At 37.8% G+C, this 137,701-nt stretch overlaps 4 protein-coding genes across 4 annotated transcripts; 2 read left to right on the forward strand and 2 right to left on the reverse strand.

Annotated features, from left to right (window-relative positions):
• Window positions 1-37,458: 37,458 nt before the first annotated feature.
• Window positions 37,459-77,745, forward strand: LOC140237056 (zinc finger protein GLIS3-like). Its single transcript, XM_072316997.1, has 7 exons — window positions 37,459-37,476; window positions 42,166-42,276; window positions 44,709-44,877; window positions 45,203-45,347; window positions 46,245-46,378; window positions 74,831-75,196; window positions 77,459-77,745. The coding sequence occupies exons 1-7, from the start codon at window positions 37,459-37,461 to the stop codon at window positions 77,614-77,616; spliced, it is 1,101 nt and encodes a 366-aa protein (XP_072173098.1). The 3' UTR covers window positions 77,617-77,745.
• Window positions 77,746-93,545: 15,800 nt separating this feature from the next.
• Window positions 93,546-103,739, reverse strand: LOC140236984 (tax1-binding protein 3-like). The gene is made up of 5 exons (XM_072316933.1): window positions 103,661-103,739; window positions 101,326-101,427; window positions 99,616-99,693; window positions 98,196-98,282; window positions 93,546-94,075 (listed from the first exon to the last, which is right to left on the reverse strand). Exons 1-5 carry the CDS (start codon window positions 103,697-103,699, stop codon window positions 93,968-93,970), a joined length of 414 nt encoding a protein of 137 aa, XP_072173034.1. The 5' UTR covers window positions 103,700-103,739; the 3' UTR covers window positions 93,546-93,967.
• Window positions 103,740-104,311: 572 nt separating this feature from the next.
• Window positions 104,312-118,530, forward strand: LOC140236713 (nucleoporin NDC1-like). Its single transcript, XM_072316636.1, has 14 exons — window positions 104,312-104,352; window positions 105,859-105,979; window positions 106,976-107,077; window positions 107,546-107,775; window positions 108,243-108,308; window positions 108,604-108,712; window positions 109,308-109,486; window positions 110,388-110,562; window positions 111,577-111,747; window positions 112,312-112,572; window positions 112,960-113,130; window positions 113,686-113,786; window positions 115,164-115,336; window positions 116,209-118,530. The coding sequence occupies exons 1-14, from the start codon at window positions 104,320-104,322 to the stop codon at window positions 116,270-116,272; spliced, it is 1,956 nt and encodes a 651-aa protein (XP_072172737.1). The 5' UTR covers window positions 104,312-104,319; the 3' UTR covers window positions 116,273-118,530.
• A 4,056-nt stretch (window positions 118,531-122,586) lies between these two features.
• On the reverse strand, window positions 122,587-130,392 carry LOC140237057 (uncharacterized). Its single transcript, XM_072316998.1, has 3 exons — window positions 128,955-130,392; window positions 128,448-128,482; window positions 122,587-124,220 (listed from the first exon to the last, which is right to left on the reverse strand). The coding sequence occupies exons 1-3, from the start codon at window positions 130,383-130,385 to the stop codon at window positions 122,756-122,758; spliced, it is 2,931 nt and encodes a 976-aa protein (XP_072173099.1). The 5' UTR covers window positions 130,386-130,392; the 3' UTR covers window positions 122,587-122,755.
• Window positions 130,393-137,701: the final 7,309 nt, after the last annotated feature.

The following is a 137,701-nucleotide window of genomic DNA, read 5'->3' on the forward strand; positions in this document are numbered from 1 at the left end:
GGTCACCGTTCTCACTGCACAACTTAGTGTCTTTTTGCAAAAAAATTACACAAACTTGTGTGATGTGGATTGTGACCAAAATCTTGAGAAAAGACACATTATTTCTGTTCTCCATGTAAATGTTTTGAAATTTGGGTTGTGATTAATATCGCGATTAGGATCGTGACTAAAAAAACGCTTTTACATTGGGTGCAATGAAAAAGGCACTATCGTTACTGGAATGGCATCTATCCTCAGCCAAGGTGAGAATTGTTAGTCAGATGACCAGAGAAGGAGAGGTTGACCCCACAATGACTTCTTCTTCCAAGCTCTTTTGATAAACTTTTGGCTTCTCCTGCCCCGCCCACCCGCCTCAATGGACTCCACAGCTCCTCTTGGGTTTCTTCAATTTTGGGGGTCCCAGCAGGCGTTCCATTTCAGAGGAAAGAAAAAGGTCATTCCTAAACCTGAAGCGAGGATAGTGTTTCTACAGTGATCTTGGAGCTTGACTGGTCATTGCCAAACTCTAGATGGAGGATTCAGGATCAAAGAAGTCTTTTTAAGAGCCAGAGAAAAACAGAGAGCGAGTAGGGAAGAGAGATGAAGTCGGAATATTTATTCTGAAGTATTTATAGCAGCATGCCCTTCGCAAGAGTGTCATTTGACTGCAGTGGGCATGAGGTGTGGAGGAGGAAAGACGCGCGGGCTAATGCACAAACACGCACAAGCACGCAAGTTTTCAGAAGAACTTAAAAAACATACATTACAGAACAAAGGAAAGGTCATGCATCTTTTTTTTTTCCCTCCATGAAATCAGCACAAAATCAAGCGAAGCAAGGCGAGACTTCCGTCTTTATATCCATTTCCAAAATGCCAAATTGCATCTAAGAAGAGCAAGAGACGAATGTAGAAAAAAAGGCACATTTTTTTTTAATTAAAGTAAAATGAAGATTCTTGCAAATAACAACAACAAAACTCCTGTCCTCTAATGACAAAGCCATATGAGCATGAGAAGATTATGTTCTGCTTTGTGAGAACAAGTTAATTGCTCTATGAAGCTGTATTCTGTCCTTTTGCATTTTTTCGTTTGGAACAGTATTTATCAAACTCAGAAAAGGTCAGCATACATGGCAAGATGAGTTATTTTGATGAAGTTGCCACATAGTTGCGACAAGTTATCTCAAATTATTCCTGAGCAAATAAGATGCCTCATCCTTATTCATTTTGTTTGTTTGTTTGTATGTTTGTCTGTTATCATCCTTGTATGGCATGATGTCGCCCAGAACTGCAGCCAAAATGCAGAATACGTGCTGCAGCCCGAGATTGAGTTCAGTTATGGAATGCCAAATACGGAGAGCCTCCAAGAGTTGTTTTTAATCGCATAATTGGACTTGGCAGCAGTGAACTTTTTGTGACCAAAAGCTGATAAATAGCCTCCACCATGCCTGAAATGCTGTTTATGGATGGCACCCACTAACTTCTCTTGGTTTCTTGTTTGAATTTCCAATCAGTTTTATTGGCAAGTAGTTACCATACAGTAGTGCTTTTCCTGGGTTTTGTTTTGTTTGAGGTAGGGAGAGGGACTTTTGTAAAAGTCTCTGATGAGGAAACTTCAAATAGGCCTAAGTGGACATTTCCTCTGTTTTTTTTTTCAAACCAAAGTATGAGGTTGATATGAAAATAGTATGAGAACCATGTGTCAAGTTGTTTTTGTTTTTGCATACTCTTTGATATTTACATTCAAATTCCAATAGATAAAAATCAGAGTAGCAAAAAATTCTAATATTTTGCAGAGAGCATGTCTCAAGTATATTCTACAATTATAGCAAACATAATACTCAGGTTATTGCTCCACTTTAAGATGAGCTCAGTATGGTAATAGCACATTGACCATATTATTGTGTTTGTATACCGGTACAAATGAAGGAACCTTTTTTGTATTTGAAAAATGCAACAACAACAGCGACCAATAACCAAGAAAGTCCAATCAATGTAGATGTACTATAATATATTCTGTTAGTTCGCGGCTTAGCTAGGAATGTGTAATTATGATCAGGATGTAGTTTATCAATGAATGGAATACACATACATATGTATATTCAGTTTTATCATAGTGGGGTCGAAGTGTGAGGACAAAGTTCATTAAATTTGATATGGTGATAAAAAAATTCCCCGTAGCACTAACTAATTAAGAATGGGAGGAATGTTAGAAGTGGTTGGCAGTTGCTGTTCAAAACCAAAGTTCAAAGATGGAAGAATAATCAGTGGAATCGTATGTCATTCTGATTTCCTGTTGAAGGCCTACTTCTGTAATAATTTGTTAATGATCATAGAATTTACGGAGTGAAAGAAATATTGACAGTGAACATCAGCTTTAGCAAACAAGGATTATGAGTGCTGCAGCGGAATTGTTCCAGCGCTATCTGTTAAGTTCACCTGAAATCGTGCAATTGACAGGTTTAGTTTACAACTATACTTTACAACCATAGGTCAAGTTTGAATGAATTACTGAATGCTGATGAAAATTAGGCACTGCAAGTTAATGTAACTGCCTTAGTGGCATATAAAGTGTTAGGCTGAGTGCAAGTATTTTGACCTGTGTATGAGTAAAACAAAACAAACAAACAAACAAACAAAAATATTTCAAATGGACCCTTAAGCTGACTGTTAAGTGACACACTGAAGAGGTGGCTGACATTGAGGGGAATTATCTGAAGACAACCTTAACCCGCTGAGGACCAGCTAATTTTGCTATATCACATATTTCCCATTGACACCTGGTCAAGTATACTTGGGACTAGTCTCCAGTGGGTTAAGCTAAGATGATATTCTGCAGATAGACTCTATAAAGCTAATGTGACATTTCAAAGGACCTGAAGCTGTAGTAATATTCAGAAGGGGAACTTGAAAAAAAAAAATGAGGTTGTAACTCTGAAGAGAGACCATCAGTTGATGGATTATCTGAATCTCAGGTGATGCTCTCCATAGGGACCATAAGATATGTGGTGAAAGTGGTATTCCTGTAGAAGATGGAGGATGTGCATGTCATCTCCATCCTTCATCCTCTTGTCTGACCCCCCCCCCCCCTTTTCCTGCCACCACCATTCCCTGCTGCCCCTCCCCGCTGCCCCTCCCCCTTGTAAAAATGCTGGTCCAGATGGCTAGGTGTTTTGACTGGGCACTGCCTACTTGCAAGGAAAATCAGAACTGAAGTCCTTAGTATCAAAGAAGCCATAGTGGAGAGCTATCTTCATAGGGCACTGTGCAGCATGTAGTCCCTCACACTGAAATATGATGAGGGTTATGCGACCTTATGCGTGGGTTCAAAATGCTGAACTCTGCAGTGTCACCCAGGCAATGTCAACTTACACTCTTAATAATGCTGACCTTGTTGAAATGCATTGTTGTATCACATTTCTCCGCTCAGAACTATGCAGCGTGATGTGTTTAAACAGTCTTTTTCTTGTCTCCCCTTCTAGCTAAAAGAAGGAAACTCAAAACAAAACAGGAAAAAAATGTTTAAGAGATAATCATCAACATTGTACAACAACAAGATCAATAACCTGACAAGCTATTACTGTCTCAAATTGTGTTATTCTTTTCAACTTTAAAAAACAGTTCCTGAATGTGATTATTGAAAAACAGATTTCAAGATTTTGAGTACTGAATTCTTTCAAGTTTATTTAGATTCAATTATACCTGTGGATGATATAGTGTTATCTATTCTTTTAGTCTATTTCCACATTCTGAATATGTTTTGAAAGTGAAAGCATGACTAGAGAACTTCTTTAGACAAAATAAGTTGCACATTTTTTTTCGTGAAATAGTGTGCAGATGTGTCTATAATGTTACTCATTCACAAATGAATTTCTCCTAACAATTCTCTTATATTTTTTCATTAAAAAAACTGGTCAAAGATCAATGTTAAACCCATAAAAAAGACTCATTTGTTTACAATTATTATTTCATCAGGTCAGACACACCATTGTTTTACATGGTTATGTAAAGTGTTTTTTTATTTTTTTGTTTTTACAGAAATATCAATATCTCATGTATGGGATTAACATATTTTGGTAAGGCCTTAATCCAGATCACTGGAAAATATAATTTGGACTATTCTAATTATTCAATGAGTTTCTTTAAATTGCTGTCATTGTAAGTGTACGTTAGATGCCATTGAATCTGATACCAAAAGACTTAATGTGTGAGCTAGATATTACTTTATGAATTGAGGGTGTATCACAAGAATAATGGTAATATTTTCTGGTATTCCAAAAAATAAAGTTATCCAAGATATAAATGAGATTATATGATTGAAACTTCTGCCAGTATTTCATACGACCCTTTACCATTCAGCAACTGTAATCACTAGCCACTTCATGTGTACCATGTATCTCTGGGTGTGGGGGGGGGGGGGGGGATGAGGGGAACACATCGTTAATACAGTGCATATTGGACAGCAATATAGGATGCAGAATTAAAATCTATCTCATCTAATACCATTAACAGCTTGGAGGTAAAATGCATGATATATATGCAGTGATTTATGATGATGTATCTCTCTCTATCTCTCTCCTTCTTCTGTTTCTGTCTCTCCTATCTTTTTACTTTTTCATCTGCCTTTTTCTTTCTGTCTATCTTTTTCCTTCCATCTCTCTTACCTCCTTTTTCTCTATCTTTTCCATCTCTCTTACTCCCCCCCCCCCTCCCTCCACTCTGTATCTATTCCTCTCAACATCTAATATAATGTAATGATTTATAGTTATCATCAATCAGCATGAGAATACAGAGTACCTGGTACATCTTGGCCTATTTCAGTTTATTGAGCATTCCTGCATGTACACACCTCCTTCTTGGGGCTCTGCTCACCATCGTGGTACTTAATGAAATGAAAAAAAAAGTCACTTAAAAAAAGGATAAGTCAGTTTCACTTCTTATATTAATAACTTCCTTCTTTCTGTTGGTCATGGTTACCTTACTGCAGTCAAACTACCTGTATGATACAAAGTTCTCTCCAGTATTCCCACTTTGAAGCTCTTACATACTTTTGAAATAATAGATGTGGCACAACTTCACCTTTCTTTAACCACCATGTAAAAGCAGTCATGACCAAAATTGTGTTAAGCTGTATTTAGACATCAAAATTACTTATGTATTAGGAATGCATTTTATGAGTAAAAGGTGTATCATGACTTAGGCTTTTCAGGGTCCTGAAAACAAGATTCTCTCCTCCCCATCCATCTCCCAATCCAACCCGCATTACCCCCCCCCCCCCAATCCTCTCCCCTTTCCCTTCACCTATTCCAACTCTGTCAGAGATGGTTTCACTATATGTAAAAGAACAAATGATAGAAGTTACACTTTCTTTTTAACTGGATTTGATCATGCCATACAAACAATGGATAGTTTTAGTGGCATTATGATTTGGATGAATGACCTCCAAACCCCTGGGACTGAGACTAGTTGAGACAATAAATTAAACATTTTTCAACTGTCAGTATGGTCTTGATGGCTTCATATGGAAAAATTGCTCTTTTGTTACCATGGGAATGAATGATAATGTATCAAAAATGCCGTTGATCTTCATGTCTTCTTTAGGTCCATTTTTTTCTCTGGTACGGCGATGATTTATTGCCATATAGTCTATGGAATCAAAATGCATTTCTTCAAGTTAATGCCAGTATTACATCTGTGATGTCATGTTTGTTTATAGAGCAGGGGGCATGCACACTCCATTGTTATTCTTTCTCCCTGATAAGTTACGGTCTTCCGTCCGTGCTCAGACCGACAATGTCTCCCGCAAATTTATGGCACAACATCCATGCTAAAAATGTTCTGACTTGTACATGAATGTGATGGGACCTTGGGAGTATGATTTGCAGTGCTGTCAAAATCTCCGGAAGAGCACTGATGTAATAAAATATTTTGGGGAAAATCGTAGAAATATGTTCTGTTAGGTTAATAGCGCACATTCCAAATCATTGTAACATTATCATAAGGTAATGTAATGAGAAAAAGTCAAACAGACCTTTGCAAAGTGACCATGGACTCATAAAACTCTCAGTCTGGATGTAACTTCATCCATCAAGTGTTATGAAAGGTAGCTCTAAGTGGGAACACGGAAAATTGCCAGAGATGTAATCATAAAAGACTCTAGATTTAGAGGTAGTTTCTTATGCTAACAACTTCTCTTTATGCATCATATCTAACACCTCATCATCCTCATCTGCTGGCATTGGGATCCAGTGGCTGATCCGGAGGGGGGGCGCACCGGGCGTGCACCCCTTCTTTATTTTTGGTTAAAACAAAAGAAATAAAAAGAAAAAATGGGGGGGGGGGAGGGGTGCATGCACCCCCCTTTAATTTTGCAAAGGCGCCTCCCATTTATGAAATTCCTGGATCCGCCCAAGGGATCTGTGCATGGGCTTTAATGAAACAATGTCATAGATCGAGGCATCACTGCAAGTGGGGGACGTAGGAGATGAGAGGAGGGGAAACAAACAATGGAGGATCGATAAATCTGTCCCGGAGTACGAGTGGGTCTGTGATTATTTTCCTGAACGCCCGTCTGAAAGCAAGGAGCTGTAAACTGAAGGAGGTGTCTGTGAAGGTATTCCCAGACATAAGAATCGAGTGCTGCTTGGTTGTCACTGCTACATGCCTTGAGATGTCAAGGTGGTGATGCAATCCGCAGTGCTCAGATGGTCTTGGGCAGATTTAACGATGGAGAAGCTTAAAAAAGGATGTTTACTCTGCACAAGTAGTCATGTGGAATTGGGGCATTATAAGTACCCTGTATTATTATTATTATTATTGTTATTATTGTTATTATCATTGTCATTATTATTATTATTATTATTATTATTATTAGTAGTAGTAGTAGTAGTAGTAGTAGTAGTAGTAGTAGTAGTAGTAGTAGTAGTAGTAGCAGTAGTGGTAGTACATGTAGTAGTATTAATATTATTATTATTATTATTATTATAATTTAGTGGTAGTAGTAGCAGTAGTAGTAGTAGTACATGTAGTAGCATAAGTATTATTATTATCATCATCATTATTGCTATCATTATTATCAAATACAGAAGGTTGGGGAGCTTTTGGAAAGTCGCTTTCTGTGTGAAATAGCTAGCCTCGTTTCTGCAGTTATATGACATCTTGATAACAAATTCATGATTTTTCTTTCAACTCCAACCCCTGTGACCTGTCCAGTATGTCAACTTGCCCCCCCCCCCCCTTAATGGGTTGACTCCTTCATTATTTTATAAGGTATTAATGAATTGATCATGGAATACTTTTCTCATGACCAAGTGCTGCATTGTTATTGTGCGAGACTGTGTGAAGGTACAGCAGCACTCAAGGTGGGCAGTCAGTATTGTCAGGTAGAGGTTGTGGAGGATGCAATATGTTACCCCCTTTTTAGACTAGATCCAATGTGTAGTTCTTTTATGAATATATATGAAAGGTTACCAGAGAGATTCTTTTGTCATCAATATCATTACGACTTTTAGTGATTTTTGTTATTATCATTGTCATCTTTATAATGGCCATTACCATTATCATCATCTTCATCATCATCATCATCATCATCATCACCATCATCGTCATCATATATATCATCATCATCATCATCAGTATAGTTACCATGAGATGTGATGTACTGTGTTGTTATGATCTACTGAGGTTATGCATTTTCATAATTGCAAGTCAGTATAAATCTACAAAGAGAAAAGTCCAGAGATAATATCAAAGTTGACAGCCTTTTTCTTATATTTATATTTGGTGTGCTGTACAGTTTGATCTTACACTAGAAGTCTCGTCAAAGCTCATGTTCATTGTCTTCATGGTGAAAAGTGTTTTGTTTTATGGCCTGTGAAAAAACAGCAACAACAGCTTGGCCCTGTTGAATTTCCTGTTAAACCAGTCAGCAAAAAGCAACCGCAACAGCATCCGAGAAAGAGTGATGCACACTTTTGCCCCCAATTAGTATGAGTTTGTAGGTCTGCTTGGAGAAGTTTACACATGCATCATGAACTCGGCAGCCACACAAACCATAAATCTGCTCGCCTCTCGGTTCGAATCTCTGACCTAGATGAAAGGGAATACTCTACTCGTCTGTCAAGAGGAAATAATGTGGTCCAGTCATGCCAATTTACCCTCCCATATTTCATGGGCCGCATTACTCAATGCCCCTGGTAGGCCCAGCTCCTACCACCATCCCCTTCCCTCTCCCCCTGCCAGCATCCCTCCGTCTGGTTCCTCCCTTCCTCCGTACCATACCTCCTTGCTCCAAGAAACATTACAGCTAGAGGAAAGAGACAGCCGCCACTCAAGACTTCTTTAGTTAGGTTCACACGCTGTTCCTAAACTTTAAGTTTAGGTCGAAAACTTAACTCTCGATGATTAGCTCCACTTGTGAATTCACGACGGGGTTCACACGCCCACTTTAACTTTAAGTTACAACTTCCTAGCCAATCGCACTTGATGATTATACTGGAAGTGCAGAGTTTTTGCTAGATGACCTTATGTCCATACAAAATAGTGCAGCTGGAGGTTGACCCGGATGCGAACGAAAAGCAAGGTTCATGCTAACTCACAAACTTGTTGATTATTGTGTTCACACGGAGCGAAACTACGAGAGGGGACCCCTCGTGGCTCGTGGAGAGAGCGTAAACCCTGAGATGTCTCATGGTTCTAATCATCGACTAAACTTTAAGGTCGTAACTTTCGAGTGCGTCCACACAGTGCTAAACTACAGGCTAATCATTGAGAGTTAAGTTTTGACCTAAACTTAAAGTTTAGGAACAGCGTGTGAATCTAACTTATTCAGATTTCTGCATTTCTTTAGCTGGCAGGTTTACATTGCTGAAATGTTGTACCCACAATCACACTACATTTCAACATGCAATACACCAGAAATGCAGGGATCGTTGTGAGTCCAGTGATATTTGCGGAATGTTGAAATAGTGCCTTCCATCCCATAAAAGCAGTTTATGAGATGCTTGCAGAAATCTCAGTCCATCGCTTCAGTTGAACTAAATGTTTTACCTACAATAGTCTTATTTTTAAGTTCTGATTTGAAATACATTGTATGTGCCTGTAAAATGTAATTCTTTTGCAGAATTCTTCAGTTATCCTTATCTTGAATACGGGGTTACTTATTAATCTACATTCTACAAATATACAATTGTATGCCATGAATACCCATTCAATTTGTAATGGTTGCATAAGTATGCATATGAATGCATCATACATGTAAATTTTAGATATATGCTGGCAGCAAGTGATGTGTTGAAACTCCTGAGGCACCTTGTTCTGGATGTGAATTGTAAGAGCTGGCCAAGGTACTGTCATAAAAGCGCCTTTTTGTCCTAAACAAGGTACTTTGATGATTTTCAACAAATTGCACGTTTTCATGCTACTCGAGCAATGTTTCTGTGGTTATTACCGCTTCTTTGTGGAAAATTAGCTTGACTTACAGCTGCAAAAATGTTGGATTTCTTGACAGTGTTATACCAAAGTTCATACAAATTTATACCTGAAAGTGGAATAATTTGTGAAAGATAAAAAAAATGAGACAGCATGGACATCAGGAAAACTTTTACTGAAGCAAGAGATCCTTGCTTGGACTAAATTCTTGCAACCTGCTCCTGTCAAGTCTAGCAATGCACAGGAGTCCCTTGAATGTATTCATTTCAGTCTCCAGTGGCTGTGTCCCAGAGACAAAACCATTCGGATGACTGAAGTGCAATATTTCTCAGTCGCTTTGCAGGAAATATGGTCCCTTGTGAGAAATATGATAAAAACACAATGGTCACGACAATGATCTTGAGCTAAAAACTATGAAAGAATGAATCCATCATTGTTTGAATAACCGTATTAGTTTGAATTCTATTTTGCAATCGTTATTTTCGTGCCTGTGAGTGTACAGTTTGCTATTCTTTTTTTTTTATGGAGGGGGTGGTTTGGGAGAGATTACTTTTCGGGCTGTTTTATAGAAAGTAATGATGTTCAGTAACTATATTCAATATGTTGCTGCATTTTAGGTGTTGCTAATTGATATGCTTATGCCCTGAGATTGCTAGGGTCATGATTTTTTTTGGGCTGTCCTGTCCATGTGGCCACCTGTGTGAGATCGCGGTATCACAGTTTTGCATTTCCGGACTTTAATGGTACTTGGTCAATATGCAAAGGTATGATACATGAAACATAGAAATAATAGAATTTGTTCAAGATTGCTTGATGTCACATGTCAAAAGTCATTGAACTTTCACTTAAATGTAATTTCTAGCTAGAAATTCAGCTATGATTGTCCAGCAGAAATGTAATTTGGTGATGAGGACCAAGATATGTAAGCAATTAGTGAGACAATATAATTTTGATCTCAGTGCCAAAGACAGGTTCAATATCTAGGTCAAAGGTGGCTAAGACTGTCATTTTTCAGCCTAACTTTAACTAGGAAAGATCAAGTAAAATGTGAAATGGTATTAGATGGGTGAAAATGCATTGAGAAACATTTTCTTCCTGCATATAGGGGATTGAAGGTCCATCCTCATTGTCACACGTCTAGATCTAAATGGTAATGAAGGACCATACTTGTGATGGAACATACTGACTGCATGAGAAGGCAAAGCCAATTGAGTTGCCCTTGTTTCACGTTAGCTGAATCATATTCTAGCCGAATCATTTTCACCCTTTCGAAAGGAAGCGAAAGCTTCGTGACAAATCTCAGTTGTTCAGGATTTCTTTTTTTTTTTTTTTTGCCCATTGATGAAAGTGTTCCAAGAGCTCCTGATAAATTCACAATTGTTGATCCACGTCCTCCTCAAATTTGCCTGGGAGAAGCGTTTGATGAATATGGTACCGCGATGAGGTGGTGCCGACGGACGGATGACGGGTGAGGTGGTCGGCTAGAATGATACATCATTAAGAGTGTTGTCTGCTCTCGCGGCTGACCTCCGTGACTTCCATGTCGCTCCAGAAATGTGCTAATTGGCCAAGAGCTCACTTAAGATGTCTGAGAAGGTTGTCTCTCTAGCCGCATTCACACATAGGACTTATTGGTTCTTGCAATGCAATGCATAAATCAATTTTATTTACCACCGTTCACACACGTGGCAAGAAAATATAACTGGGCTGCAAATAAAGTATTTTTAATCTCTGGATTGTACATGCCTAAAAGAATGGCTGGAGCATGACCTAGGGTATCGCAGTGTGGCGAGTCACGTCATGAAATTAAGAATATTTTGGGTTTTTCAAACATTCTTCACACATGCAACCAGAGCATATTACTGTAAAAGTGGGAATTTTTGCGGCGTTGAAATTTATGTGCATTTTGCGCAACCAGAAGCTATTGTGAAAATAAAAGCACAGGAATATTTTTGCATGCCATATTTTTCAACAGTTATGTCTTGATTACGCAGAATTAGAAATACATGAAACTCATCTTACTCAGCTGAGCGTGAAAAATTGCTCACGCGAAAAATATCCGATTTTACAGTATGAGAATTAAGAAAAAAATCAACTTTGCCGATTTTCACATCACGGTAGTTTACAGACTTTTTTGTGTCCGCACAGCAAGAATTGAAGGTTTTCACATAACACTGCAAAAAGAAGAAAATTGACTCTCAACAACCATTCATTAAACATGTGTGTGAACGTGATGGCTGTCTATCTGAAAAATGAGAGGGGGGAAAACAACAACCTCTTCGAGACATCCTCATGTCTGAAATGATGATTAGACAATTTATGGGACCAGATTCTTGCTCTGATGAAATTCCATGTTCCACCTGTGTGGGAAGGAATGCAAGAGGGTAGTCTTATGTTTGCGCCATTCACGATAAAGGGGTAGTCAGGCCTGCGGCTCAATCTTTCTAGTTTCTCTGTCTGCAGTCTAATAGGTCATGTGATATCGAGGTCATGTGATGAGCGGCTCTTTCTCTGACCTCTTCCCTTGGCTTTGAGGAACATTCACCGCAGAGAATGTCTCGGCAACAATGTGGCAGGGGCGCTGCTCGGCAGTGCAGTGACGACGTATCTGCCTCTTGTGGAGTGGAGTTGTTGAAGATCAGTTCCCCAAAGGGCTGTAAATTTTACCCCTCTTCTAGGGACCTTTCGCGTTTTCTGTTCTGTCGCTTTTCTTTGCGGCCTCTCGCGGGCCGCCGGTTGACGCACAAAGGGGTGAAAGCTTACACCGTCTTTTCTTTCTTTGCGCCCCTTGGTTATGCCGGCATTTTGGTTCTCTGTAGCTTTTCAGTGTGACAAGTGGCATTTTGTTTATAGATCTTTGAACTTGAAAGAATCCCGCATCATTGAACATTTGTCAGTCTCATTCAAGTCATTCTCCGCGATTCAAGTTTTCGCCCCATGGCTCTGGAAGTCTTGTTTCTGTTCTCTCTCTTCAAACAACATGTTCATTGATGTGCTGGAGTGTCATGAAATCGTGTCCCAGGTGTTTTAAAGAATTTCTTGATATCATTTATTTTGACAGAATTTACAAGAGGCTTTTATCAGGAGAGTAAGAGAGAGATATATCCCTCTACAGATTTTTTCCCCTTTTTTAACAATAATCTTAAAGTTGAGACATGTTTAGCTCCTGCTGTTTAGACCAAAAGCACTCAAATATGTTGAGGAATCATGTTTGTATTCTGCTCCTAGCAACTGCAAATGTCTGCAAATGTCTGCATTTTGAACACTATTTTGTGGATGTCAGGTTTAAGATTTACTTCTTTATGAGTATACTGTAAAGCCAGAAATGTTCACGTGCGTTAAATTTTTGTGAATTTTGCGAGGAGCCAAGATTCATGAAATTAAAATACACTGGAAAGTTCTTGTCACTACATAATGTATTGAATGCCAGTAGTGGTTACTTTTCTAAGATTTCATGGCGTGAAAAATGCCGTTGTCAGCTCTAATTTGCGAAAATTTTTTGCCTCAAATATTTTTGGTTTGATAGTATGTCAGATGGTATACCTAGCTTTTAATTTGAAATACGATTGTAATGAAGCATCACTAGTATCATGTTTCAAATTAAGCATTCTTGCCATGTGAATGCAAACTGGAATCATGGAGGGTGATTTAAATAGTAATTCCAATTGTGTTTCAAATGACTATCAGGAGGTGTTTTCCAATTACGTTTCGCCAGAATAAAGCAAGGAAACAACCAACCATGTGAACATAATTGAACTCCATCATGTTTTTTGTTGTTGTTGTTTTTTTTTTTTGGGTGGAGATTACAGCAACCTTCCAATCACTCCTGCAGAAAGAAGGCTCAAGAATGATTGATGGGAACTTGGAAAGAAGCCAAACCTCCCCTCCTCGCTCTGAAATTCAAACCGCAGAATCCGTGAAGCTTTCATCAGTCATGTGAATGAACGACAATTCGAATCGTTATTGCAATGGCGTGTGTAATTTAGCATTCAAATTAAGCCACTCTCAGTATGTGTAAAAGTATGGAAAATGTCATGAGTACATGATTGCATCAGTCTGTATCAAGAATTGTCAGTTCATGCCTTTGAACTTTGTCAGCGCATTTGACGGGAGTGTTCAAATCGATTCCGGAAACGACATTTGGGCAGTAGCTATGCAGACCTTGTTAGCCATGATGATGGCAGGGATCAGTGCCACATGCTGGCAAACAACAGACGTAGTTGAGTGTTCCTTTAAATCCTGGTAGCATCTGCTTTTTAGAATATTAAAAAAATTCTGAAATGGTGGGATTCACACTGATGTGGATGAGCGGGATACCTATCTTGAGATTTGGATTGTGATTCAAATCTTGAGATTCTGCCTGTGTGGACCCACTATTAAAAGTAGCGCAATCAGCATTCCAAAGTAGTGGGATTCCAAAGATTGATCCAAATCTTGAGATTTTGCGTGTGTGGACCCACTATTAGAAATAGCGCAATCAGCATCGTGATCCAAGTCCCCAAAATTTGAGAAATTTGAGAAATTGAGATAATTTGAGAAATAGCGCAATAATTCGCAATCTGGCGAGTGTGTGAACACTGGAGAAAAAAAATCTTGAGATTGTCCTATCAATGAAGCTATGCAGTGACAAGGCCTCCCAATCAACTCACAACAGAGGTGATAAACACAACAACTCAAGAAGCAACTCGAGATCTGAAAACGCATTTTGATAGTGGGTATTTATACATGTTTCAAACATGGGAAAGTTGATAAATGCAGCCTATGATCATCTTATTATGACTACACATGTCTATGGCAATAACAGATCTATATACAATATAGTGCTGTTTTTCACATAGAAACAACACAGACTAGGTTTCATGGTTGGTACAAGTACCTTGTATGTCTTATCTACCATTCACAGGTGGTTAGCATGTCCTGGTAGCTGAACATCATTGTGGATGGGTAAAAGAATTTCGTTTGGCAACTTTAAGAATCCTGTTCACACACGCGGATATTGGAGATTTTTTGAAAATTTGATTCTTTGAACATGATGCAAAAACCAGTAATTCTTGTCTGTGGACACAAAAAATTGGGAACTCTCATGATATGCATCACAATGAAAAAAAAAATAGTCTGTCCAGCATTATCTATTATGTATTTTTTTGGTTACAGTGCACTCCAGTTATAAGAAATCCACGGGACCAGCTGTTTTCTTTCATTATATCAAAATGTCATTGTAGCTGAGCAGTAATTAAAGGGATCGTATAGTTTTGGTTGAGACTTAACTTCAGGTTTTTATCATTTTTGGTGAGATAGTGAGAAACCTCTTGTGAAATATGAAAGAGCATGTAATTCTTTGAGGATTTCAACATTTATTTGATGAATATTGCTTTTAAAATCGCTGAGATATCCATCGATGAGTGATCTTAATTAAGTGTGGGACCCACATTTTATTAAGGTCATTTTGTTTTACTTTGTTTTTGTATGTTTCAGCTATTCCAAACCCGATTTTCATCAAATGAACTTTGAATTCCTCTTAAAATGGTATGCTCTGTACTATTTCATAAGTGTTTTCTTGGTATCTCGCAAAAAATAAAGCCCAAGTTTCATCTCCACCAATACCGTACTATCCCTTTAAAGTATGTAAAGATATATTGGTCGTAATTTTGGGACCTGAACTTTTACTTTGTAATAAAAACTTGTTTACAGTATTTGTTATATAGGGAGTGTACTGTATGTGTCAATGGGTCTCATGATTGTATCACATTTATTATATTTTCACAAGATCTGCCTGTGTGACATTTATCATTGTAACTGTGTGATAATGTCGACAGTCTGTCTATAGTGACCACCTGTCTTTAAAGGCCAGCTTTTCTGTGGTGTTTCCTTTGAATGAACAATATTTGGTCAGCCTACAAAGGCAGGTTATTACTTCATATTGACAAGGTTCTTTAAAGTATGTTTTATTCAGTGAAAAGGAGAACAATTTCTGATGTAAAGATTTTTTTTTCTTATTTAAAGTAATTTGATAAAATGGATCAAATTACAAATGAATCAAATTGCAAATTGCACATTTTGGCCTACATCTGTAGCAGAAAATGGTCATGCATCAAAAATAGTTTCTTGATGCTTTAATGACAGTCTGATATCATATCAAGTGCAGGGCACATTAAACAATGCCCTCTACTGTCTTATGAGTAGAACAAATAAAAGTGTCTGTTAGCTTGAAGATGAGTGGTTTCTGACTTTCATCGCCCAAGAAAAAAGACACAAAAAAGCAAAATAAAAAAGGAAATTAGATACAGAAAAGGAGGAATGTGTGCTCTCAAGTGTCAGTACCTTGTAACCAGACCGTGGTGCAATCTGATCGTACCGCTTCTGAACGTGCTTACATGTCTAGAAGTTTGCACGAAGGGCTACATGGAATCTTGTGTTTCATGCTTCTTCATGACCATGACTGATTTTGCAATGTGCTAAAATGGTCAAAATGTACCAGAGATAAATTCTGCATGCTTTATTGTTAAGAGAAAATATCTGAAAAAGATGAGGTGTGTACTAGTGCATGTTGTATGCAGAAAAAAGTGAACCATTTGAGTTTTGACATTAGACAAGTCAGTCACCGTAAGCATTGTGTTTGCCAAGACCTCTCATCAATTCTTATGTAATGTATCTCTAGTCTGAGGTGTTTTCCATGCTGTTTAGCTTCCTTGATATTTGTCCGAAGCTCTTAGAAAAGTTGTGTCTCACTTTTCATATTGTTATGCAACATATCGGTATATAAACATTGCAGCAAGCTGTCAATGCTGAGCACATAAAGAAAAATTTTATCTGTTTGAATGTTTAAAAATGGCCATTGCTTCAGGCGACATCTTGATATGCATACAGAAAGTGTTTACCTGGAGTAAGTTGTAACTTTGATTCATAGTCATGAGCTGTTGTATACATGGAATATTTACCTTTCTTGAATCTGTTTTTTTTTTTTTTTTTTTTTTGGGGGGGGGGGTTTAGTCCCACATTTTGCACTCAGTAGAGCTAGAAAATCTTTTATAATGAAAATCACAAATATTATACAATCAAAACTCTGTCTGCAAAATTATAAACAAATGAAGTTCACTTAAATTGACCCTGTGCCAGACAAGACAAAACAAAACAAAACAAAACAAAACAAAAATCACACAAGCAGAGATCCAATTTTTATAGTGATATTAATAATACACTACAAAGAATCTTTATTATGTATTTGCACAGAAGGTGACATGATCAAAAGAGATTTTGTTGACTGAACACCCAAAATGTTTTGGGCTTCCCCTATCCATGGACCTACAAGTCCATGCCCTATCTAAGCTTCTCTTCTCCATCTCAGTCTCTACCAGGTGAATATGTAACTTCCATTGTTTAATCTGACAGTCATTGATGCGATTGAGTTAATCCATGTTTCTCATATTGTTCGTTCACAAATGGATTCGACTTTAACATTGCCTCCCTTCTTTTCTCCTCAAAATACTCCTCCTTCGCCCTGATACCTGCAGTTCGAAGGGTGCAATAAGGCATTCTCTCGCCTAGAGAACCTGAAGATCCACCTGCGATCTCACACGGGCGAGAAGCCGTACCTCTGTCAACATCCGGGATGCACCAAGGCATTCAGCAATTCGTCTGACCGGGCCAAGCACCAGAGGACACACTTAGACACGGTAAGAGAGATAGATGGGTGAGAGAAATAGATCAATGGAAATGAGGTAGCTATACAGACAGATGAGTAGAGAGATAGATATAGGTTAGATGGAGACACATAGATAGATTGGAAGAGAGATAGAGAAATATATTTTACACAAAGAGAAACCTTTGTATAGACATATATATTGATGTGAACATAAACGTATGTATATATATATATATATATATATATATATATATATATATATATATATATATTTATTCATTTATGTGCGTGTAAGAGAAGGAGAAAGTGCTGATGACAGTCATAAAAAACACAGGAGAAATAAAGTAGGGGCATTTATATATCAACAAAAAGTGAGTTTTTGGATGTACCAGTCTCACTGCTAAAAAAAAAAAAAAAAATGTGGTGTTATGGCAGGAAATGCACTTGTGTGAATATTCAGGATATTCAGGTTTTTGGGCAAGTAGTTGGCATAGATACTACTTGCTGCTGTCTTTGAGTGTAGGCTGGCAGGCAAGAGATTTCCCCTGCAGAGGATAGATTGATAGATATCATGTGACCAAAACTGCAAGAAAACTGGCCAGTCCTGGAGTGAGCATTAATTGACATTCGCTTATAACAGGAATGGAATTGTGGAGTTTCAAAAAGATTCACTGTTTGTTTTTTATTATGGTCTATCGCTCATATACCGTTTGTTGCCTAGCAACTTCCAACAAACTACTGGAATGTGTAAAAGTGGCAGTGTAAATGTCCATAGAGAGATGGCAAGGCAAGCAGAGAAGAGAGAAAGAGTAAAATAGAGAGAAAAAAAAGTTGAGTCTTCAAAGCTGGGAAATTCCCTTGTAGCGAGAAACAAGCCGTCTCAACCAGGTGTTATACGTCAGACTATTATTCTTCCAATGCCATAAATTCTTGCTTAATGATTTGCTTGAATTGGTTATTTCACCAACCTTGGGTTCCTTTATTCCTCTAGTACATCATTGTTTTGCCTTACAATGGGGAGCATGCATGATTCTTTTTTTTTTACCCCTGAAATATAATCATAATGAAAGTATTGGAGAATTTGGAGATTTCGATGATGAAACAAAGTGGAATGCAAACAAATGAATCGAAGAATTGAATGGTATGATGCACATCACGGCTCATTGGGTATGAAATCTCATCTAGACGTAAATTTGTCTACGCAGGAAATATGCATCAGAAGCCAGGTGCGTTGCCTGTTAGCAGACAAACAAACAGAAATGCATAGAATACATCAAGCGCAAAAACAAATACCAGCAATCATGCTAATGAATAGACTATTTATGTAATATATAACAATATATGGATATTTCTTTTCGGACAACCTAGTAACAAACCATTTCATTTACCTGTTTCCTCCAGTTTTCCTTAGGCAGGAATGCACTTAGTTGTTTAGGTAAAGTAAGCCTCAAGCAAGCTTTGTGGTTGTTAACCCGTTGAAGACTAGTCCCGAGTATACTCGGGCAGGTGTCTATGGGAAATGCATTTTGGAGCAAAATTAGCTCGTCCTCAATGGGTTACAGGCAATTTCTGTGAACAAAGCATGCATAGAATTTGAACACACCACAGAAACAGTCTATAGCCAAGAAAGTATTGTTAGTGATATGATTCTCCCTATCACATATAGCCATTATCAAGCGATATCACCTCGCAATACCGATATGTGATCGATCGCTTTTGGGATGTATTAAAGTCTGAAATCCTTTTAAATCACTAGTTATCTTCAAAGGTGAAGCAATGGTCTCGGGAAAGCACAAATTGAAATATTCAGCTTTTTTGTATCTAAGGAACATCTTTCGCTCTTAAGAATAGGTTCTGCATAAAGTTTGAATACGACACAAAACTCCATTGTTTGAATATGTCAGGAAACCAGGCATATTCCACAGACATCAGAAGGGTGTGTGATGACACCTCCGCCCCCCATGACACCAATACACCTGTACGCTGCGTGTGAATTTCAACACATTACTGCCACCAACCATTAAGCTAAGGCATTGCACCTGTTAGCTTTATAATATGATAAATCCCTTCTTTCAGTAAGATAGAATATCCCTGTAAACCATCTATAGATGAATAAAATGCATATATCTATGAATATATGCTTACAATACTCGTGAATAGGCAGCATGTTGTGTATTCATTACAGAAGGCACCTAGCTCAAAGGCTGATTCAGTAGATGGGATTTTTCTCTCACTGTCATGGCCAGGTCTCTTGTGTGAGCTAAAGCTGAGAATCTATCATAAGGGATCATATGACTAGAGTTCAGATTCATCCCAGCCCGCCCTTTTCTCTTGTATATGTGTGAATAGTTTGAATGGTTTGACACAATGAATCCCATAAAGATTTATGACTGCTGCCAGTTATTCACTTTTTTTTTTCAAGCAAAGGAATATAGAGGATGAAGGAGGTGCAACAATTCACAAGTTTGTATAATTGATATCTCTCCCCCCCCCCCCTCTCTCTCTCCAGTTCTCCATATTTCTTTTTTTTTTTGGGGGGGGGGCACTAGGGAAAAGAGAACTACTACAAAGAGATTGGTGTATAAGTCAAAGATTGGTCAGATTGTCCCAAACTTGTTTCTCTAATCCTTGGAGTGTTGGTCCAAAGTTTATGATCTCGTTCTGCCTTATTAAGAGGTCATGATTTGTAAAATGCAATTCTGAGCCACGGACAATCTGGCATAACTCTAGAGAGTAAATTCAGATGAACAAAAAGGAGAGGTTCAATCAGATTATCCCATGTTTTAGAAATCAGTGATACAGGTAAATCACAACTACATTCTCAAACTGGAATAGGGATGATGATATAATTACTGAACAAGTATCCCATGGCACTTTACTCAGACCTTCTATAGATTTCATATTTCAACATGAAACCAGTAATGATAACATTGATCATTTGCAATCAAATTGTTGTAGCCTTGCTATAATGTGACAACAATTACTTTTTGTAATAATGATAGTTTGGTATTCTCTTAGCAAGTTTTCCACTGGACACAAAACGCTATGAGATGTCATCCCTGGTCGCTATAGGAGATAAAATGTTATATACAAATTACCAGGCAGTGACAGTATGAGTCCAGTGCATACATACAGATTTCAGAATGAGTAGTTGTTTGAAGTGATTGAATGTTAGTGATGATTTCAGAAGAGGAGGGAGCCAATTCCACAGCCTGGATGTAGTAATAGAAGAGAAAGCTGCATCGCCAGCTATAGTTGTTGGTGCGTGGTTGAGTGAAAGTAACTGACGATGAAAGACGAGTGCGCCTAGAGTGAGAGTGTCGTACCAGACACTACCAATGTACTCTGGTGCTCTATTGTTGACTACTTTGTAGACCAGTCGGAAACTTTTTATGAGGGAAAATGGTATAGCTGTTTAATCATCCTTCACAAACATGATATTCCAGACTTTTACCATGTACCAACCTATTAGAGAGTCATAGTTTGATGAAGCTTCTTTTGATCTATTCATCTCATTTTACTCCATCAAGTCAACTTTACTTCATGATGTGAAAATGCATTCTAGAGTGCAATGCTGTTCACATCCTCAAGTGGCCTCAAGTAGACATGCATGAATGTTAGAACATTTTAACCTTTCACCTATGTTTACAGAACTATGAAGCTGGCTGCAACTTGGTGTGTAAACCAGTTGAGCCTATGATATTTCTATTTATGTAATGCCTAAATTGATCCCTGTTCATTTGATTGGTTGCTTTGTATCAATCATTTGTCCCATTTTACTGTTAATGTCATCATTCAAGGAATTGCGACTTCATTTACTGTGCAATTTTGGACTCATGCGATTTGCTCCATTTGCATGCATGCGGAGAGCCTGACACACTACGTACATAAAATGCTTGCGTTTGCAGTATGAATGCGACCAGTGACATACACCAGAATTAAGTCCCTTTCTCTCTTGTTTCTAAATTCATAAAACATGAAATGACAAAATCTATTTTTAGGTGTTTTATAAAACAAATGTTTTTCATCTGTGTAATGGACAAAATATTTCTTTCGGTAAAAGATGAAATTATTGATCCATTCAACTCAGCTGCGCCTCAATGAATGGATCACTTCATCTTTCACCTCATGAAATATTCTGTCCATTGCACTCATAAACTTTCATTATTTATGTATTATCTCACAACTCTCTCCCTGGTTAATATAACAACAACGACAACAAAAAATATCATAGATTAAATTAATTAAATTATCATGAAGAGTTTGATTGCAAAATGACCTAACTCCAGTTTTGTTTAAATTGAGGTATTTGCTGCTAAAAGCTGCTAAAAAACACCCAAAAAAAAGATATATGGGACATTTTTAATCATAATTTCAGTGACATTTCAGTATACATGCAAGAAAATTTTAGAATAAGCACACTCACGTATTTGATTTTGAATATTGCCATGCTGGCAGTGCCTTTCCACTTATTTGAATGTTGTTTTTTTTTTTCAAATATATTTTTCCTTTAAAGAACAGATCACTGCAGATACTCTGGTACAAACATGATCAGAAGGCAAATTTTTATGACCCGGCACCTATTTTTTTTTTTTACCTTTTTTTTTACCTTTTTTTTTTTTGCTGAAGAGTGCTGTGACACTTAAATCCCAAAAGAGATTTATGTTCGCCTGTTCACTGTGAGCTTTCCAGAAAGGGGATTATGAGTATGTCAGATCAAAGGTGATGATTTTGTCCTTGTGAAACTGACCTTGAAAATATATGGCTGGGTGATGAATAGGACTAGCAGATGCATTTTTCGGGGTAACAGTTGCAACACCCCCTTAGCGCTGACATCACTTCGTAAAATATAATTGACTGACAGTCAATAAGAGACTCAAACTCTGTGTAAAATAAACGGATAATGTTTGGTGTCGCATGTCGCATTTTCCGCGACAAAACTTGTGTTGTCCCGCTACATGAAACACTCCCGGGGCCAGCAGAGCTTTTACGCGTGATCTAGATTCTCATTTAGCGCAAACAGACCGAGCAGTGAATGTGCCTTAAAAAAAAGGATCAAAGAGAGCGAAAACGACAGATAACGATCGAGACTCCAGGCTTGTTGTTTCCTTTGTTTAGTGTTTATATCTTTTTTTATTCAAAGGAAGAAGAAAAATATATCAATATGATGATGTTTCGTTCAGACTTACTTGTGGATGACAAAATTTAATGAAAAGCAGAGTCTATTGAGAAAGAGGGAGGGAAAATATTGTGCTGAATTTCTGTCTTGTGTGAAATGTTGACATTTTGCACGCACCATAGACTTGGTAAAAGACCTAATAAGGTGTAATAAAGTGTAATTGTAGCTTGGGCAAATACAGACAGCACCGTAGATCCGTCGTGACTCGGCAAAGATACATTTCCATCACAGAACCTGAGGGATGATGGCAATACGGCACGTTCGATATTCTTTATCAAACAGGTGACAATGGCCGCTTTGGACCACTGCCCTCACGATTGCCCGCCATCGGTACGTTAAACTTCTTCAATGATGAGAGTTTTTCGGATTGCACTTTTGTCAGTGACTTCTCAACTCATCCCTACCCCAATAAAAAGAGAAAAAAAGAATGACCTGTCCTGATTTAGGTGTTTCAGAATGAGGTCAATAGCTATCATCCTTTTGTGAGTAGTTGACGTTTTCCAAAGGCCGTCCTTCACATTTCCTGAAATGGACAAAGAAATACAGCCGTGATTTTACTTCTCTCATATTCTGCCATTAATTCCTGGACCAGATAATATTTTGTCCATTTATGTGTGTTTTGACATTTTTTTTTTTCATAGGAGATAAGGATGTAAAAAACTGAACCATGCTCTTTATTAAGACTAAAAATTAAGTATTGTAAAACCAGAATTATTCGCGGCATGAAAATGGAGCCAACTGCCTGTATGGCAGCTGTAGATTTTCACATATCGTCACTGGCATTCAGTGCATATAATGCCAAAGAGAACTTTTGTATGCATCTTGATTTTAATCTTTTATTATTGAAATTCATGGGTCTCTGCAAGTTGTAACATCAATTTTCGGGTTAAACCATTTGTATGGAATATATACAAGTGTGTAGAAGAAAATATATTTTTTGTCTTGTGCAGTATTAACATTGATATTAACACATCTCAATGTATAATCTTTTGCGGTTCTGTAAAAGTGGAGCAGAATGAATATACTGCAGAAATGAGTTTGACCATATGACAGCAATATTAGAGCTCTCGGAACATGAATGCCTTTTAAAAATCCAAGCAAGCACTGGAGAGGTTAGGAATCAATCAAATGTTCAGTCAGAATGTTTTCCATTCTGAAATAGCTCAAAGGCAAAATGAGGTTCCCAAATTCTTGTCTTCGTGTGACTGTCTGACGTTTCTTTAATATCACAGTCTAGTACAATGGCCTGGCCCGTGTGGTGACGAGTTCCGACCGAAAAACCATTCACAGTTGACTCTGGAAGTGTGCTTAGTTAGTGTGGCGGCTGGAAGATGAAAAAATAGGCAAGAAGAAGAGAAGAACTGGTGTGTAACTGATCTCATTCTCTTAGACCGCACTGTGAAATCTCTGTAAAAAATGATTGATCATCGCACATTTGTCATCTCGGTCTAAGTTTGATACACCTTAGGAAAAGGGGGATGGAACATCGCAGACGGGGATGAGTACATAACTGTCTCTTTCGACAACAACAAAGAAACACACCCCCAAACACGTCTCAAAGCCTTCCCACTCTTTATAAACACAAGATCTGTGACAGGGACCAAAAGGATTTAAAGGGACTGTACAGTACTGGTTGAGGTGAGGATTCAGCTTAATGCAATGTTTTGCGAGATATTTAGAAACCACTCTATGAAATATGAAAGAGCATACAATTTCAAGGGGAATCAAAAGTTTATTTGATGAAAATCAGTTTTGAAATGACTGAGATATCTAAAAACAAGGTAAATAAAGAGATCCTAATAAAAGTCGTGGCCTGTCACATTTTATTAGGAACGCTTATTTGGATATCTCAGCCATTTCAAGGCCAATTTTCGTCAAATAAATGTTGAATCCTTCTTGAGATTCCATGCTCTTTCATATTTCATAAGAGATTTCTCATTATCTCACCAAATGTTTTTATAAACCTGATATTAGGTCTCAACCAAAACTATACAATCTCTTTAAGGGGAGGCGTGCTGTGCCTTGAAATGATGGATGTCAGGGCATGCCGTAGTGATTGATTCTAAGTCATCAAACTCTTACCACGTCTGGGCTATGTATGAATGACATACAAAGAAATAGTGGACTGGAAGGTCTATACGAGAAACTGAACAAACATAAATGACAACTGAGTATATAACTGTCTCCTTCGAAATAAATGGTGAAACACCCCAACCCAGAGTACCAAAAGCTTGTTAACTTTTTTGACATCACCATATATCCTACTGGTTCTCTTTGGATTTGTTTTTTTTTTATCTTTCAATTTTTATTAAACAACATCAAACAAAATTACAGAGATCAAAAACATGATTATACAAATAAAAATAAACAAGAAAAGAAAAAAATAAGATAAGGCAGCATACAAAAACCAATAATGTCGATTATAAATCACTAAACAATATACATTGTATCAAGTAAAACAGTATTAAAACAAGGTTTTTAGGAACATAATTTTACAAATAACCCTTTGCTTCATCAGGTCCGTAGTCTATCAAGATACAGAAACAAACAATAAAAAAGGACCAACAAAATATGTGGCACATCCGGGACTCCGGATTCAACTACATAAATAAATTAATAATCCAGTCTCCATTTTCGAAAATGTAAAGCAAGCTTACCCTCTTTCTTTGCCAAAAAATACTCTAAATCTTTGGATTTAGAAGTTCACAGTTCAGTATCATCAACAGCAAGAGAGAAACAACAGCAACAACTACATGAACAATGTATATGGAATACTATTGATGAGTTCATTGCAGCATGTAGCACGTTTGATGTTTTTTTTTTTTTTTGGTTGTTGTATTCATGGTCTGTGGAAACCTCCATCAAACTCTCATTGCTAGCTTTGTGCTTGAATGTGATTGACCATAATCCTGAATTGATAATGATATATGATTTTTCTTTAATGAATTGACTGTACAATCAATAAATTTTCAAACATATTTCAATCCTGCTGAAATTCTTTTTTTTTTTTTTTTTTGACTGGTGGTAGCAACTGATACAACACATCAAGTGGACACTACTGCCACACCCTGGCCTGATTCAGCAGGTGGTCAGAACTTGACCTTTAGGACACTTCCTTTGGAATGTTATTTCTGCTTGCCTCTTGCTTCTAGGCGATATTTATAGAACTCGACTGGTCAGAAACAAGGTAGTGATAATTCAAAAGAGACTGGGGCACATTCCTGTATAATTTGATGGTATTTTTGCTCACAGTTGCTATCCTTTGCTACTTCATTTATTATTATTATTATTATTATTATCATTATTAAAGGCGCAGGGTTAAAATTCACGTTTATTCATTGATTGGTGTGACAAAAACAATATGAAGACAAATATTCATCAGTCTGTTTAGGTCACTGGTAACCATTGTGAAGCCCCTTAACCCCCCCCCCCCCCCAACTTCTTCATACAGAACATCTGTCGGCAAATTTTCTACCGCATTCTGGAACGATTTCACCCCAATAGAAGTCAATCTGTCCAAATTCACCACAGCTGGAGTTATCAATCCCAAATGGTGTGTGTATCACACAATTTTCTCCCAAATTGATACTATCACATGATAATATTTTTTTTTATGTCTCTCTCATGCAATTTGGATTTTGATGGTTTCTGTGAAATGATGACAGATGTCCATATTGAGTAATATTGCAGAAATTGGCTGAATAAATCTCCAATAAGACTTTATCAGTTTAAAAAAAAGAGAAAAAGAAAAAAGAGTTTTTTAAGCCTGAAGCAAGTTTACCAGGGAGGGAAAATCCAAATATTGTATTCATTCATAGGCCTATAGATGTGTGTGTGTGTGTGTGTGTGTGTGTGTGCAGATACTGTAAAACAGAAATGTTTTGCATGGCTTTCGCAAGAGTGAAGATTTGCAAAAGTAAAATGCATGCAAAAGTTCTTGTCTACACTTCATGGATCAAATGCCAGTGCAAATCACAAAAATTTCATGCCATGAAAAAGGCCGTCAGCTCCAATTCGTAATAATTTAGAGTATGTTTTATGGGGAAAAACAAACATGGGAAATAAAGGTAACATCGGTTCCAACCTCCACTATCTCTGACTTTGCAAATTAAATGCAGTCATGGTAACACAGCAAAGGAAAATATACATTGGTAGTCAAACATCAAAAAAGTGATAAAAAGTCCAGATGAGTACACATGTGACCTACTTTCCTGGTAACTTTGTCTTCTGTTTTTCAATAGCTTGTCTTTTTTTTTTTGGAACATTAGTCATGCAACTGTACAGTTGGTCGCCGAGCCGTCAATGTCACCACAACAGACTCTTTTTTATCTTTTGTTGTCGACTGAGTGGTACGTGCCCATCTCCGTTGTTACTGACACCATTCTATTATCCCTGTGTAATCTCCACAACTAATTGTGACTGCACTTTTTCCTTTTATGTACATGATATTCCGTCACAGGAGAAAGAATATTATGCATAAAAGAATCTTAATACATATTATGATAGCTTGGAGGGCGTATAGATGGCGCTGGATCAGAGACAGAAAGGAGGGGAAAAAAAGACCCAAACGAAAGTGGCGAAATCAAATTTGTATACTATTGTCACGTGGCCATAGATGTAACGGATCTCATCCGTGAATCTTGGCAAATATTTGCACGGCGCGTCGCATGCACGTCAGTGGAATCCGAATAAAAGGGGACTCGTCGGGTAATTGAGGAGGCGTGGTCTGCACACACTGCCCTCATCGTCTGCTGCTGACCTGGATCGATTGTTTAAAAAAAATAAAAAATAAAAAAGATCAAACTCAGAGATAACGATGATAATAGGATGATGAACTTGAATTGTAAAGGTTTGCTGAGAAGCAGTTTCCGATTCCCATTTTGCAATTGTATCGCCGACTCTTGATTATAAAATGCCTTACCGGTACTCTGTTGAAATAGCCCGTCTATTTGCTGAATTCGTGAATTGTCCTTTACTACCATCCAATACATCTATAGGAAAGAGAAAAGTCTTTGTTAAAAAACTGCAAAAATTAGAATTAGGCCTACCCCTTACTCCTAACCAAGACAGTCTTCTGGCAAACTTACAGAGTTTGATAAGCAAGTGCCATGACACTTTTACAGAAAGGCTCTACAGAGACTTTCAGTGATGCATGTGATGTGATGTTTGCAGTGATCGACACACTTGCTTACACAGGCACACGTATCATTATTCTGGGCATCCCATTCGCATTAACCCGTTGAAGGCTAGTCTCAAGTATACTCGAGACAGGTTTCTAGGGGAAATGTGTGTTTATAGCAAAATCAGCTCATCGTCAAAGGGTTAAACGAGCTGTGTTCTGAAAATGATGCCATTATGAAACCTGTTTTTGAAGCTAGTCACTACTTTGGTCACAGCTTTTTATTTACTGTATGCAACATATGTGTCACCTTCTTAGTTCACTCCCAGCATGCAAAGACTGTATACATAGGCATTTGACCAAATGGGTGATATGTGTGTACCAAACAGTAAATGTTATTCTTTAAGCTATGAAAGTGAATGATTGTGTTACAATAGACCAAAATGTAAAAGATATTTATCTCTTTACCTTCCATCCAGAGATTTTTGGTGACCACTTTGTTTGTGATTCCATTCTTTTTTGTAAGATCATGTCAGCTAAGTGACTTTGTACACTATTCTTCATCAGGGTTCATGATACTAATACAGGATGATCAAATCCTTTACAACAACTTTATAGGACAAGTTCACCCAATGTGGATTGATTAGAACACATCATTGAAAGTTCGAGGAAATCAGACAATCTGTCCAATAGTAAGGAATTTTTCAAGTTTCAGTGACGCCATACATTTTTTTTACATCACTGCAGGATTACAATATAGAGAAAATATAACTAATTCAACATATTTTCATATTTCAAGCAAAATTAAAGGAAAGCATGTAACTTAACCTATTTCAGAAAGCAGGGGGAACAACATTACCCTTCACATGTGTCAGTAACTAGTTGAGGGGAAGTGTACTTTAGAAGAATGAAATTTTATGGAGTTCTTATTATATTTTTACTGTATTGTTGTCCAGCAGTAATGTAACAAACTGCTGTATTCTTCTCATCCAGCGATGGCGGTGCTGAAACTTTAAAAATTCATAACTGTGGGACAGATTGTTTGATTTTCCTCAAACGTCAGTGATGTGTTCTACTGATATTACTTCACTCGTACAATTCAGACATTATGTGGGTGAACTCTTCCTTTAAGCTCATGCTCCTTTCGCATGAATTGTGTTCCTTGTGTAATGTTTGTCGTTTAGCGTTGATGAAATAGCAATCGTTACCATAGTATCAATTCTAACAATACACAGAGACCAATTACACTGCTCTGATTATGATCTTGAGTGTTCATTGAAGTGTGCAAGGTATACACCTTCAGGGGGAGTTTATCCCAAACATGTTCAGTGGATTCAATGTGCGCAGAAATATTAGTAGAACACACCCCCAACCTCACTGGAAATTTGGCAATCGGATCAAACATGAATTTTTAAAGTGCCTGTTGGATCCATTTGGCATCAATGGTGCCTAAGTTGTGATGTCACTGTAGTTAAGGATATAAAGACAATTTTAGGAGAATACCACAAATTTCATTTTTGGTGATAAGTACACATTTCCTCATCTTGTTACTGGCACATCATATGTTAAGGGTAGGGGGATTCATGTGCTCTTTTGTTATGCTAGAAAAATGAAAATTTGTAGAAATCTTTTCGCATTTTTTTTTTTCATGGTTGGACCATCATGCCATCATGAACTGTCGTAGAGAACTTCTTATCCAGCAAAAATGTCATAATGGTTGAGCCAAAACTGTGCAACTTCTCTACTTTTTAGTGACTGATAAAATGTTTACTGATATGTTCTACTGTAGTAATTCACTATGTAAATCTGCACGCTGGTATACATTTAGGGTAAATTTTCCTGCAGGTGTGCATTTCTGTCTTAAGAGTCAGTTTGCTTTTAGATGTTGAAATATTGTATTGATCAATTAATGTAAAACATATATGCGAGGCATGAATTTTTCGCGAATTGGCACCGACGGCCTTTTTTTGCAGCATGAAATTTTTGTGAACTGCCACTAGCATTCAATGCATATAGTGTAGACAAGAACTTTCGCATGCATTTTAATTTCACGAAATCAAAATGCATGCGAACATTCCTTATTTTACAGTAGTCAAATGTGCAGTTTGTATCTAAGCTTTTAATCTCTTGCCCCCCTCGAGCTATTCGCCACTCACTTCAGTGACCTCTCAATTAAACATGGAGTTGCACATTCTATTTCTTACAAAGTAAAGAGTCTGTTTCCAGACCCTGGGAGTAGGACTGGCTGTGTGTAGGCTGCTCACTTGGATAATACCAAGCTTGGATGGTTGCCCTTGGCAACAAGACTCTTTCATTGTGGGTTCTGTTCATTGCACTTTTAAATTTTCCTCCTTTTTATAGCTGATAAGCTGGCTCCTATGGTGTGCCTTTGTGATTTAAAAAAAGGGGGGGGGGGCAACTTTGCTCTTTTGGAAAGAGAATTAGCCCCATGAAATCCGGGATTAGATCAGAATTTTCTATTAAAGAGATTTGTGCTCTGAGTGAAAAGTGACAAAATTAAATCAGCAGTAAGCAGAAGGCTTTAGTATACTGTGTAAGTATTTTATCTAGTACTTTAGTTTAATTGTTACCATTTTTTAAGAAGAGCTAGTGTTGCTCCTGTAAAATTCCTTCAAAATGTTTTGTACAGGACCAGAGTAGGATTTTCTGCAAAAATGTTTTGTCAGCTGTGACAAGTTTTGCTACTGCGTATTACATGAAGTTATGGTCATTTGAACTCTCATCGTATTGCTACAGGGTTGAATTTCCAAAATAAAGTCCTATGCCCAAGTCAATTATGAACACTTCTTTATATGAAGTAAAAAGAAATTGAGTTGTGATTCTGTATTCTTCTTGACAGGAAGTTGGGAAAATTATTCTTGCGAGACTCATTAATCATCCCAAATCGGCCAATAATTTATTTCATGTCCAAATAGAAATGCTCTAGATAAATAATCTGCCCTTCTATTCCTAGCCTGAACAAAAGGGTACGCAAATCTTGTTTTGATTGGTTCTTCAGGAATAAAGTGATCGATTGGCAAGTGGCTTCTATATTTGTTGATACTGTGAGGTAGTCTTGGTTTACCCCCTAAATTTGACTGTCAGCCCTTTCCCTTTACAATAAACATTCTAAAAATTGCACAAGTTCTTACTGACGTGACTCAGCCTATAATCAGTCAGAGAGCAAAAACATCCGTCGCAGGCGCTAGTCCAATACATCATAAATTCTAAACGTGGGTTCATGCCAATTGTTTTTTTTTTTTTTTTTATTTATATGTTTTATTTCGAAATCACATAAAATCACAATATTTACAAATAATCATCAATCAGCAAACACGAGAAAAAGAAAAAGAAAAAAAAAGAAAAAGAAAAAGTGACAAGAGCAATTCAGAGATAAAATAAAAAGAGAACCACCATGATTCATCAATAAGTAGTAAGGTAAAGCTTCCTCAAAGACCCCCGTCTCATAACACACCCAGGGAGAATGGCTCCCCCAGTGGGGTCCCCAGGTCTGAAAGAGGACCATACCCTCTTATTCAACGACAAAAGTCACACCATATCCTACACAATCAAAATTTACTCATCTAATCAACCCTCAAAACTACACATTCTCAACTCATCTCGAGACATCTTTAGCATTGTAATTCAAACCACTACATAAAGCCTAAATCAGACCTGGAAATCCCTGACAGGAAAAGATTACATTACAGACTGTTTAAAAAAAAAAAAAAAATAAAAAATAAAAAAAAGTTAGAGCCTAAAAAATTCCAAAACCATTGAGCAATTAGTTCATGTCCAAGGCGCGCCAACAAAGTTGGAAAAAACAAAGGCCAGACAGAGGGCCGGCAAATTCACTAACTACAATGTAGTACTACACATGGTTGTACTTTGTATCAGCGACAGATCATGGAGATTCCAATGAGCAAAATACAATGACAAGTATTCAGCATACCAATACACAATATGAAATAAACTTAATCCAAGGGGTATGAAACAATTTTAAAGTAACATTTAAACATATCATAAATCAAATCTCCATTTTTTGAAATGTAAAGTAAGCTTATTTCTTTTCTTAGCTAAATAATACTCTGTTTCTTTTTGCTTCTTAATGAAACTCTTAAAAAAATCAACAGTTGGTATTTCATTCCTAAATTTACAAATATAAAGGTAATATTTTACAACTAATACAAGGTATGTTAAAAACTGATCTGATAATAAACCAAATAATTTTTCAAAATTGGAGAGCTTAAAATTATTAATGTGGATTTCTATTATGTTTACTACATATCTCCAAATTGGTATAACCTTCTCACAATCGCAAAACAAATGAACCATAGTCTCTTCCATTTTCCCACAAAATGTACAGTTTGGTGAGTCTTTCCTTTTAATTTTATACAAAAAAGCATTCAAAGCTATGGATTTGTGAAAAACTTTAAAATAAAAAGAGCGTAACCTAGTATCAATAGTGCAAGTAAAATTAATCTTGTGTACATTATCCCAAATGATATCATCAGGGACTGTTATTTGACTTTTCCAATATTCATATCTTTTCTCAGGGACATGTAGCACATTTAATATTTTGTAAGCATGTCTGGGTACTTTTTTCTGGGCATTCAAATCAATAACCAAAGAATCACAAATATCTAAATTATTCAATGCAGTATCGTCCAACCATCCATTAGGAATATTCCTTAATAAGAAATTGAATTTTCTTCTGTCTGTATGGGGAATATCAAAATCTAAAATCAATTCTTCAAATAATTTATGACCAGGGAGGGGTGGGTTCAACAAGTCGGAAATTCCCAAAACATTTTTTTCGTACCAAGTTTCATAATAGAAATACTTTTTTGATTTTGAACGAATCAATCTATTAAACCACAGCACTTGACAAGACCCAATCTCAGAAAATTTAGAATCATAGGATTCTAAAGTGGCATATTCTCTATAAATATACCAAGTACGTAATGACTCAGCCACTTGTGAGTTTTGCAAAGATCGCAAAATTGTTTCTGGGGCATATGCTTTCCAAAGAATCTTGGGGTCTCTATGAAATTTCTCTAGGGCCAATAATTCAATAGATTTCCAGACAGACTCATAATTTTCATCTAACAAACATTTAACCCATGTCATTTTTTGAGCAAGTGCAAAAGCCCATGGATCAATCATTTTAAGACCACATTGAATATAGTCATTATACAAACATTTTCTTTGAACTCTATCCCTACCACCATTCCAAATAAACTTAAAAAAGAGACTATTCAAATCATTAAAAAATTTTTGAGGGATTTTTATACTAAGCACAGAAAAGAGATAAATTAACTGTGGCAAAACAAGGGACTTTATTACGCATACTTTACCAATTAAAGAGAGATTCCTCATCCGCCAGCAGTTTATAGTCTGTGCCATTCTTTTTAACTTCTCTTTATAATTAAGATCAAATATCAAACCCAAATCCAAAGAAAAATTAACCCCCAAGGATTTAAAGTCAGAAGTTTTCCATGTGATTCCTTGATTTCTCAAAGGAAAATCTTTACATCCCCTCTTTGACCCAATCCAAAGTGCCTCTGTTTTGGTTAAATTAATCTTACATCCAGAATATCTACCAAACCTATCCAAAATATCAAACAATACACCAAAAGAATCTCTAGTTCCATCTATAAAACAAACAGAATCGTCAGCAAATAAAGAAATCTTCACTTCATGATTATTTATCTTTATCCCATTCAACTGCTCATTCTGTCTTATTAATAAGGCCATGACCTCAATAACAAACAAAAATAAATATGGAGATATGGGGCAGCCCTGAAAAATACCTCTTTGCATGGATATACGATTGGTTAAAAAACCATTGTTTAGAACGTAAGACTTCCGTTCAGAATATAATGTCTTTATCCACTCAATAAATGTATCTCCAAAATTAAACTGTTTTAATGTCAGAAAAAGGAAGTTATGATTAACACTATCAAATGCCTTTTCAATATCAAGTAATACTATAGCTCCAGGAACTTCATTAACCTGAGTATACTCAATAATATCAAAAATTAATCGAACATTATGACTTATATTTCTGCCTTTTAAAAAACCAGACTGATCTGAGTGAATGAGAGAGTGCATAAATATTTTAATACGTTCTGCGAGACATTTTGCTAATATTTTATAATCAACCGTCAATAGTGTAATAGGACGATAATTTTTTATCAACAATTGGTCCTTATCTTTTTTAGGAAGAAGAGTAATAACACCATTTCTCTGTGATACAGACATCATTCCATTTTGTAAAGAAAAATTATAAGAGTTCATCAACATGTCACTTATGTCAGGCCAAAATACTATGTAAAATTCAATAGGAAGTCCATCAAATCCAGGAGTTTTATTAATTTTCATCGATTTGATAACATCAAATATTTCTTGTTTAGATAAAGGTTTTTCCAAAATTTGTTTTTCATCATCAGTCAATTTTGGAATATTCAAATCATTGAACAAATCCTGACGTACATTTTCATCGGCCATATCTTGATGCTCAGGGTTGGAATACAGTTTATTATAAAAAGCATGTATTTCTTGCAAAATCTTGTCAGGGTCAGAAATCAAGTTTTCTTTTTCATCCTTCATTCTACTAATCGTTTTCTTTTGCCAAGATCTGTTTTCTAAATTACAAAAATACTTTGAATTTTTTTCTCCTTCTTCTAACCACCTTACCCGAGATCTTATAATCAAACCTTTAGTTTCAAAATCATAAATTTTATTTAAATTATCTTCTAATTTTTCTAAATCTAATAACAAATGTTTATTTTTTGAGACATCCTCACCTAACTGCGAGTTAATTTTATGAATTTCATTTATAAGACGTTCCTTTTCTTTATTCCTTTCTTTTTTTTTCCTAGCAAAATACTCAATACTAGTTCCAGTTATAACACACTTCAGGGCATCCCATTGAGTATTAGGGTTACAATCAGACTCTTCATGAATTTGTTTGAATTCAATTATTTTTTCTTTAATCAATTTAATATAATCTGCATCATGGTGTAAATAATGACAATTAAGCTTCCAGTAACCTCTACCCCTCGAAGGAAGATTATCATTAAAATGAATTGAGACTACTGAATGGTCCGACTGAATTCCTGGAGAAATTTTAGATTTAATACAGTTTCCAATGAAATTGCTTGACACCAAAACATAGTCCAATCTAGATAACACCTGAGGTGTCTTTTGGTGCCTAGTATACTGTCTTAGTGTTGGGTGAAAATGTCTCCAAACATCAATCAAATTATATTCTTCAATAATATCAGAAAATATATTACTAACCCTAACATTGGAATGTTGCTGACGAGTACCCTGATAATCTAAATGGCTTACTACCGCATTAAAATCTCCACCTATAATTAAAACAGAATTATCAAATTTATCAATTTCTGCAAAAACTTCTAATAAAAAATCTGGGTCATCTTTGTTTGGGGCATAAATATTTACTAATGTCACAGGTATATCATTCAGAACAGCGTTTAAAATTAAGAATCTACCATTAATGTCATAAAATGCTGCATTTTCTTTAAAAACAACTGAGTTTCTTACTAGTATTGCTACACCCCGACTATTCGAAGAAAAACTTGCAAACCAACATTGTTCACCCCATTGGGATTTCCAAAACTTCTCATCATTTTTGGCAGAATGAGTTTCTTGTAGTAATATTATATCAGATTCAGTATTTCGCAAATAATGAAAAATCTTTCTTCTTTTTACAAAGTCTTGTAGACCCCTACAGTTGAAAGTACTTAATTTCACTACCATTGTTCTATAAACAAAAACACACAAAAGTACCACCCCGGATCACAGAAAAAACATAAAGTGCATTGGTCGAATGTCACAAATATACATAAAACTAACCAGATTGTAATAATCTGAAGTATACAATGAAAAGTTGAATAAAAACACATCTTGTCACAGAAAAAAAAAAACACACACAATGAAAAATATGTAAAAAAGAGAGAAAAAAACAAACAAATACGGTATTATCAAGGCAAAAAACTGAAGAGAGCAAGAGCACAAGTAGTCAAGACTTCAAATCAAGCAAAACAGTCTTGACAAGTGCAAAATCATGTAACCAAATGAACAAGTTTGGCACGGAACAGAAAAAAACCAAATCAGCTGGAAAAATCAAAAGGTAAATACAGTATTGTCACATACATAGATCCAAAGTAATTACACTCCAGATTAAACCAAAAGAGCCTTACCATAAAAAACAAAACAAAATTATAACCTTTTATAATTACTGAAATTACAATTCTACATGTGGTATATATTAAACTTGAACTACATGGAAGAAAAAAGGAGAAATCAAAGAAATGATACTAATACTAATACCCCAATCTCGACGAAGAATCGCCCTAGACATGACTTTAAAAATACATACTGTATAAGTAAATTTAAAAAAATAACTTTGGATTTATGAGAATGCAATCTACACATACATAAAAGGAAAAATTATTCCTCATAGTAAGTACATACATGTAACTATTACACACTACTCCTGGAATTATCTGAAAAGTGAAAATGCAATTGCAATGACCACACGATATAGCAAATCAGTTCCCATCAATACAATTTTAACATGTACAGTGGTCTCCCATTATAATGAGCATTGGCACGAGGTCTCATCACAACAAGGTAATCACCGTAGACCCAAATTGCAATCCTCCATTGCACCGCATTATTTTGGAATGCTAACACAAGGTTTCACCACAACAAGAACACCTTCCTGGCCCAAAAGACCTCGCCACGAGAGTCCACTGTATCTTAAATAACTAAGCAGCGAATTAGACCCAAAAGTAGAAAAAAAAAATATTTTGGAAAATATACTCGTGCCATGGCAACACAATAAAATACATACTAATGTACACTGTACAAGTATACAAATATGAAAAATAAAACGTACAACACTTATACAATACATACATATGTGGTTTTAAAACTTAACATCCATCTACTTTTCTACAAATACATGTCACATTGATCAAAAGATGAGAAAAACAATTAAAAACAAGTCAGAAAACTTTGGAACCAAAATTTGTAAACCAAAAAAAGTTCTGCCATCAATAAGGAGTCACTAACCTACACAAAGTGTTTGAAGTGTATATACATGTCTCAAATTCATAAAAGTCAGAGCTTATTCTTTATTTTGATCATGAGAGATCATGTCCTCACTAAACAAAGACAAGCTTTCCTTCCTTACTCCTGTAAGCTAGTTTTGCTGGGTACAAGAAGAAGGGCTTCCTTCCCGCGTCTTTCAACTGCTTTAGTTGATCCATTTTTTCCTTTCGCATCTGTAGAATGCGTCGTGAAAAGTCCTCTGACACGTAGATCTTGCTTCCTCTGAAGGAGCCCTCGGCTTTAAGCTTGGATATGCACGCTTTTCTCACCCTCTCCTTGGTCGCATACGACGAGAAAGCGACGTGGATAATTCTTGGCTTCGTATTCCCTGTACCACTCAGCTCGCGTACTGTAGGGGTGCGGTGACACCGTTCGATAGCATACTCATCCACACCAACAAAATCGGTAAGGAACGACTTCACGGTTTCATAGCAGTTCTCCCTGGGAACTTCTGGGATACCATGCAATACCAGATTACTCCGTCTTGCACGATTTTCTAGGTCATCGATCTTCAACAGCATGTCATCCTTCTCCTTCTTCAACTTTTTCACTTCCTCTGTAACTGTATCCAGCTGGATACAGCAAGCACTGATTTTCTCCTCGTTGGCATTCGTTTTTAGCGCTATTTCTTCGAGCCTGTTTATTATCAACGAGTCTATACGCTCCTCCAGTTTGTAGAATTTGTCTAGGAAGGAAGCGAACCAGTCCGGCGGGGGCGAGCTAGCTGCGTCGCCCGGCCCAGCGGGCTGCGACACCATCGGAGTGTCGTCAACTACGTCAATGGCGCTCGCTTTCTTCGGCGGAGCAAATTTTCCCTTTTCAGGGGTATCAAGATGTCGCTTCACTGACATGATTGCAATCAAACTGTCCTACAAATGAATACTGACAATACTACTCACTGTATATAATCACCAAGACTTCTCTCCAGCAAATATTTGGTAAAATATAGCGAACTAAGTGAGAACCATGCTTTCAGAACAAAGGGTGAGAGCGCCCTCCTTCATGCCAATTGTTGTACTCATATGCAACATCTTTTCAGGAAATGTAAATCATCCCATGCACATTCTGCGTCATGAGTTCGTGTTCTTTGCCAATGTGTTCAAAGTAAATATTGCACCAATAAAAGTGAGAAGAGCAAAAAAAAAAAAAAAAAAAAAAGATTGCTGGAAAAGGCAATAGAATAATGTAAAGATTTAGTTTTAGTTTGGGTCATGGAGCTGACGATGTAAGATTGTCAATATCAATTATATCCTTTGTAGCCAATAATAAACTTTGTTGATATTTCATGGTTCCTGTGATCCTGATATAAAGATTACAACTTTCCAGTGGACATGTAAAGCAGAAAAGTTTTGAGGTTTTTCTTCAGGGAAATATTTTGAATCATACAAGATCTCTCAGTTTTTCTCAGCATGTTTTGCCAGCCTTTTATTGACCCATTGAAGATGACTCCCAGGAATACTCGGGCAGGTGTCTATGGAAAATGTGTGGTATAGCAAAATCAGTCCGTCCTCAACTGGTCAAGATCATGCAGCAATGGCATATCTTTTCATGTCATTTCCACAGGTTTCCGAGTTTCAATGGTATGTTTGATTGGAAAGAAAATCTGAAAGAAATTTTGTTCGTGGGGTGTTGGTACTATAAGCAGAGCACTGGTCTAAGTACTTCTTAAATTCAAATTGATGAAATTCTTTGGTCAAGTTGTTGTTGTTGCAACTGATTGACAAATTGCCCTACATCGACGTAAATGTCTACATATAAAATGATTTGAGGGTAAAAAATGTAATGAATAAATTCGTAATAATTATTAATCACAGATATTTCTGTGTACTCTGGGATGGGTAGATTTGGAAAAATTCTACTTCAAAAGGAAAAAAATATTGCAAAAATACTTTAAAATAACATCTGCATCAAAAAATGACATGCAAAACTATAGTTCTGTTGCAATGCTACTTTCTGATACTACTCTCACAAATACAAGGCATATTTCATGTCTAGTTTCATGTGCAGTCTTGGTTGTTGGCCAAACTTCTGGATCATTTTTTTTTCTCACTGCTTTTTCTGAACACAATGCAGACTTTAACTGCACAAGTATTGAAGACATTGTGTAGCTCTAACACATTGAAGGCTTAAAAGATGGCACAGCACAGAGGGCACAATGCATTGTCCTCCATGTTTTCATAGACGCTTTTAAAAGGCAGACTGGCTGAGTGACGCCACGCTAGAAACCTCCCCTCATCATTTCACAATAAATAAACATTGAACTTGAGACGGGAATTAAAGAGATTACAGTTTGGACATGGAGGGTGTGATTGCACTAAAATCTTATGTGCTTCCTAAGAAAGCAAACAAGAGTGAGAGAAAGACAGACAGACAGATAGACAGACAGATAGAAATACATACAGGCAGACAGACATATTAAAAGAGCAAGAAGGATGAGTTATGGTAAATGGTAAACTGACAACCCTAATCCCCTCACCCCATATTCATGTCGGTAGTGGTATGAGGAACTTAATGTTCCTCTGATCATAAGTTCTGTATTCAGAAGATGTTGTAAAAGCCTTTGTGCTTTCTTTTTTTGTTGGGGGGGGGGGGGTAGGGGCTTAAAGCCATGACCCTTTACATTGCGTTTATCTACTCACAGAACGGTGATCGTGGTTTCAAACATGTTTCAAAACGCCCTTTGAAAGGCATTTCAAAACGGCATTTCTAAACACATTTGAAAACACAATTGCATTTATCTAACCCCTGAAATGCCTCAAATGCGTTTAGGATCATGATTCTGCCTCAGAATTTTTTTAGATAAACGCAGCCTTATTCTAAAAATGTCTAGCAATGTAATAAAAGTATAATATAATTTAACATTGCTAATAGTCGTGGCAATAATCAGTCATTATTGCATGACATTTCTTATGGATTCTTGGTGGGTGCTGTCTTCAAGGACTTGTATTGGATCAAGAGGAGTTTTTACACTCCCCTTTGAAATACTATCAATGAATAGTTGAAAATTATGATAAAAATTCACAGTAACGGACTGCAGATATGTCGTTTCTGGGATGTGATTGATTAAAAAAAATGAGGGTATAGACGATGACTTCTTTAAGATGGATGCAACCTTTTATTCATGGAATGGGTGCAGGCAAGAATGCAAGATATCACGTCAGTAGATAATGGGTTTTATCTAAATTCCAGACCACACCCCTACTGCCAAGTTTGAGAAGTGGCAGAGGTATAGTGTAAAGCCGGGCATAAGACCCTGCTAAATATCACACCAACCTGATCTTGACACCAACTTTCCAATTTTGGTCCAGATGGAGGTTAAGTGGGAGGGTAGCAGCCCCCCAATTTGTAGTAGCACTCCATCCAGAGGGGAACATGATGAGAATCACAGATTTGCCTCCTGTCAAATTAATGTCTTCCAGCTCTTAACTAGACGAGTGGAGTCCAAAGGTTTTGAGCATGTTTTAAAGGGATGGTACAATTTTGGTTTAGATGGGGCTGCAGGTTTACAGCTGTTTTGTGAGATAATCAGGGCATTCAGACGCAAAAAATTTATACTAGAACGGTATAGCTATATGATGAATTCATACGTCTGAACGCTGACTAACGAAACAACGTATAACGAAACGACGGTCAGAGCATCGCTTTGAACTAGAACTTGATAACGAATCAGCATTCAATCGTGTGCATTGTGCGTCTGAACGTATGGCGACCATAGAACTGCATAACTGGGCGGGGCTTAATGGGAGCAAGCACGAAAGGTGACCTTGTACCTGTCACTCATGACCATAACAACATGCGCAGTGAGAAACTGCACATCTATACGACGTTTTTCCGGAATGGTCGAAATTAGCGTCTGAACGGTCTATCGGCTATACGATGATTCTTTATACGTCGTTTCTTATCGAGTTTTGGTATAAACTGGCTTGCGTCTGAATAGGGGGAATGAGAAACCTTCGATGGAATATGAAAGAGCATACAATTCTGTGAGGAATTCGATGTTTATTAGATGAAAATTGGTTTTGAAATGGCTGAGATATCCAGAAACAGAGAGGTCTTAATAAAAGGGGGCACCCACCTTTTATTAGGACCCTTCCTTTAGTTTGTTTTTGGATATCAACCATTTCGAAAACAAATTTTTATCAAACAAACTTTGAATACCTCATAGAATTGTATGCTTTTTCATATTCCATATATGATATCTAATCATCTCTCAAAAAAAGTTAAAATCTCATTTCCCCCATCTCAACCCAAACTATGGTCTGTGTATTGCTGTATGCCAAAAGACTTTAAGATGGGCTTCTAAATCTGTCATTCATATTATAAGACATCTGCATGTATGGTAGTGATGATACCAGCTCGTGAATAAGGGCAACAATTTTGTGTTTGGATGCTGGTACTAACATTTGTGTATTTAACTAAATCTTGCTCCCCCCTTCTCTTGCTCTCCCTGTCTCTCTGTCTTTCTCCTCTTTTTCTCTCTCCTTACTTTCTCCTCCATTGCCCAGTTCTTAGAAAGATGTGGAGGTGATTCAATAAAAGAAATTTGTCACTGTTGAAAATCTGATTCAATCCAGAAAGTTAAATTATGCGTACCGGTATAACAATTCCCTCTTGTGCCATTATAGAGCAAGGTGGATAAGAGGGGGTCTGTAGAGCATGGGGATATTAATACCATGCTTGTAGTACAACCTCTGGGTCCTGCAGTGAGAGACTGATTGCAATGTACAGCCTGCCTGTAAACAGCAGACAACACATTTTGTCACTGTGATTCTCGTCTGAATACATTTCCCTGAGATGAGTGAGACATGGAATTCCATGCTGAGCAAATCTCCTTTTCATTTTATTTCTGATGATCTATTTGCAAATGAAAGTGTACATCTTTTTTTGTCAGCTCTCGAGTAATCTGCACAGCCTTGGTCAACATTTAAGAGGAAAGATTACAGTCAATTGCATCTCAATATGTCACAAATCAAATTCTATGTCCTTTCTAAATAGATTATTTTGCATATTTCCGCATTAAATTTCGACAATTTTGACTGATGAAGTTTGAAGGAAAAGTAAATCACTAAACAGTACATAGAACCAAATGCACTGAAATATTCTTTTTCAAATGTAAATGCTCAAGCACCCATTAAGTATTTGTGACACATGAAATATTTTGATGATTTTATTTAAACGATTGAAAACACTAAAACTTTGGTCTTCAGTAGTAGTTTTCTGCTGACTTCTCTACATCATTTTCTAGCATATGTGCAGAATGACCTGCTTTAAAAGTTACCTTTGAAGGTGGAGAGATGGGTCAAAAAAGGGTCTTAGAACTTTTGTTCAATTTCCTGCCATCACTTGCTTTTTTTGTTGTTTTTTGGTGGTTTGGCATATTTCATATCTGTTCCAAAGATCACAAGATACCTTTATGACATTTTTCATTCGCTCATGGGGTAGATAACAGCTCAGTCTATTCCCCTGGCTCTGTGGCTGTCGACGTCCATTTCAGCCACAAGCCAACGATCAATTTCTTATCAAATTCTGCCACTGGGATGAAGTGTTATGGTAATCCATACACTGCAGATTGATGCCTTCAAATGATGATTTTTTTTTTTTTTTTTTTTTTTTTTTTTAATATATCGTTGGTCGCTTTAACTTACTGGCCTTCTCGTGTTGTTCTTTCTGCAGAAACCCTACGCCTGTCAAATACCAGGGTGCACCAAGCGGTACACGGACCCCAGCTCGCTGAGGAAACACGTTAAAGCACATGCAGCCAAAGAGCAGCAGGCAAGAAAAAAGGTGAGTGTCTTTAATACCCGCACCTCGAAAACTTACTGGTTTAAAGTGATAGAAGACTCCCATGTTTGAATTAGCTTTAATAAGATGAAGAATAAATTGAACAGACAGAAAATTAAAGATTACAAGGTTTATGGAATTAAGTTTCACAAAACACTGATGGTGATGATTGCATGATACTTTCCACCGAGATGAGGTGATTCTGCAATCATCCGACCAAATTCTGATTGACTCTGGTGCAAATCTTGAGTAGCTGCCTCTTGTTTTAATGAAAGAAACAAAACATTGTAGATATCCTTTAGTTTGCACCATATTATGATAGAATTACAATAACGGGACAGTGATGGCATTTAAAGAAATTGTAATTGCTGATTGTAAAGAAATCGTAGTTTGCTAGCTGATTTTCATAACCAAACAATGATTTTATACATTGTGAAAAAGCTTTATTTTCATTTATATTCACAGCAATTCTATAACTGTCAAGTTTTTATAAGAATATCCCTTTAAATAGCCACCATTCCTTCATCAAATGTGACATTATACTTTCTAGACAGACTATCAGAACAAATGATGTGATCAAAGGTGTTGACCTGCTTATATACAGCAGAACAGGAAGAAAACAGAGAGAATGCAAGAGAGGGTTTTTAAGTAATTTATTGGGTGATTTAATGCATGTACTGCATCCAGCCAAACAAGCCCAATAATCATATTTGGAATGGCTAACTCAGAGACTGACCCAAAAATAAGATACATCTATCTAAAAGAAGTGAAAGGTTAAATGTGGAACATTGAATTTTTGTTAAATTCAAATGGACCAAGGAATTGAACAAAGTGTTTTGCAAATTTGATAAGAGCAGGGATATATCCAAGATAAAGATTGAAATGAGTGATTTTATTTCAGCCAAGTTGGCAATTCACTTCAATTGTTTTCAGTTTGTCTGAAGCTGGGGAACAATTTCGAATCTTACTAATAAAAATACAATTGATGACACCTCACTACCGCTAATACCAGCAGTCGTCTGACATTCGCAGCATGGAGCTCGGAGAGCAGTAGAGGTAATGCTGCTTGTTTACCATGCTGAAGGAATTCACTGTTGAAGATAACCTTTGACCCCAGGGTCAGATTGCACAATGGCTCACATGTTGATAGACTGTGGTGGGCCTATGAAGGGCAGGGCTGCTCATCCTAAACCCCTCTTTTACTTGAAGAAGGAAGGTCTTGTGCACAGCCTCCAGGGATTCTGGGTTCTAATAGTGGATGGGTTAATCCCTCAAACTCCCAAGCCTCCACTGAGAATCTAGAACTTCATCTCCTCAAAAAGGAAGATCCCTATATCGATAATAGATACCATTTCCAAGAAGATAACTCCAGGACATTTTAGCTACCACAGTGCTTCTTCCGCCATTGTGCATCTCACAGCAGGTGGAGATTATGTATTGTTTTATGCTTCTGTCTTGTTACCATGAATAGCTTTTGTTTAATGCATTTAATGAATATCCTAGATTATTTCTGAACACCTTGCCCTGCTGGAAATTTGTCTAAAAAAAGCAACGTCACCTGACCTATAAATTTTCACTTCTGGAGAAAATTTGGTAAGGCTGAAAAGTGCTACCCAAAGTAAGCTGGCAAAGTCCCAATTTGAAACAATAAAACACACAAACTAGTCTGGCTTCCAGACCCTCTGCCCATACTATTTCGCTATCCATGATATTAACGCCCTCAACGTCGAAAACTAGTATAGTTTAAGTTGATTTTCTCGCCTGCGGCAAAGGCGGCGACTTCGTCGCGGGGCGGCGACTTCGTCGCCGCGGAGTCCAGTTGGCAAAGGGTCTGGAAACCAGACTACACACAAACAAACTTGGAATTTCAGAGTCATCATTTCAGCTGATGGAAACACCGTTCACCAAAATCCTCCAGAAATTTAAACATTTTTAGTCGGTAATGTATGCATGTGACACATTGCTGGTCCAGAATCTGCAAGCAGGTGTAGGATATAAATGAAAGTAACCATATCATTGTGTTTATGTTGGAAAAAAATGTTCAAATGCATAATTCTTTTTTTTTTTCACTGAGAAGTATTGGGTAGGCAGATATAAAAAAAAAAAAATCATACTTTAAAGATGGGAGCTTCATGTGTGAGTTGGAGCTGAATATGCAAGTGATGTACTGTAAGTTCAAAATGGGAGAAAAACCCCAGGTTTTTGGACTGCCACTCCTCCCGCGACTTTCTTGTCATCCTCTCAAGTGTTGCATTGAAGTTAATCTTGACCCTCTGGTAGTTCAGGCAATAGATTTCAACCTTGAGTGTCTATAAAACCTGATGATACCATAATACCATGTTATGAACAAAAAAAATGGATAACGACAACAAAATAAGCTGCCAATGCAAATTATCCCCCAAATTTTTGTGTTTCAAAACTTGCCTCCTCTGTAGATACGGACGAGGGAAGAATTTCTCCATGGCGATATTCTTGGGGAGTGTCTGACGATACAACCCCTGCATCCCCTAAGTCATGGCGATAGCCCACTAGAGCTTAGTGATAGCCGGCTGGGACGGTCGCCCCACTCATCTATGACTGGTACTTCATCTGACATGTATCCAGGTAAGTGGTTTCAGTATTGGAATGGCATATCCTCCTTGTTATCTTGATAGTCTTTGATGAAAGTCAGCATCAGTTTATTAGAATGGATGATAATTGCATTTTTATCCACAAAAAAAAAAAAATCTATTATGAATGATTTTTAGTAGTATGGATATCATTACCTCTGGAATATTTCTATGGTAATTGGTGACCAATGTATCTCACAAGAGTGGATCACACAACATCTTCAAAGTATGTGGGTTTTTATTTTTTTCAGTCACTTTTTGGTGTATGAGTGGTGATATGAGTAGATAGATGATATGATTTTTCTTCTATCTCTGTTCAGGAATGTACTCAAGTGGACATTCAAGCAGGAGTGACACAGCGACGGGTGTGAACAACTATAGCAACCACGCCTCACCGGTGCACAGTCTGCAGGGAAGTCCGCACAACATTGCCACCACACAGTCTCTAGAAATCCAGCAGGAGAGGTAAGGGTTTGGGGCTGTTTTGATCTTCCAGGGGTGGTAACTTTGGTCTCAAGGAAAGATACGGAGAGAATATACCATGTGCAGTTCTCGAGAGTATGGCTTGTGATTTGCCACTATTGATAGAAATATTATCTCCGTCAGTATTAGCAGAACTTCTTATTAAGATTTTGCGCAATTCCAAGACTACATAATTTACCTCAGATTAAATATGCTTGTAGCACAGTGAGTTTAAGTATTCTTTTCTGTCAAATAAACTTCTAAAAAAAACAGGATTGAGCGTTTCAGGTATCATAGTATGGTGGGATTCGGATGAGAGGATATCATGTGTTGTCTAGTATGATGGAGAATCATAAGTAAAGGAATGTTTGCCATGTAATGAGGTACAATGAACCCTATTTCTACTGAAGGCCCAATGGTGGTATGCAGAATAGTGAAGGCCACTACGGAGGCCTCTGCTTAAATTGGGAGACATCACGAAACAAACTTTTCTCCAGTTTGAATGGAGCTCTCTCTTAAGTGGTGATTGGTATTGGTCCTTGCAAATTACTCCACATGAAACCCAGTGTGTTTGCAAGCGACTGTGGTACAAGATGTGATGGAGGAGGGTGAAAGGAGACACGCTGACTCTAATGTCAGAGAGAAATTCACATTTTTACCAAAATATTCCATTTTACCAAATGTTTCAATTGTGTGAGATATAATTTCTTGGATTCTCTTGAACATGAATCACCTTACACATTTCTTCCTCTGTGATACAAATCCTCACTGTGATGTTGCTACCAGAAATAAAAATCATTTGTTCTGTTTTTACCTTGTTCACCTATAACGAATCATTACTACCTTAATAAAAAATTATGTGTTCTGCTTTAACCTTGTTCACCTTACAACCGATCATAGGAGGAACTTCCCTGCTCATCCCCCGATGCTGACAACAAGAAGAACATTCCCACCAGCCCTCCCGCCCCGGAGGATACCTTCCGGTTTCAGCAACATTCCTCTCAAGCCAAGGCCCCCTGCAATACAAACTCCAGGTGAGGTGGTGCATCCAGATCAGGTGAAAGGAAGGAAGGGGAGGGGAGATGTGGATGGGTAGAGGATGAGGGTAGAGGATGAGGAGAATGGGATAGAAAGAGGAGTTTGGAAGTTGGAAGGGAGAGGGGGAGGGGTAGACAAACGAGATGATGGGCACACAGATGGTGGTGGAAATTGGAGATTGGTGTTTGAGACCGGTAATGAGTTTGGAAGTTGGAAATTGTGATTTGAGATTTCCAAATTGGAGATGGTACGCATTGGAAACAGTGTTAGGTATTGGATTTTGGTGATATGTACATTGGGAACAGTGATAGAAATTGGAAATTGAAGACAGTGCAGTAATGGTGGTGATGGAAATTGGAAATTGGAAACAGTGCATTAAAGGTGATAAATGGAAATCAGAGAGTGGAGACAGTGTGCATTGAAGGTAGTGATGGAAATTGGAGATTGGAGATAGTGTGCTTCATAAATGGTAATAGCCTTTGTAAGCTGGGGATAATTTTGTTGGAGATGATAATGATAATGATGATTATGTTTGCAGAATGGAGATTGGAGGTATCATTGCAATGGCAAGAAGGTTTTTTTCATGTCCAATCATGAACTTTTTAGTGAGTTGGAAAATTGGAAGCGAAAGTGAAATTTGTTAGATTTCACTGTGTGACATTTATTAGCTAGAAATGATTGAGCTGATACCTGTATGATCAGTACTTAATCCTTGTTTTTGTGTCAGGAGGGGTAATGATATGCCAGTTTTGTGTGGGAAATCGTAATAGCTGTCTGAAGAGGACCCCTCCCCCCCCCAAAAAAAAAAAAAAAGAAGAAGAAGAAGAAGAATATATATATATGTATATATATATATATATATATATATATATATATACATACATATGTGAGATATGAGAAAGGAAGGAGAAATCGGTGCGTAGCTTTGACATCTATTATTCCTTTTACTGTTCCTCCTTCTCGGAAAACCGCAAGAGTTGAAAAATTGGTGTCCGCCGGGAAATATATATATATATATATATATAGACTGCGAGAAGGGGTCTCGACCATGTATATATCTTTCATAATCATTATTATCATACCAGAATGTTATTTTGCCAAAATTGTTATTCTGAGGTAGAATTCAGTGGTTGTGAATATCAAGCAATGTCCATGATCGCAGATACCCCAGGTAGTGTCTGTGTGTCTCACCATGGTCTCACGTATGAATTACCATGGCTGAATGTCAAATATGGCCATAAACTCTATTGGCTGTGAAACCTTCAGATACTTAATTGTGATTGTGACTTCTTGCATTCAATGAAGAGGCCTAAAACTCTTCTGTTCATATTCCTTCAGACAAGTCTAACAAGACATAGACCAGAATGCAGCGAAAATAGTTTTTCTTTCTATTTCTTCATTTATCTTTATGTCATTATGTGTGTGAATTGTGGCATGAAATGTCTTGAATTTTTCCCACCTTTCTCACGAGGGATTAATCTTAAAATGATGAGAAAGAAAAAGTCACGCATGTAGACCCCTAACAAAAGGAGATTTTGAAAGAATTGTCTTTGAAAAGAAGAAAAGAATTAAACTGAGACAAGGTAGACTCCTTCCAATAACTCACAGACTGCTTAGAATATCAAAAGGGATGTGAGTCTTTGACATTTAAGTTTTGCACTTCAATGGCTGACAACTTGTTCCCCATTCAGACAGCTTAAATCTCCCTTTTTTAGAGGGGGGGGGGGGGAAGCTGAGAATATGAGGCAATGCAGAAAACAATTGATATCACTAGCGACATGCACGTGGCAGAACAGAAAGCAGGGTCAAAGATGGGATGGGAACAAAAACTAGAAGAAGGGAGAAGCAAAGCAAAAGAATCTTTGAAAAGAGGCTGGTTGAAGGGGCAGAATGAATCATAAACCAGCGGGAGAATAGACCAAGGTAAGTAGAGGATTGAAAGGGAGTGTGGCATGGCACACAATACCTGTTGTTGGGTGTACGTGACAGATTTTCCAGCCAGACAGCAGAAATCTGTCGTGATATTTCACCTAACCAAGCCAAACTGAACCAAATCGTACCAATCAATAGCAATCCGTACCGATCCAGACCATACCAAACTACCAAATCAAACTGAGCCAAACCATACCAAGCCAAATTAAATCAAACCAAATCAAGCCAACATACCAATCTATACCAACCCATACCAATCCAAACCAAACCAAGCCAAACTGAACCAAATCATACCAATCTATGCCAATCTATACTAAACCAAACCAAACCAAACTACCAAATCCAACTATGCCAAACTGTACCAAACCAATCAAATAAAACCAAACCAAGCCGAACTAGACCAAATCAAACTACCAAACCATCATAGCATTCATCTGGTAAACAGCAATACCTCAGTCTCACACAGGAGAAGGCTGTTGTCTTGCAACAGATATATAGTAGATATTACCCTTTTTTGCTCACTCAAAGACTCTTGTCTTTTTGGTGCATGAACTTAATTTTGAGTGTTAAGCTGATGTTGTCATTACCTCAGCTCATTTATCATTTATGATTGTGATCAGTATTGGGCGCTAAATTCTGAAGCTCTGAAACTTCAAGTAACTTCTTATCAGAAGTAAACCCAGATGTGGAGTAGAATGGATTAACTCCTTCTGTTCCAGGGACTTTGGACACTTGTGCACAGTGTTGTGGAGTTCTCAGTTCCTTGGCACTTAGAGCATGCAAGAGCTAACCCTAATCTCCTCCCCTCAATATTCGGAAGCTGAGATTGTAGTGTCTTATTCATGAGTTTTGAGAGTTGCCAGGGTCGGCAGTCAATTGTGGTATTCCGCTGCTGAACTGAATGCCACTGCTATTAATTTTTCCAGGAAGGCAAAGTCAGGTTATTCCAGAAAATGAAAATGTTGTATCCCCCAGATTATTTGTTTTTAATGCTCCTAGAAGCATAGCAATCTGTGTTTGATCTGTAAATCACATCTATTCATTTTGTGCAGCAAAATTGATATGTAAAGCGTATGAGAGCAAACCTAATTGAATTAGTATTCTGTGAAACATAAAAAATGAATCTTATTTGAACTCATTGAAGCTGAGTATTAAGCTTTTTGTGTGATTACGTAGAAATGACTTTTGTTATGTGGGCATGGAGAGATGTTCTCTTAGCATTGTTTTCCACAGTGTGTGCTGATTGTAACTATTGACTACAGCGTCTACTGTTTGTCTTTTTTTTTTTTAACCTAATACACCATCATGTCACTGTCTGGGTTTCACTGATCAACACACATACACTTCGCATAATTTGTACTAGTCGTGATCTGACGTCAGTTTGATACGTGATTTTGAGCACGTTCCTTTCCAGCTGATTAGGCAGACGACTGCCTAATTGTTTTGATATGTTTTAATGTGTTTGATCTGTAAATCACATCTATTCATTTTGTGCAGCAAAATGGATATGTAAACAAGGGTGGCACTTGCCCCCCCCCCCCAAACAAAATGTTGGGGGGGGGGGGGGCAGGGGTGGCACTTGGCCCCCCCCCCCCAAACAAAAATCACTGATTTAAAGACCAAAATGAACAATAAAGGCATATTTCTTGTGTAAATGTTGTAATTTCATAACTGAAAATGCAAAATTTTTTGTCCCTAACGGGGCGCAATTTATAATACACTAACAACGTACATTATTGTATCTATACACTAATAATAACTTATGAGTAAATCTAGTATATAGATGGTAGCCTCGTGTCCTCGAGTGTGCCCGCTGAAACATACCTTTAAGTAAACCTTACATTTTTCATTTTCTTCTTTGCTTTCTAGCAGTATAAGAATATTTTTTATTGTTCGAACGATGCGATCATGTTTAAGCTTTTAATGAGTACATTTCAGATAAATTGCAAAGTGAAAGTGGCTCGCTCGTTCTGCCCGTACTTATAGTAAAATTAAAAGTCTTCATAAGTTATTATCACACTCCTTCGCCGTGATTTCTTTTACTGTGTTTATTTCCTCAGAAATCTAATCTAAAATTCTCTATAAAAGTGACTTTTATACTCTGTTTTTACAAAAAGTCCCTACCGTGGGAGGGGTATCCCCCTCCCACACCCTCCCCCGCTCGGTCGCTTTGCTCCCTCGACGAGGATCTCACACCATCACATGATATACCCCCGTATGTTAAGATCATGATAGTCCTTCCAACTGATTTTTTTTTTCAATATGTTAATTACCTAGAAATTTGCTTTTAAATGTTCTATAAACGCTACTTTTATACTCTGTTTTTACAAAAAGTCCCTACCGTGGGAGGGGGTGTCCCCCCTCCCACACCCTCCCCCCGCTCGGTCGCTTCGCTCCCTCGCCGAGGATCTCGCACCATCACATTATTAATGTACTCCCGTATGTTATGATCATAGTCCTTCCAACTGATTTTTTCAATATGATAATTCCCTAGAAATTTGCTTTAAATTCTCTATAAACGCGACTTTCATACTCTGTTTTTACAAAAAAAAAGTCCTTACCGTGGGAGGGGATATCCCCCCTCCCACACCCTCCCCCCGCTCGGTCGCTTCGCTCCCTCGCCGAGGATCTCACACCATCACATTATTATGTATACTCCCGTATATGTAATAATCATAGCCCTTTGCACTGATTATTTTTCACTATGTTTAATTCCTTAGAAATTTGCTTTTAAATGGTCTATAAACGCGACTTTTGTACCCTGTTTTACAAAAGCTCCCTACAGTGGGGGGGGGGGGGGGATCCCCCTTTCCACCCCCCCCCCACTCGCTTCGCTCCCGCGACGAGGATCTCACATCGTCACATAAATGTGCCCCCGTTGAGATTTTGCCCCCCCCCCCAAAACCAGAAGTGTTCCGGCGCGCTTGTATGTAAAGCGTATGAGAGCAAACCTAATTGAATTAGTATTCTGTTAAACAAGAAAATGAATCTTATTTGAACTCATTGAAGCTGAGTATTAAACTTTTTGTGTGATTACGTAGAAATGACTTTTGTTAGGTTGGCATGGAGAGATGTTCTCTTAGCATTGTTTTCCACAGTGTGTGCTGATTGTAACCGTTGACTACAGCGTCTACTGTTTGTCATTTTCTTTAACCTAATACACCATCATGTCACTGTCTGGGTTTCACTGATCAACACACACACTTAGCATAATTCTAACTAGTCTTGATCTGATGTCAATCTGATACGTGATTTTGAGCACGTCCCTTTCCAGCTGATTAGGCAGACGACTGCCGAGATGAATTGAGTTGAGTTTCTTTTCTCCAGACGCCCATTCCCTTTCTGTGTCTTTTGCTTTATGATACCCGTATGTCACCTTTGTGCCGTATCGGTGTCATCGCCCACCCTTTGAAGGTTCTTTTGATGGCATTCATAGTCAAATGTGAAGATGAAGATGCTTTCGACTCGATTATCGGTAACCCAGGTATCACCCTAAGCATTCAGCTTCTTCAGGCCCCTGCTTGTTACACCTCCTCATACCTGAGTTGGCGACACGGATTTTGAACTCCGTATCCGCTTATTGGAGGGAAGCCGACTGAATAGGAGCTGAGCTTAATTGATGGGGTTGTGGCTCTTCAAGAGTTTTCTCTTTTCGGCCGTGATCCAGGCGATCCCCTTGTTCGTAACTCGCGGATCCCATTCATGCAGACGAGCTTTAAAGCCGTGATTGTTGCCTCTTGCTACAGAGACATTGAACACGGACGGTGGTATTATATGCGCACCACATATTCATTTTGGAGGTAGTTTGAGAAAAAGGGATAAGTAGAAGAATGGGATGAAGCAGAGAATGATGAGCCTGTTGTATCTGTTGTCAGTCGCAGACAATACATCTTGTAACGCTTGAAAATGACTTCTCACTCATAACACTGGAATCATCACACAGGTGTCATATCCTCGGGGTATAACATTTCTTTTGTGTCCGTGTACAGTTAGAACAGTATTTCCCTCCAAGATATTTACACTGCATATGGGATCATCTCAAAGTCATACGTAGGACTTCTTTTGTGTCAATTTTTTTTCCTGTAGTTTTTTTTCCTTTTTTTTAATATCAGGGAGCAAAGATTAAAGATATAATCCAAATCATAAAACCCTGACAGAATAGACCATAGTGAAGTTGCGAGAATATCTTATCATATGGGATGCAGTAGCCCTTGCTGATTATAACATCTTTTAGGTTTAGGTGTGAGTTTTCTTCAGTTTTGTCTCTCTCTGCAAATGAAATTTGTAGAGGGAGAAAAAAATTTTCTACCATCTTTGTGAAAATCATAGATCAGCAGTTGCGATTTTACAAATTTCATTTGTTGAGGGAGACAAAATTGAAGAAAACTCACGCCTGAAACCTTCACCCCTCTGCTTAATACCTGTTGCTTTCATCTTTTAGGTTCTTTCTAATGCCTTGTGACTTGTTTCTTTTTTTGTTCTGAGCTGCTCTTGAAAAAAAAATATGACAATGAGAATTGACAAGCCTTTGTTCTTATGATCAAATGATGGGGGGGGGGGGGAGGTTTTTTGTTAAAGGTTGACTAAATATCCTGAGTCTTGTGTAAGATACCCTCGAGGGTTATCATATTACCCAAACATCCTCTCATTCAGTCATTCTTCCATGCATTCATTCACTCATACAATCATTCATTCATTCATTCATTCATTCATGCAGTCATTCATACAATCATTCATTCATTCATTCATGCAATCATTCTTTCATTCATTCATTCATTCATTCATTCATTCATTCACTCACTCATCCATCCATCCATCCATCCATCCATTCATTCATTCATTCATTCATTCATGCAATCATTCATACAATCATTCATTCATTCATTCATTCATTCATTCATTTATTCACTCACTCACCCATCCATCCATCCATCCATCCATCCATTCATTCATTCATTCATTCATTCATTCATTCATTCACTCACTCACTCCTTCATTCCCTCATCCTTTTATTAAAAGTGGCAGATCCAGCCAGGATCGACTGTGAATGATTTCAATATGAGAAAAATCATGCACATAAGATGAAAACTAAACACTGAAAGTGCCAGGTCGATCCCGCAAAAAAGAACAAAACAGGAGAGATTGTAAGGATCATGTTTTCCTAGATAGGAGGAAGAGGGTAATAAAACTTTCTGATCAATTCAATAACACCACCAATATGTCACAAAGTGTGCAAACCAGTGTGATAATCATTTTATTCCTGTGCCTGAACTTCCCACTGGAAGGTATGAAACCGCCTCTGGTACAGGAGAATAGATAAAGTTGGAATTGAATAAAGTTTTAGATGAGCAATTTTCTAACCCCCCCCCCTTTTTTTTTTTGGGGGGGGGGTGCAAAAATAACTTAAGGTTTTGACCTTAGAAAAATTTCTGCCATCCATCATCTGCACTAGTCTCTCCTGACAAGTGATAATAACTGTTTTGAGAGCCATTGTTTGATTGCAAATGGATAGGCCCTCTTCTCCATTTTGGGGTTGAATAAGATAACTATTCATAAAAAGAAAATAAATCACAAACACCCTATATGCAATAACTGATGAAGCAATTCTACACGTCAGTGTATCATTACAAGGGATTATGGATAGAATTCCAGTATTATGGTGATGTGCAAAAGATACTATGTCATCATCAAAGCATATTACCAGGTGTCAACGGTTATTGTTGTGGTTCTTAAACACAATCACTTTGTTATTTTATGTTCAGCCTCAGATGCATGTAATAAACTTCAGTCTAATGGTGGCTGTGTGCCCTCTGTAATGAAGTTATGTTCATTATTTGGTAACAATACCTGTTCCCACTGTTCCCAAACATTTTACTCTTGACACTTGATTTGATCTGACAAGTTTAGCATGCATCGTTGGCTTGTAAATGTTTTTTGACCGCTTCAGTAAACTATTCTATTTCAGCTCTGTAGGGACCAGCTGCAAAAACACACAAGTTGTTCATCGATTAATTATATTTCGTCACTGTAAAAGTGAAGTGAGCTAACAAAATTAATGGACAAGCCAACCATAGAACATTTTGCTGCAAACATGAAAACTCAGAACCCTGCAGTAAACCTGCATTTTCATTGTTCTGCATTCACATGTCTTCACATAGATCCAAAATAACAGGCTGACTGACAGGTCAACCATTCAAATTTGAAATCAAAGCACAAAAGATGCCCAACAATATCAGCATTAACCAGCATGTCAGAGAGACAGTATTGCTGAACAAATAATTTGAAAGACAAGGACTGTAGAAACCACATCCTGTTGTTGATATTGTTGACTTCTAACTTTTATCAAGTTGTGTTTTTTTTTACACTAAATCATTCAATCAAGTGACTTTCCATCTTGAGAATATATTATGGTTTCTTTTTTTCTTTCAAACTTTCTACATCCAAAGGTGCCCATAGATGCCAAACTTTCACTTGTACATAAAGTTTTGCACCTCAAATGAGGGAAAAAAAAATTTCCGCCACCTGCCTTCTCAAATCCTATCCTATCTGCATTTGGTGTCCTTTAAAAAACATTCTTCTGTGTTCAGTTTGGCCAGCTTATTCTGAAGTTGTACTCATCCTGCATTCTTTTGGAGTGGGTGTGCACATTTATTGAGGTCATCTTCTCTCACCCCTATCTACTTTTATTTTTTCCTCGTTCTCTGTCTATCATTTATCATCAAGTTGCAGTCATCTTCCCCTTCTCTCAATCTTTGATTTTTTTTTTCTGAGTTTTCTACCAATGATCCAGTCACTCATGAGCCTTTGCATTGCTCTGTCAAATTCTCTTTTGGGCCGTGAAATATTGTCTCTCCTTTCAGGCACTGACCTGAATCCAATGTCGATGAAATTATAGTACTTCACCTTGTTTTATGCTGCCTTCTCTCTCTCCCGACTCCCTGTTTGTCACTGTGCTCTGAGTATGGATATCATTGGTATGAATCTGGGCCACAGGTATGCAGAGCACAAGAAAAGAGGAAAACTTAAGGGGTGATGATGGATTTTATCTGTGGAATAAAGATATTTGATTTATGTGCTGCTGTAATCTGTCAGTTGTTCCTGGAAATGTAACTAGACTCTGCGAAGCAGTCAGAAGAATAACATGTAAAGTAGTGATAGCTGCTGTCTCAAAACTCAAAAAAGTTTTGTTTTTTTTTTTTGCTATAATTTTTAGCTCATTTTTTAATTTTTTCAAATACTCTCAAAAGCTGCTGCACGGTTTCTTTGAAATGCTGAATGAACAGGTTTCCCATAGATGAAGAATTTCAACATTAAAACATTCCAGTCATCTTGCAGCATAAGAATTGCAAGTACATGGCACCGGGGACAAATCTCAACTGTTAATGATGTTGACAATAGTCCTGCCCCACTCGCTACACATTCAGGTTCGTTAGCTGAGAGTAGGAAGTGGAACACATGTGACACAGACTGTGATTACTGGTACTCATGCAGTGAACATACTCATCTCAAATTTGAAAAAAAAGAAAGAATAATAATCAGACTTTAGGATGAGTTAGCAAAGTCAACCTCTTATCTGCAATTTTTTTTTTGCGATGTTTTGTGTTTCTTTTAGTTTCTTTTACAGTTTCTTTTGTACTTTCACTGAAATGTGAATTTTCTGATGTTGTGATGTTCACTCTTAAGTGCAAGTTGCCCTATCGTTTGGAAGTTGGTTGAGGTTAATTCAAACATTGTCTTTTTTCTCATCATGTATTGTGGGGAAGGTAGGCTAATGTGAAACTTGACATTTGGTGACTTCAAAAACAGGCATCTTATAATGGATACTCTACAGTCCTTGCAAAAGACAGGCGAAGTATTTCTTTAACACGCAGCGTTCAGACATTATTTTGATCGGTTTTGTCAGACAGAAATGTTGCCTTTGTAGCATTGTAATGAATGATCACATGGGAGACCATCAGAGCATTAAATCTGGTCATAATGTATCTCTTACCTCAAAAAATGAAACCACATCCCTTTATTGTAGGGCAATTCGAGAAACTGTCAGACATTCAAAAAGAAGACGATCAGAAATTTGGGGAATTTCTCTTTTTTTTTCAGGTTAATCACTACCAGGTGCATCTGCTTTTTCAGCTGAAATGACATTCATTCTCCAACAATCACAAAGTGTAAAGAAGGAGAAAGATTAGATAGCCATTTAACCCTTACAAGTGGCAAAATGCAAACTTGATAATGAATGTCTTTAGAAATATCCATTTGAGGCCAATTTAGGTACTTTAGTGTGTCTGAAAGCAAGCTCACATCACGGCTCTTTACCCGTGCTGTTCCAATTACATTCAGCCAACCCATTTCTGCTCAATTTCAGCTTCACATTTATTCATTTATTCATTTTTTTTTTTAAATCTGAATGCTTTGATCTTTAAAACATATTCCTGTGAGGCAGAGCTTTAATATGACCTCATTTTTAACTCTACTGACAAACCTAGCACTCTTTGGGTATATATGAGGTTGATGTATGTTTGATGGTATATAACATGTATGAAAAATTGCTTGTTTAATTGGTTATGGTAGGTCATGGGGTCTTGATACAGCCATTGTATGAAATGCCATTTGCAGGAGACTAATGTAACTATCTGAATGTTGGGCAATTTCAATGTGATTTAGTACAATCTTATTTTTACAATCTTAATTCTAAGCACACCATATGTCTTGTTTGAATAAGCTTGTGCTTGCAACTCGCTGCTTTATGTGAGAAAATCCTCAAAAAGTTTAGACCAAGTTGAAATCTTCCTCTGATAGTTTTTGTTTAGAGGCTGATCTTATAGCATATGTGGCGGCGTAGGTTTTTGGTTAGACTTTGAGATTAGGAAAAGCAGAACAGAAATGTATTGTAGTGAAGTACTGTGTGTGCTGAAACAAATCTTTGAGACTTCATCAAGGCTCAGAAAACTCAAATATGTGTAGTTTTGGTGCTCTATCTCCTCATTAGGCCTTTATTTTCATCATCATTGCTTGTATTTCATAGGACAGATTCAATGGAATTTCTTTTTCATGTGAATCCTGATTTGGTTGTATAGCAGTGTTTTTGTTGTTGTTGCAAAATTATGTAAAGCCTCTATCTCTTGCTGTGAAATTGATCATTAAAGGACAAGTCCACCTTCATATACATAATGATTGAGAGAATGCAGCAAGATTAGTAGAACACATCAGTGAAAGTTTGAGGAAAATCAGACAATCCTTTCAAAAGTTATGCATTTTTTAAGTATCTGGACAGTCACTGCTAGATAAGAAGACTACTACTAACAGTGTATGATGTCACTTGCATACAAAGATATAAGGAAAGTAAAAAGAGAATTTCACAAAATTTCACTTTTTGAATGAAGTGCACATTTCTTCGACTTCTTACTGACGTATGTTAAGGGTAATATTATTCCCCCTGCCTTCTGAAAGAGAGAAGTCGAGTGTTCTTTTGTTATGCGAGAAAAATGGAAATATGTTGCATTTCCTTTATTCTTTCTTTATATCATTGTACACATGTGACATCACAAACAATAGTAGTCTTTTCATCCAGCCGTGACTGAGCAGAAACTTCAAAAATTCATAACTTTTGAACGGATTGTCTGATTTTCCTCAAACTCTCACTGATGTGTTCCACTAATATTGCTGCGTTCATTCAACCCACATGTCTATGAAGGTGAACTTGTCCTTTAAGGTGGTGGCATATTTTAGAACACCAAAAGTGTTTCCTTTTTGTGCTATCTGTCTCAAATTGGCAGTGTTTTGTATCACTAGTTATAATTCTTTCTTTTTTTTTTCAGAATTATGTGAAGCCTCATAATCACTTGCTTTGTAACTGATCCTTGCAATGGCAGCATTTATCGTAAAATATCAAATTTTTTGTATTTTGTTCTTGTCCTGTCTCAAATTGGCAGTGTTTTGTATCACTTGTTAGGTCCTTTTTTCCAAAAAAAAAAAACAAAACTTAATGAATATAACCAGCTCCATCTAACGTAAAGATATGGAGTAAACTTCAGAGAAGCCAACTTTGAATGAGCACAAGATAATAGTGCTACTGCAAAAATTAATTCAAGACTCAACAGGTTAAGATTCAACAGCAAGAAGAATATATAAAAAAAAAAAGCGGGGTAAAAAGGAAGAGTGTTGTAATGTGATTAGAACAGGCTTGAAATGAGTTTTGATGGATGGCTGTGTGTATTGATGTGGAGGCTTGTTTGTTTTGAGCCCACTTCATACACCTTGCCTGCTATCAATTTAGCAACCATTGTTAGCGGGCCACAATGGGCCCACTTGATGACTGACTGGGGCTATACTAAAAGGAACTGCCAGCCTGTGAAGGTTACTCGGCAAAACAACACATCTAATTTGGACTGAGCAAATACAGTCAGGTACTTTTGCGGTCATGACCTAAAAAAAAAAAAAAAAACACACACACAGGCACAAGAGGTATATGTCTATTGTCAGTTTGTTGCAAATGTAATCGATGATGTATCATTACATGGACTGGTATGAATCGGGGTTTCTAGAAAATGTTTTTCTGCTCACCTGGTATCACTGAAATATTGATATGCCTGTATGGTTTGCATGGGTTCAATATTACTTTATTCTATACTTTCCATATTTTGCTCTGTGTCCCTGACAATGATTGTAAAACAATCCTCCTGTGTTTGCTTAGTAGATTGTGAATTTAGGGGAAAAAAATCACCTACTCAAATTTCTGTTACATTGCCAGGTGCACCCATCAATTATGTTTTATTAGTCTTAAAAAATGAGTATTATATTTATATAATATGTAATGATATAACAGTGTTAAATTCTGTATACCCCCTGAAAAACCCCCCAGCATTTTTGTGTGAATTAAATGTAATTGAAGGAGAAACCAATTGGTATTTGTTTTCTGTTTAACTACGTGCAACGCAAATGATACAGCGTTCCTTCTGTACAGGGTCAAGGGACAATGACCCTGTTAACTCCCGAACTTTCCACCTACGTGCGGCCCCCGAAATAAACATTTTGCCGTTCAAAAGAATCGCAATCGATGCATTCATTGCAGGTCAACAAAATGCATTGCGGCTTTGGATGAAAGAGTTTCGCTCCGAGTCGGAGGCCTTTTCCGCTCGCTCTATTTCGCAGCGCGATGGGGGCTCTCCTACCTTTGGATCGGAACTAGACCAAGACTCACCCCCGGATAAGGCTTACACAGGGGGCCCTCTAGATAATCTTCACCGGTAGAGGGGATATAATCGTGATTTATGCACCATCATCAAAGAAATAATGTGTCAAGGGGGATTAGTTTGGACTTGCCTGAGTTAGCAAGCACAATTTCTCCCGATCTCTTTCATCATCCCAATGTTGCAATAAAATTTTCCCATCCCTTCTTAGTTACCAGTAATATTTCTGAGTAGAAAAATATTTTTTGACTTATTATTCAGTGTCTGTGCACTTTTGGCGGTCCATTTTTCATTTCATCTATTTTTTCTATCTATTCTTTCCTCTCTTTCTCTTTTTTTATTTTTGTCAACTCAATGTCAGTGGCATTAGGACTGTTTGTGAGGATTGCTAATTTGGGGGGAAGCCCAGTCTACCTCTCTGTTTCAGGTTCGTACATTTATCTATCGCTCCAAAGTTGTGGGGCACCTAATAGTATGTGACATTACTCAGGGCACTTTTATTCTCCACCAGGAACGGCAAAGCAGTAAATCATTGAGAAATGTACTTCATCTATTGCAAAGAGATTGATGGACCAGAGCGACATCTGTTTAATTTCTTTTTCTTGATGTCATATTTTGAAAAGGCATTGGCCTCATTACCGAGGTCAATTTATTTCAACATCCTTCTCACACAGAGCGTCACCCGTTATTGTGCACCCTCCTACACTTCGGTAAATTCAAGATCTCACTTCATAGAAGACATTCATGTTCATGGTCGCCTTTTAACCTTTTGTCATTGCAATATCTTATAAACACATGTTAATGGACAGATGTTAGCATTCATGTCACATGCAGATCATTGAAATTCCAAAATAATCCTATTTTTTTATGGGACTGTTTGCACTTTCTGTGCTCTGTTGTTTGAGTTTACTCTACCTACCCATTACTGTCAACTGCAATAGAATGGATTTGTTTTTTGGCCATGCAGATAATCTAAATCATGTTGTAACTGTGTAAGCACGCAGTTGATACTGGACAGACTGAGGGTGGAGCTGAGATGACTGACCCTTGACCCCTGACCCCAATTTGACTCTAGGGTTTCAAGGGAGGTTGCTGGCCTTCCAGCATGACCTTCGCCAGCCTGGGGTCACGTGGAATAGAGATAGAGAAATCAGAGTTAAGACAATACACTTGATCTTCATCCCTTAGTCTTAATACCAGCCTTTTGGAATACATTACCATACCGTACTGGACGGTGGAGATTGCATTGTGGACATATTTGATGAAAATAGTGATTAACGCTATTAATGCCCTTTTACCTAACAAATGAAGGATATTTTAGGTGAAGGATACAAATGGGAATGTTTGTTCTTCACAAGCATGATGTGTCTAGTCTCATTCTTTGACTGCATGATGACAACTTTAGCGTGCTTCTGGTTTTTTGTTTTGTTTTGTTTTGTTTTTTTTCGTGACGGTGAGATAGAGTAATATAGAAGTATCATTCTGGAATAATCTTGCGAAGGGATCCAAAGCTTGTGTACAAAGTAAATCTTCAAAACCTGGAATTTAGAAAGGTGTTGTAGCTCTATGTAGCCCAATTGGACCTTGTCAGAGTCTAGAATTTATAATGTCTGCAAACATCAGACTAGTCCAAGAATCAAAATAGTGTCTCAATTCTCTTGTTTCTCCCCTCCCGCCCTCCCTCCCTCCACCCCCCCCCCCAAGCCCATCCTAGAGATAGAAAACTATTTGTTAGGTCAAAGGTCAGGAAATATGAGTCTGTATCTGGAGCTTCGGATGGGAGCGCACTGTCACGCAATTCTCTCCTTTTCTTCACTTTAACTTTCTTTTTTTCATCCCTGAGAGAGAAAGAGAACTACAGGTATAAAGCCTGGCAGTGGAATGCGTTCAAAGTACCAACATGAATCAGATGGTGGAGACATATGAATTACATATGATCTTCTGTATGGGCAAATATAGCACTGCATAGAAAGACATTGACTATACAATGTACATTATTGCCATATGATGAGGCAATCTATGTTTTTGAATAAAAGGAAATAAAGCAAGATACAAATGAAGACTTTACCCTGAAATGATTGCTGTGAATAAGCATCATAGTGAGATACAACCAAGAAATCAGATTAATATGAGAGGAAGTGAGAGAATGATAAAAGATTTGTTCCTTTCGGAATAGTAGGTAATTCTCTACTGTAAAACACGATACTTTCGCAGCACGGAATTTTTGTGAATTGGAGCTGACAGCCTGTTTTACGGCGTGAAATTTTCGCGAGTTGCCTCTTACCATTCAGTGCATATAATGTAGACAGGAACTTTCACATGCATTTTAATTTCGCGAATCTTGGCCCTCGCGAAATCGAGAAATTAAAATGCACGCGAACATTCCTTGTTTTACAGTATTTTAACAGGCCTTGGTGAAGCTGTGCTCATCGTATTACTGACATCTTTGTGTGTGATATACCAGGGCCCTGTTTTTTCAAAAGATAAAAGCAATTGTAAATTCCCTTACCACACAGGCTGCCATAAACTTATGATAGAAATCAACTATATAATCAATTATAGCTCTTCATAAGACAGGGCCCTGTGGTTTGAATAAAATAAATTTGAATGCTAAATGACAATCCCCCTAGGTATGTGTGTGTGTGTTTTTGTTTTTTTTTTTTCTTGATTTAAAATGATAATCAGTCTCTAATTTTGAAGAAGTATATATTATCATGTAGCACTCATGATATTCTCATGGTCGGACATCCGGGTATTTTGCATGTCACGGGGTCATGGATAGCGGTGGAGTGAAAACAAACTATACACGAGCCTGGAGTGTAAACGCTGTACGTGTTTTCTGCCGGGGCGCCCCGCGAGCATAGCGCTAGCGCAAGCTGTACTACTGTACAGTAGCTGTGCGGGCGGCAGGATTAGGCCCTAGGCCTACCCTAAATTAGGCCCTACCCTAAGCCTACTACAGTACTAACGTTAGGCCTATAGACCTACCTGAAGTTTCTATGAGGTACTAAGTAAGCGTATATATCGGGGTAGGGCCTACTCAAAGAGGTTCTACTGCACATCTGGCCATTTTATCGGGTCGTTGATCCAGAATCCTGCCGCGATTTCATACGGGCACAGGTCCAGTCCGGCTGCCTTCAACTTGGCAAAATACCGGGACCGATCGATCGACAGGATCCAGATTTTTAGAATATTGCTGGCAAGACATGATGCATGTATCTCATGAATGATGGCACAAATGACAAAATGAATACATGTAATGAAAAACAGTCCCCATGTCTGCGTAGAGTTGCACATAAATTATACGCGTCACACATGCACAGCATGCAGTATGCGCATTGTGCAGGCTTAGCGCATGCAAGCTGTTTGTTTTCACTCCAGTCAACCGGAAGTGACGTGTAGCCGACCACAAGAATACTATATCCTGGGTGACATAGCTGAGAAAGTTCTTACTGCTAAAAAGGGGATATTTCACGTCCAGACATGCATACCCCATAATATCTCTACAGACAGAGATATCACTTCAGGTGACTTGCAAATAATTACACATCTCTTTTTTGCCTGAATTCTCATGAATAGCTGTTCATCTATAGTCCCTTGTTTTAATTACAGCTTTCTCACATAACCTTTAGGTAAAAATTTGAAAGCACTCCATAAAAGACTTGAAGATTGTGAGGTATATTGATATTAAGCTTGGCTGAGTTCTTGACTCCGGTCTTGACAAAATTGTACTTTTCAGTATGAGCCATGCTTATTGATTTTAATGGGAAGCCCTTCAAAGGTAAGGTACTAAAAAATCTTAGATCAAAAGAAATTCTTCTATGTGCTGTGTTTGTGCTTGTATGTGTGTATAAATATACATAAGATGGCCATTGGAATGTGGTTTAATGCCTTCCATGAATCTACTTTTTATCCATTCATGGCTGTATTCGCTGAACAATGCACATCATAATAATGTCATTTTTACAGGGAGCTATGAGGTCATCTCTTGACATTGTACAGGAGGAAGGGGGAATAGTTGATAGGGATCGGGGGAAAACATCATGTATCAACCGCATTCTGGCTTGAATTGGCTCCAATACCGGATTGGTAACAACTATCAAACAGAATAAAATTTTATTCAGGGATCCGTTCTAATATTTGTCTGCCAGCAGACAAGGGATTCCTCAATTCATTTCCAGCGAGCTTGTGAATGTTTTTTTGAATTCTTCTGTCTGGGTTGTTTTTTCTACATCCAATTAGGCCACTACCACTTCCTCCAAGTCCTTTGTAGACTACACCTCATCATATTTTGTTATTTCTTTCCTATTGTGGAGTTGTCAGAGTAAATTATTGCTTCTTTGGTAGTTTGCTGTATAGATTTTGATTCAGCGAGAATGATACTGATACAATGTAAAATCGAATGGCTGTGATAAATTTCTGTTGCCAGGATGTGTTCTGGTTTGATTGAAGGAGAATCTTGATAGATTTTTCTTGGGTCCTTGATCAAAGACTAGCTCTTAGATTCCAGTTAGTGATATTTAATGATTATGATAATGAAAATGATAATGATACTTATTTAGCCAGGGTAGCCTTGTCAATTCAAATGCTGCTCTTCCCTGAGGGCCGTGCCATTATCATTACCCCAGCATGCCAGGTACCAATCTATACACCTGGGTCAAAGAAACGTAAGTTACGTTCAAATGATGTTCCTAATGTTAAAGCTTAGCTTGACGTTTCAATCTTTGATGATTGGCTTGAAGTTCAGCCCCTTAAAGATTAGTTGATGCATAGAACTGAAAAATTACTTAGCGTTTTATGCACTATACATGAGCTGCGAGTAGTCCCCACTTCTAGTCTAGCATTGTGTTGGCACGATAATCGACAAACTCAAACTTTACCATGACATCTCTGTGAAGCCCATTCTCCCTTCGCTTCCGGCTTCTGAGCAGGGCGCTCCTCAAAATTTTTTTTTTTTTTTTTTTTTTTTTGGTGTGTGTGTCTGTCGTCTGGATAGGCCTACGTGTCATAGTTTAAAACTACTATTGATCAAAGTTTAAAACTTTGTGTGAACCTTACTATAGTAGGCAAAACATCTTGTCTATTAAAGGATGAATGCACTAGGCAGAATATGAACCCCAGATCATTCTGGATGAGAAACTTTCCTAGAGACACTTGCTTTTTATTTTGAGGGACAATCATCCTAATTTACAATTGTATGTTTGTACTTATGTTTTATCATTGAACCAAATGCAGCATAAATTTTACATCTTTTTGTGAGTGTTTGTGGAAATTTGTATGCTCTAAAAGAAATGTGTGTGGAGAATATTTTTTTTTTAAATTATCGTCAGTCAATCTCATGTCTGTTGTCCCCGTCACCACGGTGACATTGAGAAGCATGTCTACCGCACTGCGTCACATGAACACAATGGGAGTAGCTTGTGAGTTATTACAATGCGCAGCATGAACAGTTTGTGCTGTGGATGATCAGCAACTTATAGCGGGGAGCATCTGGGTGTGTCCGAGGCCAACTGTTGCCCTTGGCCCCAGGGATAACGGGGGAAAGGGGGACGAGATTTAGGGAAAGTCCCTTCATTTTTATTTCTCACTTCACAGAAAAAAAAAAAATGAGAAAGGAAAAATACAGAAAGAGAAATGGCACATTTACACTACCTCATGGTTTGAGGTTACATTCTCGAAACCTGCATGATGCAAGGTTTCCTTTGTCGTCACATTTGTTCGCGACATGTCGAGGTAATCCAGCGCCACATAATTATTACCCCCAGGAGTTTCTTCAGTGAATGCGGAGATGACATTCAAACACACTGAAAAGTTTGTGGTTTGTGTGTGAGATGCTTTTTTTTTTTAAATCTGCGTAAAGCGGTTGCTTAACGGTGTGCCATTAATCACTACAGACAAATCACTGGTTTTTAGTGGTATCATAACTGGAAGAGAGCCAGATATTACCAGAACTTTTTGTGATGGTTTGTTTACATTTGTTTACATGCCATCATCAGCATTTCACTTTATCAGGAGATGTAGTCTCCATATTTTGAAGTCAGAAGGCAGCATCATCAGTACAATATGTGACCCAGATAAGATGGAAAAATTGAGAGAGAATAGATAGGTACACACAGAGCTTTGAGTTTCACTCTAACTTGACTTTGAATGAACTTTGAAGACATTGGCATCCAAAGAGCATCTGACTTTCATTTTGGAACAGTGTTCAACAGAACTTTGGCTTAACTCAAAGGAAGGGCTACCCACTTAACCACAAGAAATCCTGTAATTAGCATACATGCTGATTAGTAGGAGCTTCTTTTGGTTGGTCTTCTAATGATAGTTACAAATTCACAGCAGTCAGTGATCCATTATCTCAACTTTCGTAGGAGCTACAGAAGATTTACTTATTCATCTCCTTAAACTGGCGATACAACATTTGCTCCTGCGACAATTGCTTTGGTCAAAAATTTCTCCAAGGACTTGGGGGTAGGGTTGTCATAGGGTTTTAGGTTTAGTTTGATGTGAGGATTAGGATTAAGGATAGGGTTATGTTTGTGGGTAAAATTTATGTTTGGCTTAGCGTGCAGATATTTCATGGGAGAAATTGTCACAGTGGCAAATGTCATGGAACCATTTAAATAGGGGGTGGGCAAGTTTTTCCACATTTTTACTGTTGGTCTCAAAGATGTATGCAAATTAGGAGAGGAGGATAATGTCATTACTCCTCAAAATTCTCCTGTTAGTTTGCACAAGAATATTATGATAATCATGTTTTTTGTGTCATAAATCGTGCACAATAGCCTCATTCTGCCCAAATGCCCTCATTGCTAAGTTGATACAAGACGACAGTGATTTGATGCAAAGGAAGTGACTCATTCCTACTGATTTCACATCATAAATTGGAATTCTGGGAAGAGATATTATATTCTGGTCAGTGAGAATCTTGTGAGATAATAACATCATGTCTTTCTGTGGTTTTCACAGGATGTTGTGACTGATGCCACGGTTTTGTGAAAAGCCTGTGAGACGATCGAAGTTTGTGATTTATTTTACGTTTCGTTGATAAAATCTCAGTAGCCATTGTAGTTGTCTGATTTTCCTCTGTTTAGGAAAGTCTGTTGGAACGTAGTGTTGGATTTCCATTACCCCATAAACCTTTATGTGTTTTCAGTGCCCGATAGAGTTGTACACAATGTTCAAAGACCTTTGCACTGAAGGGGTTAGATGCCTGCTGCCATCAAAAGATCCCATAGATCTGTATCTAAACAAGACTTTAAAGGGTGTGTACAGCTCTGGTTGAGGTGGGGATTTAGCTTTTAACGTTTTGCGAGATATTCAGAAACCACCCTATGAGATATCAAAGAGCATGCAATTCTAAGGGGTATCAAAAGTTTATTTGATGAAAATCGGTTTTGAAATGGCTGAGATATCCAAAAACAATGTGAAACAAAGAGATCCTAATAAAAGGCATGGCCTGTCACCTTTTATTACTATCATTTCTTTTTTGCATATCTCAGCCATTTGAAAAACAATTTTCATCAAATAGATGTTGAATCCTTTCTGAAATTAAATGCTCTTTCATATTTCATAAGAGGTTTCTCATTATCTCACTTAGGAATGTTCAAAACATGAATCCCCACCTCAACCAGTGCTGTACAGTTCCTTTAACTACATTTTCTCAACCCCAGTATTGTGTTGTATGCTTGGATAGACATGCAGCAAAGAAGAAAGAGAGGTATAATCTGTGACTACTTTGCCAGAAATTTTCCCTACATCCAAGACAGATATGGAACAACCGTGCCTCTGAAGGGTTCAGGAAATACAGGGAATACAGAAAATTCCGTGGATGAAAAAAGAAAAGGAGAAATGTCACCAAAGTAGGCCTATTGAAGTGTTGTAAATAATAACTATGAATTGTGCATAGAGAAAGGAGCCCACTAGGATCATTTCAAGTAATTTGTCAAATAACCAGTCAACTAACTCTAGTGAAATTGATCTTACCAGCTAGTGCAGTATCATGGTAGAGATCTCATCAATCAAGAGCAGAATTTTTCAAAACAGTTTGTCGTCATTTTTTTACCGCTACCTTCAGCGCCAAAGCAGCTTCGGGCTTAGGCCGTATTATGCACGCTTTCACCTATTTCCCGTGCAATCAATTTTAGCATGCGCTGTGAAACCTGACACAAAAGTGCCTCATTAATCGCGAGCGAGGAATAACAGACTGAGAAAAGCTAATCTTCACGGAATTCACCGAGATAAGAAGTTGATAGGTAACAAGAGTTTGTCAAATTGGCAACACTTGATAAATTGTAAAGTTAACCAGTTTAGAAATCATCTCAATTTCCAACTGTTATTTGCTTTTCTTTCCTCTTTTTCATTCCCAATAGTTCTAGCAAGAAGGAACAACCTGGGCCAACCACAAAACAAACCAAATAGGAAGCCAAACAAATTTACAATATTTGATTTTCTTAATGCTTGCTTTAGTCCACCCCTGTGCGGCCCAGCATGAGGTATGTTAAGCTTCTCTCCGTCGTGATATTAATGGTGTGGATTATGTCCCCTTGTTGGTCCTTCCACAGGCATTTCTCTTCGCTGGATGTCAATGTCGCCTGACAGTTGGCTCAAACATACTACTCTCGGAGGAATATTTCTGCAAAACCACCACACGTTTGAGATTTTTGTGGGAATATCGAGTCAATGTTTAACTTGTGGGTTTTCTTTATAGTTTTCATTAGGGAGCCTTTGATTCAGGACCGTGCAGCATTTCGAAATGAGAGTTTACCCATCGTCCCCTTCTTAGTTGGTCCTGATGATGTTGATTGTTTTGATATCTGAGGACTGCACTGGGGACGCCTACACTGTAATTGCATCCAGTGTTCTGCGTAAGCTGTTACATGCACGTGCAGCAGTCCTTAAAAATACATTAGCTAGCCGCTTTGTTCTGTTTGCAGACTGAACACTAATTCCACGGAGAACTGTCCTTTGGGGAAACCCTCTTAGATGCAATGTTTAACTTGAAGGTACTGTTTACCTTTGGGAGCAGTGATTTTTTTTTAAAAAATCGAGTTATAACTTTCGATGCATATGTGTAGTCAGTTGTATCACAAAACATCCTACCATACAAAAATTTCACCAGATAGCCTAAAATATAGGGAGATCTCACTTTTTTTTTTCTCAATAAACCATAACTGTAGACAGTTAATTGTAGAAACAAAATAATCATAACTATTGTTCACATTATGTATTTTTAATAATACTTAACATTGATTAGACTAAACTATTTTGAAGCGCTAATGCTTGGTTTTTGTTTCATAGCATGCAAATGGTGAATAATGCCTTTAATGGTGGAACAAACAGCATGTGGAGCATTCAGTGGCATTCAAATACATTTTGTACTTGTGCACAAAGAAATGACTGAGCAGAGATAATGCATGTTTATGTTATAATGTAATCAGCGGATCATTAAATTGCTCACGTCTGATGCCACGAGATCTGTATCACCAACAAAGCCACTATTCCACATGATTTTTCTTCTGTGGCCTTGCTCAAAAGATACTTCTAGAGCTGGGATTTGGTTAATGTTAAGGACTGCTTTTGCTATCTTTGAATAGGTGATGATCTCAAAGACTGGTAGCTCTTTAATTTTCATGAATTGGACTTGGAAAAGACTACTAAAAATAGTATATGCCAAGGGCAATTGAGATAAACTTTCTCTCTCTTTAGATATAATCTTTTATACCCCCCATATCTCTCTCTCTCTTTCTGTCTGTCTGTCTGTCTGTCTGACTGTCTGTCTGTCTGTATCTCCGTCTCTCTCTCAATCTCCTTCACCTGTATTCTTTACTTGCTTGTGTTTTCCTCCTTGCCATGGTACACAATCTGCCCCACAGAACACTGGTGTGGTCAGACATGTCAGTTGCCATGGCAACCTGTCAAGCAATAACAAACAACCATCTTGGTTACACACTGAGGACAAAGTGCAAATGAGGTTATTTTTCAGACTCTGTCTCCTGTTCAGAACTCGTTTTTGTCCATTTCTTTATAGTAGTCCTAACTAGCCAGTCTCACCCTTTCTATTCTGTATGTGTGTGTGTTTGTTTGTTTATGTGTGTTTGGTAGTCTCAGCTCGGTAATATCAGTTTTATGTTGTTTACTTTAAAAAGAACAAGGTTCTGTTTTTCTTCCATTGGTGTGATAATATTGCTGTTTATTATGTGCTTATGTGGATTATTTCTTCACATTTTATTTTTAATCACAACCCAACCCCACCCCATCACTTACTACTGCTGCTCTTCTATTGTTAAATAATTAGTATTAGCAATTCATATTCAATTGTTTGCTACTTGTACGACATTCAGTATTGCAACCACTACTTTTACTACTACTAATGCTACTACTACTACTACTACTTCTACTTCTATCATCACATCTACCACTACTGCTACTATTATTACTACCACTACTTCTACTACTGCTACCACTGCTGCTCCTACTACAACAACAACAACAACAACAACTACTACTACTACTACTACTACTACTACTACTACTACTACTACTACTACTACTACTACTACTACTACTACTACTACTACTATTTCTTCTACTGTACTGCCACTGCTGTACTGTGTTGCAGGATATTCCATGACAATTTTCAGCCACATATTCCCTACATCCATGCTTGATGGCATTTCTGTTATTATGTTTTAACAACAAAAGGTAGTAAGGAGAAGAGGAAACAAGAGTGAATGTGATTATTCAAAGGACAGGAATCCTAATAGAAGATCAACCGCATATCAAAATATTTTTGTCCGCCCTCAATGCACCCAGGCTTCGTACAGACCCCAAATACAAGGTAGAACGATGCTATTATGGAGTGGAGGTATGAAAAGTTGTGGTATTAAGAGGCCGAGTCAATTTCTACCAACTTCTCTGGTTCGGCCTCCCTTTTTTTTTTTCTTCTTCTCCTTTTCGCCAGAGGGATGGATTTAACGGGCTCGTTTTCATGCTTTGTCTGCGTTTTCAATAGTGTGAGAGAGAGAAAGAGGTGAAGGCGGATGACTCCGCATTCTAAACTGGGTCACTTATGGTCACATGTGGATAATGCGTGCGTTAATTCAACATCTTTAGAAGTACAGGGCAGTAGTGTAGCTCAGTGTCTTGTTTATTACATATTTTGCAGTATGCAGTTACATCATACAACCAGTAACAAGTAGTGTTTCACACTATTTTGTTTGCTTTTTTTTTTCATCATCTCAGCCAGGAAACTTTGTTTGTTTGTTTTTTTATTTGATTTGGCATGCTTCATACGTAGAATTTCCCCATGTTTGGGCAAAAAAGGGCCGTTTCCCTTCAGAACCTGTTTTAGTGCATATCAGTATTTTTTTCTTTGATCTGCACAGCTAAGTAAGACTGATATATTAGATGAGATTTGAAAGTTTACCAAAGATAACATCTATCTGAAGATGCAGTTTACAGGGACAAAATAAAAAGAAGAAAGAATCCCTTTTAATGTGTATGAGCACTAAAAGATTATTTTCTGTAAATTTCCCCTTGATATTTTCCTTCACATAAATTTTTGAAAGATATCCGTTGTTAGATTCAAATTAGAGATATGCAACAGGTGTGGATTGTCCCCATAGTAACAAAGATATTGTGTTCATTTGTTATTTTGTGTGTACAATTAACCCATTGAGGATGAGTCCTGAGTATAGTTGGGCAGGTGTCTATGGGAAATGCGTGTTATAGCAAAATCAGTCCGTCCTTAGCGGGTTAAATGTGTATAAATATTTAGTGTATTATACAGGACCTCGATATGTAACTTTCATAGATATATGTGTGCAAGTTCGCCTAATGTATGCTCTCCATATCATTAGTTAGCTACAGATGGTGTATGTTAGATATCACTGTTGGCCCAAGTTTCCTGCTCCTACTTTGTTAGACACGTTTGCCCTTACCCTCCGCCCCTGTCCTTCCCCCTCCGTCCGACCTGGCCACGTACGAGATCGGCAGGGGGCGCAGTTTTGTACCCTTGGGTGACAAACGCTTTGATGGGTTGTTTCACCAAGGGTTCCCCCGCATATTTCCCAGTCTGCCTTCATAGCATACCAACTCACATTTTTGCAGGATGTTAATTTTCAAATGCATTTATTAATTTTTGTGTTTTTTTTCCAGATTTTGTTTGTATGTCCTCGATAATGTTGAGCCTTTCCTCCCCTTTCATCCTCTCAAGATTAGAGAAAGGGGGAGGGGGGGGGGGGGCAGAAGACAAGCAGAACGTGCCAGTGTTACCTTGATTTCTCTGTGCTATGTGTTATTTTTTTTTCAATGTTTACTGGACCAGTTCAGTTACCTCTGACCTTTGCAAAAGTGCAGTTCCTTCCCCATCCCCTTCTAGTTGACTTTAAAGGTACTGTTTACTATAGGGAGCTGTAATTTGAAGAAAAAAAAAATCAGATTTGATGCATATGTGTAGATCAGTTGTATTACAAAACATCCTACCATATAAAATTTTGCAATATAACAAGCATAAAATATAGGGAGACACATCAATATTTTTCTCAATAAACTGTATAACTGAGGTGATTTATTCTAGAAACATTTTTTTTTAATGACTATTGTTCACATGTAGTGTATTTAACAATATTTAACATTGATTAAACTGTGTGGGTAAATTTTGTATGTTGCTTATTTCTATCCCTAACTCACATTTCAGAACAATTTTGAAGCACTATAGCTGGGTTTTTGTTTCATCTGCAAATGGTAAATAATGCTTTTAATGAATCAGAGAAAATCACACCGACAGGACTGTGCAAGTTTCATCAAAATGGACATAGAGTATTAAAGAATCTTAAAGTGTCACATAATTGTATGGCAATATTGGTTGTAACCACTCGTGAAAATTAGAAGGGACTATGTTTTCATCACTCTGTGACCCTCTACTTATACACAGAAGTATTATTAGGGTAGCTTTATGATAAAAGCAGTTTTAGCGATTATCTACAGGTTTAGCTTGTACACTTTATACAATCCTGCTTCCCGTAGGAGTCACTGTTGCTCTTTTTTTTTTTAAGACTACAATGATTTCATGTGAAAATCAGTACTTGTTTTTTTGTATTTCACTGTCAAAGAAGGAGATTTTGAGAAAATTTGATGTACAGGTTAGTGGGAGACTTGCAGAGCAGTGATATTATCTCCTGCAGTTTGCATGCATCAGGTTGTGACTGATATCACTGCTTGTTGAAATCTTAGTATAAATGACACTTTAAAGTTTTAGTACATTTTTCTTATTTGTCTGTTAGGATGATTGCTGCCACCATAGTGTGTATCTGATTTTTTACTCAATTTATTATGGCGAAGTTGAACATGGCATGGTGTTACCATTGTACTTCAGTGACCTGGCCATACTTAGTAAGTTCGCTTCTTGTGATGAGCTGAAATTCTCACCAAAAATGCATAGCAGTGTGCACTGGCAGTGAGACTAAATGAGTATGGGCACATGAGGGCAGCATTATCCAAATTTTCAGTCCTCAAAGAATTATGATGGATAATGGGTTTTTCTTGTCAGAAAGCATTGTGTAAATTCTCTTGCTACAGGGAAATTTGTCTTATAGACTTGTTCATTGTGATGTTGATATAGAGAGAACAGATTATGATGGGAGAATGTTAGAGTGAAAATAAACATTTATTTTTATACTTACAGTCTGATTGATGAGTACATTGTATTACAGTCATCTAACTTGGCAGGCTTTAGGAACATCAAATAGCCAACCTGATATCTAATGTAGCTAGTGTAGAACTCTGAATTGGTTAGATTCCCTACAAAAAAAAAACAAACAAAAACAGAAAACAAAACAAAACAAAACAAAACACACACACTAAAGAATAAAACAACAATAAACAAACAAACAAAATAAGGCAAAACAACAACAACAACAACAAAACAGTGTTATGTTATCATTCCTGATTTTTTACTTTAGGAAGAGATTAGCTCCTACAGGTTTTATAGTTATCATTGAGTAAACTAATATAAAAGATAAGCATTTGGAGAATCTAAGCTCGGGTCCTTTTTAGCATAGAACAATCAGGAAATGTTTGGCAAACAACTTCAGCATTTTTTGTTGTTGTTGTATGTTTTGCAAGTATTTATATGCCATATATTTCATGAGTTTTTTATTTTTGCAAATTTCGCGGGTCAGGTGCTGTTTGTGAATTCAACAATGAGCAAAATTATTAACTCTGATCTCAACGTAAAGACAACATGCATACATGCATTTCTCCGTTCATTGCTGAACTTCATGATCGTGAAATTGTCGAGAAGTCCTGATTCGCGAACATTAGACTTGCTAAATATACAATTGTGTATGGCACATACAGTAGCTCTCATATGCCCTACTCACATTGTAATTGGCATAACTGTCTTGTGGTATAATTTGCTCGCTTCTTAACGCATCATCATGATTTGATGTAGATTTATCCAAGGAATGAAGTCTCATTGAAGGCTGTTTTCGATCCATCAATCAATCTGCCCCGTAGCAACAGACAAATTATGCAATCTAATTTAAGTGAGCGAAATGAAAAACAAGCTTCCAGCATTTCTAGGGTTTCTCAAATGATGCATGAGCTCTGATGATGGACAAAGAAATGATGTTATTAGCCACAGTATGAAGGATCCAGACTCTGTTTCCGGGATGTCTGTGTCTAAATTACAGTGAAAATTTGTGTTTTCTGCAAGTACTTTCCTGCATTTATTTCATCATATTTGTTAACAAGGGTACCAGTGATATGAATGACAAGTAACCAGGCAATAAGCAAACAAATAGCATACAGTGTACATAGTTACATTCAACATAAAAACATTTTTCGAGGAGATAAATACAATTTTGATTATGCAGATGGCAAGACTATCGCAAGCAATTGTTTAAAGTGATGACAGCTCCAGTTACATCCATATGGGTGTGGAGGATTAATGAAAAACATGTTGTCATTATCATGATTTGCCACTTTATATAATTTCAAAGAAAATTGCATATATATGTTTATGCTCTGTCTGTATTTGTACTGGTGCAGTGTGCATATTGCTGGGAATGTTGACTCTGCAAAGTGATATTGCCACGATTGTTCAGAGGGGAATTTGTTTAGTTTAAGGAGAGAATATAGGAAAGCATGTGCATGATTGAGTACAGTCACCACAGCTCAATCAGGACATTTTGTGAGTTAATCGTGTAAAGTTAATTGTTTTTGTTTTGTTTTGTTGTGTTCTCTCATTTTTTTATTTTTTTTAGTCCTGGTTAAATGGTATCAACTGTATTGACACTATTTCATGCCTATCATGACTTTACATTCTAGGCCAAGCTGCTTTGAGCCCCAAGCCACCACCACTCTCCTCCAGTCTAGCAGGAATGGTACCAATGTCACCCACGTTGCCGCGGCAACCCCTCTTCCGGCAGCCCTACCCACCAGTCCTGGGCCAGCGCCCCAATAACCGACCCCAGGCCGGTGTTACCCTGCAGACCCTGCAGCCACTCAACCAGCGGCACCTCAGTCTGACCACCGCTGTGGCCTCTGCCAACAACAACAATAACAACCACCACCCAAAGGGGTTGATGAGGGGGGTCGGGGTGGGCGTCGGCCTGGCCACCTTGGATGATACCACCCTCTCGCCCTTTGAGAATCTGGAGCGGGCCCTGTCAGCACACTCCATCAATGAGAGAGGTAGGATTGAAGGTTTAGTATTCACACAATGTACCCAGTGCCATTAGATATTAGCGAGCTTTAGGTCTGACGCAAACACCATAACGATGCAGATTCGCAGGTTGAGCAATGGAAACAGCTGTCTCGCATGTGTGCAGAACACCATTTTTTGCATAATTAATGTTGTCTAATAAGACGTTCATGTTGCAGATCTAAAGCTCGTTATTTATTAGGTTGGGGAGTTGTCAGGTATCAACATCATTTCCTCATTAATTTGCATTTGTACTTGCAACCAATATCACCATTTCTTTAAAAGATTTTATTTCATAACTTCTGTGTTTTATATCCGATGTAAACAAAGCTCTTTCGTTGATACATCACTCTATTTATCAAGGTCAATTGTTACAACAAGGACTGATATTTTCTTTTAACATCTCCATCTACCACACCTCATACCTGATATTACCGAAACCTCTCCAGTTCTGCTTATTTGTTACTTTGAAGTCATGTGAACATTTGCCTGAATTTCCCTTCGAACTTTTTTGCTATGCTGTGCCCGTTGTACCATGCCGTGTGATATGTAATATGAATTCACTACCCCATATTGACTGAGAATAGAGGAGACATCACAGATGATAAGACAGTAGAATGTTTTGACAGGCACTATGCAAATAAAGAATAGAACATGTGTCTGTCGAATTCCATGTACAAATTCTCTCATGATAACAATCACACTGCTATGTGATACCATATTTCTGTATAAACCTAAACATCTTCTGTGCGTCAGGAGTGAAGTGAGTCATTAGATTGAAATGTGTAAAAGGTGAAGTCACCCTGTCTGAGGGTGTAATTTTTCATTATTTCTTCTTTTTCTCAGCAATTAAAGCTGTCAGATTCTCTTGCATTAAAGAGCTGAATTAGAACCGCAGTGGCCTAGGCTGTATTATTTACAGATTGATGTGTGTATACAGCTCAAAAACTGAAGCCCCAGGGTGTGGCTAGTATATTTTTTTTTCTCTTTCTGTCTTGGCAATTAAAGGGATTGTATAGTTTTGGTTGAGACCTATTTTTCGGTTTCTAACATTTTTTGGTGAGATAATGAGAAACCTCCTATGAAATATGAAAGAGCATGTAATTCTATGAGGAATTCAACGTTTATTTGATGAAAATTGGTTTTGAAATGGCTGAGACATCCAACAAAGAGCGATTCTAATAAAGTGTGGGACCCACACTTTATTACGATCACTTTGTTTTACTTTGTTTTTGGATATTTCAGTCTTTCCAAACCTGATTTTCATCAAATAAACTTTGAATTCCTCTTAAAATGGTATGCTCTGTACTATATCATAAGTGTTTTCTTGGTATCTCGCAAAAAGTTAAAAGTCCAATTCTCATCTCCACCAATACTGTACCATCCCTTTAATCACAGTTGCAGAAGTCCTTGATCTGAACTTTTCATGATCAGAATCCCTGGCTGCAGGAAGACCTACAAGAAGGGCTGGATGAAATGCCAACTTAGAAGCCATATCTTAATCAGAAATATAGTGACGTCAAATTATTGGATTTTTTGAGACCATAATACTATAATTAAGAAATATATGTTTTCTTGAGAGGGGAGCAGCTTTCGAAACCTTTGCATTCGTTCGTGTGCGTCAATGCTCTTTGAGGCAAAAATTTCATCAAATATTACAGCAACTGAGAAATATATCAAAAAGATATTTGTTATAATGAATGTGTGTCTGCCAGGTTTCATTTTATCAAACCACTTTTATTCAGACAGCTGAATTGCATAAGACTCTCATGGAGTTTTCAAATTGAAATTCATTGGTTGTTGCAAAGGAACCTCAATGTCAGTCAGTGTTTCTAAAGAATTTTATGCTTCTATCAAAAGTCTTTTTTTTTTCGGTAACATTCTTTTCAGTGACCCATTTGTGTTATCCTGCATGTGTACCATTTGCCTAATGTCAAGTGAAATGCAGAAGTCTCCCTGTTTCTTTGAAAAAAAAATAGATCTCCCTTTAGTTTTCTTCCTCCCTGTGTATTCTCTCTCTTTTTGTCTGTATCTCTCTAACTCTGTTGTTGGAGGAGTCTGCACCTTTGAATGTTTATTTAACCCTTTTTGCGCCAATGAGTCAAACATGCACAAATTTCACACACAAACCTATGAACGAGAAATTGATGTGGCACATAGAGAATTAAACAGATATCAATGGTGCCATACAGATGCTATGAATCATCATACTCATCATCCTCTCTGTTTCTCTTTTCCTCATCTCCATCCAGGTATCAGTAATGTGGAGATAACCTCGACAGCAGCTGATTTCCATGGCTCCCTCCTGACCGCCGGCCACACCCCGGAGGACAGCCATCTTCTGCAGATGAACGCCGTGGACCGGTGTCCCAGCCAGCTCTCGGCTGTCTACGCCGACGGAGCATCGTGATCCATGGTCGGATGGAAAGAGCGTGGACCCAAGCGAGTGAACGAACAAAAGCTGCCCCCTAAAACACAAATATCTGGTGCTCAAAAGACCACGCTGTGCTTTACATCCATCTCGTATAATGTGCTCCTGTCCCCCTGACTGATTTTGTACACCCCCTCAGCTTGACTCTGGAATAGGCAGAGAAATAAGCATGAAATGTTTTTGCTTTCATCCAGAAAGATGAACACACATAGAGGAAATGTGCATGAGTGATTGTCCTGAAGACTGAGGCGCACAAAAGCAACAAGATATCTTGAAAAATTGTTGTGGAGGATACACTCACAGCAGTCACTGAATTGTGGGGAGATTTTTTTTTAATCAACTAAAAGGCTGTCAAAGGAGACTACTAATCACAATGTGGCTGTAGTGGACCCATCTTCAGTATGGCCTCATTGGCCGCAGATCTGAAGAATGTGTGACGTATTGTCTGTAATACTTTGGTTCTATGTGAACAGATCCACCTGCACTCCCCTCAGAATATCTAATGCATAGCTATATACCGGTATCAAAGAAAGAAAGAAAGACATGTTCTAGCAGTGAGGCTGTGTAATAGTTTGACTTCCACAGACACGTGATTAACAAGTTTGATTATGGCGCCTTTCCTCATCATAGGCCACATGATAAATTTCATAAAAGTGTCACACTTTGGCCATGACTATGCTTCACCCTAGTCGTGCCAATAGAAGATGAATTTGTTTCATGCATTTCTTCTATATTCTGTGATTGTTTAACATACCTCCCACTCAGGTTCAGAAGTATTGTCCGTCTAAAGAAGACAGGTTGGGTTCAGTGGCACCACAGTGTGATGTGACACCAGTCTGATCTGTGAATGAAACTTAATGCAAGATATAGCACCCTTCTCTATGCATCCCAGTCTGACAAGAAAGGGATGGGGGGGGGGGGGGTCTACAATTGACAGGTTTCTTGGCATGAGATGGACAGCAAAAACAGTAGTCAGAGAGAGAATCCAGAAACTGAAATAATTTATAGAAAGAGATTGTTGAATACAATGTTTACCAGGGTATCTCCAAAAAATAGGTTTTATGATATTTTCTGCCACACTGGTGTGGGATAACAAGCTATTTTGTCATTTTGTGCTAAAATTCTATGCAAAAATTCATCCAGGAAGGATTCACAAGGTGATCTTGATGGGTTTATGACACATAATGTGATATTCAATCAGTGTGTTGATAGATAGAAACCCTTGTGTGTCAGAATGACGTCATTTTGTTTTGTAAGATGATCAGTAGACTGAAGGAAAAAAAAAGGAGCACTCTTCCACAATGTGTTCATTTTGTACCTACCGTACGCAAGTACCTCGGTACTCACTTGTCACAGATGGTCAACCATACTGGGTATAGCAGCTTTGGTCAGTTTTGACCATCTGTCTGACCACTCTACAGACAAAATTTTCTACAAACTCTTGTGACAAGAGGAATGCGATCAATTCAAAGGTGTGTGTTGTTGTCTCTTCTGCTCCTGAAAGACTATTTGATAGATACATCCCTCCGTGAAAGTCTCCATTTTTAAAGAGAGGAGTTCATGTTACATAGTAACCAATAGACATGACATCAATATGATCTATCAACCTTCGTCATATCAGAATCTGACCTTTGTCAGTTATACCAATAAAATCAACTCTATTCTTCACAGGCCAAAATATGCTGCATAACAGGTTAATGTTTACAATCATATAATCATGTATTCAAGCTGCCATGCCAATAGCTGAATGTGCATTTTCATATTATTATGGGGTAATATAAAGTATTTTCCCCTCGGTTGACAAGACCTCGTATTGCAAAAAAATCATGAAATTTCAGGAGAGTGAAAAAAAAACTTTCTCAGTAGTTCAACATTTTAGCAAAATAATATCACTGTTGATGTCAAATAATGTGAAGACATTATTTTGGACTACATTGATAATTGTAATGTTTTATAAGTCAGATCAGTATTTTTGATATTCAAACTCCAATCAGTATTTTTGATATTCAAAATTGAGGTGGGAGGTTTTTCAGTGTATGCCAATTGAGATATGAGGTCTTGTCACCCAAGAGACAATATGCAATCAGTGGTAGCAATTTCTTCTCAGTGAATAGAAGTCACTACTGTGGGGATTTTTTTTGTTTGTATTTTCAATCAGTATAAAAGTTGATAGGAGTTAGGAACATTTCATTGAAGTCTCTAAAGTGCCTTGGACTCCTCACCTTAAGTACGATTGACCCACTTTGTAACATCCGTCCATCCCTTTGTATATGCCAAAAGTATGTATTCACAAATTTTGATATGGACAACTTGTGCCTTTCTTTCATTAACAATATCACCTTGAATATTTTTTGTACGTGTCAAAAAAAGTAACAACAAAGGCCACCTCTGCCCAGAGAATGGCAACAAGATACCTTGATACATTTTTTTTAATAGTCCATACTTTTTGATAATGCTTTGAAAACTGTTTCAATCAGTGTTGTCTTACTTAGGTGCACCTGTGATAAGTGCATCTGAATTTTGTGCCATTTCCCCCCAACATCATTTCATGGAAAGTGAAATCCTGGTGAATTGTGAATGTTCCCTGTACAACATATGCCCGATTGTCATAATGGATGTGTCTAAAAACAAGCTGGAAATATGTGTAGTATTTTGTCAAAGATGACATAATATGTCTATTTTGTACAAATATCAACTGCTTCAAGGGGCATGGTTAATACTATTTGTTCAGAGGTGATTTCTCTGCAGTGCTATGCCCCTCAACATCTACATCTCAGGGCATAGCAATGTTGAGAAATCACCAAAGGCGAATAGTTTTAAAAGTGACCCGAAAAGAAGCAGTCGATATTTGTTTTATGCACTGCATCCAACTAATCAAGGCATTGACATCATGTTGTTGTGGTACCAGTCAGAGAAATTACATGTAGTATAATTTTGCAGTGTGCAAATAGAGATACATGCACTAGATATACTTAGGCGCATCTTTACATCTAGGCATGTTTATGCAAATGAACGTAACAAGTATTGTACACGAAGGTTGAACAAGCCTATCTGCCTTGTCACTAGTTTTTGCTTTACTTACTAGCAGTCAGCTAGCGGTTTCCATGACAGCACCTTTGACTAATCAGAGGCCTAGAAACTGCTAGAATCTTGGAGTAAGGTAATATAATAGCTGCAGCATGTGTAGCAAGTACAAAAATGTTGGGCTTCATGGAAAGCTGAAGGTCTAAAGTTGGCCTGGTTACACGTCTGATATTGAGATAAGAATAGGTGAAGTTCTGTCATCCCTGTGGTGTGTAATCATGGACCACCTGACCTGAAATACATTTTATAGAACTCTTGTATTCATGCATTCATTAGGACGTACGTACCATACTCTTAAAGATAATAAAAAGTTTTGGTACCTCAAAAGCTTCCCTGAATTTCCTTGTCTTGGTTTGTGTTTCAGGTTAAAGTACGTTGTCTGTGAGAATTACTCGCCCCAAAGTGCTCTCATGTCTTAGTAATCATGCAATAATGGTTTCGTACCAGAGCCGACGCTGTACAGCGTCGATAAATATTGTACGAAACCACTGACTGCGACCAGCAGCGTGCAGCCCATTGTATGCATAGCTAACTGCGACCAGCAGCCCCATACGCATAGCGTAATGGGGCTTCGCATTGTAGCATTCGGGATCGTGACAGAATTAGTATCGCGGGTAAATGTCAACTTAAAATCCAAAAATTTCTTCGATTTGAAGACTTACCAATTAAGTTGAAGTATTGAAAACAGGCTTCGAACAACGTTTGGTTCTGCCAATAGTCCCTTTCTGTTCGAATTGATGACTGAATGTGACTCGGTCGAGAGGACCTTGGGAGAGCTACATACACTGGATACCATGGCCAGCGCATGCGCACACAAACATCTTATCCGTTCATGGATTTGAAATTTGTGTGCATGCGATGTGTTCGCATGCACTGGCTGTAGTATTCAGTGTACTGTATGTAGCTCTCCTGAGGTCCTGTCGACCGAGTCACATTCAGTCATCAATTCGAACAGAAAGGGACTATAGGCAGAACCAAACGTTGCCCGAAGCCTGTTTTCAATACTTCAACTTAATTGGTAAGTCTTCAAATTGAAGAATTTATGGGATTTTAAGTTGACATTTACCCTGCGATACTAAATCTGTCATGATCCTGAATGCTACAATGCGAAGCCCGATTACGCTATGCGTATGGGACTACTGGTCGCTATGCGTATGGGGCTGCTGGTCGCAGTTAATTGCATGATTACTAAGACATGAGAGCACTTTGGGGCGAGTAAGTCTCACAGTGTTAGTTATATGAAAGGTACTTTAACCTGAAACACAAACTAAGACAAGGAAATTCAAGGACACTTTTGAGGTACCAAAACTTTTTATTATCTTTAAACAACAATTTGAAAGCTTTCTTTAGGAGAAAGATTAGGTGTCATAATCACATCCTTTCTTATAAGGAGCTGTCTTTCTGATTGCAGTAAAAGGGAATGTAAATTGAAATAGCAGGCAGAAAAATTCTTGTTAGTTTTATGTGTACAATGTTGCCCATGTCTTCCAGTCATTCGTGCTGACGAATTTTGTCCACGAGGTTTCCGTGAGGTCTCTGTGACCTTGCAGAGACCCATGAGAGACCCATCAGCGACGTACCGCAGTGATGTCTCTGTGATGTCTGCTTGACTTCCAGGTAAATGTCACCTTGTTTGAAGACATCTCGGAACTACCTAGCTCATATTCGCCTTTTCTTGGTTAGATCACAAGCCATTTCTTGGTCGTAACAGTCGCCTGAGCTGTAGCTAAGTCTCATCCAGGGAGATGGGCCCATTACTTAATTGTATTTTGCACAAATTTCTCTGTGGAGTAAATTCCCTCTCCACTGACAGAAGTGGATTCCAAATGACCAGTACTTACAAATTACCAAAGGTATTTCATTCACTGTTACATATCCGGATAGATTAATGTATATAGATGAGACTACGGTAGTTATGAAAAGAACATGATGTTTTTGTTTAACCATTGCTGAAATAGTTTCATTAGAAGCTTTTTTGTTTGTACCTTAGAAAGAGAAATGATTGTGGATTTTACTGTAAAAATTTCCTGAAAACAGACACAGAGCAACAAAACATTCCTTTTTCAATGAGATCTGAAATTTGAATTTATGATATAATGTTTAATCAAATGCAGTGGACACATTTTGATTGGTATTTGAAACGTATTATGATTTTTACATCAGTATCATGTAGCAATTACTTAGACATTTTTATAGCAATGCAGATGATTATAGAAGAGCGGGGGTGGGGGTGGGAGGAGAGAAGGGGAAATGATGGCAGAGAAATGGAAAAAGATGGGAATGTAACATGGCATAAAAATAAACCTTAATAGTCTTATGAAATACAGATTAGAGCCAGTGTATACTAACCCTATGACACATCATATCAAAATAGGCATTATGCATGGTGATACCATTCTTCATTGTCTTTTCCTTTTTTGAGGCTGCAGTCTGTGCAAGATATTAACTCTGAAAGTAAATTTCGATGATAAAAACAGGCATATTTCCCGATGGAGTTGCCATTGTATCTTTTCACTTTTTGCCCTACAATAAGGATTAAAAAAAATCCCCATACAAGAAAAAAATCCACTTGGATGATTCTTCCTCTGTTGGTTCTCCACCTCTTGTCCAAGGCTCCAGACGTCTTGCAAGACAAAGAGACATGGAGAAGAATCCTTGGCTAGTAGCTGAAAGGAAAGGCAGAGATGAATTAAAAAAATGATTAAAAAAAATATATATATCTTTTGGATCTCGTGTCTTGTCGTTGCCAGAAGTAAATGCCATTTCTGAAACATGCAAAGACTGCTGCAGAATTTTAAAGTATTCAAAGGCAACTATCGAGAATCTGTGAAATGTCTGTATGGGTGAGCCTCTTCTTTGTGAAGAGGGGTCAAAATGTGAGTGGTTTCCTACTTTACCTTTTTTGTCCTCAATATGAATTGTGTTACAGTACTCATTCAAAGTGAACTGAATTCATGAAATAATGGTATTCTTATGATTAACTAAGAATGGGGATAGAATTGGTTTAGTCTGATATGGTATGCTTTTTTGTTTCTTTTCATTTGAAAGACAAGATGAGTAGTTTGCTGTGAGGGAGAATGTACATCATGTTTTGTATGTACCTCTCTTAGGTCAGTATCATAGCTTAGTTTGATAGCCATAATCAGAAACGAACCACCATATAGTGTAGAAATGTAGCCAGTCAGAAAATGTGGCCTGCACCTGGCATATGTACACAGTGATGTGAATAGTCATAATTACAAAGGAAAGGAACCAAGAAGACATCATATTGTTCATATTTGAGTAATCCTTTTTACTAAAATTGTTTTCACATCCCCATTCAGAGTAGAACCGAAAAATAATTGCCATTGTGTCTTGCCCTTGAAATCTCTAAGGGGTTTATGTCTTCTGATAGAAGATAAAATTTTGTCATTTTTCTGAAAAGGAAAAATGGATGTGCCTTTCTTCCTGCTTTTAGAAATTTGTCGGTTATATACTGTCCTGATATACGAGCTTGGTAAACCTTTGTATGTACTGATAGAGCGTAAAGTATGTATCATATTTTTGTATATAAAATATTTGTATTTTGTTAAGAGATCTGTATAGTAGATTTTTTAAATAAGTATATACTTGTAAATATGAAATATATGTATATTTACATATCTATATATATATTTCTAGAGACGTTGCAGGTTATTTCTCTTGTCTCATTTTGTAGGCATGAATTTTTGTTATTTGAGTGGTCTGTATTTCATTTGTTGCATGGTTTTTTGAAATATTTTGTTTTTCACAAGACAATTGTCATTAGTGAAGAAATTCAAGCAAAGATGACGAGGTTTAAATGTCTTGTTCCTCTCAAGAACTTTAATATGTGGTGAGCCCTACCTTCTGGCGAGACTTGTCAGTTTAATGTGTATATACGTTTGACGTCTATGAAAGGTCTTTGTACGGAAGGTCAGATTGACTCGTGGGAGTCGGTCTGTCACGTCCGAATTACTATTTGCTCAGGCTGATGCTGTTCTTTGCTATCTCGCAACAAATGAACAAACAAACAGAGATACGTTGTTGTCTTTATTAGCATGAAGGAAAAGTAGCGCTCATTTTGTGAGAATGCATGAAATCATGTAATAATGTTTGATTCGTCACAGCAATAGGATATGCAAAATGGATTATTCATGGATAGGGCAGCTATAGCGGTCTGTTGCAAAAGGTTGTGTGTACTGTGTACATTGTTTCTTCACCCTTATCAAAAGTTCTCTGTCCCAAATTTGTACATATGTGTTCTTGCTTTGTTTGTTTGCTCTGTCTAAGTTCTAGCCTGCACCTTGTTTTTTTGTGTCTTATTTTGTTTTCGTCTCGTAGAGTACGCGAAATTAGTCTCCACCCCCTTCTACTGTATTTTACAGACCTTGACCTGTAGCTTTGACAAGACATATGACCACTGTCAATCCAACTACAGGACATTTAGAGTTGAGTGTGAACATGCATTCATCCACTGAAAATGACTGTAGAGAACTTCAGAGGTAATCAAGAGTTTTGATATGTAATAAATCCCAACAGCGTCCTTGAAGGGCATCTTTACTTCCAACCAGTCAATGTCTGTTTGCAGTAAACTACTGTAGTACCTGACTGTTTGATAGAAACACAATAGAGGCATTCACACCGACGCGAATTAGTGGGATCCAAATCTTCAGATATGCATTGCGATCTATATCTTCAGATTTTTGCTAGTGTGGATGTGAAATTGTTACCGAATAGTGCGATCAGCATCACAATCCACATCACAGAAAATCGTGCAATAATTTTGGAATTATTGCAGTTATTTGAGAAATGGCATGATGGATATTTTGCACTGTGGCGAGTGTCTGAATGCCATTATAGCAAATAATCTTGAATTTTTTAGTCCCATCACTCAAAACACACATCATGATAGTACACAAACACAAGCTTAGGGTACCATTGACCTTTTACCCCTACCCATACAAAAACGTTCTGCAGTCCTTGTGATACATTGACATTTTGAATTAACTTACTGTGTTTAAATGTGTAATTTCCTGCCAGCTTCATAAATATACCGCCTCAAAATTTCAAAATCAATTTCCATTTTTTTTTTTTTTTTTTTTTTTAAGTGGCTGGCAATCTTACTGTATTTATGGTAGGTTTTGATCTGTTTGAAATTTGGGCAAATGGCCTATTGTTTTACAGCTTTAGAAAGCTTGGGAAAGTTTGAAGAGTTTGGAAAATTGGAAAGTACTAAAATCAATGCTTGGTTTAATACACCATTGGGATTTCGTGCTGATTGGGTCACTTGTGTGCTTTCTTCTAATCTACAATGTGATGAAAAATGAGACCTTTTATATAATGGGATGGTGACAGACTCTAGTTTTGTAAGTTGTTTTGACTCTGTGAAGTGTGCTGGCAGTATTTTCAGTCTGACCTCTGTCTAAGTCTGCACTCCTGTATCCATGGAAACAGAATTTCTTCTCAAATATTTGTGACCCGCCACGACAAAAGGATCCAAAAGTCGCTGATGGCTGAGCCGAGAAAATTGAGTTTGATGTCATATCATCAAAATCAGTCAAAACCATCAAATTTTTGTGTTTGGCATAATATTGTTGTCTGATGTTTTGTCTATCATCTGCCGAAATTTCGAGGTGAAATGGTCAAAGGAAAAGGAAGAAATTATAGTGTTTTCTGGGCCATGATTTTCCGACTTTCAACAGAACAGAAATGTGTCCGAAGATTTGGATTTAGTGCCGCAGATAGACTCCCTCCTAGCAATGACGGAGTGATCTTATTGGTCAGTCCGTGGCATCCTGGTCACTGATTGGTCATGCGTAGACCGCTGGCACTAAGCTTGAATGAACATTGCGGAGGTTGGTATGAGCAGACCTTCTATTGTCAAGAGGCGAAAACTGCCTTACCTCCCCTTGATCAGTATTGCATCGGAAAGAAAACTTTGAAGGCGGTTTTCTCGAAACGCTGATTTCCTAGACCACTCTACATTGTCTCATAAAATCATCAATATCTCCGCAACCTAGTACTTTAATGAGTCATGTTATGAAATTAAAGCGGAAGAGTAAGGGAATAATGTCGGGTCATTTACATGAACTTAATTTCCCTTGACTTTCGGATCCTGTTGTTGCAACGGGTTACATTACTTGTCTTCCCATCCCCCTTTGCGTTATATTGTCTTCCTCTGTCATATTTCTGTATATCAGTAGTCTATGTCATGTGTGTTTAGTGTACTTGCAAGTCTCTACCTATCAGAGATGACAATATATTTCTGTGGGGGCCAAAAAAAAAATGCCTTCTTGGACTGTTCCTTACCCTGGCTGTGTAGTATCGATTCTTTTCCAAGCTGCATCCATTTTTATTGAACATGAAATTCTTGCCGTGCTCTTCGTGTGTCCTCTGTTTATGCCATGACTGTCTATCTACTTCTGTGATTATTTCCCCTTTATTCCTTTTTCTTGCAAGGAAGTGTTTGAACTTGCTTTCAGAAGGAGCAATGGTGTACATTTTTTCTTTACATGTGGTTGAAGAAATATTGATGAAATCATGCAACGACTACGATGGTTTGTGTATACTGATTGTACAAAGATGTGTATAGTGATAATTTCTTTTCTCTTGCGTGCATCCTAAGTTAAATTTAAAACGTCATTCTCACTTTCTTTCATTCTCTCTCAAAGGTCTCCCTCCCTATCTTTCTGTCATAGACGTCAAGTGATTTGTGAACAACTCATTCAAAAATATTGTGTGGATATAATGGGTTTTATCTTCACTTTATTGTAGATTCTTCACCTCATGATTAGATTCTTTATGTTCTGAACAGGAGTGAATGTTTTCCATACTGTTTGTTTTTGTGTAATATCTTAAACGGACATATTAAATGAAGTGTGAACTAAAAGGAACAACTGAAGCAGTGTCTGAATGTTTTATTGGGTCAAAGTTTTGTTGTGTACAAAGGGGATTGCCATTCAACATCACGTATCTGCGGAAAATAGGTTCATAGGACCTGTTCATAGCCATGGGTGGCAGGATATATATATATATATATATATATATATATATATATATATATATATATATATATATATATATATATATATATATATATATATATGTATATATATATCTATTATATATATATATATATATATATATATATATATATATATATATATATATATATATATATATATATTTTATATATATATATATATATATATATATATATATATATATATATATATATATATATATATTATGCATAAAAAGATAAATGCCATTTTCAAACTTTTTAAGATAAGACCATCATCACATAGAGCAATATAAAATCTTTTCAATGACACTGCACCCATTGCGTAAGAAATATTTTGTGAAAAATCAAAATTATCACATAAAATAATAGTATGTTTTATTTTCTTTCTTTTTTTAGCAGCCTTTAATCTCAAATATCTCAAATTGATAAAAATGGGTATACATGTATCTGCTTTTGCATTCAAACTCTTCATAGGAACGTATGTTCCCATCAAAGAGTTTCAATGGTGTGTGGCAGATATCGTGATTCAAGCTACTTTCTCATCAGACTGCAGAGAGTGACCTTGTTTTGCTTGATTTAGCACCCAATTACAGCTTTGGGAATCCACTAGCAGAGTATGCAAAATTTAGAGCAACTCCTGCATCAGAATGTAGAGAATTAATGAAAACAACAACAACTATTACACCTAGGATTAGAAATCCACTGCAGGTAACATTTGGGAAACAACTTCTTTACTTACTGGAAAGCTGATATGAAGAATGTGATACATCATGCACACTGGGAATTTTCAAGAAAGGATTATAGCTTCAAGATGAAAATTTTGACATCCAACATACAATGTACCTGAGTTATGCCACATAATTTATTACCAGGGAAACTTTGATATGATTGATATGCTACCAAAGACATTCTGGGGCCTGTTTCATAAAACTTGTCATCAGTGACAAGTTGTCATAGATGTGACAAGCTACGGAAATCCTTGCAGCTGATTGGCTGAGAGCAAATTTGTCATAGAAATGTGGCAGTTGTCACTGATGACAAATTTTTTGAAACGGGGCCCCTGGTCAAACAGGCACGTTTTGAGCCATTCTTGATATCAGTAAACTTGGCTGAAAAGCACAAAAATGGTATGTGGACCATAGATATACATGTATTTCCATGATGGTGATGATGGTGATGATGGTGATGATGGCCGGGTGGTGGTGGCAATGGTGATGATGGTTATGGCAGTGGTGATGGCGATGGAGATGGCAATGGCGGTGGTGATGGTAGTGATGGTGACGGTGATGCTTGTAATGATGGTGATAATGATGATGGTGGTGGTGTGGTGGCGATGGCGGTGGTGATGATGGTGATGATGATGATGATGATGATAATGATGGTGATAATGATGATGGTGGTGATGGAGATGATGATGGTGATGATGATGATGATGATGATAATGATGGTGATAATGATGATGGTGGTGATGGTGGTGGTGGTGATGGAGATGATGGTGATGATGACTGGTGATGATAATGATGGTGATAATGATGATGGTGGTGATGGTGGTGGTGGTGGTGATGGAGATGATGATGGTGATGATGATTGGTGATGTTGGTGATGATGATGATGGTGAAGAAGGTGATGGCTGTCATTGCTGGTATTGTGATTGATGTTATTTTCTATGCCTGTCATTGTAAACACAACAACAATGGCTTGCTGCAGTGATTATGGTGAATGGTTATGCACAAATAAGAAATATTTTATTTGTGTCAACAACAATGGCTTGCTGCAGTGATTATGGTGAATGGTTATGCACAAATAAGAAATATTTTATTTGCAAAGCATGCATAAAGCGAACTCCTGCCACCATGTCAATGCAGGGTACATACAAGTAACTTCTGCTACTACTTAATCCATTCCATACAGGAACCTGGTGGCCTGCGTGTTAAGTCTAGCATTTCAGAATTAAGTAGCAGCAAGCTGGTCAGATTACTTTCCTCATCTAAGCCTTGCAGTGCTATGGATATGAAATTTCCATGGAGTGACACCTCACTAAAAGGACCCTGTTTTCTCTTAATACTCGTGAGAATGATTACACATTTGCCTAAACATACAGATACCTATACATAAAAACACGCTGTGACACGCCTTTCCACTATTGGTCATCCTGGAGTAGCCAATTAGTGAGTCTTGTCCAAAATTAAAGGCATCTACCGGTACCCACATTTTCAACTTGGGAGAACAAGTAGTAAAGCCATCTGCCAGACATAAGTCACAAGGGGGCGCTGTTCAGACTCTATCACTGTGTTTCAGTACAAAGTTGATCTTCATGTGCAATATAGCATCTCTCTCATCTGGTGTGTACATGGTCTACACAGCATGAATAAGAAATGACTTCTGTAAGCCCTTCTAGCCCCATCCCCCATTTAAAAAAAGAAAAAAAAAAGGAGAATGAAAAAAGAAAATTTTAAAGATTACGTGTCATTCCTTGTTTTAAAAGAATGTAACCACATCAAGGTCTTTAAAGGGAAGGTAAACCCAAAGAGCAATGTGGATTGAGTGAAAGCAGCAACATTAGTAGAACACATCTGTGAAAGTTTGAGAAAAATCGGACAATCGATGCAAAAGTTATGAATTTTTAAAGTTTTGGTGTTGGAACCGCTGGATGAGGAGACTACTGGAGGATATGACGTATGAGTGGACAACAATACAAAGAAAATATAAAGGATATTCAACAAAAATTCACTTTTCTAGAATTATGAAAGAGCAGTGGACCAACCGCTTTCAGAAAGCAGGGGGAATAATTGCTACCCTTAACATATGTCAATATGAAGTTGATGGAATTTGTAATTTTCATGAAAAATGGATTTTTGTAGTATTTTCTTTATATTTTCTTGATATTGTAGTCCACTCATACGTCATAACCTCTAGTAGTCTCCTAATCCAGCGGTTCCAACACCAAAACTTTAAAAATTCATAACTTTTGCATCGATTGTCCGATTTTCTTCAAACTTTCACTGATGTGTTCTACTAATGTTGCTGCTTTCACTCAATCCACATTGTTCTTGGGGTTTATCTTCCCTTTAAGTGAAGTACAGTGTATCACTTTGAGAACCTGAAAAAGGAGTATGTAAATAAAATTGTTTCATTACTTTATATTCTTATGTTGCTGAACTTGGATATTAGATTTTAAAATGATTTATTGTATAAGCTGTTATTTTTGCGAGGGTTTAATTTCTGTGAATTTCGCGAATCACTGTCGAACCGCAAATATAACACACAAAAATGTTGACATGCGCTAGGGTAATAGGGTAAAATGTTGACATGCACTGATGATAGCCTTGGTGTCAATTTGTGAAAACAACTATCTCACAAAATTGTCTGTGACTTCCTCATTTGCAAAAATATCTGTTCATAAAAATAACAGATTATGCAGTAATCAGTAAATGAAAAAAATCATGCAGAAATGCAGAATTTAGTTTGTCGGGGGCATTTTCTTGCAAACTCAATTATCAACTAAAGTATCATCTTCCTTTTAGGATTTAACATTTCCCACACATTCCTCCAAAAGTGTGCACCAGATTACTGTCATTTCCATTCTAAAAAAGAAAAGAACAACAACAAAAAAAAAAAAAACCCACATTATTGTATGGCTTATAATGACTTTAGTGATGAATTGTACAAAATACCATAAATTCTTTTACCAATTTTTTTTTTTTTTTTGGCTACTTCCGTACCATACATTTGATACAGTACAATGAAGAAAATTTTCTGGTTCCAAGGACCATTCCGAAACAAATTTTCACAGTAGGCCTAATATCAGGACTTTTGTTTCTTCACACATACACCACATCACTTGATAATGACAGAAATCAACAGGCCTTTTACATAATTATTTGGTTTACATTACAAATTTTAATTGTAGATAAATCTCTCTCATTGTCTTTTCCAAAATGCAAATCAAAATCAAAGTTCTACAAATTTCTTCTTCGTCAAACATGACACAAAATCTATGCCCTGCAAGCGCAATTTACACACTCAGTCACAAATGTGATTTGATACAAAATACAATTTATCAGTACAGTACAGAAAGCAGGTAAACATTTTTGGCATTTGAGAAATGCATGAATACAATTGTAGCACATGGCAATGAGGACTCAAAAGTGACAAATGACAAGATGCAACAGTGGGGGGGGGGGGATTTTAAAGAGAATGTTGCAAAAGAAATCACACAACTTGTATTGAATTCAACTTGGAAATCACACACTACTAGATACAGTATTAAACAGATTTAGATTCAACCACATTACATTACCAGATTTTTTTTCTCCATTCCTCTAACAACAAACAACCAGTCTAAGTTGAGGCCATACTGTAAAAGTGGAATTTTTTGAGTTTTTTTTTTTCACTTGGCCAGGTAAGTTATATTTTGCAATGTTTTTAATCCAGCAGTATCAAAATATATGTGCACTGCTGGGAAGGATTACCACACTAGGCAAATTATAAAAATCTACATACACTTATCCTACCAGCAGACCAATGTGTGGGCTATATTTATGGCGAATAAAATCAATTGGTGACATGGTTGGACTGATACCACAAATCTTTTTAAAAGTTACGCACATCCCTCACAGCTAAAGCATTGTGACAGAGTGTAAGATACTGTGTGTCAGACTAGATAGAAAAATACAGGCATGACTAGCATTCCTTTCCTAGAAAATATTTGGCATTGTGGAAGCATTGACAAGAATTCTTTGAAAATCTTATATCAGGTGATTGTTTGAATAAGTCAGTTTACAGTTACATAGCAATGGCCTGCAATGACCTCTAAACCACAGACTTCTCAACCATAGATTGACGTTTTGATTAGAAGTTCAGTTGAAAATAGCCGAGGTCTGCAATAATCTATATCTTCACATGATTTGGCTTTGACATCAGTTAACATGACTGTCTTAAAATCTTGATTACATTTTTGAAAACAGTCTGACTGAATACACACTCTTGTTCTAAAAACCACTCAGATTTTTTCTTTTAAATGACATCAATTGACAAATGGTTTGAATGAAATGCATTCTTACATAAAATGCATGAACCAAGGCATCACAATAATGAGTTCCTCGCAGAATAGTACTCGATTTGGGGTGTGGATCAATGAAAACCTAAAATCTGGCACGATAGTGATATCAGTGAGTGATCATACTTGATAGGTCAATATCAGGCAGTTATTCTACAAAGAGGGCACAAGCAAGCCTAAAAAGTGCCATATTAAGTTCCTATTTCACATTCCATAATCATACACTGTAGTCGTCTTATATATCACCACAGCTGCTAGCCACTTAAGGATTAAAAGAGAAGAAAAATTGCTGAGTACATGTCGTAACCTGATGCTAATCAAAACAGAAAGTACAGTACTGCTCCAAAGGCCAATTGATGCTATTTTTCATAATGGATATTATCACTTTACAACAATTACATACATTTCAGTCAACATGGCATAAAGAGCAAGGTTTCTTATAGAATTATCCACGCTATGTGTCATAGGAATACTGAAGTATTTTAGTACAGTTTAGCGAAAATTTTGCTTTACCCAGAACCGCCATATAGACATTATTACAGATGATAACATACATGTACATATAAATATATTACAGATGACAGGAATACAATATTCACTTCTTTACATAAGAATACATCAGCCACAATACACCTTAGACTCAAATAAAACAATAACATGACAATTACAGGAGAAAATGGATTATCGTACATTAAAACATCCATCACATCATATTTCTGTATACAGAGATATGTGCTGATTTAAAAAATTGTTTCTGAATCGCTTTTGATTGACTATTTTCAAGTAAGACACTGGTTAAAAATTAGAAAATAATTTCTATTTCATTTTGCACTGTCATTGACCGACAAACTTGTATCTATGTACCTTTCTGATACACAAAACAACCAAACTAGTACTGCCTTATTAGCATTAGGGAGCAGTCTTCATATACAACACTACCATGAAAGGCTGTATCACCTCACATCTGTACCTACTGTATCTGCACAGCTACAGTAAAGGCTAATTTATCATTCATGATTAATACCATGGCAAGATAATCATAGGGATATGATTTCAAACACGGGATATTCACAGTTTTGTTACACTTTTGTGTTAAAATACGAAATGAACAAATATTCAACAAATTTCTTTGTTTTTTGCTTGATCAAAAAACATCAATACATTCAGCCATTTGCACGACATGTATGCATTAATGCAATGGTTAAGGCTTTTTCCTGAATGGTAGACCTAATCATCTTCAGCACCATCATGCTGCCATAAAGCTGCAAAAACTTGAAACATATACACAAAATACAAGTACATCAAATGCTGAATGTGAGCTCATTTTCCCGTACTTTCATTCTTGATCGCCCATCTGATATTCTTAATAGAATATTGTCTCAATTCCTGAATGTCTAGCATGGTGTCCTACATGAGGTGTCAGACAAAGTTTTGTAAAACCACAAGAGAAGAAATCACAATAGTTTTGTAATTCCGTGATTCTGAGGAAAAAACGTAATACATGTAACTGCAACTGTATTTGGGAGAAAAAAACAACAACAATTGCATTGAGACCTACATTCTGTACTCCTACGTCTTTCTACTTTGCTACATCCATGGTCCTCTATGAACTGCTTTCATTTTTACAAGAGAAAAGATCATATTTGACATAACAGGCCATTGCCAGGCATATTTGCAAAATGCTATGCACATAAAGCTTATCAAAATTATACACAAATTTTTTTTTTCTTCTAAAGATATCATGCCTCATTCCAGTTTTTTTTCTTGTTAATTTCACAAGTTGCATCACAGCACACTAATATGAATCACTGATGAAGAGCATCAAGCAGAGCAGGGCTCGACACTTCTTTTTTTTTGTCTGGTGGTCCATTTAGGCCACAAAAATCCTCAAATATGAAATTTTGGTGGCCCAAAAAAGAGATGTAGTAGCCAGAAATAAAAAGAAATAGAGAATTTTTCCTTTTGAATTTTAGATGCCTGTTTGGGCCGCCAAGAAGGAAATTTGGTGGCCCAGGGCCACAGCTAATGTTGAGCCCTGCGTAACATTATTTACCACCTGAAGCATGATCAGAAATAGGATATGAAACACTCCAAACAGTCATGCCATTCCAGGCTATAATAAAAGGAAGACATTTCAGATTCACACCAAATTCTCCAAAGCTACGCCATAAATACTAATAAAGCTATATAATAACTCCTCTCCAAAAGTACTGTACTAGCGCTAATTTCTATACAGTCTACACATAAATATTCAGATATAGGTATAGTACAACGCATAACAGTCCTTGATTGCTACATGTTAGAGTAATTGCCACCACCTCAAGGCATCCCAAAGTATCTAATATTTAGATATTATGCATGACTGAGACTGGTTTGGTTGGTAAGAAGCATAAAAAGACATAAAAATCCTTGATAACAAATAATGACAACAATGAGTGTGGACGACGACGATGATGATAACAATAATGATAACAATGATAACAATAAAAATAATAATAACAATAACAACTGCAATAATGAAACTGATAACAGAAATAATATCAACATATAAGTAATGATACTGATATTAGAAAGTCACAAGCAATAGTAAACCATTTAATATAATGCACATTACAAATTCATTCTGTCAATAGTACTGGCATACATTCCGACTAAGGCTGACGTGCTCTTCAAACTCTTTGAAGCTTAAATTCATCTGAGATAGAGCAGACGTATGTGAAGCATATCAATGGTTTTCGCATACTTTAACAAGCTCATTTATTTATTAATTTCTTATCATTAGATTCGTTGAGTAGGAAAGATTTTGCATGTTCTGTCGGCCATGTCACAATTAGCAGTGTGTACTCACTAGGTCACAGTGTAGTAAACATTTTTTGCATGTTGCGTTATTGGTGATGTACACTGCAAGATGCATGGAAGTTTTCATCTCATGAAACTAGTGTCATGGCTACAGAACACCAACTGAAATGCCTTTTTGAATTCCAAAAAGAGGAACTTTTCCAACATTTTTCCCTTGTTCTTCCTGAATGCAGCATACACATCTGCAATGACAGTGCAAAGAATTGGCATGTCTGGTGCCTATTCTAGCTCTGTTAACAAGAAGTTGAGGGTTTGGTCTGAATCACACTGTGAAGGTCAGTTCTGGCAAAGATTTTTTCCACCCAATAATATCTTGCAAGGTGCACAACTTTTGCTAACAATTCTTTGCATTAAAGTAAAATGCCACTCACATACATATGACATCCAAAGACATTCTTTGCTAGACTGAAAAGGATCAAGCAACTCCGCGCTCGCTAAACCGTTTTTTTTTTCTTTCACCTCACACAATATGAATGAAGAGTACAAAAAGAAAAAATAATGATGATAACTACCTTCCCCTAATAAACACATTACAACTGATCACAATTCAAACTGAAGTGGCATTACTCTTAAAAGAAAGAGGAGATAGTACCAGAGCACAGTACACTGAATACCTCAATAAAAATTTCTTTAAAGCCATGGTAACATTTTTCTATATACATTTTTTTTTTGAATGGGCACGGCATGCGACAAATTTTTCAACAATCCATAGCATGTTGGTGTACAAGCATGATGGTAGTGAATAGGAGTGCACACTTGGAACCTTATCATCAAGAAGCGAGTGGCAATTTTGCCGGCAGACAAGAGCAAAAAACAAGCGTCATTTGTAGTAATGGAGCAAGCACAGCAAAATGAAATGTGACATGTACATAAAAATCACAACATGATTGCAGATGCATAGTAGACCTTACTTCATCAGAAAATCTCTTTGGCTCTAGGTAATCTGTAGAAATATACTGTTACTAAAGAGTTGCAATCACTCTTTAACCCATATCGGGCCAACGCACTTGTGTAAACAACCACCGCAGTGGCCCAGCACCGTTTGCACACACACGCCGACAGGCAGACAATTCTCCAAACAATCGCTCTTCATTAGCGAACAGTAAACAAAACATAGACAAATTATATATCATTTGAAAGAGGATAAAATTCCCGTTTGAATGATATATGACATGCTGCCATTCAATGCACACTGCAGTCATAGTACTCAGCAGAAGTGAAGGACAGTCATCCAAAAGTTACGAAATCAATTTGTTTGTTTGCTTTCATTCATGGATTAAAAATAGCAAATGTTGTAATTTTACACATCCAGTACCGGAAATGAAATGATCAGAGTGTCAGCTCTCTGGACATATAAATATCATGACTATTGATACAATAATTGCAGGTTTTTGTTTATATCTATGACGATGAAGCCATTCCGAGTGCACAAGAAATTGATAGTATAATGTTTGCATCCTATAGTTTGTTGAAGCGAAACTCGTCACGATAGATAGAGCTACAGCTTTTCAGGTTCGACTGAATTATACAATTATTGTACATACATGTGGATGTACATGTGGGACTATTATCACAGTCGAATCATCGCCCTGCAAGTGTCCAAACCTCCTCAAAAACTGCTGCAGAAAATCCAAAATCGAGCACTCCGAACAGCTGTACACAGTACCCACTGACGCTTTGCGGTTATTCGCGTTATTCCATGTAAACACACATTTTTTCCGATGATTTTTATGATTTTGATGGCGTCCCACTGACAAAACCTTCCTGAATTATCGCAGACAGTGTAGCAAAGCATTCTGGGATATGTTGTCAAAGGTTAGAAGGTGAAAGAACTTTGGAATGACGTCGTTTATATGTCATCTCATTCACTACGGGAGATTCCGTATGTGGCCCCTGCGGCGTCTGAACGAACTACAGAATATCCTGCAGTTGGCCCAATATGGGTTAAACACCTTTTGACTACAGCCCCTATATCAATTCATTCTATCATTTCACTAGGCTACACTCAATTCTTCCAAAAAAGTATAAATTGACTCAGAACAAGCAGCATAGAAATGTGTCATTAATCTATCTAGCACAAGTCAATGCTTCACTGCAAAATAATGACAGTTCAATGATCCATTTTACATCGCCGTAAAAAGGGAAAAATATCCCGACTACCAGTGATCAGACAAGAAACATGTCTCAACATGGAAGCACTTAAAGCACAATGGTGCTTCATCTGCAAACATTATTTTACACAGATTATCATTTGCCACTGAATTAATTCATCTTTTTTTCCCCAAAAAAATCAGCCAACGGCTGGCACATGATCAAGAAGTGGCAGCCTGCTAAAAATTCTTCTAAAAACATGTGCACTAGTGGCACTGAGAGGCACCAACAGAACTACATACACTCTCGCGATCTCCTCTATAACAATAAGCTATGCTTAGTAACGCCACGGGTATGTCCGACCATTCGACGGGGAGTGAGAATAAAAAGAGAGGGAGTAGGATGGGGCTACTAGCTGGTCATTAGTCCTTGCCTAGTCACCTTCATCTTCAGCATCGTATATTTTTCCTTGGTCAAGATCTTGACGGCATGACGATGCGTTGCCATGGTGAGGTCATAGCCATTGACCTACAAAATGGAAGGGAGAAATACACATGTAGCTATACTGTCTAATAATAATAATAATAATAATAATAATAATAATAATAATAATAATAATAATAATAATAATAATAATAATAATAATAATAATAATAATAACAATAATAATAATAATAATACACTTACATAGTCCAAAGCGCATTAACACACACACACAAGAAAAAAAAATCACATTAAAATACAGCCTTACACATATATAACAACAACAACAATTAAGACTGAGTAAATAGATAGTTTCAAGCAATGATTTCAACTTATCAACACTTCCAGCATTGTACTGAGTACAATCGAACATCACTCTGTGGTGCTAATATGGCAGGTATAGCAGTGTGACAGTGATAAACACAGCACACATTGTTTCAGGTTGAGCAGTACATCACTTGGTTAAAAGCCCACTTCATTTCACATCCTGAACATCCCAAATTCCTGACATCATTTATAATGGAAGTTGCTCTCTTACACTGCTGACATTGTACTGACCACATAAAATCAAACTTTGTAATCTTCAGACAAACATTCAAATGAAATCATAATGGCTGTACTTTAGCTCGCTTCTCTTCAATACAGCATGGTGCTCAAGCATATTTCATTGGACAGGTCCACTGCAAATTTTTGAAAAAAAAAATATACGAAAAAAAAGCAAAAAAAATAAAGCCCACATTTAAATCTAATGAATGGAGACTAGCAGTTGAAATATAGTTCAAATGGTCAATCAGATTTACATAACATATGCTCAATGAATAGCAATAAAAAGAGAAGTACAATAGTATTACAGTGCTACAATGTTGAATCTCAGCCACACAACTTTTTTAGTTGAGCATTGGAGGCAAAAAAAAAAAAAAATCAATAGAAGTAGCTTGACAGAGCTCTAGACATTACACAGCTCCCTTATCACCTTGCGATACCCATAATCGACTGCTCTTGGGACATACACTTCTGGTTTTGCGGTTTACCCACGCCACGTCCTTCATCTATGGATACTTTCCATAATTTCGTTGTTTGCATCATCGGCCCAGCACCGGGCTGCTTCGCATAAGAATCCCATTCATCAAATGCGAAGTTCCAGACTAGAAAACTCTATTATTTGACAGATTATAAGACAGTTTTTTATACAAGCTTACATTTACACATCGCACGTTCATTACCGAAGTTTATATTCCAAGAATTAAAGGTGAAAATATTAGAGCGCCATATGCATTCAAATTCAGAGAACTATATGCGACAGGGAGAATTGGCACATGACAATGCTTTTAAAGATGGAGTATTTCATGACTGGAATTGCGCAAGATGGCCAACTCACCTCAAGGATCTTATCGGCAACTTGCAGACCTGCACTGGCTGCAGGACCTTCGGGTGCAATTTTGGAAACAAAGATGCCCTGTTGGTGGTGAGGACAAAGTAAGAGTGATGGTAAAGTGCTGGCACTTACTTGAAGCAGGATGGCTCATAAGATATCATGTCTGAGTTACTGATCCATGTAATACTACATGAACGCCATGTATAGAGTAAAACAAAAGTGTATTATCACTGTCCTGTTACTCCTGCTACTAGTATGACATCACAAACTAATGTAGTCTTCCTATCCAGCGATGACAGCACTGAAACTTCAAAAATTCATAATGTCTGAACGGATTGCCCAATTTTCCTCAAACTTTGCTGAAGTGTTTTATTACTATTTCTGCATTCACTCAATCCACATATGTATGGTTCCATTCCCCTTTAAGCTATAATGCAGATGTTAGGCACATTGCATGACCCACCAACCTTTCTTGATATTCACATTTTTGTAAAGGGCACAAGTAAAAGAAATAATAACGACAAGAATCCAGCTCCCTGATTGGTGGTTGCTGTGGGAAGTTGCCAATCCAGTAAATTGCTATCCTAACATCTTTTATGAAATAGGGCCCTGGTCTTCAAATTGTTTTGTCAAGTTCTAATGTCTATCCTCACTTGCTGTCTGGAAAAAAAAAATTTAGACAGGTATCAGGATGTCATGGCCCTCAGCGATGCCCATACACTAATGTCACTTATAAGATAATGCATGTGAACTGAAGAGCTTATGTATGGGATTATGCACCACAAAACCAACAAAAAGTCACACACACTGCTGTTTTGTGGGGACTCAAATTAGGTAGAATGGGTCAACCTAGTAAATTTTAAGATTTTCATACTTGTGAAATAGATTTTCTTCTTCTATATTATTCTAAAGTTTGGGATCATAAGATGCAGGAGGTATAGCATTTTTAGCAGTTTTTCTAGAACATTTTTTTTTTTTTTTTGTGGGATAGTGTGATAAGGTGTGTCTTAATAGAGTCCCCTTTCATTGTTTAAAAACCCTTTCCACACTCTTCTCTTGCAAATCTAATAACTTTTGAAAGGATGATGCTACTGCTTTGGAAGTGGGTGTTAGCCATGGATAGAATGTGTTGACAAAGCATAATCAATTTAAGCTTAAGCTGATAATCCCTTCATTGCTGTCAATAGGGTGTTTTACATCCTGTATTTTGTCTCACTCATTGCATAGCTAACATGGCTTTGTATTAAGGATTTAGTGCTTGAATAGACCCTCTACTTTAGAGCCTCTTTTCTGAGTACACACTTTTCTAGAATGTACACTTTCTTTCTAAAATTTACATAGGTTAGGAGAGTCCATTTGAATTGGGTTATACATAATTTCAAAGCTTGAAGCCTACTCTTTCAATATCTGCTCCTAACTAAAAATTAATGCCTAGTGACATTTTGTTGGTTTTGTGATGCAGGGTCACATACAATTGTATGACTCCTGAATGGTGGATGGATTACTAATTTGTAACCAACTTGGAAGACAAGGTCAATAAACAGACTTAGTCAATGAGACAAGAATGGGATATATATTATATCAACTATTCATTTAAAATCCATTCTAGTAATTGCTTGATTGTTGTGTCACAGCCAGGCTACATATTCTCCCCCTAAAGGGGTAATCCAGAAACATACAGACAGGAAACCGAGTGGTTGGGTGGAAGCTCACCTGGTCATTCTTGACGAAGGGATTCTTGGCACTGTCCTGGTCGATCCCGCCTGCTACACTGAAGCCCAGTCTGGTACCATCCTTGTATACATCCACTTCAATCTGAATGAGAGTGTAAATAACAGACAAATTCACACATTTCAAGACACAAACTTTCAAAATGCCCTTCCTAGCATGGGGCCAATACTATGTACTTATACAAGCATATTTACACCACAGGCGATGTTTATCTGTTTTTCATACTAACACTTTGTCTCCAGTTTGTCCGTTTTCTGCGTACCAAGTCAAATGTGTTCAGGTATAAGCATTGATGCGATGCAATAGCACTTTGTACAATTAGGGGTAGGATTTTAGGTATGGACCTAACCCCGGGGCACTCCTTGTAAACGGTTATACAGCATTGTACTGCGGGACTGCCCTGAGTCAAAAGAGTGCTATCTCTGGTAAGACTCTGTATGTTGTAAAAAAAACCCACAAATTTTCGCGCCACTATAAGTTTACCAGCAAAAGGCTTACTTTTATAATATACATACGTTTCTTACCTTATTGATACAATATGTTTACTTGCTAATTTCCACATTAAAGGTCCATATTACCTTTGGGAGCAGTGATTTTGAAAATGTTCAAGATATCACATTTGATGCATATGTGTACATTGTAGGTCTGTTGAATTACTTGTATCACAAAACGACCTACCACATAAAATTTTGCAATAAAGCCTAAAATATAAGGAGATATCTTTATTTTTCTCAATAAACCGTAACTGTAGACGGTTTAATCTGGACGTATTCTTATTATAACTATTGTTTAAATTTTGTGTATTTAACAATACTTAGGTCTTAGCATCGATTATGGATTCAGTTTTTTACAGTGGTTGTTTCTATCCCTAACTCGCATTTCAGAACTAGTTTAAAGCACTAATGCTGGGTTTTTGTTTCATCTGCAAATGGTAAACTATGCCTTTAATTCCATGTACTAAAAGTCTTGAAAAGACGTTTTTCTACGAGTTCATATTAATCTCTTCCGTTCATTCTTTGGCTTTCCATGCAACCTTTGCGTGGCACTTTGCGCATTGGCGATATGAATACGCATGAGAGTCGTGATGATTTTAGCCTTTGAACAAGGCCTTTTTGCTGCACGCTGTGTTGTGGCGAGCGAAAGGGTTCAAGTGAAACGCGCACCCACACCAGCAGAGAGCAATCGGGCGCCACACGATGTTGCGCAGCAAGAGTGCCTGGTCAAAAAGGTTACACTGCTTCCAACTCACGCAAGCGCAGAGGTTTCAAATCTCATTTACCTGAGCAGCTGTCGATCTCGCAGATCCCTCCTGAATGAATCATTTAAAATCATTGATTTGGACAGAAATGGACTAGAATCTATAGCGGACTATTATGTTCCGCGTATCCTCTTGTCAATAATTGGAATACATCGGTAAGTATTCAAATTGATGCATTTTGTAGTGCTTAAGGTGATATCTAACCATGATACTAGGCCCTTCCAGATCCAAAATCCTACAATGCGCAGCACCAATGCTTCGTACTCGGGCTGGTCACAGTTGGTGTTGACCATAGTCGCACATAACAAGCATGCATACAACGTATGAGCATATTCTTCATCACTGTATAATCTATTGATGATAATTCAACATAACATATTTGAATGTCAAATTTTGCTTTGACTAGCTCTTAAACGTTAGACAGATCATCGCCACCTGCACCAAGCAAGGTAAGGTTTGACCTCCCATGCCAAGGTTCAACCATGCATAACCATAGCATAATATGTTTCCACATGTAGAAGGCAGTCGCATTTTGGACGGCATTGTGGTCGAATTACGGGTGGCTTGCGTCACGTTTATTACTTCTGTTGTGTTGCTAACACAGTAACAGTTGTATTTGATAAGTTAGGAAAGACTTCCATAAACTGAGTGAAAACATGTCATGAAAGATGATTTAAACATTAAATTTAGACCTTACTTTAACAGTTAAAAACACAAGTTACAGCACAAACCATAGCCGATTGCCAGGAGGGTACCCTTTCTGCAATATTAGAAGGATAAAGCCTCCCACTGCTGGTGACTGTCATTTTAATTCAAGACTCGCAAGTAAAAGCATCTTGGTTTCAGCTTTTTCACTTGCACATGCATCAATCATCACATTTCAAGTAGCAACATCAATAACAGGCAATGGGACTGTACAAAAGGGCGTGTCGACTCTTCAAAATGGGCCCGCGCCTCCTCGGCTTGCAGTGGTCTATTTATGCTATGATGTGGCCAGATAATACATTCTCACAAAACCAGAATTTAATGTGACGAGATAAATTGAGAAATGTAACTTACAAATGGGACTCCAGTGGCTGGGTCTAGCATGGAAGTCATTTTGTTGTGAATTCTTGTGGATGGCTAGCTCAGAATTTCGTAGCGTCGCGTCGTCCGGCGTCGTCCGATCGTACTGATCGTCAGTTTAGTCCACAGAAAGATTAGCTAGAGTTCTGTGGTTTAGTCGCGTCGTGGCGTGGTCGCGTTGCGTCGGCTGGCCTACAGCGCGCGCGGATATCTCTATCAGATAAGTATCGTCGCACGCACGATCCACACAAAATTTAGGGCTAGCTCCCTCTATTGACAACGACCACAAAAGGCCACGCTTCAGCCATAATCCACTGAGAATGAATGGCCATCATCTTGATGCTTTCTCCGACCCCGACTGTGCCCGATGAGAACTTGCCTGCTCTCGCCTAGCTGCTAGCTAGCTAGCTGCTCTCCCTTAAGCTCACTGCGCTGTGCATGAGCATGCGTTCATGCGCGAACTTTTGAAACCGGATAGACAGACCCGTGATAGCTAGCTATAGGCCATAACCAGCTCGTGCTCGTGCAGTATCGTGGCGAAGTAAAGTGTGTAAATATTCGAGTTTATCCCCAGGCCATGGCCCATGCAAACCACTAAAGTTACTGCAACTATATGAATTTCAGACTGCTTGTTCCCGGACTGTATTGTGAGGATGAATGTCCGTTATAATTGGTATATGAGAGATGTAAGTATCATACTCATAGTATTCATAAAATAGGTTTCAGTTATACAGACTTCTTCTGGTTCTAACACTCACTCGAGTAACAATTCCTAGTCTGCATTCGTGGCTGGGTTTTTTATAACCGCAGCAGCGACCCCATACGGACAAATACCTACTGTGTTACAGCGCCCCGCGACGGGGTTAGTTTTTTTTTTAGAGTATTCAGTTGTCTTCCTCTGCAGTCTGGACCGCTGTCTGTCTATCTGTAGTGTTACAGGCTTTAAATATCCCAACTGTATTTAGCATGTTTTAATAGAGAGTGGGTCTAGACTTTAGTTTTAGTTCTATTAATGTTTACACTTTTACAGTCAAAGTTTCCATGGACTGTGTATTTCTTTACAGATTTTATTGGCATTTATTCTAGTCTATTTCTACCCCCTACCCTGTAGTGTAGGACGGTACCCAGAAAGATTAGAACAGGCTTTGTAACCTACGACAGCTCACAAGTATTGCTGGCCATCTCATTGACTGAAAGATCGGTCTGTATCTGGTCGTCGGGGAAATGTTCCGCGGAGACTGCATCTGGCTTCACGGATCCCCTCCACGGAGGAGAGCGATAACGTCAAAAAAATCAAGACTCCTCTGGACAGACGGATCTTTCTGTCTAGCCATCTCATCAATCATTTATTGGCCATTATGGGCCATGCGATTGCGTTGGGTGCCTAACAAACAGATTCTATTTCTTGTGTTAATTAGGGTACGGTAGTAATCGGTAATGCCATAGATGGTGGTCTATGCCTAAGTATTTGCAATGCTTCACAGTGCCAACAATGACCATGATGACCAAAGATGACAGATTCAAGATTTCAACTTTACTTGAAAGATCAAGTCGCATTGTCATAATTCGTTAGATGACTAGACCCTAGTAAAGATTCAGATTGTGCAGGCGCATGCAGGCAGCGTACGCTGGGATTGCGAGTGAAGAAGGACTTGTTTTTGAGTGACAGCAAGAAATCTTCAACTTTGACAACAAATTTGTGTTTTTAATTTTGTTCACAGTCAGCACTTTGTATTTGTAGAAATATATTTTCACATTTTTATTTTGGCGCCGATATCATGATGCAAGAAATTTTGCAAGGAGCAATATTCCACGATTACAATATTAGGCATGAAGATTGAATGATACACAGTAAAGTGGGAGTTAGTGTCCACTTCACAGAATATACACTTACTGACTACGCCAGGCTGATGATGGACAGGATTCAGGTAGATTTATACAGGTGTATGCCTTGTAGTTCTTTCCTTTCCCAAATCGTGTGTCCATTCAGCGTCGAGTCAAGGTCGTGTGGGTCAATTGTCACCTGATATAAAGTTGGATGTGTCAGTCAGGTGACCCCCTAGTCATGTTAAAGTCACAGTCCGGGTCTGGTTAAGGTCGTGAGGTACAGTAGATAGGAGGGGAAGTTAAAACCAACCATCCCCCAAACCAAATCCCACTACAACAGTTTCTTTTGTTTCTTTCTTGGTCAGGTGTTTCGATGGAGGACTGGGGCCAGTGTTGCCTGGTCACTGCTGCTCTTGCCACCAGCGGTCAGTGTTTATGTCCTTCTGACCCACCTTGATCTCTTGCACCCTTCTCGTTGGATTCTTGGTGAGTATTTCAATTGCTTGGAAAGACATCCTAATCTCCCCCTCCCCCCCCCTAATTTTGCCATACCTCTCTACACTACCCTACCCATGTTAGCTTATGCACAGATGCAGTGGCGAATCCAGGGAGGAGCGCCCCCCCCCCTTAATTTTGTAAAGGCGCCCCCTCTTTACGGAATTCCCGGATCCACCCCTGCAGATGCATGCTGTCCCCACCACTTGCTAAATATGCGTGTGAATGCATCCGTGCGTAAGCTGACAAGGGTAAGGTGGCATAGAGTGGTATGCAAAATTACTGTAGATGGTGGGGGGGGGGGGAGGGGATTAGGAAGTCTTTCCATTTGCTTGTTCAGTCAGTTAGGGCCTTGAGCAGTAAACCTTCACCGAAAATGATCAATTGCTAATCCCCATCAACCTCTCCATTATTCGAGATTTGAACAAATATGACGGATTGCTTTGATTAACCATTGTATGCTCACAAGTTGTTGTTTTTTTTTATATAAAGTAGATGTGTGAGAATTGACTTTAGATTGGATGAATTGCTTTAGGACTTCAAAATCTTACCACTTACACAAACAATAGCTTTTCAGTGGACTTGTTTCTCATACATGTAAATTTGCAATAATTGTAGTGAAGATTGCTCCAAACTTAAATGGAATGAAATTGTACTTAAACTTGCATCTGATACCCGGTCTAAAACCGATTGGTTGGCCATTACATCTATCAAACCACATAAGAATTACAAGTTTCTGGTTATGGTTTCTTTAGTAGGAGTTTCTATGTTTTCATCAAAAATATACTTCCACGTAACTAACTACAATGTAGCTCAAAATATCAATGGCAATATGTTATTACACATTGTCTCAAACTAGGAAATATGATTCCTTCTTAAACTTCTAGAAATATGTTATTTCATCACTTTTTTTCCGCAATATATTCTGGATTGAAAGAAAGTAATATCTTGTATGATTTTGTTGTATTTTATTTTCTGAATATACAGGATGTCTTCTCTCATGCTTTTCTCTGTCTGGTCTTGCGTACATCGCCTTCATCGTTTTCTGTGCAGCAATTGTGTCCATTCTGAATGCTTTCTCATACTCATGTGAGTATAGAATACCAACTGAAATAATGCAGGTTTATGAGATCTCTGTTTGACACTTGAGTTTTTGCGAGTGTATGCATTTGCTACATGCACACTGTACAAAATGTACCAGCTTATGATACGTAAAAGTGTTTGCTGTTATGTGATTACAGAAAGAAAAACAGAGTGCACTTACAGTTTGTAGAATAATTTTAGAACAGTTCATTGATGAAGAAATATAAAGTATTTTATCAAGAATTTTAACCTCCTATTAGATTGGAAATTGGCAGTGAATGAAGGTGAGCCACCCATGTTTCCGCACCCTACCTGGTCTTTAAAGTGTGAAACTTTGTGTTACCCCTTTGCATCTCATTTGTATGATATTATTGATGACAAAGAGACCACAGCATCACTTTTCCTTGTAAGGTAAATTATTTGAGGGTGCTAACCATTTATTGTTAAAAAGATTGTGTGATCGTTTTTCCGCAGTGATGCCACAAATCCACAGGAACCGGCTGTCAATCATCCTGAGCATCACGCGACCAGGCCGACTCCTCCACGCGATAGGCCACACCCTCTTGGGCGGGCTGATAGGATGGACGTGCTGCAAGCTGATTGGTGGACGCTATGCGGCCCTCTCCATCGAGTGCAGGAACCAGGCTGGAGCACTGTGCTTGAATGACCATCACCTTTTCCTGGTTCTCTTTGCTGCTTATTTGGTGAGATGACTGGAATATCTCACTTTGCATTGGTCTGTAGCACTTTTGTAATAAATTCATCAGAACCATTCATGTGTTAACAATGATTTGACTTTGGAGTAGTTTGGAGCAAAAGATATTATATGTGATTGTTATTCAAGCCTTTATCGCATAAACTACACCAATAGTTTGCTAATTGAAATGTCCCACCTTGTAGATATACAATGGAGTGGTATATGATGACATTATAATGTTTTTTAGGTGGAAGCAGCATTTCTCATGTAAAAGTAATGCAAAATTGATTTTCACCCTTTACCATGATGTTACCCATAATTGTTACCTCCTTCAATGCCTGTGCCATTTTATCATCGTGTTTGTCATGGAGGTGATACCAAACAGACTTTTAAGCCAGGCAAAATTAAACTACCACAGATTCTGCTTTGAGTTTATTAGAAAAATTTCAAATGTTTTCTCCTTTTTTTCCACAGGGAGTGGTCTACAGTGTTTCTCATTTTCTTCATCGTTCAAACATGCTGACGTTCAGCATCATACAGGTAAGTGAGCACTTTTGATGAAACTCTTGGTTGCTACAAACATTTTCATGCATGTATGGTATTTCTCCATTATCTCTTATTTATGAAAACACTTTCTTGTTTGAGCAAGTATCTTAAGTACACATGAAATAAAGGTTCTTACTGCAATTGATTGACAAAGTGGCTTTTATTGACTTAAATAGAATTCATTAACTTGAATAGATTGAAGTTCTTCAGTGAATGACTGTGAGATAATGCATCTCCTTTTCTGTTGAGTGTGTGATTTTATTGTGACTCTCTTTCCCTGTCCATGTAGCAAATGAAGTTCTTCCAGGTCAAGTCCAATCTGCTGCCGTCCCTTGCCAGCAATGCGCTTGGATCCCTGAGACTGTGTGCCTACTTCTACTTAGCATTCTACTTCCTTGGTGAGTGTTTGGCCCTGAAAAAGCAACTTCCCTTCTAACATGATGCAATGTTTGAATTTTTGATGAACCTTGAGTAAATTAAATCTTTTTTCTTTTCACCGTAGCATTTTTGTTTGGCATGCATTTATTGTCGTGTGCAACAGCGTTAGTCTCAGAACATGATGAGATGAAATAGCGTGCTAATAATATCTGACATTTTCATCAGTTGTGTCTCAGGTAGGCCTGCATTTTACTCAATCAGCTCACTGGCACTAGCCCCAGTCATAGATGCTGTAGTCCCAAGTAGGCATATGTATGTGTGTATGTTAGTAACCATTTAGTATGCTGCCGTTCAAAAAAGTTTCATTTTTTGATTTCATTCTGCCAGGTAAAGTATTATTCTTTATTGGCTTAGCATTCTTACATTTTTGCCAATTGTATATGTATTTGTTGTGTGCCCTGTTCCCCCAAGCAGTCATAATGCGCATTTTCTCTCTTTTCTCTGAATTTCTTCTTCATAGCTATAAATTCAATATCTTTCATGAGTTGTGATGCCGCTGTACCAATTGTGCCTCCAGCATTCTTTTCACTCTATCTCCCATTCTGCCTCCTATAGGCTGCCTGTTGAAATCCTGGCTGCTGACCAACCTCAGGCTTCATGAGTTGCCCACCCCAGTGGACTCCATACGAGGCTTGCTGGACATCGGGCTCTTCTGGCAGGCCTGGCTACTTGGGACCCTCATGACCCACTCATGGAAGTCTGCCCTCTATCTCTTCAAGGTCTTCAATACTGAGGTTAGCGCTGCCATTTTTTCCCCCCACATTTTTGCCATTTATGATAAATCGGCAGCAGGGCAGAGGGGTAGAGGGGTATCACTTGGAAAGAAGTTGAAAGAGCAGTCCAGAATTGTGTCCAGTGGAGGATTGTTAATGATACCACCTTTTATTTGGATTGCTGTGTTTCCACTATGGAGAAAGAGGCAAAATGAAAGAACTTGACAGCACAAGCCTTATACCCCGTTTAAAGTCTCCCAAAACATAGCACAACTTGTAGAAGTTGTGTTGTGTGCTGTGTCCATGCTAGACAATTGGGACTCTAATCGGTCACATGAAAATCATATAAAAAGGACCCAATTTGCAAGCGATAGCTTATCCGTAGTGTAGCTTGATTACCTTCTACATACAGTTGAACCTCTCGTATCCGGACAAGTCGGGACCGGGGCTCATCCGGATAAGGGATTTGGCCGGATACGGGAGACTCAATGCTTTATAAATGTACATATACATACACTTGTACTGATGTAGCCCATTGTAGTACCACATGTAGTAATGTGTATACTGCAACCTTTTCATTGTTACACTCAGTAACAGACCCCAAAATAGAGGTGTATGTTAATGTTGGAAGTAATATGTAATTCATGTGTGTTTGTGTAGGAGTTCTCAAGGAGTTGGGAATCCCCCTTTCCTCCCGTAACTATTAAAAAAAAAAATCACGGCGAGATTGTGTCCATATAATAGAGAGATCCGGATAAAGGGAGGCCGGATAAGAGAGGTTCAACTGTATAATTGTAAGATATGTATGAGGACACTCCTGTTGACAGCTCGTATAAAGCAATAATTTAATTATATTTTTAACTTTAACATTTTGGGAATCTATTTCTGAGATACCTTTTCTTCCCTACCTGTTTTTCCCCAGGTCTTCGAGTTCCCCATAGAGGCAGCATTCAACATGGACCAAGAGATGACACTACACAGAGCCCTGGGCCAGCGGGGGATTCCCCTGGTCCAGCACCTCGCCTACCAAGATCTCAGCATCCTGGCAGAGCACTCTCCTGTGAGGAGGAAGCAGATCTTCTCTCTCAGCCAGCCAGGTGAGTCTAGACTCAAATGTGCTCTGTTGTTGTTGTTGCTGTTATTACTGTTGTTGTTTCTGTTGCTGTTGGTGTTGCTGCTGTTGTTGTTGTTGTTTGCTGCTGCTGCTGCTGCTGTTGTTGTTGTTGTTGTTGTTGTTGCTGTTGTTGTTGTTGCTGTTGCCATTGTTGGTGGTGGTGGTGGTTGTTGTTTTGATTTTATGGTGTGTATTTATCTTTGTCACTAGTCTCCTATCCAGGCTGCAGGGCAGGGGATGCAAAAGTTTCATGTGCTTTGGGCTTGACGAGACAGTAAGACTATCATGCTTTGTAGCTAAGGAGGTCAGTAATATTTGATTTTGACTAGTGCTAGTCTATCATCCAGGCTTTTGATGTGGGCGAGCCAGGGTCAAGTTATTTGGACTGCAAGCCCTTCTCCCTGTTAAGCCCTCCAAGCATCTTTCAGTTTGCGTCCATAGATGTTGGAGGGTATAATTCTAATATGCAACGCTGCACACTGGCACTGGTCTGACGGTCCCTGACCAGTTAAAATCACTGCCTTACCAGTAACTTTTTCTAGGAATTGACCAGTTAAAAAATTGAAACACTGGGTACCTACTGGTCTGACAGGCAGGTTGGACCAGTAGAAAAAAATGAGTTAGAATGCAGCCGTATAATATGTTCAAACTTTTTTGTTCAAGCACTGAATGCATTCTGCAGTAAGCAGTCAGAATGTTTCTCAAAAAATTCTGTAATAATTTCTGTAGATGATCAAGACATTTCATTGTCATTGAAGGAAAACAAGAATTGATATTTATGGAACTACCAACCATGGACATTCCAATGTGTGACTATAGTACAAGAAATAGTATTTACCAGAGACTGCTCCCTTTGATCCACATTGGAACCTGAACATTTTGATATGTGTAGTGACCAGTAGGAAGTGCACAATTGTGACAAGAAGGCTAGTACAGGTAATACTGTATACTGGGATGGCAAGTATGTCACCGTGCTTTGACTGCTTATTGACCACAGGTGGCCATCCTCACAACTGGAACAGGATAAGCACAGAATGTCTTGACCTGATTGCCTCCCTCACTGATCGTCTGCTCATCCACCAGGAGAGGGCAGCAAATGGGCTTGCCAAGGAGAAGCGGATGTTGGCTGAAGAGAAGAGGAAGCGTAGTGGTAGCATGAAGCAGAGGGGTGAGAGACAAATCACTATTCTGTGATATTTAAAGAGAAATTATTTTATGCTTTTATTCTTCTGACATTCACTTTTCATTGCTTTCAGTGAGCTCCAGTATCATATTTCTGCAATGGTGACACATTGAATGTAAAGCCGATTTTATCTAACTCTAGAGAGAAAACTCATTTTTAAAATGCAAACGGACATGGTTCGGGAAGCTGCATTTATCTAACCATCATATAACTGCGATTCGAGTGTTGTCACTGCACAGCTGCTTCGCACCTTAAATTTTTCATCCCAAGAATTGAAATTGTTTGAGTGGCATGACCTATTCTGCTTCTGGTAGAGAACAATTCCATCCATCTGTACCTCACCTAGCTTATGAACCTGAAGGTCTTTTGATGCAACTCATTCACATGACCTTTTTAATAAGGTCATGTGATTGAGGCAGGTAGAAACAAATGAATGTGTTTGTGTATTGAAAGAATACACTTTTGAATACACTCAGAGTGAATGTGTTAGTAAATCATTTCATAGAGACCCTCTGTTATATGTTTCACTCAATATCTGTGCTGCTGTAGGTTCCAGTAGTTCATACTTCACAGCCACCACCCCTCATGAGCCCCGCCAGAGAATCGCTACCCTCTCCACCACCAGCATGACCACACCCGTCCAGGGGGGCTACTCACAAGGGTGCGGTACCCCCTACTCACCAGCAACCCCTAGCTGGAGCCAAGCCCCAGTAACACCAGGCCAGGACAGCGTGCTGGTGGACCCCCCTGCAAATCACAGCTACACTCCTCTTGTCACACCGAGAAAGCCGATACGAGACGCCCAAAGAGGTGGGGGTAATAGAGGTGCTACCGGTGTTTGGTTTAAGAAGAGACACCTCTGTGTACTCTGCAGGGTATTTTGTTTAACCCATCACTGCATTAAATTTCATTGACATTGCATGCAGTCAAGTTACCAGTTGCAATGATAGAGATAATGCGAGTTTGACACACTACCAGGCACACATACGGAGATTTTTGTTGAATTTTTTGGAACATTTGTGGAAATTGAGGGCAACGGATATACATTGGTTGTATGTCCATAACAGAGACATTTGACCATGCTTGCAGTGTGTCTTTGTTGGGATTTTTATGCATGTTGTACATGTTCAAATTTTGATCACTGTTGACCTCTTTGCAACTGACTCCCAGTCCCTAATCATTGTGATTTTGTAACAGGTGATCCAGTAAACAGCGCCCCCTACCCGCCCCGCTACTTTCTCCTGCCCCTGCCCCGCCCGACAGCTCTACGTCAGCTGGTCCTATTCTGCTACTTCGTGGATCCTTTCCCAGAGGCAGAAGGTCGTGCTCTCTTTACTGATGCTCAGCTGCACATTTGGGCCTTGGAGGGTATGTAGGGGACAAATGCATTGCAAGTGCACAGTCACTGTTCAAACTCATCAGCACATGTTTGCGAAGGAGATTCAATCTTAACAATTGATTGAAATGCAATTTTGAATTGCTTACACAACATTAATAAGTCTGATAAATTACTGATGTGTGCTTCTTTTATGTGTTGACATAGACTTTTTCTTTAATTTCTTGTACCTACGTACACCACATGAAGAAAAGTCTATTTCATGTTCCTTATTTGAGCAGTTTTTTGTTTAATTTAAGTTTTGAATTATTTGTCATATTGTAAGCATACAATATTGAAGTTAACTTGTATTTATTCAGTTTATTTGTATGCATTTTCCCTGTACAGGTTAAAGTTTATGGATGTTTCAGCGATGATTCATCACTTTAGATCAGTAATCGTTGAAAAGTGTTGAATGACACTATGAACATGAGTAGAATAAAAGATAGATGAGCATGATTTGCATGTGAGTCACATGTGCAGTGCTTAAATTGGGCATGACTGGTAACCGATTATCATTTTCCTTCTTTCATTCCTGTTAATCACAGCATTATCTTCTCTAGTGGCTGCCTCCTATCTGGAGGATTCCTTTGGAGTTGTCCAATCATCTCTACCAGATATTCTGGCTGAAATGCTTGCTTTGCACAATGTAAGTCTCTATATTTATTGTGAGATACTCTCTGGTTCGTGCACAGAAGTGTAATAATAGTGAGCATTACATCTGTGACATAAACGCCAAGACGATGCAGATTCCGTGGGTTGAACATCAGAAACAGCTGTCTCGCACATGTGCAGAACATCAGTTTTGGCCAAATTAGCATAGTCTCGGCATTCGCTGTGCAAATCTAAAGCTTGCTATTATGTATACAGCAGAGGAAAGACGTCTAGGTGACTGTCTGAAGCTGGAGAATCTATACTGTCCTATTTATGAGAAGCAACTTCATTGCTGTAGAATAACTCCTGGGGACCCTCCAACCATTGTGCTCAAGGCATTATCACTGGCTGGATTGTGAGTTTGTGTCTGTATAATGAGAACCATGTTCTCGCATCTCATCAACAGGTGGGCGTGTGCCAGTGTGCCTTGTGAGCATGCTCAGGTTTCACCTACATTATTGACAACTAAATACTGTAAAACGAGGAATGTGTGCATGCAAGTTAAAATGCATTCAAAAGTTCTTGTCTACACTATATGCATTGAATGCCAGTGAAAATTTGCGATGATATCATGCCGTGAAAAAGGCTGTCCGCTCCGATTCGCAAAGATCTCATTCCACGGATATATTTTGTTTTACAGTACCTTGACAGCAGTGTGTACTGAAAATTATCTTAAAGGGACTGTACAGTACTGGTTGAGATGGGGATTCATGTTTTGAACATTCCTAAGTGAGATGATGAAAACCCTGTTATGAAATATGAAAGAGCATGTAATTTTAAGAAGGATTCAACGTTTATTTGATGAAAATTGGTTTTCAAATGGCTGAGATATCCAAAAAAAATGCTAATAATAAAAGGCGACATGCCACAACTTTATTAGGATTTCTTTCTTTCACCTTGTTTTTGGATATCTCAGCCATTTCAAAACCGATTTTCATCGAATAAACTTTTGATACCCCTTAGAACTGCATGCTCTTTGACATCTCATAGAGTGGTTTCTGAATATCTCGCAAAACGTTAAAAGCTAAATCCTCACCTCGACCAGAACTGTACACACCCTTTAATGCAAAGTATGGTAATAGGGGCCCGAAGTTGACCAACTGCAAGTATTCATCTTTTATTGCCCCATCATGTTGTAAACCTGCATTGATTTTCATAGTTGACCCAGTTTTAGATTTTCACCTTGTTTTTGCCTAAATGCTACTCAGCTTTACCTTTGTTTTGCAGAAATTCAAAAGATATCCAATGCACACATTTCCTGTGAAATACATTTTGAATAAATTCTTGCATCATAGATGTACTAGCAGATGTGTCCTGACTGTAGTAGTGGGCTGTAATTAAAAGAAACTCTTCTTTCTTACCAACCTTTCAGGCGTTGGAAAAACTCTTCAAATTGCCAACTCCATTGACGTCACGGGACTCACGCGAGTTGAAGGTCATCAGAATTGGCCCCGCCCACCCAGATGACCAGCTGCGCAACGACCTGCGGACAACAGTCAAGACCTCCCTGCATAGGATCACCTCAACATTCGGCCATCACATCAAGTGCGTAGCTTTGCCCTGACACACTTAACATTCCCACTAGCCTGCTGGACAATGCAACTCTGGGATAGCTTGACCCTGGACAGTACGACCTGGCCGAGTTGTGCAGGGCTCAGGTCGTATTGTCCAGGAATGGGCTATCCCGAGGTAGTGTTTGTCCAGTATTGGTCAAAAAAAAAGAAAAAAAAAAAGACTGGTCGTTCAAGGCTGTCATGTTTGAAAGTGTACCAGGAGGGAAATGATTGATTGTTCTTTGTCTTTGCACATCGCATAAGGTATGATGTCTATCGGTCTGTCAATATATTTATTGTGACCTCTAACCTCTTAACCCTTACTGGGCTTTATATGCTGACTGGGGTGCTCTCTTTGCTTATTGCCACAGATTTGTGGAAAGTAGCTGCCAACGAATAGAGATTACCTAATCCCCTTAGATCCTATTTGTCACCATGGCCTTTCTGTTGGACTGAGGCAAACTGGTATGCTTGAGTGGGCTTGCTAAATCACAAGTAATTTTGAAGGAATTACTGGAATGCAGCTGATAAAAACCATGGCATGCTGCAGCCAAGTGTCAGCACGGTTCTAAGACAATTACCCTCTGGACAATTATCCCAGACCCTTCCTCTGACCCTAATCATAATCCTGAACCTGATCCTAACCCTAATTTATAACCCAAATTCTAACCCTAATTTATAACCCAAATTCTAACCCTAAACCCAACCCTAACCCTAACCCTAATTGTTACTCTAACCCTATCATCAACCTGTATTTGGCTGGGGGGTAATTGTCCGGGGGAGGCCTGGAGTAAATATATCGATATGCTCAGCACACAGAGGGTTAACAATGAGATCTTTCTTCATTCTTCTTCCACCTCACAGGAGTGTACCTCTTGCCCCAGAGTACCGGAAGCAACTCACAGAGCTGATGGAGTACAAATTATGATACCAGAGGAAATCATACCAGCCTGCCAGGCAAGGAGGATGTACTCGACATGACAGTAAATCTTAAGAATTTTGTGCATCACTTCTCCTGTTAAATGTTTTTGTTGGTGCTGAGATTTTGGTTGTGGAGGCATGTTCTCTCTTTCAGTGTGTCCGTCTGCACTGGACAATGTGAAAGTGCTCTTGGTAGATCCACTCCCAGTGATATGTGTAGTCGTATAGGAATGTGCAGACACATTCTAAATCAGCTGAAATCTTCTCTCGACCTACTTGTACAGGTGGTCTTTTGGCTCAGTGTGCTTCCAAGACAGCTCTTATACACAGTGCTAAGACTCACATTGTTCTAAAATGGGTCTTAACTCCAGAGATCAATGTTGCTGCCCGAGGTATAATTTTGCATGGGCTTGCTAGACTGTTCCTGGTGGGTGAGGTAACGGTGCACCAAGCGTCAAACAGAGACATACTGAGCACTCTCTGTAGTGATCGCCACTTATAGCATGCACTTTTATATTTCAAGTGTGAATGGGTCTCAGATGGACAGACTTGGCTGGTCAGTTCCACTGCAGATGGAGTGCAGACAGTCTGAGAAGCAGACTACCATTTTCAGTTGCTAGATGACCTGTGCCAGTGAGGTTATGTGAGTAAGCGTTTATTATTTTTGGGACAAAGAGACAAATGTATGAGTTTTGTTGTTGCAAGGAGTTTAGTGTCCCTTTTGAGAACTGAATCATGTTTTGTATCATGTTGACAGAGTTATTGCAGAAAGAGTGAAATATGTGATATTTCAAGCAAAAGACACGGGACTTGAAAGGAGCTTTTCAAAAGCAAGCGGATTATGATGTGTTGTCAAGACAGTAATTGTCATTGTAGGTTATTTACTAATATTCACATTGTTACAGTTTTCTTGCATATGTTAGTTGTCTTTTGCTGAAAGGTTCACCATTCTATTTTCTTTTTTTGTTTAATGTTTCATACCTCCCGTCAAAAACCTTCCTTGAGGGGTAAGTTCACAACTAAAAACGAAGTCATATGCCCAAAAATCGTGTTTAGAGATGACTCCTAGTCTACATATCAAGGTTTTAACATGTATTGGAAATGAATAGTAAAATTGATCGTAGTAATTTGTTTTTTCTCCCTTGTTTATATCACCATAAAGGATATGGACTAGTGTTTTGACCTGTAAGCTCTTTCAAAAGTATGGGTAGACATGTAAAGAATGTAGACTTATTGGATCTATTTACTGTGATAATTTTTTTTTTCATTTTTGTGAATTCTATGAGACAACAAATGTTTGCAGAAGGGAGAACTTGCAAAACATATTGCCCCCCAGAAAAAAAGAAGAGTGAAAGAATGTGCACTATACATCATCTCAGTAGTGGGAAGTCACCTAACCACTTTTCTTGTTTGATAATGACGATACTTTTTCATTCTGTAACTGATTGACAAATTGCCCTATTGCCCTTCATTCTGCCATCAAGGTTCTTCATTGCAAAATTTGAAATATTGTGCTCGCAAAATATATGCCGTGTTTGGTAGTTTTGCTTTATTGTTTTCCTTTCTCTTTTGTACCATACAAATATCTCAGTGCATGCCACAGTGATAATGTTACCTTGCATGTATAGTGAGAAGAAAGGAGGACCAGCGCTAGTGTGTGTTTAAAAGCCCATGTTGTGATTACCACGTTTATTGTAATTTCATCAAAAATCAGTAGAGTACACTTTCATTCTTTCTTCAAACACTCAGTGCCTCGGATTTTTTTCTCAATTCTAACCATCATAGTATAAATTGTTTGCTATTGCTATCATGTTTCATTGTGGTGTACAAAGTGAGCCAAGGTTATGTATGTGTTGCATTAATCTTACCAGTATGTAAATTTAAAATTAAAATAATGAGATGTAAGTATAACCTCAATAAAGACAAGCCTGTCTAGTGATCATGAAGCCACGATGGCACCATTAACCCATTGAAGATGGACTGATTTTCCCAGAACATGCATTTCCCATTCACCTTAGCCCAAGAATAGGCGGGACTAGTCTTCAAGAGGTTAAACACAAGACCATCAAGCCCAAAGATGGGCGTTGATCACAGGCCTCATCTTGATATGTTTTTATCTAGTCTATTCACTTCATAATTCATTTAGGCAAATCTTACAGCATACTGGTAAGTTGTCATGTGTTCAAGAAAAAAAAAAAAAAAAAGGTTCAACATTGACCACAGATGTTGCTGCTCTTTGTGTAATAAAACTTTGATAAGAAACTATGATATACTTGCAAACATCTTTTTTTGTTTGTTTCTCTGTTTGGTTGGGTTGTTGTTGTTTGTTTTTCTTTTGGTGTTTGCTATATTTAAAGAAATTGTTGCATCCCACCTGTTGAGAAATATATACTGTCATTCATGGGTTTTTTCTTTTCTTTTCATTCTGTGCATGACTAAAAGAAAGTGAATACAATGTATGTACATACTGTATATTTACTTTACATACATGCATACATACACACTTACATACACACATTATACATGAACACTCACACACATACAAGTATGTATTATATACAACTATACATCTATGTACGTTGTACTTGCATAGGTGCCAGGATGCAATCTGCTTTTTAAGTACAAACACACTTGAAGAAAAAAAAAAATGAAACAAATCACAGATACATTACCATGTTTAATACACTGTTACTTTATCACATCATCATGGTTAGCTGTTACTGACCCCGCTTGTAATGGAAACGAGAAGCATGGCAACAGATTCTCTGTAACAATTGTAGTTTGTATTCATGAATTATTTTTGTACGTTTTGTGTATTGATTTCCTTTTTGTCGCAATGAGATATTGTCAGTACATGTAACTCCACTTTATCTCCTGCCATCTAGAATTCCTCTCTCTGTCTGCCTCTTTTTATCACTCTCTGAATCGTGAGAATGCCATGACAATTCTCAGATCATAACAAAAGAGACCTGAGAGATGTATTGATTACTTAAGTGCAAGATTTTAAAAGAATATATTGGTGGGCACCAACCCCATAATCGATAATACATTGTAATGTATAATGTACATGTAATGCCCCAACAGCTCAATCAGCAAATCCTGCACCTCCACTTTAACAGGGTCTAGCTTTGGAAGTATGCAAAAGTGACAATAATCTTTAATACTGTGAATGTGGACTCTACAGGTCTGGCTCTGTGAGACACATAAACGGGAAGCTTGTGTTGACTTTGGAGAAAACGTATCCTCATCAAACAAATTAGGGTCTGAAAAGCCAATAGAGTGTGAGATGCTGTCAGATTGGATGATGAAGACTTGTCCACGGAAGGTAAATTTACTGCTATATAGTGTGAGAGATGAGGGGAGGAGGAGCAACTGAATAAGACTGCAAAAAAGTTGTGTGTCGTGTATGTATGTGTGTACGTTTCGCTGAATAACCCAGTCAAATGCATGCACCTGTATACAAAGTACAACATATATCTACATGTAAATATGTGTGTGTTCATGTGAGTAATTGATGCAGATTATAGACACATACACACATAATTGTATGTGCATCTGGGGTTTGTTTGTTTGATTGTTTTTTCTTCTTTTTTTTTTTGGATGTAGGACTCACTTTATGATAGACCGATAGCAATAGTATGCAAAATATTTCCTTCTTAGTTTTGTCTTTTTACAGAGGTCATCTTGTTGCTGTTGATTTGGTCGTTTCTCTCCCCCCCCCCCCCCATATCCCACTTTAATATAGTAAAATACCCAGTGTGTGTTGCTGTGCATGTTTATATCTTTCATGTTCCTAATTTCTCTCCATTTCTTTCATTCCATGGGTGTACAATATTATATCATAGGATACATTTTTGTTACAGCTGCAGTGACAAGCAATGGATCATAACATAGTGGATGGAGATACACATCTAAATCATACCTAAATAATTTTTTTACTGCCTACTATCTTGGTTTTTCTCCGTTTTGCTCTGTTTTATCATGTAAAGTTATCAAGTGCGTTGAAATAACATAGCAACTCCCAGATCCAGGACATCTAAGTGTCCTGCACACAACTGAAAAAGAAATTTAATGCATTATGAGAGACAGAAATAAATAATATGATCACAAAATGATGAACCATTATGTATTAATTGTATTCGTAACAAACTTAAGGCAGCACTAACATCATATAATTGGATTGATAGAATTCAAAACAGTCGCTCCTTTTCCAAATGAGACCCCTACCATAAATAAACTTATTTTCATTCTAAATATATGTTGACATTCTGCATCTACTCATGCTGCATATGAAGATGTTGTTATCCAAGAATGTGTCAACACAACCTCGTCATGCATTTGTATTAATTTTACTATATTACCTGTACACGAATGAACACACTGCAATTCTCTACCACATAGGCATAGAAAAACATACAAAAACTACATTTCAGAGCACCACAAAGAAGTTTCAGAAAAATTGGTTTCAGATATCATATGGCAAGAAAGTAAATACATTTCAGTACCGGTTCAAATGAATAATATGCAGTAGAATGGTTGTGCTGCAGGAATCAAAGTATTGCTGTTGGGTGATGTGGCCCGACTGGTTTTTGTATTCTAGTACGTCATCACAAGTCACTATGATGCGATACTAGATTCAAAGTAAGAGCTTTAAAGGGAGCGTATAGTTTTGGTTGAGACCTAATTTCAGGTTTTTAACATTTTTTTTTGTAAGATAATGAGAAACTGAGATATCCAAAAAAAAGAGTAATTCTTATCTACGATCGCTTTGTTTTACTTGGTTTTGGATGTTTCAGTCATTCCAAACCTGATTTTCATCAAATAAACTTTGAATTCCTCTTGAATGGTATGTTCTGTAGTATATCATGTTTTCTTGGTATCTCTCAAAAAGTTAAAAGCCCAATTCTCATCTCCACCAATACTGTACCATCCCTTTGTCACAAAATTTTAGTAACAGGGATCTCAATGAATTATTGAGTCTTTTTAAACCTCCAGAGAGTTTCCTGACAGTTTTAGTTCTTCTTCTTCTTTGTTGTTGTTGTTAACATCTCTGTTGGCAATTGTGCCTGCTGAGTGAACGGTCAAAGCAAAAAAAAAAAAAAAAAAAAAAAAAAAAAAAAAAAAAAAAAAAAAACATAGCTGAACTACGAGACCATATAAGGGCTATTTGAATTTTAGTGCATAATAAAGTCATTCTTAGAAAAGTTGGAGAGTTCATTTCTATTTCCTAACATGCATTAGGCTCTCCTGTACTACATTGTGAACGAAAAGCACAAAGAAAACTAGAAATGTCGCTACGGCGACTGATGCCTCCGCCATAATGCATGATTCTCCCAATAGGTGTATAGTACAATGTCTTCACAATGTGTGATGACAGTTTCACATAACTGGCAAAATATCGAAATAACAGGTTTATCGGAAATATCTTGAATGTTCACTTTCCACGAACTGGGTTTGCTATAATTGTCTATTAAAGAGTGCAGGTACACATATTTGGGGAATTGAAAATTTTTACTTGACTTCTGACCGACCTTATTATAAGTTTATGCATTGAGTATAATTTTCAAGGTATGAAGAAAGAGTGTAATTACAGTACAAAATATATCTTTTTTTTCATTTAAACCTAACCTTTGACCCTCAACCTTTGACCTTCTGGCTGGAAATTTCCAAGAGAATCTCCATTAAGTAATACATGTATGTACATATATTAAATTTTAAAACTAATAATGCAATCATTGCATATACTAGTATATGAGGGAAATAGTAACATTTTGAGTTGATCTTGACCTTTGACCCCTGAGAGAGAAGAAGAAGAAATGTGCAGGCAAATTGTAGTTTCATTCAACAGTTGTCTGTGGGGTCTTCCCTATACTACAGACGATGCTAAAAATCTTAGGATGGGTATCCATTCAGAAATTGAATTTTTTATTTACTTTTTTTTTTTTTTTAACATATATGCATGAATTATTGCTGCACCAGGCAACTGATCTAAGCACCAAAACACTGTTCACACTCAGTATTTTGAAATAATATGCAGTGACACTGGAGTATGTTATTTCAAGAAATATTTGCTTGGCAAGAGTTTGGCAATTGTTACATTGATTTACATACAATCAACGATCAACATTTCAGAAAAACTAAAATGTACTTTCATGCGAAGATTCTGTAGTTAGTGAATCTAATGTTCAATAAATGCATGTGTCCACATAATATTTGTCTAGATTCACAGCACAGCAATGCATTAGAGTGGGTAACAATAACCTGCTTCTTCTAAAACTCATTTGCATCGCAAGTTCCTCGGGATGGAGCTAAAGTACTGTACGAATGTTTGTTTGAATTACAAAGAGTAGGCCTACTGAGTACAGTGGTAGCATATCTTTCTGTTACATGAATCGTACAATAATATCTTTACATAACTAGTACGCAGAAGAATGCAGGAGGCAGAATTTCTTGTGCTAAGTAAACCTACTTTTCAAGAAATTCTCTGTAATTAGGGTGGAGGGATTCGGATGAAGTAAAGCGTCTGCCCACATGCAAGTGCCAGCCTTTCACAAGAAAGACATTTCAGGTAACAAAAGCTACTTTTAAGCGAAAGTCCTTCCCCAGCAAACTGTGCAGTTTCCGTCAGATCAAGTCCATCCAGTCGGTAACGAGAGAGTTTGTATCTGCATTCAGCTATTCGAGGAATCCAAATGATTGTGAGGATGTAAACTCTGTCTTCCTCATCCACAGCGATGAACAACTCTTCACCAAGACTCCCTGAAATGCTGTTCCCCCTCTGACCATCTCGGTCAAAGACGGTCACTATACTCGGCCAGTAGGAAGCTGTGACGATCACTCCGGACTTGGTTGGAAACGCCAGCTCTGGTCTCCTTTCTGCTGTCGCCACGGTTTGTGCCAATTTCCCAGATGTCGGTTCATAAATGTAAACTTGCTCCGTTCCATTTGCCACAAGTATTTCATCTGAAGAAGTTATGCCAAACTTCAGGCAATTATTCTTGGTGGGGCACATGATGGTGAACTCTTCAAATCCGTTAGGACTATAGGCACGAATGTCGGTGAGATTCGAGCACGACAACAGCACTGTTCCATTTGAAAGGAAAGCAACATCTGGGTAGCACTGTTGAGGAATATACTGCAAAGGCAGAATGCTACCAATGGAATCGATCAAATCTATTCCCTCGGTGTTCATGCTCATATATCCAAGCGCTACACTATCTTCTGACAATGCTGCCATCGCTGAAGAATCTCCTCTCAGTGAAACTTCCTTCACGACATGAAATGCTAAGATGGGTACGTCGACCAGCTCGAAGACATTTTGACCGATAGGAGCGACTTGCTTGCGACAAGCCCTCTCCTTAACTTCCGCTGCAGGACCATCATCAACTTCTTCCTCCAGAAGCTCGTCGAGCTCGGTGCACAGCGACTCGTGAGCAGTCAAGCTCTCTCTCTGTAAACTTTTTAACTCATCTGTATCCACGTCTTTCAGTAATCTGTTGATTTTCTTTATCTTTTGCTGATCTCGTTGCTTAAGTCTATCAAGCTCCCTATTGTATCCCGAATGTAAGGTCTCGATGTCATATAGCAATGCACATTCCAGATCTCGTAGCTGCCTAGGACCACAGGCTTGTCTAACATCCGCTTTCAGTTTCTCCATGGCTGTAGCAATTTCTTGCCGCTTCTCTTCCACAATTTGAATAATCCTATCAACACATAGCACCTTGTACTTACTTTCCTCAACCAGGGCGTACACCTTGCCCTCCAGCTCTTCTTCAAAGGCCATGCGATCGGTTGTCTTGTGCTCGGCATGACTCGTGGGAACGCAGTCATGACAGATGTATATGCTGCAGTCTTTGCAGAACAGGTTTTTCTTTTCCAACTTGTGAACAGAACAACACTGTTCTGTCTGCTCAGCACTGGTCTTAGAGCCCATTTTTCCTCTACAGCTGTTTTCTCTGTGGCAGAAATGTGTCAATTCTATAGATGCGATGCTTCAGTGGGCTAGAGGCAGAGCACACTCCAGCTTACAAGCACAAGTCAACACCAAAGCCATTCATGACAAAGCATGCATATCATCTGCCCCTGTGCCTGCAAAATAAAAAGACAATGCCAAAGTCATTGCAAATACTTTTGAAAAAATAGCAAATTTGTTCCTCAAATTAATCCACTATCAAATCACAAGATCAATTTTGATACATGAATTCATAGCCATACAGGTGTTGAGGTATAGGTACGTGTTGCATGTGCATTATTTACAATACTTTCTTTCTGTGACAAGATACTTCAAGAACTTTAATTTAGCCAGGCATGGAAACTGTGGAAACACAAAATCTGACGTTGATACAATGAATTGCATGTAGCGACACGAGTACCGGTACATACCAAGGACGTGGGGTTATTCTGTGGCGGCGTTGCGCGGGCGTGGGCGGCGAGTGCCACTGTCTGCTCTGCAGCTAGCAGCTGCACTCAGCAGTGTGCAGTGTAGCTCTCTGCGTTTAGTGATGGTTACTTTGTCCTTTTTTTTTTTCGGCAGAAGTTACATTTCGAGTGTCCTGTACATAGTCGATAGGCGGGAAAGTGGAATTTGCTTTCAGATGATGTGAAAAACGCGGGTTGACATGAATGACCAGACAGCTCTAGATGACATGGGTTGGGTTGGTTGGGCTGCAAGCTGGGCTGTTGATGTTTACATTACAATCTCGGTCACGTAATGCATACGGTTCCGGGTTTCCCCCCTCACATGCTCACAAAGAGAGTAGTCTAGATTCTGGACTGTTTTCACTTTCCGTTGTAATAACATGACATGCACAATCTGACGGATATGCACATGAGCACATTTATACAAGTTTAAAAAGCTTGACCACTATTCTCTGCTATGTGCACGTTGCGTTTTGCTTGTTGCACCATACCGACAGAAAAATACAGAAAACAGTCAGGAATCTAGACTAACAGCTACGTGGTTGTGAGCAATCGAAGAGGGAGGCATACAGTTTTGTTTGGTTTTTGTTTTTAAAAAATGATAGGGACCTGCATTGTAGGCCCATGTAAATATCATTTAAAACTTGTCATGATTAATATGGAATGAACACAGTACAATACAGCAATATTGATGAGTAGGTGAAAAAATATGTTTTTATATATGTATATATGAAGAGTTTGTTCGCAAAAAACCGATAAGTCCATATTTGCCAAATGGAGATATTTGCGATGAAAGGTCAAGAAAAATAAAGAGAATAATAAGAAAATTTTTGCTTCTTTTGACCATAACTTCAAAAATATACCTTTATATGTAGTGGCCAATATATCATTTAAAAGGTATTATTTTGTACTTTATGACAGAGACCGTACTTAAAAATCTTCAAAAATGGACTTATCGGTTTTTGCAAACAAACTCTTCATATATATATGTGTATATATATATATATATATATATATATACACACATTATATATGTAATGTACAAAGAAACCACTTACAAAATATTATAAAGCATACCATTCTAAGAGGAATTCAAAGTTTATTTGATGAAAATTGGTTTGGGAATGGCTGAGACATTTAAAAAGAGTAAGACAATGTGATCCTAATAAAAGGCGAGTCCCACCTTTTATTAGGATTGCTCTGTTTTGGATATCTCGGACATTTCAAATTCAATTTTCATCAAATAAACATTGAATTCCTCTTGGATTTACATGCTCTTTCACATTTCATAAGAGGTTTCTCATTATCTCATTAAAAATGTTAGAAACCTGAAGTCAGTTCTCTATCCCCAGAGAAATCAAAGCATCAATATAGATAATTTCAAAATTAAGTACATGTATTACTTTTGGAAGATTACACACATAGCTAATCCAAGGCGTATTTTCTTGTTGCTGTTTTTTGTTGTTGTTGTTATCGTCCATACCTCCATAGATTTGTTTTGTAACGATTGCATTGTTTTGACTTTTTCTGTTTTGTCAACTTAACTGGCATTTTTTTTATAATCTGTCAAAGGTATATGTTACAGTACATGGGTCAGCTACTCACAAGGGCTTTTTCCTTTCTTGCTGCTTCCCCCACTAACGGCATTTTCTTTGTATGTAGTCATACTAGCACATTATTTCTAATTGTATGTTGTATGTCCTATGAGTTTTTCTCTATTTGTATCTCACCTTGTACCTTCATGTTTTATTGTATGCTCTGTATACTTTACTGCTTGGTGCAAAATAAACTAAATTGAAATTGAAAGGTCTCAACCAAAATGATAAGGTCCCTTTAACAAACAAGTACCAATTTCTCTTTCATGGATTAGGGTGTGTCTTTGTCAAAAGAACCAAAGATTAGCTTTTTTTCACATAAAAATATTAGAATACCACATTGAGAATGATACACCTTGAAAAGAAGTGTTATAAACTTTAACACTTTCACAGATCATCCACAATTATTGGGGGGAGGGGAGGATCACATATGCTGCACAGATACACTAAACACATACACCACATACAAACACACAAACATGCGACTGTATACATACACAAACACTCACACACTTACAAATGTAAATATGAACACTAATTCAACCACCTCCAAAACATAACAAAATGAATCCCATTTCATGCTTTCAAGGAATATAACTTAATTGCAAACACATACAAAATGTATCTCATCTACATATGAACATACACAGTGTGAAGGTATGTCTATTCAATGTACTATAGCACCAGTAAAAAAAAAAAAAGTACAGTAAGACAGTAATTAGCCGATGGGCTAAGTCCAAAGAAAGCTGAAGGGTTGTTCGAAAGGGGTACTCTAAGAAGTTATACATTACATTATTATATCCATGTACACGATAGGACATATGCAAACAGCTTCAAAATAGTTTGTATGACATAAAAAATGGCAATATCGCAAAGAAAAACAAAACAAAAACACTAACTTTATTAGTTAAGTTATATCAAACAGATAAAAAGGATATACAAGGAAGTGCTTATGCCTGTGCAGATTCAGCATTCATATAACTAAAGGCATGTCCAAAATGCTTCATGTTTCATGGCAGCCTTTAGAAGTACTCTATATCTCTTGTATTTCAGATAATTCACAAAGTGGCAAAGACAGGCAAAACAAAAATATTGACTGTACAACCCATTGAGGATGGGCTGATTTTGCCACAACACACATTTCCCATAGACACTTGCCCAAGTATACTCAGGACTCGTCCTCAACAGGTTAAACAGGTGAAATGAGAATTGCATAAGTACAGTTATATTAAGCAAGGCCTGTAAGTAGGCCTACCTATGTTGTGCACATTCATCCTTTGCAGAGTTGGCTTACCAACTAACCATTTACATTTTTGGCAGCCTCCAGCAAGTATTCTGTACATGTATCTTATTTTTCTTCTATCCTTATCCCCTCTCCCTTCCAACCCTACCAACAATTCATTACAGAACACAATGATACCAAAATATCCAAACAAAATCTTGAGGTACATCATTTGTACGCTACTCCTTTGAGGTAGATTTCATTTGCCCTTTCATTTCTTGTGGGCAATTTTTCCAGGAACATCTTGGGACTCTAGATAGACATTTGCAATCAGTGTTTTGTACTAAATGATTTATAACTGCTTGTATAATTATACTGAGCCATTCAGAATTTGTCAGTTTGAGACTACTCTTCTTCTTAGGGTTTGTAGAGATGCATTGCTACATTGGATATCAAGCTTTCTACTTTATAACAAATTTTGAATGGACAAAATATAAAAACATTGGATATTTAGGTCATAACTGGTCAATTTAAGGCTCTGGGGAAATATTACAGTCCCATTTCATTTCACATTCAAAATGACAGTACAACTGCACATAGCTAGTAAGGGGGAAATGTTTTCATTATACCTAAAGTTGCATGGCTATTCATTACATTTCGATGCCTGCAAGTACAATTGTATACAATCACAGATAATTCCTATAAACAGAGCAGAACTTATGAAGTTTAAACATGGATGCAAAAGAAATGCTTAGCATATTATAGGTTTTTGCATTCTGAAATATGAGGATAAAAAGACAGTCTATATCTATTTATTGAAAACCCCCATGGTTTGCCCATCTCATTGGTAAGGTATTATTGCTTTGTATTAATGGCCATAACTGTGTTCAGGCTCTTCAATGATGATAAATTAGTTAAGGTATGTAACCAGAAGAATTACTGTATACAATGTACTCTCAGGGACCACCTCCCTGATACTATCCTGCAATTAAGCATTATCAAATTGAAACAATCATAACAGGCATTACATCCTAGTAACTGAATAACAATGTTTCTACATTGTTTTTCCCCCATCAGCAGTGTACTTGCCTGCCTAAAGTAGGGCACGATTGTAGACTGCTGCCGAGTGACCATGCATTCATAGACAAGTACCCTGTTTCTTTGTTTCAAGATTGCAGTCAAACCAGTGAAGAAAAGAGTCTACAGTTAAACACTAAAAAGGTGACTCCCACCACAAGAAAGTCTTTAGGATTGACATTTTTTCTTTCACTGTATCAAAATGTCATTATAGCTGAATAAAAAGATAAATAATAAAGACAAGTTTGGGACCTGAATTTTTACTTCATTGTCACAAAATTTTGTCATAATCATGTGTTCAGTGCACCCTGTACATAATAAGCACACATTGCAATCCCCTAAATGGGTGTCTGTTCACTGTTGCTACACATTCAAACTGGTGGAACTTGGATGAAGTAGAGAGTGCTGGCACTCACAAGAGCTAACATATTGTCTTGGAGACAAACAAGATAACAGAAGCTGCTCTTTAAGGTCAGCTTTTCTCCTGCAAATTGTGCAGTTTCTTTCAGATCTAGCCCGTCAAGCCGGTAGCAAGAGAGCTTGTATCTGCACTCAGCTTTACGGGGAATCCACCTAACAGTGAGGATGTAAATCCTGTCCTCCTCATCCACATCAACAAAGAAGTGTTCCGCAAGGCTCCCCAGAACGCGGTTCCCTCTTTGACCATCTCTGTCAAAGGCCATTACGATGCCCGGGTACGAGGAAGTAGCCACAATTGGCCCAGTCCTTGTTGAGCGTGCCGCTTCAGCCCTGAAATCTCCCGTAGAGATCGATTGCTCCAGTGTTCCACTCGTAGATTCAAAGATGTAGATATGCTGGGTGGTATTGGCAACGAGAATTTCATCTGAAGAAGTAACGCTGACATTTGGGCAAGAATATTTGGTGGGGAGAGTGGTCTTGAATACCTCAAAACCATTGGGGCTGAAGGCACAGATGTCCGTAGCATTGAGGCTTGGCGCAACTAATGTCTCATTGGAGAGGAAGGCAACATCGGGGTAACACTTTGAAGGAATGTATTGGAGAGGTTGTGTGCAACCCGTAGAGTCTATCAAGTCGATTCCTTCTCTGCTGCGTCTTCTGTATCCCAGCGCCACACTGCCCCCCGGGAGACCAGCCATGCCACTAGATGTGGACCGCAATGAAACACTCTTGGTGATGTGGTACGGCAAGATGGGAACATCCACAACAGCAAAGACATCTTGACCTGCCGGAGCAATTTGCTTGCGGAAGGCTCTCTCTTTGACTGCCACCAGTGCTGTATCATCGACTTCTTCCTTCACAAGATTACCGAGTTCATTGCACAAAGACTCATGAGCTGCCAAGCTCTCTGTCTCTAAATACTTCAACTTGTCCGTAGCCACTTGTTTCATCAAGCTGTTCAGTTTGCTTATTTTTTGCTGGTCTTCACGTTTTAGTGTATCAAGCTCCTCATTGTAACGTCTGTGGAGACTCTCGATCTCATACATCAGGGAACATTCCAAGTCCTTTAGCTCTCGCACACTGCAGGCTTCTCTGACCTCTGTTTTTAGATGCTCCATGGCCGAGTTGATCTCTTGGCGCTTTTCTTCTGCGACTTCTACATTTCTGTTGAGATATGCTTTCATGTCCTTGCTTTGAAAATCAAGGACACGCACTTTCTGCTCCAGGTCTTTTTCAAAAAGGCTGCGTTGTATCTTGTCATGATCAGAATGAGTTGATGGAACACAGTCTGAACAGATATAGACTCTGCACTCTTCACAGAAGAGCTCCTTCTCCAAATGATGAACCCTGCATCGTGTACTTTGTTGAATGCTCTCCTTTGCTCCCATGTTTGTATTCCTCATTACCACCATGTCAATGTACCAGCATGTGTCTAAAAACGATAACTAGCAATAGATATCACACATATTTCTTCTACATAAGTTCACTGTCATTGGTGGTGAAGCACTGACTACAGACCAGGTGACAACACGTTCTCATCCCTGTCACTATACACAAGTGTGCGCTTCGCATGGCGTCTGGTCGGGCTAAATACGAGCTCAAACAACGTCATGTAATCCAGCTCCAGAGTCCCGACTCCAGGTCCAAAACAAGCTACTAGACACTTGCACTTCTACTAGTGCATGTACGTGCTATTGCTGAGCCGACCGTTGCATGCATCCGTGTTTAATACTGCAGAAAACAGCAAACTGAAACTGCAGAGCTGGCACACCAGCCCCATATTTATCTAAACACGAGTCTTTGAATCAATTCAATTTATGGCTAAGAGGAATATGTCGGCTTACATACACAACGTACATGTACGGTACAGTTCCTTTCTTGGACACGTTTTAACATGCTCTCCTCAGGCAGGCTAGGCAGGCGGGCGGATGTCATCATCGTGCATTTGCATAGCACAAGCAGCTCAGTCATGTCAGCACAGCAGGGTACTTCAGAGCGAATTGTGCGAATTTAGGCAAGTAAGATGAAAGCTTTCAAACAAAGTGTGCAATATGGCTGGAATACTCGTCGATTCTTGTGACCCTGAGCCGGTGTGACAATCCCTGCCTTGCCCTTGCTGGGGGTGTTTTGGACTCTCCCAGCTCGCAGACGGAGAAGGGTTTTCCCCCTTGTTAAACATGAACTATGATGGCGCAAGCACTTCAGTCTTACTGAGCCTCCGCCTCAGAGCGGGTTAGCCTAGAACCTAGTCTGATTTTCAGACGGGGTTAGAAATTCCTGGATGGGCATAGAGCATTTCCTGCCACGCTTAATACAAACAAACAAACAAAAAAAAACAAAAAGAAAAGAAAAAAAGAAGAAGGAAGCAACAGGTTAGGCTGCGTGTAGTCTCGAAACATCCATTATTCTTATTCTAGTAATTGAAAAAAGGACAGGTGTTGGGGCTTCTATAATTACATTCCCTCTTGTAGCTGTTGCGAACGTCGGACCTTTAAAAGATTCATTGAAGTCATAGTATATACTATGAGGCACTGGGAAATTACAATCGTTTCACCAAGAACATTTTTTTCGCATGTCATGTGGTCAAAAATGATAATCAAATCCCTATTCAAAATGATCCACATTCCCTGCCATGGCAATGAGTTCATGTTACATTTGGTATACAACTGTCACTGCATGAAATACAGTCTATTTGATGGGATCACAAATATTCTCTGTCTTTAATTTATTCTCGAGTTCTTTTTGTTTTTTCTTCTCATTTATGTTATTGATATCATTTTCATTATTCAATTATTGATGTCACAATTATTATCTTTATCATCATCGCATTAAGTTTTCATTTTCATCCATTTTCACTAGTTAACTTGATTCAGTGGCAGATCCAGAGGGTGCACCGATCGAGCGCGAGCTCCCTTTCTTCTTAAAACAAAATAAATAAAAGGAAAAGAAGCTGAAGCCCTTTTTTTCTTTTACTTTTCCAGCAGATAAAAGCCGAAAGTGGCACCAGAAATGCCCCCCCCCCCTTTATGGAATTTCTGGATCCGCCCTTGATTTTGTATTGCAGTCATTTTATATTATTTGGGGAGCAAGGTATAACATTACTGTATACTTCCTGACATGATTTTCCTCTTTTTGACCATGTCATCAGAAATGAAGTTTTCTTTCACACAGTGACGTCATCGTGCAATAACAAGTCACCTCCCAGTGGAGCCATGGAGTTATAGTCATCCACTATGATTCGTTGTTGTTGTTGTTGTTGTTTATCGCTCATATTTCTCACTTGCAGTGGTCAAAGAATTTAGCATTTACACCACGAAACAGTCGGCTAACTAATCCCGCTCATTATAAGCGAACTTTATACCAATGCTGTAAATAAGTCAACAGGATTACATAAACATAATTATAACACCCTATTCTCAATTACAGAAAAAAAAAAACCAAAATCAAAGTAATATTCGGATACTTCGCAAAAATAAATGCAGAGGAAGGAAATACATCGCAATGATGTAGTCAAAATCAAAGAAATTGAGCATTTGTTATTCACAATTACGAGTTAAGTCTGGAATGCAATTTCATGGAGTTCTGAACAATAAACACATTATTCCTACAAAAATATCAGAACACTGGACACTATGGATACAACATCCTTACTCATAAACACGGGATGAATGCATCATTGTCATGATTGTATGGTATGATGATGAGATCAACATGATTGCTTGCTCGAAGCTTTATAATTACCTGTCCGAAACGAACTTGAATGGGATATGATGTGCGTTCAACATAGCTTCTTCTCTCGCTAAATTGACTGACCTATTATATATTCGTGAAATTGGAATTATTTTTACAATTTAATTGCCAAAACTTTAGATTTAATTGACATGCTACCAATTCAACTGATCGAAAGTGAATTTTTAACGACCAAGTGACTGTGCATGACCCAAACCTCCGAATTGAATTAACGCATGAAAACACCTGTGTTATTATTATTATTATTATTATTATTATTATTATTATTATTATTATTATTGTTATTATCATTATTATTATTGTTATTATCACAATCTTTATCATTAAATTATCATTGTCATCATGATCACTATCACCATTTTTATTATTGTTTGAAGCATGATGATTGCAACAAAATGTCCAAAATTCTGATGAAAGGATCTATAGGTGTATGCGTTTAATGGATGTGGATTACGAGAAATTTGGAAGAGGGTCCAAAAGTGCTTTTGTTGTCTTGGAAACAAACTTATGCGTACTTGTACAACAATAGGCTCATCCGTAAAGCTGCGGGGGGGGGGGGGTTACCATTGACATACCCCTTCCTCACAGCCCCCCTCCTCCTCCCCGAAAAAAAAAAAAAAAACGTTCTGCTAAGTATACCCCCTGTTTATGGTATAGATCTATAATAGGACTATAGGTGTGCGTGTAAGCCAGGAAGAATAGGTTCCAAAGTGCTTTTTGTTGCCTTGGAAACAAACTGTATGTATACAATTATTTATGTGTTCTTGTATATCATGCTCATGTAACGTTGTGATGTTCTCAGCTGGAACTATTTGGCAGAGATTGGATAACTTGACTATCAGCCAAAGTTGGACACACCATGATGTTTATATCTTCAGTGCTTATTTTTATAGATGATAGGCCTATAGATCCTGTCCACATGCAGTGTTCTTTCAAACGATCTACTTTTTATGATACTCTTCACAGCTGATATAGAACCGTAAGAATAGCGCTAGAACCAAGGGCGCCGGAAGGGGGGGGGGGGGGGGGGAGGGAGCGAAACAAGTTTTTGCCCCACCCATGCGCCCCTGAAAGTTAACAAATAGTTCATCAGTTATCTAAAGACCAAAATGAAGAATAAAGGCACTTTTCTTGTCTAAAAATTGTCAATTTCATAACTGAAAAATGCAAAATTTTTTAATAAGCAAATTTAGTGTGTAGATGGTAGCCTCGCTTCCTTCGACGAGTGTGCCCCCTGAAACATACCTTTAGTTAACCCTTTAACTTTTTATTTTCTTCTATATAAGCTTTGTAGCAATATAAAAAATATTTTTCATTGTTCGAACAATGCGATCACGTTTAAGTTTTGAACTTGAACTTGAAAGCTTTTAATGGATACATTTCAGACTAAAACCGAATGGCAAAGTGAAACTTAGTGTCTCACCAATGTATGCTGGCGCAACACTACTTCAGTGACATGCATTACGCCATGAACATTTCCAACAGTTTCGGCTCATTAATGATGGATTATCGTTAAAGAAGCAGCTATCAATGTGTATTGTTTTACCGAAGTGTGTAGTCTGGAGTCATATCTAAGCACTTTTTCTTTAGATTTGCTACGAAAAAACTTAAGTTTGTTCGCAGTCAATGAGTATCAATGATGCGAATAAAAATGTAATTCATCTGAGAACAATCGGCATTCGAACTGACGCCTCCAACACCTATCGCTTCGATTTTTTTCATTCCCTATAATAATATTATGTAGCGCATATTAAAAGTAAATATTTCTGAAACAATTATGGATGGGAAATACCACTTTCTGGTATTTGGCTTTGATAAAAGCAATGGTTAAAGTAAAAGAAACATGACTTCCACAATAACGTAATATTGACAGTGAGAGAAATGTGCTAAAATGCCAAAAAGAAAGAGAGAAAACTTATACCAATATAATACATCAGACAGTGCTCATCAGTCACGAAGTGATATTTCAGCCTAGGCACTACTTGCAAGTAATATCTATTATTGCTCATCTAAAGAACCACGGCAATTAAATTTGAACGAACCACAAACTGAGTGATATAACAACCCGTTATGCCTTATTTTAATTTTCCTCATCAGTTCCTCAAACGCTGGGCCAAGAAGCTCCCTCAAGTGGGCTGCGATGTCGGCCCCAAAATAAATAGAAATACTTGTATTATATATATCTAACTGTGGGCCTCGAAAATTGTATATAATATAGGCCTACGAGCCAAATTGGGCCTCGGCATATAGGTCACTGAACATGCATGCCTTTGAGCACCTCGTATAAGATTAATGTCCTGCTGTATAATCGTAATGCTTCGTCAAGACGTGTCCCTGCTGTCACGTGATCTCCCGGCGTGATCTACGTTATAGGGATGCTATTATTATAGTTGTATGTTATATACATGTGTACTGCTAAACCATGACAGAGAATTAAGAAAAGTATAAAGAACTACATGTATACATAAAGTAATCTTGAAATCATCCGCATGCATTGAGTAACAAGTTGATGCGTAAAATAACGAGAAGTCTATAAGGCTCAGTATCAGACTCTGCGCATTATTAAAAGAATACATGTATGTCTTAGTGAGCTAATCCATGCACCTATATAGTCTAATTAGTAGAACTCGTTGCGGACGGCTTATTGCAAGTCTGCACTAAGCATGTGCCTACAGAGCGAAACAACCGGTCAACCATACAATTTCAAATTTTCCAGTTCATCCATTTAACCATTGCACTTGTAACTGGTTGACATACAGACGGTGTTCCTCTTTGGCACAATCACAAGACTGGTTACCATTGTAATTTGTACTTTTTATGAGCCCTGCAGAAAAAAAAAAAAAAACCATCAAAGAGCAAAACAATGAAAAAAAAAAACAAATGAAGAAGAAAATGTTGTATATAATTATGATGATGATGAAATAATAATTCTAACAGTGATTTTTAAATCATTTCACCTGACAATGTGATGCAATTCCCTAGACCGGCCCTCTTTAAAGAAAAAAAAATCTACCAAAAAAAAAAAAAAAAAATGATAGATAAACTTCAAAAGAAAGAGAAAAAAAATCCCTGTTAAACACAGGATATACAAAATGACAAAATTCGGATAAGAAATGAAGAAGATATGACATTTTGCAATTTCACAATATTTATCGGAAAACATTTCTTGACCAGTCCTTATGAATATTCAAATAAGCGAGTTGATGATGTCATGCCGTCACAATTTTTCATGTAGGCCTATAACATGTATGATATTTATGAAATTCGGTAACAAATTTTATTTTAGCTAATATAAGTAAAGACATGTTCCGATACCAAGATATATCAGAGTGAACATTTTATTCTTTTCATTTTGGATGGTTTGAAGAAAAGTGTAATTTGTAAAGCTGAAATATGAGATTTTGGTTGTTTCTGTATATAAAATGAATTAAAAAAAATTGTGAGAGCATGACATCGTCAACTTGCTGATTTGAATATTCAAAATGACTGGTCTAGAAATGTTTTCCGAAAAAAATGAAATACCAAAAAGTTATATTTTCCTTATTTCTTATCCGATTTTTTTCTTTTTTTGTATCGTCTTGCAGGGAATATTTTTCTCGTTCTTTTGAAGTTTATTTATCTTTGGGGTGGATTTCCTCTTTAATCCAAAACATCGCCAGAACATGTGAACTCAAGACCTACTATTGGCAAAAAAAAAAAGACACAACAACAACAACATCATGGAGGATTTACTTCCTCATTTGAATTCTACAGGTTTTACAATTTTTCAATTCAATGTTTTATTTCATTTTTCGACAAAAACATATAAACATTACTATTTTGGTAACAGAAAATAAGGTGATTGTTACAATAAAAATAAAGTTTTACACGGTACCAAGATCGATTTCAGAGTTCGACGAAATGAAATTATTGCTGTTTTCACACGATGCCGTGATATAGAGATAGATTGTGAAAATAATCAATAGTGACTCTACGTTCCAAATGAAAACATGCAATTACTAATTAGAGTTAGTAATTCAGGATGGAGTGTGGAAACATATACCCTATACGTTTTAACACGGGGTCATCCCACGAGACCGACACCCACGAGTAATAAACTTTTCATCAGCCCACGAGTTCGTCATTGGGGAAAAAAAAAAAAGAGAGAGAGAGAAAAAAAAAGGTCCATTCAGATGAGTCATAAAGCCCACGAGTTCGGCATTACTACACGGGTCGGGCTCATGGGCTGTATGACTCGTGGGTTGTATTACTCGTGGGCTATAATTATTACTCATGGGTTGTGTAATATTACGACTCGTGGGTTGTATGATTCGTGGGTGTTGGTCTCGTAAATTTGAATGATCCCCGACTTCAATAACATAAACCCTATACTCTCCCGTGGGGAGACTAAAGACTATTGCAAACACCTAGCAGCTGCATGTTTCATAATTTATTTATGTATGTATTCATTATTTCAATTGTTTACTTATTTATTTATTTATTTATGTATTCATTCTTTCATTTGTTTACTTATTTATCTATTCATCTATGCATTCATTTGTTTACTTATCTATTTATTTATATCAGAAATGTCGATGAGAACTAAAGCCTTTTGTGCGGCAGAAGTACATGCTATTATTATTAATGTGAGCTCTATGGAATGAAAAGTAAACAAATATTGATCAGGGAAACTAAAAGTATCAATTTCTGTAAAGCTCAGAGCAAAGCGTCTTTTTTTTTCAATCAGGCAAAAGCTGCTATTTAAGTGGTTTATATTATTGAAATTTATTCCTTGCAGGATTGTCAGAAAGGTAACATTTTCCGCGTACATGCAATCACGAGTTGTCGCCATCTACTACAACTCTACTGCTGCCATACAGCGAGTTGTCATGATTTTACGAGGTTTTCCCAGCAGTATTCGGAGGGAATTTCTGAAATCCTACTCGAGATAAGTTTGATCACATCATGGTTACAA

The sequence above is a fragment of the Diadema setosum genome, chromosome 13 (genome assembly GCF_964275005.1).
Source record: "Diadema setosum chromosome 13, eeDiaSeto1, whole genome shotgun sequence".
NCBI lineage: Eukaryota > Metazoa > Echinodermata > Echinoidea > Diadematoida > Diadematidae > Diadema > Diadema setosum.

Excerpts from the sequence above, each read along its gene's own strand:
- LOC140237057 (XM_072316998.1), bottom strand. The coding sequence starts at position 130,385 with ATGGGAGCAAAGGAGAGCATTCAACAAAGTACACGATGCAGGGTTCAT. Across the intron at positions 128,483-128,954 it reads ACTTCATCCAAGTTCCACCA|GATAGTATCAGGGAGGTGGT; the intron begins GTTTGAATGTGT and ends GCTTAATTGCAG. Across the intron at positions 124,221-128,447 it reads GTGGTCCCTGAGAGTACATT|AGAAAACAGCTGTAGAGGAA; the intron begins GTATACAGTAAT and ends TTTCTGCCACAG.
- LOC140237056 (XM_072316997.1), top strand. Across the intron at positions 45,348-46,244 it reads CTAGAAATCCAGCAGGAGAG|GAGGAACTTCCCTGCTCATC; the intron begins GTAAGGGTTTGG and ends AACCGATCATAG. Across the intron at positions 75,197-77,458 it reads ACACTCCATCAATGAGAGAG|GTATCAGTAATGTGGAGATA; the intron begins GTAGGATTGAAG and ends ATCTCCATCCAG.
- LOC140236984 (XM_072316933.1), bottom strand. The coding sequence starts at position 103,699 with ATGACTTCCATGCTAGACCCAGCCACTGGAGTCCCATTT. Across the intron at positions 99,694-101,325 it reads CCTTCGTCAAGAATGACCAG|GGCATCTTTGTTTCCAAAAT; the intron begins GTGAGCTTCCAC and ends CACCACCAACAG. Across the intron at positions 94,076-98,195 it reads ATACGATGCTGAAGATGAAG|TTTTTGCAGCTTTATGGCAG; the intron begins GTGACTAGGCAA and ends ATATGTTTCAAG.
- LOC140236713 (XM_072316636.1), top strand. The coding sequence starts at position 104,320 with ATGAATGTCCGTTATAATTGGTATATGAGAGAT. Across the intron at positions 105,980-106,975 it reads CCCTTCTCGTTGGATTCTTG|GATGTCTTCTCTCATGCTTT; the intron begins GTGAGTATTTCA and ends CTGAATATACAG. Across the intron at positions 108,713-109,307 it reads CTTAGCATTCTACTTCCTTG|GCTGCCTGTTGAAATCCTGG; the intron begins GTGAGTGTTTGG and ends TGCCTCCTATAG.